Here is a 144,179-nt window from a genome sequence, read left to right on the forward strand (position 1 = left end):
TCCCTATGCTAACAGGAATCATGCGTACAGAAGAATTTACATGATAGATGGACTGATAAGAGTTATTTCATCCATATGTCCACCTCCCCTTTCATGAAATAGAATGTACTCTTTATTTTATAAAACATCTGCGATAAGCCAAGTTTCGTGAATTATCATCCTTTTCAACTGCTTGAATGAGCAGCCTCTTGTCACAAACTATTTCTATCTTTTTCTAATTAGCAGGGTACTTTTCCAAGTGTTTAAATATACATTTTAACGTATTGGGAAAATCAATAATATTCAAAATTATGAAATAAATCCTCTCAGGATTAAGTAAGGATATTTGGACACACTATACCATGGCAGTGCAAGACACATGCTACAGAAAAGTAAAGAATATATTCAAAAAGTTTAAGAAAAAAGAGAGATCAAATTGATGCATGTAGAGTTCACAAGTTTTGAAGACCCAGCACATGAATTGGAATGAATTCATTGGTGGAGACACTGCTGAACAAGATTGTTTAGCAACTATTTTTATTTTTTGAAGTTTTAATTGAAGTTGAAAATAATTTTATTAAAGTTGAAAATAATGTTTAATGTATTGATAAGTGCTGCACGATTTCCAATAGTAAAAGTGACCAACCATGGGATCCAGTGACTGAGCATATATTCAAAGGAGGTGAAATCAGAATAAGAGAAATTTCCATACATTATTGCAACATATTCACACCAGTTGATATATCACTTCAGCCTAAATAACCATCACATACAGGATAAATAAATGTGGCACATAATGGCATACTTTTCATCCATAATATCGAATTAAAGTATTATGAACTAATATATAATAAAAATATAATATAGTATAATCATATACATGAGCTGTGGGAAAATCTGAATATATTGAAGGTGTATAAAGCTCATGGTAGATATAGAACAAGAATAAATTATTTTTACGGGTTTTGAAACTGCTTGCTTTGGGACTGTAATAGCCCAGAATAAATGGGGAAATGCATGAAGGGTGGAGGAGAGCTTCAACCCAGATACCTTAATGAGTACAACAGGCATTGGCTCCCTCCGCCTCCCAACATGGTGCCAAAAAGTTGGATGTCCCACTATAAATCATAGTCAGAATTTACTACCCTAACAGTGTTTAACAATTAAAAATTTCCCACCCACATACCCATGCACCTCCTATGCCCTGATATGAAGATGAAGTATCTTCCAACAATGCTGTCCTGGCAAATTGTTCATGGCCCCACAAAACTTGCTCCATAGATGCTGCCCATCTGCCCAGTGGCATAAATACCCACCACCAATAAACTGAGCCAGTTCTACAAGCTGTTTCACTGTGTGTGGAGAGATCAAGAGCATGCATTATTTGTGCATGGGTAGTGTGCACATGTGAACTATGAAGCCACAATAGTTAGGTAGACCTCTCAGAGCTATAGCTAGTACCATTCACAGTGTTCCTGAGTTCTTACAAAGGTTCTGTGATCCAAACTCCTGACTATTAATATCATACAACCTTACTTGTAGCATTCACTCTAGCTTATTTCAATGAGCTGTTAAAGCTAGCCAGTGGGGAGAAAGATTTCAGGTTGGAATAAAGGTCTTTACTGCTTTATCTGGCAGAAGGCTTGAGTGTACAGCATACAGAGAACTTTAAAATCTGATCATGAAGAATAAAAGGAGTTCAATTTAAAATATGAACATAAAGTATACAGAGAATTCTGAAAGATGAAATACAAATGGCTAAGATATGTGTATTTGCTTCTGTTTGTTTTAGAGCTTTTAGGTGTGCTATCAATCTGCTTATGTATGCTTTCTCCAGTTTCTTTTTGGAGCCACTCAGAGTTATGAGTTTTCCTCTTAGCACTGTTTTAAATTTGTCCCATAAGTTTAGGAATGTTGTACCTTCATTTTCATTAAATTCTAAAACTCTTATTTATTTGTTGCTTGACCAAGTTATAATTGAGTAGAACATTGTTAAACTTCCATGTATATGTTGGATTTTGATAATATTTGTTCTTGTTGACCACCAGCCTTAATCCATTGTGATCAGACAGGATGCATGGGATTATTTCAATCTTCTTGTATCTGTTGAGACCTGTTTTGTAACTGATTATATAGCCAATTTTGGAGAAGGTACCATGAGGTGTTGAGAAGAAGGTATATCTTTTGTTTAGGATGAAATTTTCTATAAATATCTGTTAAATCCATTTGGTTCATAACTTCTGTTTCTCTGTCTCTATTTAGTTCCTGTTTCCATGATGTGTCCATAAATGAGAGTGGGGTATTTTTTTGGGGGGGGTTCTTTTTTTTTTCGGAGCTGGGGACCGAACCCAGGGCCTTGCGCTTCTTAGGCAAGCGCTCTACCACTGAGCTAAATCCCCAGCCCCCGAGAGTGGGGTGTTTTAATCTCCCACTATTATTGTATGTTGTGCAATGTGTACTTTGAGCTTTAGTAAAGTTTCTTTTATAGAAGTAGGTGCCCTTGCATTTGGAGCACAGATCTTTAGGATTGAGAGTTCATCTTGGTACAGTTTTCCTTTGATGAATATGAAGTGCTCTTCATTATCTTTTTTGATGATTTTTGGTTGAAATTCCATTTTATTCAATATTAGAATGGCCACTCCAGCTTGTTTCTTCGGACCACTTACTTCGAAAGGTTTTTCCAGCCTTTTACTCTAAAGTAGAGTCTGTCTTTGTCTCTGATGTGTGTTCCTATATGCAGCAAAAGACTGGGTTCTGTCAAGTATCCAGTCTGCTAATCTATGTTTTTTTATTGGGGAATTGAGTCCATTGATGTTAAGAGATATTAATGAAGAGTGACTGTTGTTTCCTGTTACTTTTGTTGTTAGAGGTGGAATTACATTTGTGTGGCTTTCTTCTCTTGGAGTAGTTGCAAGGAGATTACTTTCTTGCTTTTTCTAGGGTGTACTTTCCCTCCTTGTTTTCGAATTTTCCATTTATTATTCTTTGTAGGGATGGATTTGTGGAAAGATATTGTTTAAATTTGGTTTTGCAATGTAATATCTTGGTTTCTACACCTATGTTAATTGAGATTTTTCTGGATATAGTAGCCTGGGCTGGCATTTGTGTTCTCTTAATATCTGTATGACACTTGCCCAGGACCTTCTGGAAGAAGTCTGGTTTAATTCTGATAGGTGTGCTTTTAGATGTTACTTGACCTTTTTCCCTTACTGCTTTCAATATTCCTTTTTTTTTTTTTTTTTTTTTTTTTTGGAGCTGGGTACCGAACCCAGGGCCTTGTGCTTGCTAGGCAAGCTCTCTACCACTGAGCTAAATCCCCAACCCAATACTTCTTTTTCTTATTCTTTGTGTTTGTGTGTGTGTGTGTGTGTGTGTGTGTGTGTGTGTGTGTGTGTGTGTGTTCGGGGTTTTGATTACATGACAGGAAGAATTTCTTTTCTAGTCCAATCTCTTTGGAGTTCTCAAGGCTTCTTGTATATTTGTGGGTATATTTTTTTTAGGTTAGGGAAGTTTTCTTTCATAATTTTGTTGAAGATATTTCCTGACCATTTAACTTGGGAGTCCTCACTCTTCTGTATGTATTTTCCTTAGGTTCGATCTTCTCATTATGCCCTGGGTTTCCTGGATGTTTTGGTTTAGGAGCTTTTGGCACTTTACATTATATTTGATGGTTGCTTTCTATGGTATCTTCTGCCCCTGAGATTCTCTCTTCCACCTCTTATATTCTGTTGGTGATGCCTGTGTCTATGCCTCCTGATCTCTTTCCTGAGTTTTCTAACTCCAGGGTTGTCTCCCTTTGTGATTTCTTTATTCTTTCTTTTTCCATTTTTAGACCTTGGATGGTTTTTTCAATTCCTTCACCTATTTGCTTGTGTTTTTCCACAATACTTTAAGTGATTTTTATGTTTCCTCTTGAAGGACTTCTACTTGTTTACCTGTGTTGCCTTGTATTTCTTTAACAGAGTTATATATGACTTGCTTAAGGTTCTCTATCATCATCATGAGATGTGATTTGAAATCCAAATCTTGCTTTTCCAGTGTGTTTATACCCAATATTTGCTTTGGTGGAAGAACTTGGCTCTTATGAATCCAATTATTGTTTGTTTCTATTACTTGGTTTCCTATGCTTGCCTCTTGCCATCAGGTTGTCTCTGTGTTAGCTTGACTTGCTGTATCTGACAGTGTCTTGACCCTCCTGTAAGTCTATGTATCAGTACTCCTGTAGATTTGGTTTTCTTACAACTGGAACTGGGAACAGAGAGCTGCCCCTGGTTTTGTGTGTCTTAAAGCCTCCAGGTAGGTTGTTTGGAGCAGAGGAGTTGGTCTCACATCTGCTCTCAGGTGTGTTGGCATTTCTGGTGACTGGCTTTTAGCTCTGGGTACAGGCAGAGTCTGGAAGTTTCCTGCTCCTGACTGGTCCTAGGTTCCTTTGCCCAGAGGGCACAGAGGGCACTAGGCAGGTTAGTTTTGGGCCAGGAATAGTAGCAGAAATGGTTGTCTTTCCTCAGCTCTCAGGATTGTCTGTACTTAGCGTCTAGCTCGCTCCCCACAGGATTTAGGTACAGAGAGTTGCTGTCAGTTTGTATAAAAATTAAACCTATGTCTTAAAATTAATATAAAATTAGCGAAGTCATAGAATATAATGCTTACTTTAGCAAAGCTATATATCCTGGGGAAAATACTGAATGATGCATGGATGAATTAATAGCAGTATATTTGATACTGCCAATTTTTTCTCAATTATAAACTTTTTACATAATCTCCCATAAAATACATGTCCACACTATGGAACATTAATTAACCATAAGAAACTACACCCTCATAGAAGCAGGTAGAAGTGGGGATGGTATAGGTTTTGCAGAATGGAAACTGGGAAAGAAAATGTAGATAAATAAAATAACCAATAAAGTTTAAAAAAATTAAAATAAAAATTCTAACACTTCTGAATAAAAACTAAGTTGTTTAACTTACATTTTATTTTTTTAAATATTTATTTATTATGTATACATCATACAGCTTTCTGCCTGCATGTACACCTGCAAGCCAGAAAAGGGCATCAGACCTCATTACAGATGGTTGGAAGCCACCATGTGGTTGCTGGGATTTGAACTCAGGACCTCTGGAAGAGCAGTCGGTGCTCTTAACCACTGAGTCATCTCTCCAGTCTTACATTTTATTTTTTTATTTGAAATTTTATATATTTACTTTTCAAATCTTATCTCCTTTCCGTTTTCCATTCTGGAAACCCCTCATCCTATCTTCCCTCCCCCTGCTTCTATGAGGGTGCTTTCCACCCACCCACAAACTCTCCCCTCCCTGCCCTAGCATTCCACTACATCGGGGCATCGAATATTCCCAGTACCAAAAGCCTCTCCTCCCAACTAGTGGCTGAAAAGGCCATCCTCTGCTATATATATATATATATATATATATATATATATATATATATATATATGCTCTGGGTTCCCCCATGTGTATTCATTGGTTGGTGCTTTAGTCCCTGGGAGCTCTGGGAGGTCTGTTTGGTTGCTACTGTTGTTCTTCCTATGGGTTGCAAACCCCTTCAGCATCTTCAGCTCTTTTCAACTTCTCTATTGTGGACTCCATGCTCAATTCAATGGTTTTCTGTATACATCTGCATCTATATTTGTTAGACTCTGGGATAGACTCCAAGGAGACAGCTATACTAGGCTCCTGTGTGCATTTATGCTGTCACAGGACTTCTTATCATCCACAATGTTGTCTGGGTTTCGTGTCTATATGAGATGGATTCCCCATACACTTTAAATGAAAATGTGTCAGAAGTTATCGTGATGATTTATTAATAGAATATAATAAGAGGAAATTACAAAATCATTTGTTTGATTTATACTATTTTAAATATATCTTAATTAATTTTTGAGAATTTCATACTTGTGTGCAAAGTGTTTTGCTTATATTTACCCCTATTCCTTCTCTAATGTCAACCAGATCCACTGCCTAGCCCAACACTATCCTAACCCAACTTCAAGTTTTCTCTTTCTTAAACAGCCTTTTAATTCCAATTTGTTCTGCCCATATACTAATTGGAGTGAGGTCATCCACTGTATTGTGGTTGACCTACTAGGTTTGAAAATTTTAAATAAAACTAACTTCCCATTATTGAGAAGCCATCAACTTGTCAGTGACTCATCAGCTAAATGTGAGGGCTCATGAGTCTCTATTCATTCCACACTGAAATGATGACTATATTGATCAGGTCTTTTCTACCAAGCACAGCTGCTGTGAGTTTATAAATGCGGCATAAATGTCATGTTCTGAAGACATAGGTACACTCATAATCTTTAACTCTTAGAAACTTTCTCATCCACTCTTCCAGAATGATTCCTAAGACTAATGGATATGGGGACATACTCTTGGAGATATGGAGGAGGTACTGGAGATATGGAGGAGGTACTGGATGAGGAGTGGTCAGGGATAGACGAGGAGGGGAGTGGCAGCTGAAATGTAAAGGAACATTAAATTAAATAATAATAATAATAATAATAATAATAATAATAATAATAGTAATAAATACAAAATTAACTGGCTAAGCTGTCTAGAAAAGATATTAGATGTCATGGGGCATGAGTTAAAATCATTGATTTGAAAAGCTGTATATGTAACTTTTAAAAGACACTTGCCCAGCTTATAATTATTCCACTCTGGAAATAAACTTTATATGAGTTGAAAAAAAGACTACTTGGCAGAAGAAGATTGTAAGATACAGATGTCCTGTTAATGACTGAGCATTCCACAGTCAGTCACTTATTTAATGTTTTAATGTATTGTTAATTGTCAATTTTGGTAAACCCATATGATTTTTCTTTGCAATAGTTATTTTTTTACTATCAATTTAATTTCTTTTCATAGTATTAAAATGAGTAATGTGAAAACCTGACATTATATTACTATCTGTGTCAGATTTCCCTGGCTATGGGGAAATACATACATCAGATAAGAGGTACTCTAAACATTAAATGTTGTTTCTAATAATAAAAAACTAATAAATAAAATATTTGTTTAAAGAAATGCATAAAATAATCAATTACTGAGCCATTTTGTTATATTTCCTTTTTAATATTCCCAGAAAGGTGTTAATATCTTCACAAAAACAAAAACTACAAATATGCAGAAAAATATTAACAAATTTTCAAGGAATTACTTTTTAATTAAAATAGAACTACATCTTTCCTCCTACCATATTTCCATCCAGCCCCCCCCCCCATTCATTCTCGTATACCCTCCTGTCTACTATCATTCTGTGAAATAGTCTTTTTTCTTTGAATGCTTATATAAACACAAACTTAAAATAACAGTATTAATGGGCTTGATTATGTAGAATAAAAGGATATTTCATGAGTCTCACTTTTAGATTTAGAACTACAGGTTACTACTAACTAGTGGAAGAAGAAGAGAAACCCATTATTGGTGGGCCACTGAAGAATGGCCAGCCTTTAAAGCATATACATATACACAAACAAAATAGAATCAGCAAGTGCTATATCACATACACATACACACACACACACACACACACACACACACACACACAGGAATGCACACACACACACACACACAGACACACACTATTGAACACTATTGAAAAAATATAACAAGTCATTATTTTTGGCAAAAGTTAATTTAATAATCTTTTCACTTCATAAGAAAATCAAATACCTTGTGTATTTTTTCATATATATTGAGGAAATTTCTTAACAAACATTTAGAAAATCATAGAGTGAAGCTTGTTAATGATCAAGTGTTGATGCATAATTACAAATCAGAATTTATTTCACAGTGTTTTAATCTACTCTTCCACATATGTATATCACTTTAAAAGGAGCAGATTGATAAAAAACAAAAGGATTCCTATCCAGTTAAAGTTAATACTTCTTAAATATCATTACAAAGACTGACTTGTAATAATTGTATTTACAACTGTTTCATAGCCTAGGCTTACATAAGAGACCATTATTTTGCTGTTAATTGGTAAATCGCCTAAAACTTATTCTTTTGTAGTTCTACTTTTATGTTTGTATTTATATTTTAAAGGAAATGGATTGATTATACTCTGCATCATCTGAGTGTTGATAAACTTTAGTAGTGTCGCGTTATATCAAACCTATAATTTCAATGAAATCTACTATACTGTGAATGTTTTATTATTTTGTTTATATCATGTTTTCAGTCAATTTCAGAATCTATCAATGATCATTGCTCAGTGTTATTACATCATTAGACTTTATAATAGAAGTATTAATTAATATTTATGGTGTATTTGTGCTCATATATTCATAAGGCTAGAATCTCTCACTTAACCTGAATATTTTGGCTAATCTAATTGGATCTGCCTGTCCTTGGCTACTAACACTGCAGTGACATGCATATGTGGACATGTCTATATTTTATATCTGTGCTGGGTTTTTGAACACAGGTACTATTCCTTCCACAGCAAACATTCTTGTCTATAAATCTATATCACCAGCTTCTCACCATGAGAGTTTTATGTTTCAGTCTTTACTTCTTTTATGTATCAAATATATGGTTTGGTTTTCAGTCATGAAATAAAAATAAAACACTTAATTATTTTAATAAAATTTTTATAATATTTTAATGGATTGTTTAATAGATTCTGAAATTTTCCAATTATTTAGATCATCTGTAAGCCCAAAATCTGAATATATCTCGTGTGAAAAGTTCATTTTTCTATATGACTATATTGGTGAAGAGGTGTTCGCTGAAACTAAAGGAAGCACATGAGTTGGTGCCTTAAAGTATTTGAAATGGCCCTTTTGATATTGCTTATATATTCTAATTGATTATCATTGCTATATATGAATTCTACTCTGGATCAATTCTGTGACTTTTTAAAACAGAAATGGATTTTAGATACCACACTTACATGTGAAGTGGGTACTCATAAAAGAAAAGATATGAATTTGAGATTTTACAGGAGATGATTTTACTGGACTAAGTTTGTATTCCACTCTGAAACCATTAACCTTTTAGAAATGCAAATACTTTCCTAATTCCTGACTGCATCTCCTTGTTTCTAAAGCTGTATACTATTGGATTCAATGTAGGAGTTACTAAAGTATATAGTGCAGCTACTACCTTGTCTTTCTCAAAGGTATAGCTGGATGCAGGTCGAATGTAGGTGTAGATTACAGGAGAATAGTAAAGGGACACCACCATGAGGTGAGATGAGCATGTAGAGAAGGCTTTCTTCTTGCCTTCCGTGGTACGGATGCGAAGAATAGCAGCAATAATAAATCCATAGGAAATGCAAGTTAGAGTGAAGTCTCCCACAGCAAGTGTGATATCAGCAACATACACCATCACCTCATTAACTCTTACAGGACTGCAGGACAAAGCAAGCAGTGGGGGTATTTCACAGAAGAAGTGATCAACGGTATTTGGCCCACAGAAAGTCAGCCTTAGAATAAGACCAGTGTGAACCCAGGAATTGGTTACTGCAATAGCCATGACAATGCTGAGCAAGGCTACACATGTATAGTGGTTCATAATAGTACTATACCGAAGTGGGAAGCAAATGGCCACATAGCGGTCATAGGCCATGGTAGTGAAGAGCACCATCTCAGCCCCTAAGGACCATGTAAAAAAGAAGAGCTGGGACATGCAGCCCCCATATGAAATCGAATTTTCTGAAGTTAACATTGTTCCCAACATTTTTGGGATGATGCTTGTAGTACAGATTATGTCCACCACAGCCAGGGCCAGAAGGAGAATATACATGGGTGTGTGCAAGGTGGTGTTATAGATTATGGCAACAACAATTAGCAAATTACCAAGAAGAGCTACAAGGTAGATACAAAGGAAAACAATGAAAAGTATTCCCTGAAGTTCAGATTTTTGAGTAAGTCCCAAAATCATAAACTCATTAACAATGCTGAAGTTCATTGTGCATGAGTGGTTACACAGAAACTAACTATCAGTGTGATCAGTAGAGAGTCAAAGACTGTTGAACATGATAATTTGGGGTGTATGATGTTTCACTATTGGTGTGCAACTTTGTAGCATAATTTTCTCTATGACAGAATACCGATTTCCAGGCAATACCCTCTATTCTCCAGATTCCATTCTCTGATTTCTTTTCTTCCATGGATAACTTAAATAAACTGCAGGCAATAATGAGCATAAAAATAGAAGAAAGATCATATTATCAATACTTTTAATATTAACATTTTACTTGACATTTGCCTGAATATAATTTTAATTTCCAGTCTGTCAATATAGAAATATGACACAAAAACACATATTCTAAAAATTTAGTTGAGTAAACAATGTTGTTTAGATGACTCTGTTTGACAAATATATAAGAAAGATATTTGAAACCGTAAAAATCAATGAGAATAAATGTAATGAATATGAATAAAAAGAATCCATTTAGCATACTATCTTGAGTTGTATCTTGAAATCCCAGATAGACAGACTTACTGTACTCCAAACACTCATACAAATATTCAAATGGTTTTGGTATAGTTTTTTAGGTCATGAGTAAATTGAATAAAATATGTAAAATAATTGTTGCCATGAAATTCAAGGTAATGCCATTTTTAATATCCTAGTTATATATCATATAACTTCCATGGGTTCATAGTCTTCTACCAATCTTGGAATAAACAGATGCAATATTCTATTTAAAATTAATCAGTGTTTCTTCAGAATAGTCAAAGAAGAGATGAGGGCAAAATATAGAATCAGTGCACTATATTACTTCTTTCCAAAGTATCTTCTTATATAATACAAATATCTTGTATTAAATTTTTGTATATTTACATTGATAGACTAACTTTTTATGCACTGTCAATAAGGCAGGTCAACTCTAGAGTTTTAAGACCACTGTGACAAGGTATTATATTAAGTGTTGCAAGAATTGTAAATCTGTTAATAAAATTTTACGTGTGATTCATATATTTATTTTACCATATTTATATAAAGGCAAAAGTGAGAAAAATTTTCTGCAAATTCTCAAACTTGAGAGGTAAGTCTTAATTCCCCTCTTTGACTAACTGATTTAGGCTTCAAATGAGTTTTTCTGCAACTGTTGAGAACAGAAGGAACAAACATAACTTTTGTTTAATCTACAATCCATTTTAGAAATCCTGAAAAATTATAATTTTCTTAGATTTAATTATAATACATTTAATTTAACCATAATATAATTATAATTTCAAGCATTCTTCAAGGTGAAGGAAGCAACTGCATGTGGGACACTGGTCCAAATAATGAGAGAAAGTCTTTACGTTTTTTCTATCTACTCATTCTTCAAAAAATTGATATCCAGAATATATCCAAAACTTGAAGACCACACACAAAAATAACAATTAGCCCAGGTAATAAAGAGACAAATAGTTTAAACAAATAACTTTGAAAAATCAATATAGATGGACAATGAATACATGAAAAATAGTTGAAATATTTAATCTGTGGAGAAAAAAAACACAAACCTCACTCTTAGTAAGATTAGTTATGTTCAAGAAAACAAACAACAAAAGTAATAATAGTAATGCAGGAAAAAGGATTCTTTATGTGTTACTGGAGTTTGGGGAAGCAATTTCTTACAGTCATTATGGAAATGACTGTTTAAGTTTCTACCATCTGATACTATTATACTACTCCTGAGTAAATAATCATTATTATTTTAGAGTGAAGATATAGTGAAGACAATTTCAATAATAATAATATGTATATACATATACACACCATGTTATTAAAATAATGGTTTTAATATTTATTATATTTGAAAATTATGGAAACTAAAGAAAGACAAAGAGTAGTCCTGGCCTAGTCAAGCAGATAGTCAAGTAAAAATTGTTACTATAATAATAAAAAATATTACTTCAAACTTTTATTTAAAATTATGATTAATTAGTAGAAATGAAATTATTTATCAATATGATTAATCCATGAAATTATTACTTACTAGTTTGCCACTAATCCTGTATGAGTCAAGGGGGGAGAGATAAAAATCTCAGTCAAAAATAAAACATAAAATTTTATAGAATCTTGTAAATTCATAAGGAGATGAGCAATTCTGCTCCTTTGTGCCACATTCAAGTTAAACTAAGGCTGAAACATCCAGATACTTATGGTTCCGGCTTCCCCAAAAAACCACTTCATTTATGCTACGGAAGCCATGGATTTCTTTGATTATACCCTATTGCCAAGCAAAATACATTCCAAGAGGCTAAACTAGGTATTATTCCATGACTTTGAGAATTAAATGAAGGCTACCTCTCAATATAAAAAATATTGTTTACATTTTTATTGTTAGAGTGTCATTATTACTTTAAAGTGAAAATATAATTTCCAACCTATAGAAAATCAAACAGCTGTCAATAGTTTGTTTATAATTCTGCAAGGGACATTAGTTATGTTTGTGTTTTACTTCATGCTTTTCACTCAGTCATGAATCCCTTGAGCTATGATATCTAGAGAAAAGAGGGCTGCCTCTGTCACCAGGACATTATATTTTGGAGAACCTAAGTGTCAAAGCGTATGCTTTGACTTATTTTCCAGAGTAATTAAATTTGCATTAGTGAATTTTGAGCAAAGAAAAATTAATAAAATTCTTTTAGAAATATGCTTTTATAAGTAGACATATGTGTTCCTTAAACCTTATATCTATATATTAGGAATTTGATATTTTTTACATTAATGTTTTAAAAGACAAATAATAATCATATGAATTTTTACACACTATGTAATAACCTATTTGGGGTAGATTTAACTGAATTAACATTACACTTTATGAAGTTACTATTTTTGATGTACAATTATTAAAAATCAAATTGGGTATATTATTATTAATTGTAACCACCAAAAAGTCCATTAAATAATTAAAAATGTTTTCTCTATACAAATCTTTACATTTTTATCCATATTTCTCTTTTCTCATACTTCTGTTTTAGCATATTTTAAAATTTGCCTTTTGTATTAGCTGAGACTGATTTTTCAAACACCAAAGAATATTTGCTAATTCAACAAGCTTACAAACTCCAAAATAAAACCAAGTATTAGACCAATTGCCTTTTCTATGATGTGTCAGGACACACAGTGTTGATGGGTGTGTTCAGTAAATGGCACTGAAAAAAACTGTCAGCCACACAAACAATGATGCCTTTTTAACTCTTATCTCACAGCATAAAAGCAGAGAATATCTGTTTTATGAACATAGGGTAAGCAAGGGTTTCTTGAATAGAGATCCCACAACATAGGCAAATGAAGCATTCGGAAGCCTGCTAAGTAAATTCTAACTCACAGCACAGGAAGTAATTAATAAAGTGGACAGAGGCCTCATTTTATAGAAAAATAAGTTCAAGCCATAACTTTCTGAAAAGGGGCCATTATTCCAAACATACAAGGAAGCAAAACAACTCAAAGGAAAGAAAGGAAATATTTTTTATAAGCTAACATATATTATTAACAGAAACTTCACAGAAGAAGAAATATGAAATTCAAAGACATGTAGAAAAGTGCTTTAAATTTCTGATCATCAAATAAATGGAAATTAAAACTTTAGTGATACAAATAGATGTGTTATAGCATATTATAAAGCTATGACCAAAATGGAATGATAACTAGGTTTAGTAAATATGAGGAAATGAACATTTATGCACTTTTTCTAAAAATATAAATTATTGATAAGGTGCCAAAATAACCTGAAAGTCTCAAAAATACAGTAAAAATAAAATTACTTGGTGGTCTAACATTTCTTCTTTTGGGAATACATTCACTCATATTGAATCAGAATGTCTAATTTTTTTTTTACTTTTATTCTCATTGCAATAATATTCACAGTAGAAGCTCTATGGAGTCAATTAAGTGCCCCTCAATGAATTAATGAACTGATGTAATATGGTACATTACACAATGAAATACTCTGCAGCTTTAAAAGAAATAAATATTGATGGTAAAAATTTAAGATCCCCTAAAAGAGATTCTATCTAAAGTTTTAAAATATGCATCTCATAGAAATACAGAGCAGAAAAGTGGTGAGCATTCATAAATATTGTCTTCAATTCTCAATATGTATTGAATGATGAAATAGAAATGAAAGGCATCACTTTGAATTTCTTTGATTATTAAATAATGACTATGAAATATTAGCTCAATTCTGGGAACACATGAAAATATAATTAAGATTTTTATTTAGTCCCATTGAATATTGTTTTTAAAATTGCCATTTTAGTAAATGAACTTGGAATTTTAATGTAAAAATGATTGATAATTTATTATTAATTATTAGTGACAAATAGTAATTTTGGTTTGTATATTCAATGGACATTTTTTCTCACAATATTGCTAAAAATAGTGAAATGGAAGTATCATAAAGAAAGAAAGTAGGTTTGTGCAATAATTTATATCTCAGTCAATTCTGCTTACAAGGAACATACATTTTTGAGCAAATTTTTAAATGTAACATTTCTTACTATTTACTATAGTTTTGTATTATGTTATATTGTAATGAGTATAATAGATGGTCCCATTTTGGAGTTAACTGAATAATAAAATAGCAAAATAATAATTTTATAAAATGATAGGTATATTGTATAAAAATTGTGCTCAGTAATAGCATATTTAATTTGACTGTAGGATCTGTAACCCCTTGGTCATAACTTTGTCCTGGCTCAGTCTTACCTGAAATGTGTCTATGTTTACCAGTGACACGGCTCTTCATATTTCCTGCATGCCTTCTTCATACAGAGTTCTTTTTCTTCTGGCTTCTACTTTGAGGTCATATAAATGTAGTATTCTCTTCACAAATAAGCATCTTTTGAAAATCATGAAACAGAGTAGAAAAATTACATGATAAAAACATTGAAATTAATAGGTAAGAAGGGTGGAATATAAAACTATATTCCAGAATGTGGCAACTGGTTTCCTAAAGAGAGAGTGATGGCTTACAGATACACAAGTTTATTTCTGTGAAATATAAGAATATTGAATGTGTAGATACTATTATATTCCAAGAGGTTATCTTGTGGATAGTCAATAGGAACAAATCGCACTTCTAAGGGAAGAAGTGATATGTAGAATTCATTTACTCTCAAAAAATATCCCGAATTCCAGCAAGAGAATTAATTTGTAAGAGACACTTATGTTATCAATCTTGACATGATAATAGTTTTAAAATTCTTTGTTTTCAAAATATATTGATTTAGCTAACTATATCAAGATTTACCTTTCACTATTAGTTGATCTGTGAGAAAATATAAAGTCAAGCAATATCTATAACCACAGAGATTACTTAAATAGGCTTGTTTTCAAATGATTACTGCAAAATGCTGAGAAAATAGTGGCAAACTCTGCCCAGTTGGGCAATTTCAAAGCCTACTTGTATTTTAAGGATACTAGGTCACAGAGTATTAAAACAATAGTTGATTTCATAGTGATATATTTTTTCTTTAATTCATAAAGATATCTATTTAATCATAGGATAAAATTACGACCCACAATATTACTGTCCTTAGTTTATATAATAATAATTTTTCATATTAATAGACTTAGCCAACATGCTCATATCATACAGTGACTATAATGACATGGGTATCTGGATCCACAACATCTAATAACAACATGTAATCAATGCACCAAAGTTAAGTAATTAACAATTCCTAGATCTCAATCATCCTGCATCATTTCTGCCATTTCTGCCTTTAGATATTTTCAGCATCACTGCTGTTATAATGGGCATAAGCACACTTGTAGAGGGCTGCCCACCTAAGATGCTACAAGCATAAAACAGCAGTCTTTGAGCTTTCATTGAAATCAGATAGAGGAAATTATTCTGTCTGTTCCTATTCTTGAGTGATTTCTGTCAGACGCCTACATTCTAGACAGTTCTCTAGTAAGCACTGTCAAAAGTTCACATTTAAGCATTTCTTAAAAACATTTTCTTTAGCTTACCTTCTGTCATTGTGAATCACTAACACAAAGGAGGTTCCTGACCTTTATAGGTTTCAAAGTGAACCTGGTAAATTAAGAAGTTAAGATATTGACTCGATAGAAAGAATGTAACTTATAAAAATAAAATAAATGAGCTAATATTCATATGCTGATAAAGACCTATCATCTCAGAACTCAAGAAGATAAAGGCAGGGAGATTATAGCAAATTTGAGGCCAGCCCAGCCGGAATAATATATTTTATTCCAGTCTGATCCACAGAGGATGAACCTCCCCAAAACAAAAAGATAAAATATGCTTAATGTGACAATACTTACATACTTGTCTTGCCTTTACCCTAAATTGTCATCATCTAGGTCACACTAAAATTAGCTTGGATACTGAAGGGGCCTCTGCACTTAAAGACAATTCAGGCTCAAATTTTGGAACAGGTGAACACCACAGGAGATCTCAGGTCGTGTGCTTGTCTGTGAATTTCAACAATACACAACACTTGAAAAACATTTCTTGCTTTATTTTTAAAACAAATTTTAATTTATGAATAACCTGCTCCTGTTTTAGTCCAGAGTTGCTTATTTTTGCATCAAATAAGGGAATGAAATTTTTCCACAAACCTTTTTTATTCTGAGAGGTGTCATACTAGTTAAAAATTACCTTATCAGGTTATTGCAAGGCAGTTTTCCAACCATTCACATGATTCATAGTGTATTCATCAATGGGCATTCTTTTGAACTCCAGTCTCATGCTATTATCTACTTGTTTGTTTTTTATTTTGAGGATTGTATTCTGGAGTACTGAGAAGCATTTCCAGTTTGTTTTGTGCAAATTTTTCATGAAGAGAAAAATTATAATGTCAATAATAAGAGTAAATTTATTTTAAATTTTTGTTTGAATTAAATATAACTAAATTATAACATGCAGATAATTTTATGCCATGGTTGAATCAATAAATAAATGCATTATTTAGCTAATGAATATCCTTATTTGTGCCACAATTTCATGTTTAGAACTTTCACAAATACTCACTTCAGTGCTTGGCTGGGATGTTTAAGAAGAGGCTTGTATTAAATCAACAGAAAAAAAAAAAACTAAACACACAGACAGTAACCACATTCAGTTCCAATCCTAAGTATCTTTTCTATGATTTCTTGAACATCAGTGCCTGCATATTTATTATTCACCAGGAGTTCTAGTCCTCATTCAAATCCAGACTGCCCCAGAGACAGTGCCTTGAGCCACATTGCTTAGTACTATAGTAAAATGGATCTCAAAGGGACAATTAAAACATTCCTGTACTACATTAATAATCACAAAGTGAAATGACTTTGGTTTTTATCTCACAAGAATATAGAGTAGTGGCCTAATTAATGAGAGACATTGGACTTACCAGTGATGAAAGGGGTAAATGGGTGGACATCTTCTGGGAGTATCTGTCCCAAGGAACAGAAGTTAGAATGAGCCAGTACCTCAGTGGTTGAAATCTTGTCTTTCATATGCAAGACCATGGACTTGAAAAAAATTCCACACGGGAAAAATGTAAAAATATAATGTATAGAAAAATAATTCTAAAACATTAAGGCAACATATAAGACTTCTTTACTTATCCTTCTTATAGTCAAGCAGAGATCAATAAATTATTGGATGATATTAGTTTTTCAGTTTAATACAACAGATAACACTAATTGCAAAACCTTTCTAAAATGACTTTATTGAAAATGTCTTCTGCACATCTTTCCAATGTTCTTTATGATTGTACTCCATAAACAGACTACTTCATGGGACATACTTAAGTTAAGGTCATAACAATCCCATTTAGTTTACATGTGTTATTATAACCTACTATGGAGTGAATATAATCTTCACATTTAATATATAGGTTTACTCTATTTTTGATTCAAGAGGAAATTTACCCAAGTGAATGTTAGTCATCCTCACAGATTTTATGCTACTTCACTGACTGGATTTAATGATTAGGATTTATAATGATGTGCTATTTACAAATTTTAATCAAGTATTGTTAAATATGAGCGCAAGAAATGGAAATTTTATATAGTTTTCAATGTTACTGCATATTAAACGATTTGTCTTTAAATCAATGGCTGTTGTTGAGCCAGTAAATATAATTAACTTGTTTCAGAATTATTTTTAACACACAAAAGAACTGAATATTTTATATGATAAAAGCATGCTAACAGTGTCGTCATTTTTATAAGTATAATAAAATAATATGATATTGTAACTAGACAACTCCCTGTATTATCTGGAAAAATATCTATAAGGCAATTGCAGGTAGGTTATTTAATTAATAAAAATCACTACTCTTCTTGAACCAGATTTTAAGTACATAGGTTTCAAGCTTGTGACTCTTCATTCTGGAAGAGTATTGATTGGTTTAGACAACCCACAGTACTGCAACACTGTAGAAAACAGATTCACTCTCCCAGTACCAGAGAGTATGGCAGATCATAAGGTCAGGTAACGGAATAAATTATTTCCCACTTGATTTTACTGATCACTCATACTTCTGTATTTTGGAATCTACATTAATTCAAAGTTTTCACTATGATTTAGACATACATCAAACTTTCTAAAAAAAAACATTTGCTAGATTGAGTTAAATATCATTTGAAGCTATAATACTGTGTGCAAAGGTAACCATTTACATATTTCTTCAAGGAAATTGCATATTAACATCAAGCAATTGCCTTTGCTTATTTGAGCCATTTCATCAATGTCAGAGTTCTAATGGTTGATACTAATTAGGTTAATGGTATCACAAAATTTCACTCCATTTTAATGATTATCATCCTCTTTCTAAACCCTTTCACACTTTGTCCCTATAGAGAAATACACAAGGTGAACTGTCGATTATGTGCATGCATAGAATTATAACTGGGAAAGGCAGAAGGCACTGAAGAACTTTTAAAATCTTTATACCTTTATGTAGTTTTGTTATTCTAAGGAAACCACATATTATTGTTAATTATACATATGACAATGATTAATATATCCAATAAAGTTATTATTCCCATGCAATACAAATGTTTCATCTTTTGAGAAAAAAAGTTCCTTATACCCAAACTATGCTAGCAACAATATAATTTTGCTTATAGGATTTTGAGTTTTAAAAATTTTATATATGATTAAAGTCATAAAATAATCATATTTATAGGCCTGGCTTATTTTATTTAACATAGTCCTTTCTAGGTTGATCCAAGTTGGTGAAAATGAAAACATTTACTTCCTTCATTGTTTGTTTGTGGATCATTTATCTCTGATTTACAGCTGATAGATAGATGATGGATAATTAGAAAGATAGATTGATGGATAGATAAATAGATATTGATGGACAGACAGATAGATAAATTATAGATGCATAGACAGATAATAGATATATAGGAATCAATGGTAGATTTGCTTTACGTATGTTTTATCATCTACTTTGACTGATTTTATACATTATCTATTTAAATGATGATGAAGTCTGCATGGTGGTGTAGAAATTTCTCTGGCATGTTTGCTTTGTTTCCTTTGTATATGTCCAACATGAAAGTACTGGGTTATCATTTTATTTTTGTTACACCTTTGATTTTTTTTTGAAATTATCATACAATTACAACATTGAACTGCATTTTCCAACATGGCTGCACTAGTTTATACTTCCAAAGTCAGAGAGGAAAGAATCTTTTATCAGGTCTATTGAACACTAGGTATTTTCATCTTTCTGAAAATAGATGAGGTAACAAATATGAAGGTTACTTCTCTTCCTGGATTTAGTACATATTTCCTCAATAATTGTTAATTTTGAGCAGTCTTCACACAACTCTTGGGCATGAATATGTTCCCTTTCAATATACACATATTTAATTTGTCCACTTTCATTTAAGAGTTTTAGTTCCTTCATTGTTTTAGTTATTTACATGTTATGAATACAAGTCCTTTATTAGACATTTAACTTTTAGATTCAATCTGATAACCCATGGATTACTTGTTTACCTTGTTGGTTGGCTTCTTTGATATTCAAAAGGCTTAGTCTGATATAATGACACAACATGCTTTCAGAACTGATTCTGAATATTTTCTTGTGGCAGTGTGGCAGTTTTGCTTCTGATATTACAGACTAATTCATTTGAATGAATTTTTTGTCAATGGCATTAGATGAGGTTCTAACTCCATTGTACTGAATGTAAATATCGACGTTATCAACATAATTGGTTAAAAAGACTGTTATATTTTCATTGTTATATTTTGATTTCTTTACCAAAAAAATCTATTGACTGACTGAATTTAATTACTTATTTAATGTGTGCAACTTTACTGTAATTATATTATTTCTCCATTCTCTTTCTTTTCTTCAAACCATGCCATATATTGTCCCTTTTGTTCTCTTTTAAATTCACGTCGACAAGTGGTTGTTGACAGGAACCTGGCATAGTTGTCCCCTGAGAGGCTCAGCCAGAGCCTGGCCAATATAGATGCAGATGCTTGCAGCCAACCATCAGACTAAGTACTGGGACCTCAATGAAGCAGTTAGTGGAAGGATTAAGGGAGCTGAAGTGGTTTGCAATCCCATAGGAAGAACAATACTATCAACCAACCAGAACCACAAGAGCTTGAAGGAACAAAACCACAAATCAAAGAGTACACATGGAGGGACCCTTGGCTCCAGCTGCAAATGTAACAGGGAATTGCCTTATCTGGCATCAATAGGAGGGGAAACTCTTGGTTCTGTAGAGGCTTGATGTTCCAGCATAGGAGAATGCTAGGGCGGTAAGGCAGGAGTAGTTGAGTAGGTGGTGTAGCTACTGTATAGAAGCAGCAAGCAGGGAGGTGATAGCAAGTTTTCAGAGAAGAAATGGAAACAGGGAAGGGGAATAACATTGAAATGTAAATAAATAAAATAACCAATTAAAAAATTCCAATAGGGAGTTAGAGAGCTGAACTCCCAGAAGTGTGGATAATTCTGAGACCTCGGGGGAGACTGCACTTCCATCCACTTCTTCTCACATTCCTGACTCAAGAGGAACCTGAATCATGGCCGCTGGATACAGAAATATAGGATCAGTCATCAGCAGGAACCTGCTGGCTTCTGCCTGTGACCAAAACTGAAATAAAATAGTCCCATAACTCACTACTCCCAAATCCCATGGAGGAGAGAGCTGGACCCTCAGGAGTGCAGACAATTCTGAGAATTCAGAGGAGACAACCACTTTTTACCCACATTCCTGACCCAAAAAGAAATTGCCTAGGGCCATCTGTGTCCTCTGGGCACACGGACCTAGGAGCAATAAGGGGTAGGATCCTTCCCTGAAATGTGGTTCAGGGCTAAACAAAGAATTCACAGCTGAGGAATGCCTTATGGCTGAGAAGCACCTAAAGAAATGTTCAACATCTTTAGTCATAAGGGAAATGCAAATCAAAACAACCCTGAGATTTCACCTCACACTTGTGAGAATGACTAAGATCAAAAACTCTGGTGACAGCAAATGCTGGCGAGGATGTGGAGAAAGAGGAACACTCCTCCACTGCTGGTGGGACTGCAAACTGGTACAACCATTCTGGAAATCAGTCTGGAGGTTCCTAAGAAAATTTCACATTGATCTACCTGAGGAACCAGCTATATCTCTCTTGGGCATATACCCAAAAGATGTCCCAACATATAACAAAGACACATGCTCCACTATGTTCATAGCAGCCTTATTTATAATAGGCAGAAGCTGGAAAGAACCCAGATGTCCAATCGCTTCTCGGCCTTTTGGCTAAGATCAAGTGTAGAACCCAGATGTCCAACAGAGGAATGGATACAGAAAATGTGGTACATCTACACAATGGAATATTATTCAGCTATCAAAAACAATGACTTTATGAAATTCATAGGCAAATGGATGGAACTGGAAAGTATCATCCTGAGTGAGGTAACCCAATCACAGAAAAACACACATGGTATGCATTCATTGATAAGTGGCTATTGGCCCAAATGCTTAAATTACCCTAGATGCACAGAACACATGAAACTCAAGAAGGATGACTGAAATGAAAATGGTTCACTCCTTCTTTAAAACGGGAACAAGAAAACCCTTGGAAGGGAGGCAAATTTAGAGCAAAGGCAGAAGAAACACCCACTCAGAGCCTGCCCCACATGTGGCCCATACATATACAGCCACCCAATTAGATAAGATGGATGAAGCAAAGAAGTGCAGGCTGACAGAAACCGGATGTAGATCTCTCTTATGAGACACACCAAGAATACAACAAATACATAGGCGAATGCTAGCAGCACTCCACTGAACGGGACCCCCGTTGAAGGAATCAGAGAAAGGTCTGGAAGAGCTTGAAGGGGCTCAATACCTCATATGAACAGCAAGGCAAACCAACCATAGCTTCCAGGGACTAAGCCACTACCCAAAGACTATACATGGACTGACCCTGGGCTCCAACCACATAGGTAGCAATGAATAGCCTAGTAAGAGCACCGGTGGAAGGGGAAGCCCTTGGTCCTGACAAGACTGAACCCCCAGTGAACATGATTGTTGGAAGGAGGGTGGTAATGGGGGAGGCTGGGGAGGGGAAGCTCAAATAGAGGGCGGGGAGAGGGATGTTGGCCCAGAAAATGGTAAGGGGAATAATAATCGAAATGTAAATAAGAAATACTCAAGTTAATAAAGATAAAAGAAAAAAATCTTCCCTAAGCAACCTGCCTGAAAGCTTCAGGTCACACAAACTCAGGAGCAGCTCTCTGGTCCCAGATCCAGCTGAAAGAAAACAGGTCTACAGGAGTGCTGACACACAGTCCTACAGGAGGGTCAAGCCACTGTCAGAGACAGCAAGACAAGTTAACACCAGAGACAACCTAATGGCAAGAGGTAAGTACAGGAAACTAAGCAACAGAAACCAAGACTACTTGGCATCATCAGAGCCCAGTTCTCTCACCAAAGCAAATACTGGATATCCAAACACACCAGAAAAGCAAGATTTAGATCCAACATCACATTTTTTTATAATGATGGAGGACTTTAAGAAAGGTGTAAAGAACTCCCTTAAATAAATACAGGCAACACAAGTAAACAAGTAGAGGCCCTTAAAAAGAAAACACAAAAATCCCTTAAATAAATTTTTACAAGAAAACAAAACCAAACAGGTGAAGGAATGGAACAAAACCATCCAGGATTTAAATATGGAAATAGAAAAAGTAAAGAAAGCACAAAGGAAGACAACCATGGATGTAGAAAATCTAGTGAAGAGATCAGGAGTCATAGATGTAAGAATCACCAACGAAATACATGAGATAGAAGAGAGAATTTCAGGGCCAGAAGATACCATAGAAAACACCCTTATAGAAGAAAGGAGATGGGATGGGGGCTTTTGTCTGGGAAACCAAGAAAGGGAATAATATTTGAAATGGTAAAAAAAAAAATCAAAAAAATTAAAATAAAATCCCATTGAAAATAAAGAAATTCATGTCTTATTTTTCATTGTTACCTGCATATGTTTATTCATACATATAGTTATTCATGAATATATGTACACACTTAGTATACATATATATATATGTATATATGTATATATATATAGCTTGTTTGTACATAAATACAACTAGAATGTTACTTGTATGTCTCTCTTTATGTTTGACCATTGGTCCTGAACAACCAAATTGTATGTTCTTCCCTGAAGAAGATTATTTGTCTTCACTGAACATTCCTTATTGGTCTGTAGTACTTTGAGTAAAGTTGATGTCTACTAGTATTTCCCCTGTCCTCTTTAGTTTGTTCGTTGAAGTTGTCCTTATTCAGCTTATGCTTTGGCAATCATGTTAGTTAGACTTTATTAGCATATTTTCAGACAACAAAAATGCTCTAATATTTTTTGATTTTATAATTTACCTGAAAACATCTGATAAGGGGTCTTAGCTCTCTGTTTTTCTAAATAATTCTACATTGTCAGTCTTCTTCCAGTTATATATAGAGATAGATAGGTACATATAGATATAGATATAAATAGATATAGATATAGAAATTTTTATTATAGCTTTGTAGTACCATTTGAAAGCAGACGATGCTGCCAATTCTGTCTTCTCTAAAACATTGTGTTGAATGTGTATGTTTCCTACAGCAATATTATGCTATTTTTTTACTTCTCTCTTTTTTATTTTTAGTTTATTAATAGTTATTTTATTTACTTACATTTCAAATGTTATCCCCCTTCCTGGATTCCCAACAACAAACCCCTATCCTATCCTGCCTTCCCTTGCTTCTATGAGTGTGCTCCCCCACCCACCCATTCCCAACTCACAGCCCTGGCAGTCTCCTACACTGAGGCATCAACGCATTACAGGACAAAACAGCTCTCCTTCCATTGATGACCGATAAAGCCAACCTCTGCTGCATATGCAGGTGGAGCCATGGATCCCTCCATGTGTACTCTTTGGTTGGTGGTTTATTCTCTGGGGAATCTGGTTGGTTGATATTATTGTTATTCTATGGTGTTGCAAACCCTTTCAACTCTTTCGGTCCTTCTTCTAACTCCTCCATTGAGTTCCCCATGCTAAGTCCAGTGGTTGGCTGCAAGCATCCAAATCTGTATATTCATCACGTTCTGGCAGATACTTAAGTTCTATACTGATTGGAACTGAAAGAAATTAGAATTACATAAATTCTTCTGCATAAAAAGTGTTTATTTTTATTAACTATTCATTTGCACTATTTGTTCCCAGATTTATATAATTTTCTGTAATATACTTTATTTTCTGGCTTAAAGCTTTTTGAAGTAGTTTTATCATTTACAATGGTGTCTTTATTTTTATTTCTATTTCAGATAGATGATTGAAACTCTTTAGAAACAATACATATTAAATCTTGGAATTATATAAAAATGTATTGACTTTGGAGATGGAAAACTTTCTTCCACATCTTTATATGAGTTTTTGAAGATTACATTTTTTCTTATACTTGAACTCCTGATTTTTTGTTTTGGTATCATAACTCCTATAAGCCTTCTTCATTCTTTGACACGACTTTCCTTTTTTCTTGACTGTGATCTTTCCAACACTACCTTTACCTTCATAGAGGCATTCTTTGTTTCAAACTTCTTCCACTGATACTTTCCATTGTTTTTATTTTATTGATTGCATTTATATATTCTGTTATTTGTGTTTAAACAAGTTAAATATTTACGTTTAACATCACAGTTTAATTCATTTCCTATTTTGTGAGAGCCAAAGTTTTAAAGTGAAAGGCTAAAAACCAAGGCAGAAAAAAAAAATGTCAATGCACGCCAACATTCAGAATGTAACATAGTTGTGGCTATCTATACTAAATCAGAAATGCAATTAAGCTCATATTAAAATATCAGCACTGAGGTTAAACTCAGTGGGTCATGAAGAAAACAAACAAGACATATGTAGAAAATGAACTTGTAATAAACGGAGGGGTTTGCGGTGGTGGGGGTGGGAGTGGCCTGTTGCCAGGAAAGTGAGATGAAAGAATCAGGTATAAGGATAATCAGAAAGCCTTATGTCCATGGATCGAGTAGCCAAAGAACAAATTTAATTAAAATAAAAAGCTTGATTTCATTAAAAATGCTAATTTTCCAGAAAAATAAAAAGACCATTGGAGTTATTCTGCATGTAACTGTTATTGCTGTTGTTGTAGTGGTGGTGGTGGTAATGGCAGTGTTAATGTTGGTGGTGATGCTGTTGTTGTTGTTGGTATTGACTTCAGTTGCTGCTCTGCTCTTGCTGTTTTTGTTATTTGTGATTATTCAATTTATTCCATGAAAATATTTTCCCAATAAGTGATCAGTTATTTTTTCACTAAAAACTAAGAAAAATTTTCTTTCCTTAAACAGACACCAATATTTGATCTTCCATCATGGAATATTGGGATAATATAAATTTTGACTGCAGTGAGATACAACCTAAAGTAGTTTTTTGTTTTCCTAATGGCTAATTGTGATAGATACCTTAATAGCTATCCTACTAAATGCAATCTAATAAATCAATGCAATCTCCATCAAAATTCCATCACATTATTCACATAAATAATAAAAAAGTAGCTTTCAGCTTCCTATGGAAGCAAAATCCAAGGTATCTAAAACAATCCTGGATAGTAAAAGAACTAAGAGAGGTATCACTATGCATGATTTCCAGTTACACTACAAAGATATATAAATAAAAACATCAGGGCATTGGCACAAAAACTGATACACTGATCCTTTGGAATCTGGTGCAATTAAATTTAAGACAGACATAAATCCACACAACTATGGACAATGGATTATTAATTTAAAAATGAATCCAGAAGTATGCACTGAGAACAAGACAGGATCTTGAAAATGTAGTAGTGTTCAAACTGGGTGGCTGGAGGTAGAAGACTCCAAATAAATTCATACATAGCAGCCAGCACAAAACTCAACTGAAAGTGAATCAAAGAATTAAAAATAGAACAAGATATTTTAAACCTGTAGAAGAGAAAATGAGAAATAACCTTGAACTCATTTGTACAGGTAAAGCCTTTTTGAAAAGACTACCATTAACACAGACAAAAAGTCTCACAATTAATTAATGAAATTCATGAAACTGAGAAGCTTTTGAATAGCAAAAGACATTATTTTTTGGATAAAGAGCCAACCTATAAAATGGGGAAAGATTTTCTACCAACACACATATGATAAAAGGCTAATATTAAAAATATAATAACCCAAATAATTATACATGAAGAAATAAAAACTAACTTAAATTTTTTTATATTTTTCCTATGTCTTTATGGGAAGAAAATTTATTTTTATTATTACAGTTGGGTAAAGGAAAGAAAGAAATTAAAGACTTCCTGGAATTTAATGAAAATGATAACACAACATACCCAAATTTATGGGACACAATAAAAGCTGTGCAAAGAGAAAAACTCATAGTAGCTTGGTAAAGAAATTAGAGAGATCTTACACTAGCAACTTAACAGGACACCTGAGAGATCTAGAACAAAAAGAAGCAAACACACCCAAGGGGAGGAGAAGACAGGAAATAGTTAAACTCAGGGCCAAAATCAACCAGAGAGAATGGAAAAGAATGATACAAAGAATCAACAAAACCAAAATGGGTTCTTTGAAAAGAATAAACAAACTAGATACACCACTAGCCAAATTAACTAAAGAGTTTAGAGTCAGTATTCAAATTAACAAAATCAAGAATGAAAAGGGAGAAATTGAAAGATCCTAGCTAGAGTCTCAGGATGGCGTACCCCAGGAAACACCGATCCCGGGATGAGCCCCCAAATGAAAGATGCCCGAAGAGAGAGACCCTTACTTAAGTCTTGGGAAATCGCAGACCCCAGACACAGACAGACCATTTGGATGTAATAAGCAAAGGTGAGGTTTATTATGGAGATCTATTACGGAGATCTCAGGGCAGACATGTATCCTGCGCAGGAGACAGAGGTGTTGACCCGGACTTTTAGAAGCAAGGGTTTTTTATAGGGTGAGGAACAGGGGGAGGGGGAGAGTTGGAGCAGCTATAAGTGATTGGCTCATTCAAACATAGCAGTGAGATTACAGCACAGCAGAAGAGTACATGCTGACTGGGGCGTTCAGGATTTTAGAAGCCTGGACTGGTTCCTGTATTCCTTTTCTTTATCTTTATGGCCTGTCAGTCCTGGCTGCAGGGAGGGCCCCTCCCTGCCTGGACTTGTCTGGACTTGTTTCTTATAGTTTTTGGCTCTGAGTCTGTGGATTTTATAACTTACTCTTTATATTTTATATTTTAAAGCTTAAATCAGTATAATTTTCTTTTCAACATAACAGAAACTGAGGACATTAAAATAATCATCTGATCCTACTACAAAAGCATGTTCTCAACAAAACTGAAAAATGTAGATGAAACGGATGGTTTTCTAGACAGATGCCACATATAAAAGTTAAATCACCTTATGGGAAGGTGGTAATGGGGGGAGGATGGGGAGGGGAAGCCCATAAAGAAGGGGAGGGGGAGGGGGAGGGGGATGTTGGCCTGGAAACCGGGAAGGGGAATAACAATCTAAATGTAAATAAGAAATACTCAAGTTAATAAACATAAAAAAAAGTTAAATCAAGAGCATGTAAACTATCTAAACAGGTCCATATCTCCTAAGGAATTAGAAGTCATTAAAAAATCTCCCAAACAAAAAAGGCAAGGGTCAGATGGCTTTAGGACAAAATTCAACCAAACCTTCAAAGAAGAGCTAATACCAATATTCTTCAAACTATTACATAAAGGAACAGTACCTAATTCATTTTATGAAGCCACAATTACTCTGAAACCTAAACCACACAGGGATACCACAACAAGAGAGAACTTGAGACCAATTTTGCTTATGAATGTTGATAGAAAAATATTCAATAAAATTCCTGCTAACCCAATCCAAAAACACATCAAAACTATCTCTCAACATGGTCAAGTAGACTTCATCCCAGATATGTAAGGTATGTTCAACATACAGAAATCCATTAACATAATCCACTATGTAAACAAAAGAAAAGAAAAAAAATGCTATGATTGTCATCTCAGGAGCTGAACAAGAATTTGATAAAATATAACACCCCTTCAAGTTAAAAGTATCAGGGAGATCAGGAATTCAAGGCCCTTACCTAAACATGGTAATAGTGATTTACTGAAACCAACAGACAATATCAAATTAAATGGAGAAATATCATTTGAAGTAATCCCACTAAAATGGGACTGGACAAAGATGCCCACTCTCTCTATATCTATTCAATATAGTACTTGAAGTGCTAGCTAGAACAATAAGACAACAAGAAGAGATCAGAGATACAAATTGGCAAAGAAGAAGTTATGGTATCATATTTGCAGATGATAAGATAATATACATAAGCAATACAAAAATTCTACCAGAGAACATTTACTACTGATAAACAACTTCAAATAATAAATATAAAGTTAACTTGAATAAATCAGTAATCTTCCTTTATACAAATGATAAACAGTATGAGAAAGAAATTAGGAAAACAACTTCTTTCACAATAGACACAAAAATAAAATAATAATATCTTGGGGTAACTCTAACCAAACAAGTGAAAGATCTGTATGACAATAATTCAAGTCTCTTAAGAAAGAAATCGAAGAGGATGTCATAAATTACAGAAATCCCCCATGCTCATGTATTGGCAGAATTAACACAAAATATGGCTATTCTACCAAAGGCAATTTACACATTCAAAGCAATTCCTATTAAAATTCCAACACAAGTCTTCAAAGAAATAAAGAGCAATTGTCAAATTTGTTTGGACAGACAATAAACCCAGAATAGTGAACACAGTTCTTAACAATGAAAGAATTGCTGTGGGAATCAGCATCCCTGACTTCAAGGTATACTAGACTGCAATAATGATAAAAACTGTATGGTGATGATACAGAGAAAAAGATGTTGATCAATGTAATGGAATTGAAAACTCCAAAATAAATCATGCATTTACAAACATTTGATCTTTGACAAAGAAGCCAAAAATATACAGTGGAAAATAGAAACCCTCTTCAATAAATGATGAAGGAAAAAAAAGTGAAAATAGATCTATATTTGTCACCTTGCACTATGCTCCAGTCCAAGTAAATCAAGGACCTCAACATAAAACCAGATACACTGAATCTAATAGAAGAGAACGTGGGAAAGAACCTTGAACTCATCAACACAGGGGGGAATTTTCTAACCAGTACTCCAATGGCTCATGCTCTAAAATCAAGAACTGATAAATGGGGCCTCATGACACTAGAAAGCTTCTGTAAGGCAAAGGACATTGCCAATAGGACAAATTTGCAACCGACAGATTGGGAAAAAGTCTTCACTAACACCAAGTCCAATAGAGGGCTAATATCCAAAATATATAAAGGACTCAAAAAGCTAGACATCAAGAAACCAAACAACCCAATAAAAAATGGGGATATAGAACTGAACAGAATTTTACAGCAGAGGAATCTCAAATGGCTGAGAAGTCCTTTAAGAAATGTTCAAAGTCCTTGGTAATCAGGGAAATGGAAATCAAAATGACCTGAGATTTCATCTTACACCAATCAGAGTGGCTAAGATCAAAACCTCAGGTGACAGCACATATTGGCAAGAATGTGGAGAAAGAGGAACACTCTTCCATTGCTGGTGGGATTCCAAACTGGTACTACCACTCTGGAAACCAACCTGGAGATTCTTCAGAAAATTAGAACTAGATCTACATGAAGATGCAGTTATACTATTCTTTTGCATATACCCAAAATATGGCCCAACATGATACAGGGGCACTTGTTCCAATATGCTCATATCACAGCAGCCTTTTCCTTTTTGTGTTGTTGTTGTTTTGTGATAGCCAGAAACTGAAAACAAAACAGATGTTTCACAAGAATCAATACAGAAAATGTGGTTCATTTACACAATGGAATACTACTCAGCTATTAAGAACAGGACATCTTAAGTTTTGCAGGCAAATGTATGGAATAAGAAAATATCATCCTGAGTGAGGTAACTCAGACCCAAAAGGACATGTCTAGTATATTAGTTACTCACAAATAAGTCGATATAATCTGGAAAAAATACAGAATACCCAGAATACATTGCACAGAACTCAAAAATGTTAATAAGCAGAAAGGCTCTTGTGAGAATGTCTCAATCACACTTAGGAGGGAGAAGAAAGCAATCACAGGAGGTGAATGAGAGGGAGAAATGTGGGTGTGAAAGGGAACAGAGAGTGAAAGAGGGGAACATGATGATGTATTGAATAGGGAGAAAAGATAAAAGTCCGGAGGGTCAGCAGAAAGAATGGAAATACGCAACCTTAAGAGTTTTTGAGGTGCGGTGACCCTCAAGAATATACGAGACCTGGGAGGTGAGGTATGCTCAGGACTCAAAGGGAGGGACCTTAGATGCAATGCCTGAAAGTAGAGAGAGAGAACTTACAGAGTCCTCTTGCAGCAGAAAGACAGGGCATCAAGTGATAAAGTTGCCATCCCAAGGTAAAGGACTCTGACACCTAATTGTTACTGTCTGAAAGAACTGCAGGGACAAAAATGGAGAAAAGTCCGAGGGAAAAGAGGTCCAGTGACACGTCAAAAATGGAATCCAGTTCCAGGGTAGGTCCCAAGGCCTGACTCTATTACTAAGGCTATGGAGTGCTGACCAAAAGGGTCCTATCATGACTGCCCCCAAACGACCCAACAAGCAGCTAAAAGAGTCAGATGCAGATATTTACACCCAACCAATGAACAGAAGCTGCTGAACCCTGTTGTTGAGAAAGGGAAAAGATAGAAGTTGAGGAGGAGGGAGACCATACAGGAAGACCAGAAGTCTCAATTAACCTGTAACCCAGAGATCTCTCAGACAATGGGCCACCAACTTAGCAGCATATTCCAGCTGATATGAGGCCCCTAATACATAGACAGTAGAGAATGGCTGGATCTGAGTTTATTCAGAGAAGATTGATATATCCCCCAAGAGACTCAAATCCCCAGGGAATGGAGAAGTCTGATGTGGTACAGGTTGGGGATGGGGTGAGAACAACCTTGTGGAGATGGGAGTCAGTTTGGGAAAGGAGGTATGCGATGTGTAACAGAGGGTACAAACATCTGTAGTTATCAGCCCTGGGACATAATTAGATTTTCATTGCTGAGAGAGCTAAGTCTTTAAAAAGTTTAACTCTCTTAACATCTTTAAATTTTCATCATATAAAGTGGTATCATGTGAAAAAAATTGTTATTAGTAGTAGCCTTTTCAATAATTCAGCCATAATGTTACCAAAGTAGTGAGGAACCAGCTTAGCCTCAACAGCCAAAGCATGTCTCGAAAAAAAAGAGAAAAAGAGAAAAGAAAAGAAAACTAAAACCAGAGTCACTTGTACAGCTCTTCTGAAAGTAAATAAAGCTAAAAGATTATTTTATATTTGTTAAGAATACTTAATGGATGATCTCATGGCATTAAAGTTCTTCCAGTCTCATGATATCCTGAGTGGTTTCTAAAAACAAATGGCACATGGTGTTTCTGTCAGGTAGAGGCATATGGCATTTTATTTTCTCTGTCTTATTACAGATGCTCTGACTGAAGCCTCTGTACTTGCACTAATAGATCACACAGTTCTAAAAACCCCCTGAGACTGAAGAATGGATAAAGAAAAAGATAAATTGTTAGAGAGATGCAAATATATTAAAATCTTCCCAGGGAATTATAACACAAAGCTGAAGAGATCTACCTCCAAAAGGAGCTCATTTTATGGAAAAAAAATTAACTCAGAATTCTGGAAACATATCACAACAGCTCAACTTGTGCATTTTTTTCTTGTTTTTGTTTTCATGTTATCTTTAATACATTTACTGCAATGATAAAGGGGAACTGTGAATTTTCCTGTACCCAATTTTGTATAAAACAATATATAAATCTATTTCTTTTCATTAATTTCTGTCTTTGGTTTCATTGGTAGAAAAAGATCGACTGATCTATATTTGCAGAAACATTAATTATTTTTCAATTTTAAAGTATTGGTTGTTTGATCCCATTGCCTTGGAAATAATTATAACCTCTTGTTTTTCTATTGTAATGTCTATATATTGTTATACAGGGCATTTCTGTTCAATGTATTTTGTAAAGTTGTATGCACCTGTTTAATCTGTATTTTCACAGAAATATTTTGGCTTCTTCTTTTCCAATCCTTGTGAAATTAATGATATACTTTGTGGCTACCCATTTCTAATTCACAAGCATTTTAGTATATTTCATGAAAATTGTGTTTTGGAATAGATTTACATTTTGATTAATGTTCTACTTACATTTAACCATTTCTAACTCTTCAAATCTTTTTTTTTTTTGCTTTTTTTTTCTTTTTTTCCGGAGCTGGGGACCGAACCCAGGGCCTTGCGCTTCCTAGGCAAGCACTCTACCACTGAGCTAAATCCCCAACCCCTCAACTCTTCAAATCTTATAGCTTAGAAACACAACTTTATGAAAGGTTTTATGTATATGATAAAAATATATTACAAAAGTAACTCCCTGTTTAAGTGATGGGAACCATAAGCCATATGTCCATGCTACTCTAGAAGGTTCACATTCTCTTCCATTTCTTCTCCAGAATTTCTCTGACCTCTTTGTTACGAAGGGTATAAATGAAGGGATTTAGAGCTGGAGTCACCACTGTATTGAGGACATGAACAGCTTTAGTCAGTTGCAAATCATCTTTGATAGATGTTCGAACATGGAGGAAAATTGTAGACCCATACCAGATGAGTACCACAGTGAGGTGGGAGGAACAGGTGGAGAAAGCTTTTCTGCGGCCACTGGTTGAGGGGATCCTCAGGATGGTTCTGATGATGTAGGCATAAGAGATCAGAGTAATGAGACAGGAACTCAGGATAACCACAAAAGCAATCACAAAAGCCACTGTCTCCACTCCTTGTGTACTGGTACAGGCCAGGGCAATCCAGGGTGCAATGTCACAGAAGAAATGATTGATGGAATGGGTGCCACAGAAGGACAAGGTGCTGATAAGGGCTGCCGGCACAGAAATGGCCAGGAAACCACAAATCCAGGAGCAAAGAGCCAGCTGTGCTGAGAGCAGGCTGTTCATGATAACCTGGTAATGTAGAGGAAAACAGATGGCAAGGTAGCGGTCATAAGCCATGGCTGCCAAGAGAAAGTATTCTGTGCAACCTAAAGAGAAAACCAAGTACATCTGCAAAAGGCAACCTGAAAATGATATGGTCTGGCTCCTCCCCACCAGAATGGCCAGAGCTTTAGGGACTGCAGCTGTGGTGTACCAGATCTCCAAGAATGACAGATTGCTCAGAAAGAAATACATAGGGGTCTGTAACTGATGGGAAGTACTGACCAATAGCAAGATTGCCACATTACCTCCAATGGTGAGGAGGTACATCACCAGAAAAAAGAGAAAAAGAGAAGTTTGGAGGACCTGAGATCCAGGAAAGCCTAACAGAAGGAAGCCTTGGGATAGAGTCCCATTCTCTGTGATCATGTTGCTGATTTTCAAACTAGAAACATTTTCTTCGCTGAGGCTTAAGGTCCAGAAGTGCAGTCCTAGAAAGATGAAAAGAAATTAATTCATGAAAGCCTGACATTCAGATCATGAAATGTGTTATTGCAGAAAATTAATTCAGAAAATTAAAATATAAAGATTTTCTAAGTATCCATTTACTAAGGTTACTCTGATAGCTATATCGTGGTTTGCTTTTGTGGTTATCCTGAGTTCCAAGATCTAAATCCTGCTTCTGCCTGTCTCATCCCATCGCAAGCCTGTGAATGGCTAACTATTTCAAGGTGACTCATACACTCAATTTTTGACTGCCACCTGTATGGCACTTCAGTGGAAGAAAACAAAACAAAACAAGTGCCTACATGTTCAGAAATTGGCCTAACTACCTAAATTCTAATTTGAACCACACTTAACAGCTACAGAGTCTAAGTTATTTTGTAATTAATAATCTTGGTCTACACAAGTAATATTTATTTTTCCTGAGCTGTGTTGATTTAGAGATGGTGATGATGTCAATCATAAAAATAATACAAATATAATTCATGTAGAACAACTATGAGGCAGCAGACTCCTACATCACTGACATCTGTAAATGAAAACAGGTGAAGAGGAGACGGTTATTTAAAATGGTTTCTCAAAATAATACAACATCAGATTGTTTTATTTTCCTAGCTGTTATGACAAGAACAGCAAGGAACATGGCTAAGCAATAATTGGGACCCGCAGTCTTGGTTTGTAGGGTTGTGGGTCCTGTGTCAACTCAGTCACAATTCACAGCCACTTGGGGAAGAAGAACACACAGAGATGGATTGCCATTGTGCTAAATCAGGGTGCTAGGCTCCAGGGAAGCACCTCCCCACCCCTTCATCCCCCTACCCCATCCCACCCTTGGCCCACACTGCTTGCTGGTAGGAAAGCCTGCGTGAGGCACAGGACACCTGGAGCAGGCTCTGAGTCCCTGGGTCTGCAAAGAGGTTCTCAGGCTCTGGGGCATCTAGGTGCTGCTGGAAGCCTCAGAAGAGCTGATTACCAAGTGAGGGCCCATGGGCTGAATTTCGCCTGAGGAGGGGGAGGGGAGAAAGAGGACTTCTGGCTGGTCTGACAGGGAGAGTCCTTTGCTTGACTACTAGCCTGCGATTGGAGGCAATCATGGCTGGGAGTGCAGAGAGGACTTTTACAGGAGATTAGACAGCAGCAAAGGCCATCTCTGTGGCTCCCTCATCGTGGATCTTGATGAAAAGATGCAGTCCATTGTTTTAACGCATTTATTGTCATGGCAGAAAGTGGATGTGTGAAACAATACCCCACCTCTCAGGGTGGGTCTGAGATTAAATATATTTTGCAAGGAGGAATGTCTGGTAAGGAAAGCTTGTTGACTAAGCCCTCCAGGCCTCTAGGTATCTCCTTAGAATGGATATCTCTCATGATTCCAGGATGTAATCATGGCTCTCCCTCATCTACATGTGGAGGAGCTTGGGGCATTGCCCTTAGATTACTGATGGCTACACATCTATCGGACCCTACTGCTTTGCCTGCTCATACTGTCCCTTCAGGATCTCCAGGGCTTCTAGCTCTAGCTCAACTGGGGACCAAGTTAACTTTCACAGTCCCACATTATTACTTCAGTCAGTCACTTCCTGTGTGAGGTGGTCTTGATAATACAGGCACCTCTGTATTGCTCTTGTACATTCATCCTTTTTCTCTCTAGTTGTATAGTTCTAGCCAGTTTATTTAAAATGAGCAAAATATATTGTTTTAGTTTTCTTATACAACAATAGAAAAATGCATAATTAATTAGATTATTAATCATTCTACTGGAATAAAATGTTATTTGATATTGACATTGACAAAGAAGAGAGAAACTTTTAAAAATAAATCCCTATATTGTTAAGCTATATGTCAACATGTATATCTTGCAGATTGAAGGGGATATGGCTTGTAAAGATAGCAATTGTTTAGTTGTTGAAGCACTAGACTCAAAAGTTAGTATATTATGTACTGTTCATTTGTTATTTTTAAAATAGTAATCAAGAAGCATCAAATCAATTTTATATTGACCACACCAGTGTTGTCAAGTCTGAGAAAGTGATACCCCAATGATGGGTGCTTTAAAATGAAGATAACACAGAATATTGCAGCGTTGGGATGGTCACTCCCTAAATTTCTTTTCTTCTGAAAACTTACACATATTGAGATTTCACAGTGACAAAATTGCTCACCAAGTAAGCATGTGAATTCTCAATAAATACACTGCTAAATTCCTCCCTACTTACCATCATTTTATTTTGTTCTCTTCCTACCATACTTCATTATTAAGTCCATGACTATTCACTTCTCTTGGCACCGATTCATAATTTCTGAATGTTTCCATATCATTACATTCAATATACTTGTTATGCTTTCTCTTTTTAATCCATTACAGTGCTAGCTAAAAGCTGGTTTGTTAGTTACTAGTTAATAACTAGTATCCTTTTCATAAACCTATCAGCCTGTTTTTGCTGCTGTTGTCACCTGAAGATTGGTGAGGATGAGGTTCTGTGTTAAAGTTTCTACAAGGTACCTGTTGTCTCGTTAGGATATCTATGTCTTCCGAGAGCAGAATATTACAGATCCAGAGACAATTATCTTAGGCAAATGATGTCTGCTTTTTATACTTATGCATTTCTCCCTATGTAGTTTTTCCTAACATTCTAGAAACTATCAGGATACATCTTTTAAAAACGTTTGATGAGGTTCCTAGCATCCATCAACTCAGAGGCCCAGAATGTCATCAGGAAACATCTGAAGCCTATAGTTAAGATGTCTCCTTGTTGCTCTAGTCTGCTTATCTGATATTCACTGCAATGTATTTTAAAGATCCCCTGGTTTGTGATTTTATTGCTTTGTTCTTTACTATAAAAAAACTAGAAATTATTACCACAATGGGATAAAATATAGTAAAGTAGAACTGTGTTCCTACAGTCAGGTCTCTCGTATTTTGTTTAAAATAATCTTTTTAAACACCAGTTGGAGTGAGAGCTGTCTTTTTATTGACATCACGATAGTTTATAAACAATAACATTTAGAAACAGAGCTCAAAGGAGTTTTCAGAGTAGAAGTATACAATTACTCCTGGTGTTTCTAAGGACCTATCCATAGGTGTCTCTAATATCAGTTTCTTAGGTTAAAAGAGGTGATACTTTAATATGTCCAAGTACATATTACATAGTACAAGTTATTGGGGAAAACAACTAAGAAAATCCATTGAACTGCATAATATTATCCTAAATTTATGAATGTTATGAATGAAATATATTCAACATCATCCATTTTCAAATTTTATAATGTAATTTAAATGAATAAAAATCAAGGATAATATCTGTCATTTTATTATGAAATTAACTTTTTAAATTTTACCTTGATTTACCTACTGGATTCTTCTGGTATAATGAAGTCTTCTAGTATTCATTAGACTCAGAAATATTTTTCCTTTTCCCATACTTTTAAAAATCTGTATATTTTCCTCTATAGTTGGATGGCTTTAGTACTAATTCTAAGATCAACAAGGTCAGACTTTGCCAAGTATGGGGAACAAGAAGAATAAAGGAAAATAAAGAATTTAAGTAGGAAAAGGATCAAAGAAGATCAAAGTTATGCATAAAATGCCATAATGAAACTTATTACCTTACATGCTGATACATATAAACTTATATGGTACTGATATTTTATATTTGAAATCACATTACTCATAATATGAAAATTTCTCAGTTCAAGTTTAACCTGGGCTACCCAGTGGTACTTGTCTTAGAAAAAGAAGGGGATGGAAAGGAAACAAATATTATGACTAAAATGTAACTAATCTATTTTATGAAACTAGACTATTTTTGAAGAGTTTTGAGTTTTGAATGTATATGATAGTTTATATTTCTTAGAGGTAAAATGTTCAAATTTTGAATATATATGATAATAGCATTTTATAAAAATGCTTTTTCCCCCAAAGGTAACTAACTACATGTTTCTGATTTCCAAATTTGGAGTATTGATCAAATGCTACAGTGGCTCTATCACTCTATCACATTACAAATTTAAGAATGTAAAGCAGATAATTTTAGGAAGAAAACATTCAGTACAATATTATCCTTTTGCTTACCCAGTTTTTCTTTCTGCCATACATAAAGGCCAAGATGCTGCCTTCCAACTTCACCATTCTCAAGTTGTTACTCTATGGTAATCTTTACATCCTATAAAAATAATGGTTATTGTATTGTATGGTATGCTTTATTTCTTTTCACATTTAGTGACTTTCATCTTCCCTGGTCTTCGTAAATTACATTAGATTCTCTGTTTCTTTTTCACTTTTTCTGATTAACTTCCAAGTGGTCCTTTGACTTCTTCCTTACTTCACCATAATGAGCTTACTACTGAAAACAGTTTGCTATTAAATAACTATATATATATATAGTTCATATATATATATGAAACCTTGGAGAGAAAGTTAATTTTCTCTCTTGGGTACTTAGGGCCACTTCCAAAACTGTGACTTATGGCTAAAGCTTTCTAAATAGGAGGCTTCAAACATTTTGACTTTTTGATGTACTGATCATTTGCAAGAATTTCTAAACTTAGGTAGTATTTCTTTTTCTGTAAACATTGAACAATAGAAGGTAATGGAACACCTCTTTTGTGTGTGATTCTTAGGTTTTGGTTGCTTTTGCAATGTGAATGTCTCTCTCTCTCTCTCTCTCTCTCTCTCTGTGTGTGTGTGTGTGTGTGTGTGTGTGTGTGTGTGTGTGTGTGTGTGTTCTGAGATAGAACATAAAGTTGAGTGGGTAGGGAGGGCATATCTGTGAGGAGTTTGAAAGTTGTGGAATGGACTAATATGATAAAACTATATTGTACGATTTTGTAAAGAAAATCAAAGTAATCATATCAGGATGTAGTTCAGTATTGAAACATGATTTTGAATTGTTTTTGGTTCCACTTAAATCCAACCTAACTCAAGTACCAGGTAACAAAGATAACAAAATTTTATTTTAATCAAGCTGCTGCTGATATAACAGGGCCACAGAGCACAATGGGAGCTGCACACTCTGACCCTGAAGAGATGTTGTAGATCTTTTTAAAGGAGGAAACCATAAAGTGAAGGAAAGCCAAATGGGCTGTGGTGTTGTTCAATCATATATTGATATAAGGAGTTGAGCAAGGGAGTTTTCATCCATCAGGGTAGGAGTACATTCCTGGGCCTGAGAACATGAATTTAACTTGACTCTTCAAGAAAGATGGAGAAGTCGTCCTTGAGATGACTGGACTTGGACAACTGCTTACTTATAGGTTGTTCCCAAGATATATAGGCTCAGACAACTGTTTCTTTAATTTTCTTCCTTTATTTTACTTTTTATTAATTAATTTACAACTCAAACACTGTTCCCACTCCCCATCACTACCTGTTTCTCTCTAGCTCATAGTGTCCCCCTCCATTCTCCTCTCCTTCACCTCTGAGTAAGTGGGACATTGAGGGCATCTCCTCACTTTGGACCATCGAGTTTCAGCCGGATTAGGCTCATCCTACCCAATGAGGCCAGGGCAGAAGGCAACCATAAAGACTGAGCTGCCTGACTGTGGTATATGTGCCGTGGGCCTCATTCCTGCCCAAGCATATCCTTTGGATGGTGGGTCAGACTCTATGAGCTTCCAGAGGTTGAGATTTGTTGACTTTTCCTGTGAGGTTCCCATCTACTTCAGGGCCTTTGATTCTTCTCCCTTCTCTTCCAAAGTATCCCTACTGTTAGGAATGTGGGCATGTAGGTAAAGATGCTATAAATCTGTTTCATTCCATTGTTGGATAAAGACTCTGAGAAGTCATGCTAGGCTCCTGTCTGCAATAATTACAAAGTATCATTAACAATCTGCAGAATTGGTGTCCAGTTGGGCTACTTATTGGTTGACCTTTCCTTCAACCTCTGCTCTATCCCTACACTCTTTTAAGCAAGATGAGATTTAGGTCAAAGGTTTGTTGGTGGGTTGGTGTCCTTACCCCTCCATTCAGTGTCCTGCCTGGCTACAGGAGATGCCCTCTTCAGGTTCTATTTCTCCAGTGTTAGGGAACACCAGCATTGCCTCAAAGGAGCCTCCCTGTCCCAGAGATCTGCAACATCCTAAAGATTCTTCCCTCCCTCAGCCCTAGCATCTGAAGATTTCCAGTCATTCTCCTGGCCACTTGGACCTCTCTTCTTTCTCTCTCTGCACCTGATTCTGTCTTCCTATTCCCTTCCAGCTCTGCTCTCCCACATTTTCCTTTCCCTCTCTCTGCCCCTTATGATTATTTTGTTTTGCTATATGTAATTCAAACATATTTTCATTGTTCCTTTTTATTGTTTAACTTCTTTGGGTCTGGGGGTGTGTCATAGGTACTTTATCGTTAATATTCACTTATAAGTAAGTATATACCATGCATGTTTTTGGGAGATCTGGGTTACCTCACTCAGAATGATATTTTCTAGTTCCACTCATTTGCTTGCATAATTAATAGTCTTTATTATCAATAGCTGAATAGTATTTCATTGTGTAATGGCCCACATTTTCTGTATCCATTTTAGGTGAAGAACATCCAGATTGTTTCCAGTTTCTGGCTATTATGAATAAAACTGATAAAAACATAGGGGAGTATATGTCCTGGAAATGTGGCGCATCTTTCGATGTATGCCCATGAGTCGAATAACGTGATATCTTAGTCATGGTTTCTATTCCTGCACAAAACATCATGAAAAAGAAACAAGTTTGGGAGAAGATTTATTCAGCTAACACTTCTACATGCTATTCGTCACCAAAGGAAGTCAGGACTGGAACTCAAGCTGGTCAGGAAGCAGGAATTGATGCAAAGGCGATGGAGGGATGTTACTTTCTGGCTTGTTTTCTGTGGCTTCCTCAGCTTGCTTTCTTATAGAACTCAAGACTATCAGCCCAAGGATAGTACCACCCACAATGGGTTATGCCCTCTCTCCTTGATCACTAATGAGAAAATGCCTTACAGCTGGATCTCATGAAGGTATTTCCTCAAGGGAGGCTCCTTTCTCTGTGATAACTCCAGCTTGTGTCAAGTTGACATATAAAACCAGCTTGTACACCAGGTCATCAGATAGAACTATTTCCAATTGTCTTAGAAAGTGTCATATTGAGATACAGGTTTGAAATCCCACCAGCAATGGAGAAGTATTCCCCTTTCTCCTCATCTTCCTTACCGTGTGCAGTCTGTTGATATTTTGATTTTTGCCATTCTAATTGGTATGAGATTTTGATTTACATTTCCCTGATGACTAAGAATGTTGAATATTTATTTTTAAGTGTTTCTACACCATTTAAAATTCCTCTGGTAAGAATTCTTTGTGTAGTTCTGTATCTCATATTTTTAATTGGGTTATTTGGTTTGTTGGAGGTTAACTTCTTGAGTTCTTTATATATTTTGGATATTAGCCCTTTGTCTGATGTAGGGTTAGTGAAGATCCTTTTAGAATGTGTTAGCTGTAGTTTTGTTTTATTGTCAGAATTGTTTGCCATAAAGAAGCTTTCAATGAGGCCCCATTTATTATTTATTGACTTTAGGGCCTGAGTCATAGGCGTTCTCTTCAAGAAGTTGTCTCCTGTACCAATGTATTCAAGCTCATTTTTCACTTCTCCTCAATTGGATTTAGTGTACCAAGTAGTTTCTTGAGGGTCTTGATCTTTATACACTTGAGTTTTGTGCATGGCAATAAATACATATATATTTGCATTTTCCTAGATGCAGACAACCATTTTTAACAAAATAAATTTTTGAAGATGCTTTCTTTATTCCATTGTATGCTCTTGGCTTATTTGACTAAAAGCAAATGTTCATAGCTATGTGGGTTTATTTCTGTTTTTACAATTCTATTCCATGGATCAGCCTGTCCATTTCTGTACCAACAGCATGCCGTTTTTTTTTATCATTATTGCTATATAGTACAGCTTGATGTCAGGGATGGTGACTCTCTAGAAGCTCTTTTTTTATTCAGAACTATTTGACTATCCTGGATTTTTTTCTATATGAAGTTAAGAATTGCTTTGTCAAGGTCTATTAAAACATGTGTTGGAATTTTGATGGAGATTGAATAAGCTTTTCAGCTATAGGGAAGTCCCCAGATCTGTTAGAGCCTGGGACCTTAAATATAGTTTCTCCATATGATTAAATGGAGTCTGAAAATGAAATGGTAGTACTTAAAATAATTCTGCTTTGCTTTTCACAAGAGGATATTTTAGGACTATGATCAAAATTAACAGCAATACTACATTAGAAAAAATGATCAGATGAAGCAAGTTGAAATTAATAAATAAAATTTACAAGCTACCAAATATAGTCACTGCTCAAATGTATCAGTAATACCTTTTAATCATGATTTCTTTTTATGATATTGTAATACTGAAAAAGAATTCAACACTGAAAAAAATCTTAAAGCTTTTTTGCAAAATGCAATTTTCTGTTAAAAATAAAATTAAGTTACTCTTATGAAACAACATTTTTTTAGACAATGCAGAGGATAATGTGTTTACAAAATTATGCATTTAGCAACAACAGTGTTCAAATCTTGATATAATTTTTCATATTTATTTAGGAAAGTTTTTTTCGGATTTATTCTCATTATATTTATGTACACTAATGGTTTCTATCTGTGCTCTGGAGCTGGCCCTAGTCCACAGCTCTCTATAACCAAATCATGCCAGAAAAGAGTTGGTCTCCCAGAATTGCTGATTCACCTAAGAGCAGAAGTACGTCCACCACTTCTGCACAAATACCTGACCCAAGAGGGACATGCACAGAGCCCTCAGGACAAATGAACTGAGTAGCAACAAGGGTCAAGATCTTTCAGATTTCTGTATGTGCCCTGGAGCTGACCATGTGCCACAGATCTCCATACTCAAATTTTGCCCAGTAAGACTATTCCCCCAGGATGGCTGACAAATAGACTTATAGGAGGGACAGGCCACAGTCAGTGACATCAAAACCAGATAACACCAGAGATAACAAGATGGTGAGAGACAAGTACAAGAACATAAGCAACAGAAACCAAGGCTACTTGGCATTACCAGATCCCAGGTCTCCCTTCACAGCAAGTCCTGGATTCACCCAACACTGGAAAAGCAAGACTGATTTAAAATCCCATCTCATGATGATGATAAAGGACTTAAGAAGGATATAAATAACTCCCTTAAGGAAATACAGCAAAACTCTCAATTAACACAGATGGAGAAACCAAGATATTCCATGACAAAAGTAAATTTATAGAATAGCTTTCCACAAATTTATTCCTAAAAAGGATAATAAATGGAAGTGTCCAACACAAGGAGGGAAACTATACCCTAGAAAAAGCAAGAAAGTAATCTTTCAAAACTAGTTAGCCACACAAACATAATTCTACCTCTAACAAGAAAAATGAGAGGAAGAAACAATTACTTATCCTTAATATCTCTTGCCATCAATGGGCTCAATTCCCAAATAAAAACACATAGATGAAAATACTGCATATATAAACAAGACACAGCATTTTGATGTGTACAGGAAACATAACTTAGTGACAAAAAAAGACACTAACTCAGAGTAAAAGGCTGGAAAAAATTTCTAAGCAAATAGTCCCAAGAAACAAGCTGGAGTACCCACTCTAATATCAAATAAAATCTTTCAATCAACAGTTATCAAAAAAAGGTAAGGATAGATACTTAGTATTCATCAAATGAAAACAAATCTACCAAGGTGAACGCTCAATTCTGACCATCTATGCTCCCAATGCAATGGTACCTATATTCATAAAATAAACCTTACTAAAGCTCAAAGCACATATTGTGTGAGGTACACTATGTGCTTTGAGCTTTAGTAAGGTTTATTTCAATACCAAAATCTTATCAATGGACAGATCATGGAAATAGAAACTAAACTGAGCCATAGAGAAACTAACAGAAGTTCTGAACCAAATTGATTTAACAGATATTTATAGAACATTTCAACCTTAAACAAAAGAATATACCTTCTTTCAGCACTTCATGGTATCAAAAATTTATCATATAATCTGTCACAAAACAGGCTTCAACAGATGCAAGTAAAGTCTCATAATCCCATACATTTTATCAGATTAAGAAAGATTAGGCTGGTCTTCAATAACAACAAAATGACTGAAAGTCCACATACACATGAAAGCTGAACAACACCCTAATCCATAATGACAGGGCCAAGAAAGAAATTGAAGACTTTTTAGAATTTAATGAAAATAAAGGCACAACATACCCAAACTTATCAGACACAAAGAAAGCAGTGCTAAGAGGAAAACTCATAGCTCTGATTGCCACCTAAAGAAACAAGAGAGAGAATACACCAGCAGATTGACAGCTCTGACCTGAAAGATCTAGAACATTAGAAAGCAAATACACACAAAAGGAGTAGGCAGCAGAAAATAATCAAACTGAGGTCTGAAATCAACCAAGTAGAAACAAAAAGAAATATGCAAAGAATCAACAAAACCAGGAACTAGTTCTTTAAGAAAATCAACAAGAAAAAAAAGAAAGAAAATCAACAAGATAGATAAATCCTTAGCCAGTCTAACCAGAGGGCACAGAGACAGATTCCAAATTTTAAAATTAGAAATGAAAAGGAGACATAACAACAGAAACTGAGGAAATAAAAAAAAAATCACATCCTACTTCAAAAGCCTATATTCAGGAAAACAGGAAAAATGGATTAGATGGACAATTTACTAGAAAGATCCAGATATCAAAGTTAAATAAGAATCAGATAAACCATTTAAACAATCACATACACCTAAAAAATAGAAGTAGTAGTTAAAAGTCTCCCAACAAAACAAAGCCTGGGAAGAGATGGGTTTCCATAAAGGATTCTATCAGACCATAACACACTAATACCAAAAGTCTTCAAGTTATTCACAAAATAGAAACAGAAAGAACACTACCAAATTTGTTCTATGAAGCAACAATTATGCTGATACCAAAAATATAGACAAACCCAACAAAGAAAGACAACTTCAGGCCAATCTCCGTTATGAAATCCATGCCAAAATATACAATAAAATGCTCGAAAACCAATTGAAGAATACATCAAACCATCACTCACCATGACCAAGTAGGCTTCGTCCCAGGGATGCAGGGAAGGTTCAATATACAGAAATCCATCAATGGAATGTAACATATAAACAAACTCAAAAAGAAAAAAAAAACAAATGATCATCACATTGAATGCTGAGAAAGCATTTGACAAAATTCAAAACCCCTTAATGGTAAAAGTTTTGAAAACATCAGGAATTCAATTTCCATACCTAAACATAGTTAAAGCAATATACAGCAAACTGGTAGCCATCATCTAACTAAATGGAGAGAAATTTGAAGCCATCCTATTAAAATCAGGGATTAGATAAGGCTGACTACTCTCTCCCTGTCTATTCAAAATAGTACTTGAAGTCCTAGCTGGAGTAATTAGAGAACAAAAGGAGGCCAAATGGAAACAAATCAGAAAGGAAGAAGTCAAAAAATCACTATTTGCAGATGTTATGATAGTATATTAAGTGATCCTAAAAGTTCCATCTAAGGAGGTTCATAGCAGATAAACAATTTCAGCAAAGTGGCTGTGTATAAAATAACTCAAATAATAAACCTTTTCTCCACTCAAAAAATAAACAGGCTGAGAAAGTAATTAGAGAAATGACATACTTCACAGTAGTCACAAATAACATAAAATACCTTGGTAGGACTCTAAACAAAAAAGTGAACTATTTGCATGAAAAGAACTTCAAGTCTCTGGAGAAGGAAACTGAAGAAGACCTCAGAACATGAAAAGATCTTCCATGCTCATAGATTGGCAGGATTAGTATAGTAAAAATGGCCATCTTGCTGAAAGCAATCTACAGAGTTAATGTAGTCCCCATCAAAATTCCAACTCAGTTCTTCACATAGTTAGAAAGGCCAATAGTCAAATTCATTTGGATTAACAAAAAACTAAGATAGCAAAAACTATTAACAATAATAAAAGAACATCTGGGGGAATCACCATCTTTGACCTCAAGCTGTACTATGGAGCAATATTGATTTAAAAAAAACAAAGAAAAAGAAAAACTGTATGGAATTGGTACAGAGATAGGCAGGTAGATCAATGGAATAGATAGAATTGAAAACCCAGGAATGAACACACACACCTATGGTCAATTGATCACTGATAAAGAAGCTAAAACCATCCAGTGGCAAAGAGACAGCATTTTCAACAAATGGTCCTGGGTCAACTGGGTATCAGCATGTAGAAGAATACAAATTGATCCATTTTTTATCTCCCTGTACAACATTCAAGTCCAAGTGGATCAAGGGCTCCATATAAATCCAGATACACTGAATCTAAAGGAAGAGAAAGTAGGGAATTCCTTGAAAATATTGGCAGAAGGGAAAATTGATGAAAAGAACATCAAAGGCGTATACTATAAGATCAAAAATTGACAAATGGGACCTCATAAAAATTGCAAAGTTTCTATAAAGCAAAGGACCTCCTCAATAGGATAGAAATGGCAACCAACATATTGGAAAAAGATCTTTACCAGTCCTCCAATCTAATAGAGAGGCTAATATCCAATATATATAAAGAACTCAAGTAGTTAGACTCCAGAGAACCAAATTACTCTATTAAAAAACAAGAAACATGCTAAACAGAGAATTTTTAACTGAGGAAATTCAAATATCCAAAAAGCACCTAAAGCAATGTTCAACACCTTTAGTCATCAGGGAAATGCAAATTAAAAGAATGCTTAGATTCCACTTTACCCCAGTTAGAAAGGCTCAGATCAAAAATTCAGGTGACAGCAGATGGTAGCAAGGATATGTAGAAAGAGGAACACTTTTCCATTTTTGGTTGGATTGTAAGCTGGTACAAAAACTCTGGAAATCAGTACAGTGGTTCTTTGGAAAATAGGACATAGTACTACCTGAGGACTCAGCTATTCCACTCCAGGGTATATACCTAAAAGATGCTCCAACATGTAATAAGAACACATGCTCTACTATGTTCATAGTAGCCATATTTATAATAGCCAGAAACTGGAAACAACCCAGATGTCCCTCAAAGGGGAATTGATACAGAAAATGTGGCACATTTATACAATGGAATATTTCTCAGTTATTATAAACACTGACTTCATGAAATTTGCAGGCAAGTGGACGGATCTAGAAAATATTCTCAGTGGGGTTATACCCACATTCCCAAAGGACACACATTATATGTACTTGCAGAGAAGTGTTTATTAGATAAAGAGCTTGGAATATCCATGATACAACTCCTGAACCACAGGAAGCTCAAAAGGAAGGAAGACCAGAAAGTGGATGCTTCAGTACTACTTAGAAGAAGGAATAAAATAATCAAGGAAAGTAAAGGGCAGGAGGGTCTTGGGAGGAATAGAGTAGGGTAATGGGGAAAAGAAGGGCAGAATCAGGTATGGAAGGAGATGAGGAGATGTACAGATTGTCAGGAAATTGAACAGAAGTCTGTACTGTTGGCAGATGGGGAACCGGAAATAGCAACCAGAACATCTCATATGCCAGGAAAGCAAGAGCTTTCCAGGTCCCCACGGGGATGACATTAGCTGCAATAACCCACAAAGCTTTGTAAGGTAGATGGTATAGAGGGTTTGCAGTGTGGAAACCGGCGAAGGGGATAACATTTGAAATGTACATAAATAAAATATCCAATTTAAATTAAGAAAAAACGAAAAGATGGTAGGAGAAATAAAAATGAATATCACATTGAAAAACAAGAGGGATTCCTAAAATGTGGCAAAAACCTTATTAGCTACAGAGATTAAATAAGACTGGAAACGATCATTTCTCTAATGCCAGTCAGAAGACTACTGGAAAAGGAAATAAAATCTACTACCCAGAGAAATCAGATGGATATAATTGCTATTTGGATATATTTCTGAAAATGTTACTTATAATAATCTAGTAAACTAAAAACCCAAAGAATCTTAACAACATACAATGCCAAATAAAATATTATTGCAAAAAGCCATTAATGAAATTCATAGATAAAAGTGAGCATTATGAAAAAGAAAAGAACTTTGTACACCAAAAATAAATAGAATATAAACTTCATTTAGTTAGGCAGTAAATTGATATAAAATTTTTAAAAATTTTATTTGTAGAATTATGATACACAGTAATCCATAACAAGACCTACAACAAAATTTGCTATTTTTATACATAAAATATTTTTATATGTAAAAGTGAGAACTTTCTCCATATTTCTAAATATAGAAGTTCATGGTATTTTTGTGTTGAGATTAAACCAAAGGAGTCAAATACTAAGCATCAATTTTATCAATAATCATATTCACAGTCTATCCTCTAATATTTCATGATAATATTCCTTATCTAAGCAGATGTGCCTAGCCACTTATCATGGAAGTCAAAGAGATAAACTAGTAGTAAGGGATGTGAACTCTTCTAGAAAGTACCAGTTGCTTAGCAATATTGAGTATATATACTTTAAAAGTAAGTCTTAGTTTCTTCATACTTCGGAGCATTGATATTTAAGGAGAAGAAAACATAAAGTCCCAACCTTAACCAAGTTGATATTTGAAAGCAATACCTGATGGGAAAGGGAAAATCAATTTTCTCCAATGAAGTATCACTGGGTTTTATAATCATACACTAGGTCAGGCTTTATGCCAGGGAAATAGTTGGCCAACACAAACATATTTTTCAGTTTAGTTTAATCATTTTTTGTTTTATTCTTTATGGGGTGGAAGAAGAGATGATCCTTTGGTATTTTTTCATTTGTTCTTTTCTTTACTTTTTTGTTTTAATTAGCTTTTAGGAGGAACAGAGGGGATGAAGGAGAGAGAATAACAATTTCTGGTCATTTAATTAGATGAAGTTATTATGGGAGAGAAACAATGACAGGTCTCTCTAAACCTGGTCAAAGGTAACAGTGAAATCTTTAACCTCCATTTTCTCAATTCTTTATGTTTTATAAACTACCTTATAAAATTGCTTTTAGTCACATCACAGTAACTTCTTTTAATAACATAGTTGGAAATAACATAGCAAATTCCTTGGATGCTTACTGTATGGTACATAATTACCTAGGAAAGGGGACATTCTTATGCTTGGAGCCTAATTTTCTCTTTCTGGAACCAAAGTAGCTCCAAGAAGAGATTACCAGAGGGATCTTTGGATTCCCCGGAAAGGCTGAGCATTTTCCATTGCCATGGTTTTGTAAAAAGGAAAAAACCTATGATTTATTCTAATTCCATCGAAATTGTGGAACATAAATCTCAACTTAGCTTTTCTATCTTTAAGAAAGAAAATATAGTTGGGGAATGATGTTATGATAATGTGGATCTAGGAAGCTCTTAGACAGGATTGCTCAAAATGTTTGACTTTTTCTTTTGAAAGTTCATTTCTGCTGTTTGTTGAGCAGTCAATGATTGCATTTAACTTTATAAACTTTTAATCTTATTGATAAAAGGTCCATAAGGAGAAGCATTATTCTAGGCTGCTTCAAAATATTTTTCTCCTTCTGTTAGTAATAGATAAAAATGACTTTTGTAGTTAGCCTGTAGTTGGCAATTACTAATATTATAATTTTATGGCTATCATTCTAGACAGGATTCCACAGAAGTATAGAAATAGACTTGATGGTTTACAGAAGCATAGAAAATATTATTCTAGACAACACAGAGTGACCAACTCTTCCTACTTAACTAATACATAAGCTTTTCTGTGTTATCACAAAGGTCAGATCAAGTAATCATGTGCTATCTCTAAACTCCTTACTAAAGGGAAAAGAATCACTGTACTGCTTTCATGTCTTCCTTTCCCAGAACAGACTTGAGAAAATGATAACTCTCCCTTCTCTAGAGAAAGATCAAAGTGGGATTAGGAATTTCATGAAGAAAGTTAGTGACTCAGAAGTGGAAAAATGATCTTGGTTTAAAAATAGACCCTTTAGATGAATTACTAGCTCAGAGATGAGAAAAGTATCTCTGATACCTTTTAGCATTTGCCTGTTGAAGTGACATCCAAATACTAAGTTTCTATTTATCATGTATGGGTGCTTTGCAAGTCTTCAAGACTGACATTTTTCTACATTCCTATGAACACCAAGAATTCCCAAAGAAACCAAGTAAACAAATATTGAAGTGAGGGAGTAAGGTATATGTGGAGAATGTAGAATATATAAGCCTCTGAGGTACAGTGTGCAGCCTGCATGTGGGAAAAGCCTGGACAAGCGAGGAAGAAACCAAAGTGTGAAGAGTTGAGTTCCTATGTATGGAAATGCTACTATAGAGAGATTATTTTTTTGATTAATGATATGTTTGTTTTTTTCCTATTAAAATTATATTTTATTTTTTATTGTATATTTTTTATTTACATATCAAATGTTATTCCCATTCCTGGTTTCTTGTTCATAAGCCCCCTACAAATTCTCCCTCCCCTTCTTCTATAAAGTTCTCCTCACCATCAACCTCCCTTTAACATCCCCCCCAACATTCCCTTACACTGGAGGTCCAACCTTGGCAGGACCCAGGGCTTCTCCTTCCTACGGTGCCCAACAAGGCCATCCTCTGCTACTCATGCAGATGGAGCCATGGGTCAGTTCATGTATAGTCTTTGACAAGTGATTTAGTCCCTGGGAGCTCTGGTTAGTTGAAATTGATGTTCTTATGGGGCTGTAAGCTCTTTCAATCCTTTCACTAATTCCTCCAACCAGAGTCAATGGTTTACTGCTGGCATTTGCCTCTGTATTTCACATGCATGCTCTGGCTGTGACTCTCAGGAGACATCTATATCCAGTTTCTGTATATACATATATGTGTGTATATATATATGTATGTATATACACACACACACACATACACACACACACACACACACACACACACACACACACACACACACACACACACACACACATATATATATATATATATATATATATATATATATATATATATATATATATATATATATGGGTCACATGTAGGGAAGGCTCTGAATGGCCATGCCTTCAGATTCTGTTCAAGACTTTGCTTCCATATACTGCCCTATGATTATTTTTATTCCCCCTTTTAAGAAGGAGTGAAGCATTCACACTTTGGTATTCTTCTTCTTGACCTTCTTGTAGTCTATTTATTGTATCTTGGGTAATTCGAGCTTTTGGGCTAATATCCACTTATCAGTGAGTGTGTACCATGTGTGTTCTTTGTGATTGGGTTACCTCACTCAGGGTGATATTTTCTAGTTCAATCCATTTGCCTATGAATTTCATAAAGTCATTGTTTTTGATAGCAGAGTAGTAGCCCATTGTGTAGGTGTGTCACATTTTCTGTATCCATTCCTCTGTTGAACGGCACCTGAGTGCTTTCTAGCTATTGGCTATTATAAATAAGACTGTTGTGAACATAGCAGAGCATGTGTCTTTGTTGTATATTGGAGCATCTTTTGGGTATATGCCCAGGTATATAACTGGGTCCTCAGTGCAATGCCCAAATTTCTGAGAAACCTCATGACTGATTTCCAGAGTAGTTGTACCAGTTTGCAAAGCCACCAAAAATGGAGGAGTGTTCCTTTTTCTCCACATCCTTACCAGTATCTGTTGTTACCTGAACTTTTGATCTTAGCCATTTTAAATGGTGTAAGGTGGAATGTCAGGGTTCTTTTGATTTGCATTTCCCTGATCACTAAGGATATTGAGCATTTCTTTAAGTACTTCTTGACCATTCAATATTTATCAGTTGAGAATTCTTTGTTTAACTCTGTACCCCATTTTTAAAAGAGTTATCTGGTTCTCTGCAGTCTAACTTCTTGAGTTATTTGTATATTTTGGACATTAGCCCTCGATCAGATGTAGGATTGGTAAAGATATTTTCCTAATCAGTTGATTGCCATTTTGTCCTAATGACAGTGTCCTTTGCTTAACAGAAGCTTTGCAATTTTATGAGGTACCATGTGTCAATTCCTGATCTTAGAGCGTAAACCATTGGTATTTTATTCAGGAAAATCTCCAGGGTACCCATGTGATCATAACTCTTCCCCACTATTTCTTCTATTATTTTGAGGGTGTCTGGTTTTATGTGGAGGTCCATGATCCACTTGGTCTTAAGCTTAGTACAGGTTGATAAGAATGGATAGATTTTCATTCTTCTACATGCTGACCTCCAGTTGAACCAGCACCATTTGTTGAAAATGCCGTCTTTTTTCCATTGGAACGTTCTATGCCCTTTGTCAAAGATTACGTGACCATAGGTGTGTGGCTTCATTTCTGGGTCTTCAATTCTATATCACTGGTCTACTTGTCTGTCTCAGTACCAATACCATACAATTTTTTAACACTACTGCTCTGTAATACTGTTTAATGTCAGGGATGGTGATTCCCACAGAATTTCTTTTGTTGTTGAGGATAGTTTTCAGTATCCTGGGATTTATTTTTTATTCCAAATGAATTTGAAAATTGCACTTTCTAACTCTATGAAGAATTGAGTTGGGATTTTGATGGGACTTGTATTGAATGTATAGATTGCTTTTGGCAAAATGGCCATTTTTACTATATTAATCCTGCCAATCCATGAGCATGAGAGTCCGATCTTCTAAGATCTTCCTCAATTTCTTTCTGCATAGACTTGACATTCCTGCCATACAGATTTTTCACTTGCTTGGTTATGGTCACCTCAAGGTATTTTATATTATTTTGGACTATTGTGAAGGGTGTCATTTCCCTAATTTCTTAATCAGCTTGTTTTTCCTTTGGGTGGAAGAAGGCTACTGATTCGTTTGAATTAATTTTATATCCAGCCACTTTGCTGAAGTTGTTTTTCAGGCCTAGTATTTCTCTGGTAGAACTTTTGGGGTCACTTAACTATGCTAACATATCTACCGATAGTGATATTTTGACATCTTCTTTTCCAATATGCATCCCTTTGACCTCATTATGTTGTCTGATTGTCCTGGCTAGGAATTTGAGTATGATATTTAATAAGTAGGGAGAGATTGGGCAATTTTGTCCAGTACCTGATTTTAGTGGGATTATTTCAAGTCTCTCTCCATTTAATTCAATGTTAGCTACTGGTTTGATGTACATTGTTTACTATGTTTCAATATGGGTCTTGAATTCCTGATGTTTCCAACACTTTTATCATGATAGTATGTTGAATTTTGTCAAATGCTTTCCCAGCATCTAATGAAATGATCATGTGTTTTTTCCTTCAGTTTGTTTATACAGTAGATGACGTTGATAAATTTCCATATATTCAACCATCCCTGCATCCCTGGGATGAAGTCTACTGGATCATGAAAGGATGATCATTTTGATGTGTTCTTGCATTTGCTTTGTGAGAATTTTATTGAGTATTTTTGTGTCAATATTCATAAGGGAAATTTGTCTGAAGTTCTCTTTCTTTGTTGGGTCTTTGTGTGGTTTTGGTATACGAGAAATTGTAGCTTCATAGAAGGAATTTGGTAGTGCCCTGTCTGTTTCTATTTTGTGGAACAGTTTGGCCAGTATTGGTGTAAGGTCTTCTATGAAGGTCTGATAGAATTCTGCACTAAACCCATATGGTTCTGGATTCTTTTTGATCGGGTGACTTTTATTAACAGCTTTTATTTCTTTAGGAGTTATGGAGTAGTTTAGATGGTTTATCTGATCCTGGTTTAACTTTGGTACCTGGTATTTGTATAGAAAATTTTCCATTTCCTCCAGATTTTCCAGTTTTGTTAAATATAGGCTTTTGTAGTAGGATCTGATGATTTCTTGAATTTCCTCAGGTTTTGTTGTTATATCTCCTTTTTCTTTTCTGATGTTGTTAATTTAGATACTATCTCTTTGTCCTTTCATTAGTCTGGCTAAGGGTTTATTTATTTTGTTGATTTTTTCAAAGAAGTTCATGGTACTGTGATTCTTTCTATATGTCTTTTTTTTTCTACTTGGTTGATTTCAGCCTGAGTTTCATTATTTCCTGACTTCTACTCTTTTTGGGTGTCTTTGCTTCTTTTTGTTCCAGAGATTTTAGGTGTGCTGTCAAGTTGCTAATATATGCTCTCTCCTGATTATTTTGGAGGCACTCAGAGCTATGAGTTTTCGATTTAGTACTGCTTTCATCATGTCCCGTAAGTTTGGGTATGTTGTGCCTTCATTTTCAATAAATTCTAAAAAGACTTTAATTTCATTCTTTATTTCTTCCTTGACCAAGTTATCATTTAGTATAGCATTGTTAAGCTTCCATGTATATATGGGCTTTCTGTTGTTTTTGTTGTTATTGAATGCCATTTTAGTCTGTGTTGTTCTGATAGAATGCCAGGAATTATTTCAATCTTCTTGTATATCTTGAAGCCCATTTTGTTATTGATTATATGGTAGTATAGCATTGTTAAACTTCCATCTATATGTGGGCTTTCTGTTGTTTTTGTTGTTATTGAATGCCATGTTATTCTGTGGTGATCTGATAGAATGCCAGGGATTATTTCAATCTTCTTGTATATCTTGAAGTTCATTTTGTTATTGATTATATGGTCAACTTTGGAGAAGGCACTGTGAGGTGCTGAGTAGAAGGTATACTCTTTTGTTTTAGGTTGAAATGTTCTATAAATATCTGTTAAGTCCATTTGGTTCATAACTTCTGTTAGTTTCTCTATGCCTCTGTTTAACTTCTGTTTCCTTGTTCTGTCCATTGATGAGAGTTGGGTGTTGTAATATCCTACTATTATTCTGAGGTACAATGAGTGCTTTAAGATTTAGTAACGCATCTTTTATGAATGTAGGTATCCTTCTATTCAGAGCATAGATATTATGGATTGAGAGTTCATTTTGATGAATATGCTGTGCCCTTTCTCCCTTATCTTTTTTGATAACTTTTGGTTGAAAGTCGAATTTATTCTATATTAGAATGGCTACTCCAGCTTGTTTCTTCTGACCATATGTTTGTAAAGTTGTTTTCCAACTTTTTATTTTCAGCTAGTGTCTGTATTTGTCTCTGAGATGGGTTTCCTCTATACAGAAAAATGCTGGATCCTCTTTACAGATCCTGTATGCTAGTCTAGGTCTTTTTATTGAGGATTTGAGTCCATTGATGTTAAGAGATAAAAGGAATAGTGATTGTTACTTCCTGCTATTTTTGTTGGTAGAGGTGGAATTATGTTTGTGGAATTATCTTCTTTTGCTATCATTGCAAGGAGATTACTTTCTTGCTTTTTCTAGGGTGTAGTTTCCCTGCTTGTAATGGAGTTTCCATCTGTTATCCTTTGTGGGGCTGGATTTGTATAAATATATTGTGTAAATTTGGTTTTGTCATGGAATATCTTAGTTTCTCTATCTTTGTTAATTGAGAATTTTGCTGGACATAGGGCTGGCATTTGTGTTCTCTTGGGGTCTGTAAGACATCTGCCCAGGATCTTCGGTCTTTCATAGTCTCTGGTGAGAAGTCTGGTGTAATTTTGATAGGTCTGCCTTTATATGTTTCTTGAACTTTTCCATTATGGCTTTTAAAATTCTTTCTTGGTTTTGTGCATTTGGTATTTTGATTATTATGAGACAGGAGGAATTTATTTTCTGCTATAATCTATTTGGGTTCTATAGGCATCTTGTATATTTATGGGCTCCTCTTTCTTAGGGAAGTTTTCTTGTATAATTTCATTGAAGATATTTACTTGTCCTTTAATTTGGGAGTCTTCACTCTCTTCTATACCTATTATCTTTAGGTGTGATCTTCTCATTGTGTCCTGGATTTCCTGGATGTTTTGTGCTAGGACCTTTTTAGTATTTTACAATATCTTTGATGGTTATGTCAATGTTTTCTATGGTATCTTCTGCCCAAGAGATTCTCTCTTCTATCTATTGTTTGCTGTTGGTGATGCTCAGGATCTATGACTCTTGATCTCTTTCCTAAGTTTTCTATCTCCAGGGTTGTCTCCCACTGTGCTTTCTTTATTGTTTCTATTTCTATTTTTAAATCCCATCTGATTATGTCCATTGACCTTACTTGTTTGCTTGCTTTTTCCTGTAATACGTTAAGGGACCATTTAAGGGATTTTTGTGTTTTCTCTTTAAGGGCTTCTATTTATTTACATGTGTTGTCCTGTATTTCTTTAAGGAAGTTACTTATCTCCTTCTTAAAGTCCTACATCATCATCATAAAATTTGATTTTAAATCTAAATCTTGCTTTTCCAGTGTGTTTGGATATCCAGTATTTGCTTTGGTGGGAGAACTGGGCTCTGATGGTGTCAAGTAATCTTAGTTTCTATTGCTTAATTTCCTGTGTTTTTCCCTTGCCATTAGGTTATCTCTGGTGTTGGCTTGTCTTGCCTGTTTTGAAAGTGGCTTGTCTCCTTTCAGCCTGTTTGTCAGCATTCCTGTAGGCCTGTTTTCTTTCAGCCAAATCTGGGAGCAGAGAGCTCCGTTCTCAGATGTGTTGGTGCTCCTGGCTACTTGCTTTAATCTCTAGATGCAGGCAGCAACCCGAAGGGTCCTGCCCGTGACTGCTCCTAAGTTCCTATGCCAGGGGGCACAGATGGCACTAGATGATTTCCTTTGGGTCAGGAATGTGGAGAAAGTATTTTTCTCCTCTGGGTTCTTAGACGTATCTGTATCTGTACTTCTGAGGGTTCAGCTCTCCCTTCCCCATGGGATTTGGGTGCAGAGAGCTTTGGTAGTGCTTCCGTTCAGTTCTGGGCAGAGCCAGAAACCAGCACTTCCTGCTACTAACTGCTCCTATATTCCTGTATCCAGAAACACTATGCACTTTCCTCTTGTTCTGGGAATGTGGGCAGAAGTAGGCAGAAGTAGCGGTCTATCCTGAGATTTTGGGATTTTATCCACTTCTGGTAGTTCAGCTCTTTCCCCAATGGATTTGGATACAGGGTGCGGTGGAATTGAATATTTTATTTTTGTAAAAAAATTAATATTACAAAAGACAATGTGCTTAGATCAAATTCATGCCAGACTCCCTCACGCCTTCCAGCTCCCACTCCTCTTCTACAACTTTCTCCTACCTTCTGTCTTCTGGATAATTTTACACCCCACTAAATCAATTTTGTGCATGTACTCAAGGGTATGAATACATTCACTGTGATACTATTGCTCTACCAGGTGTCATGTGATTAAAGAAAACTGACTCTTTCTCTTCCTCGAATCCATATACTCTCTACTCTTCCTCATATCAGGGAAAGAATATCTTCACAAGCACCTATATCTTCCATAAGGGATTATTGACTGACTTAATTTTATACAGATCTTATGTAAACAACAATAGCTACTTTGATTTCTTGAATAAAACAGTCTTGTAATGTTCAGATGATAGTGTTTATTTTAAATATAGCTTGGATCTAGATCCCACAATCCTCTTAGTCCCCTTCTATTATTTTCTCCAATGTTTGGGAGATGTTATACAGATGTCCTAAAGATATTCTTTGCAATTTCACCAGGTGTGAGTTTCTTTGTTAAAAACTACCAGCACACAAAGAAAGTTTTCTAATGAGAACTGAGACTATAGTAGTATATGGGTACAGAGAGATGAATTGAAATTAAAGCTTGAAATTCTGAATGTTTAGTAAAATCATAATAGATATACCCTAGGGCCAATGAACTCCCCATGCATGGGCTCTTGAGGTTGCATGTAGGCACGGCATTAGCAGCAGCTATCTAGATATATGATTTTCTAGCCTCTTTTCACATGAAAAACAGGGTGATGATTTTATGATAAAGAAATGGAGGATTTGTGTTATATATTCTCTTTGGCTGATTTCCTTTGAAGTGGTGCATATTTGGTTTAGGAGGTCTCCCTATTTCATAGTGTCTAAAGGTTTCACTGTCTTTGTGCACCATGATGACATTGTCTACATAAGTTTGTGTGTTATGTTGCATATTGATGTGGATAAAATGAGTATTAGAAAAACTAAAGAGGGGCCTTATAAGAATCAAAATTGTTATTAAGTAGTTAAGTGTGAGTATGAGATAGAATGTCTATGTTGAATTTTCGTATTAGTTTTAATTTGGTTGGTAGAGTATAGGTGTGTTGGAAAAAAGAGATGGAGTTTGCTAGAGTTTACAAAAAGCAGAAATAAAGGTTTAGAAAGAGATGATATGTAAATAAATAAAATATGCAATAAAAATGAGATGAAATGGTAATGGAACCCATGAGTAAAGAAGTAATTTTCAAAAGGTGGGCATTGTAGTAAATGGGCACAGGTAGGAGGCCTTATCAGTAGGGTCAAATTATATATATATATATATATATATATATATATATATATATATATATATATATCAGATTACCAGATACTTTGATTAAATTCATTGTTCAGAAAGAAGTGATTGACAATTACATTAATGTCATATAGTTGGAGATTCCATGGTTGGGTGAGATTGATAAGTACCGTTTTGGAGTCTTTCATGTCATGTGGTTACTGATAAATAGGGGAACTAGTTTTCCTATACTTTCTTCTTTCCTCTTGGACATATGGCCAATGTCACAACTAGTACCCTGAAGGTAGACAACTACCTTTCATCATAACTGTTACAATCAATGAAATCATACTCAAAATGTCCAAATTAAGTTACCGGATTAGTACATAGTTTCTTTAGCAGTTTAGACATGAGTATTTCCCAAACTAGAGAGAATCAGTAGAGGCCCAGGGCCAGATTGTGACTAGAAAAAGCAGGAGCAAATGTAGGGTGATCACTGGATGGTAATTGTCCTCAGAAATGTTTTCATGAGGTCATATCACTGTATATTAGGTTACATTTCCTAGAAAGACAGTAAGACTACGTGCATAAGTAAATTAGAAAAGTTAACATCACTGGAAGTTTATCAGGGATTTTAAAGACTTTATCGCAGTGATTGGAAATAGGCTTCTCAACTGAGAATGAGAGGCTCACAGAGTCAAAAGAGTCATCGGGGGGTTGGGAGGGAAGAGAGGCAGCTTCAGATGGGTGTTAACTGAACAGAATATATCCTAAGATCTAATAATTTCTAATTTTATGTGACTGTCTTCCTTTCATATACAATTCTTGAGCCTTCCTCTTTATTCTAAAACACATGTATTAATGCTCCCAAAAAGCAGTCATACCAAAAATATCTTAGGGAACTTGAAACATCCTGATTGTTGTTCATTTCTCTAACCTCTTTCATGTGAATGTAGGTTATAGTTCCTTTCTAAAAGCTATCAAGAACTTTCTGGCCAAGGTTATTAATTTATGTTAAAGGAGACTCCCTTTAAGGTCCAGACATCTCTGAATAGATATCTCATAAGATACCTTATAGTGACATCATTTTTTGTTGTAATTGCCACTACACTCTAGATGTCAAAAAACAAGTTTCTATGTTTACAAGACAGAATTCAAAGCAAAAGCAAGAATAGAAGTACAAGCAGAACAGTTATCTGTTCCTCATCAATCCTTTGAGAAAACCCAGCTATGATACCTGATAAATGTTAAAATATAGATTTGATTATAACTTTATCAGCTTTTAAAAATTTTTAATTCTTTATTGATCCTTCTAGGAACCATTAAATATGTGTTAAATACATCTCATTAAGCATCAATATAGCTAAAATTCTGGAATTCTTGAAGATTATATGGGTAAATGCATCAAAACATTCTTATGGTGCCACTATGACAACTATAGTGTCCTTTTGATAAAAATATTTTAACAGGAATTACATAAGAACACATGATATAAAGCAATACAAATTGATTAAGTCAATGAAAATAGGAAGAAAAAAACTCAAATTCCTTTTATCGCAAGTTTTTCTGTACTTTTGGCTTGAAAATGTATCACATGAGTGCAGCATTTCAAGTTAGATATTTTGCTATTAGAATACCTCTCCTTCTGCTGTTAGGTCTTCGTAGAGTATATTTAAAATTCCCATATTGATCCCTAGTATGCTATTTACTCCATTCTACGTGGGAGGTACCTAGGTAGGTGGTCCTAGTATAATGATGTGGATTGGAACAAAACTATCAATCAGATAAATTTGATGAGATATAACACACTCTTAAAATTGAAACAAACAGACATTTTATTCATAATATAAAGGAAATAAATATAGAAGCAAGACATAACATTTGAGGTTCATTGATTTTGGCATGAGGTAATTTCATTACTTCAGGAACATGAAATCTCTTACTGTCTCATTCCTATTTATCATCCAATAGTGAATAATCGAGAAGATCCAGAGCAATTCATGTTTTAGAATGTCTGTGGCACCAATCATTGTGGTAATATTTATTTTTGTCTCATAAAGATGTTTTCTACTGGTTCACAGTTGTAAGTGCTGTCCTTGGGCCCTTTAGAGGGATTTTCTGGCTATGCACCACTCATCTTATCACACATGTATGACCGAAGATATTTCTAATAATTTAATATCATAGGGTGAGGGGTTCAAGGCTAACCGGTAAGGTCCCTTTCACCAAGATCCCTGATTATCTGAGGGTCTTTCTTTAGAATTTTCATGAAGGACAAAATTCCCATCACTCATCGGTTTTGTACACCATCCTTGAGAGGGGCATATAAACTTGTCACAATTCTATAGGTTTGTTGGGAGTAAGCTACATTTACTATGTATTGTGTCATCCAAAAATTCTTAATGCCTGTCATGAAATCTTATATTAAAAACAGTCTTCCATGTAATATTTCATATAGGGCTTGAGCTTAGTATTGAATTCTAATTCTCAATGGGATGAGAAATAAATGTAGCCATTTTTCATAGGTATCCTTACAAACTTTGACTAAATCTATATTACTGTTATTTCATCTTTTACTATTGCATAAGGATTGTGAAATGCAAGTGGAAATTGTATCCAATATCTTATTCCTAGAACTGTACATACAGACTTGGTCATCTTTGAAATAAGTACTAGATCATTATCACTCTGTAGTGATTGGAGTGGTCAACACTTTCTTTTGGTGGCTTTTTGCCACTTTGGTGGCTTTCTGTAGTCCTAGTAGGGGAAACTTTTTTGTAATAATCTGATTAATGTGCCTGCAAATATCAACAGATACTTCTGACTATCACTTGAGACATATAAGTAATTGTATTTTTCAGTACTCACTTAACTATGTATCTTTTATTTGCATCCATTCAAGTATTAGCATAGTAAGAGAATAGTTGGAGTTATTATGTATGCATAGAGTACAACTGAGATATACTTGTTTTATTTTCTTGTTACTTATTGATTTAGGAAAGTTCAGTTTAATTCTTTAGGATTACACTTCCTTACAATGGGAAGAAGTCTGATACTACTTTAATGCTTCTTCATTTCATATCTATAGTAATAAAAATGTATTTCCTTTATAGTTTTATGATCTCTTTTGGTTGCTGCATTGGCATAGAGCCCCATTATTTTTTGTTTGTTTGCTTACATTAATTTTAGTTTGCATTGTTCTGCTAGCCTATGTCCTTTCCCCTTACAATGGATGACTGCTTCTTTAGTAGTAAACTGTTTATATTTTTTTTGTACACAGATTATTTTATTATCAGAATTGTTAAAGCTAAAGTCCAATATATTTTCTCAATTCATGATTTCAATGATGACATAATTTATAGAAGGACACAGATTTCAGTGAGGAAAATTTATTTAAGAACTAAGAGCCTGTGAGAATTCAACACATGAAGGAATCAGTAACCTTGGAAAAAAGAACCATGCAAAGACATGCCGTGTGCGTGTGTGTGTGTGTGTGTGTGTGTGTGTGTGTGTGTGTGTGCTGGCAATCATTGATTGAGAAATATTTACAGTCTAATAAGGTAATAAGATTTTTTTTGTCTCCTCTTTTGTTAAAAACAGGTGCCTAGATTGCACCGAAATTGAATTAACCAGTCATTGAAATCATGAGTCAGGACAGTGAATACAAAATTTTCTTATGTGTGCTTAATGGTAAAGTCTCATCAACGGAAAGTGGTTACATTGGTCATTTGGTGGAGGACTTACAGAATTTTACAATGATTATGGTTAAGGGATCATTTGATATAATGACATCAAAACATATGGTGAAAGGTAAGGTCATTATACTTTCTTATAGATGCTTTGTCTCATTATGTACAGGACAAAGATAAGATAGAATAATGAGATCACTTGTCATTGACCTTATCTCTACATAACTCCCTGAGAGTAATAGTTTGTCAAAGTGACTATAGGACCACTTAACGTTCATAGAAGTAAGTATGGAATCATAGAAATTTCATTAAAAATGAATTATTTCATAGATGTAAAGCTCAGTTTAATAAAACAGAGTTCCCAGAATATGATAAATAGTAAGAATAGTATTCCATAGAAGACAGTAATGAATAATCAAGATAATTCAATCAAAGTTATTTCTGCTATAATTAAAATGTGTTCCAAAGACTCTTTATAGTGTCAGAGGAAAAGCATGTGACTTGACACAGAGGTGGAAAGTTCCTAGATATTCAACAAGGAGAAATACATAGATGTGATACAGCTACAAAAAGCAGCCATGTCTATCTGGGAATTCTCTGTACTTCTCTTCTGATGCTATATCATAGATTAGGGTAAATCTCCTGAAAGCACTAGATTTAGAATGCTTTACCAGTGTTCTATCTCACAACTATGTAGAATTTCATGGAATTCAATAGTGAATATGCTTTCAACCTATGGACACATTTAAGCATCTCACAGTATCTTTGTTGTCTTCTATATAAGAAACAAAAGATATGAACCATCAAATAAATAAAGATAATCACTTCCATGTTTCCAAAGACAAAAAATCTTAAAACATCCCTATAACCTATGTAACATACATTTTGCTAATGATTTGGAGCATTAAATGAGTAACCTTCTTAAGGAAAGATTTTGCTGAAACTTCCTCAGAGCACTTTTTACATCAGAGTTCCTCAGGCTGTATATCAAAGGATTAAGTGCTGGAGGCAACACAGTATATAGGACAGAAAACAGTCTGTCTGAAATTGATGGTGCATTTGAGAATGGCTTCAAATAAACAAAGCAAGCAGTAAAAAGGAAAACAGTGAAAACAGTGAGGTGGGGAATGCAAGTAGCAAATACTTTAGACTGACCTTTAGAAGTAGGAATCCTCAGCACAGTGGAGAAAATGTAAAAGTAAGAAATTACAACACAGATAAAACAAGACACACCAAGACAAAAACCAATTCCAAGACTTGTGTAAATGACCACAAGTGTTTCAGAGCAGGAAATCCTTAGCAATGAGGGAACATCACAGAAAAACTGTGGGATCACATTGGAGCCACAGAAAGGCATAGAAAATGTACCAGCTGTGTATAGGGCTCCAAAGAGTATTCCAGTGGCCCAAGAAATACACACCATCAGCACACAGATGTGATTATTCATGATGGCATCATAGTTGAGTGGAAAACAAATGGCAACATATCGGTCATAAGACATGGAAGTCAGGACAAATACTTCTCCTGATGAGAAAGAAGTCATTAGAAAAACCTGGAAGGCACAACCCTGAATGGAAATAGAATTACTGTGAATTAGGCTATTAACAATGAAATTTGGGATTGGTACAGAAACAAAAAAGATATCTAACAGAGACAAATTCTTCAGGAAGAAGTACATGGGTGTTTGGAGATGCAGGTCAAGGGTGATAAGAGTGATAATGATGAGGTTACTCATTACAGCTTCCATATACATCCCAAGGAAGAATACTCCACATAAAGTCTGTAGCTCCTGGGTGTCAGAGAACCCCGTCAGGATAAAACCAGTTAAGGCAGTGATATTAGGCATTCCTGATTCTTTTCATGTGCTGTTACCAGATAAGGTGAAATAAATAAGAAAGTGATACCTTCAAAAATGATTACACTCATATGAAGACATAGTCAGTAGAATTGGAGTCAAGAAACTATATATGGTATAATATTATTGCATAAAATTTGCATTCTTTTCTTCCTCATACTCATACACTTATCCTTTACTACTTCCTTGCACATCTTATCTTTGTATGTCTCTGTCTTTCCCCCTCACTCTTGCAGTTTTCTCTTTCTTCCCACCTCTCCTTTTCTCTTTCTCTCTCTCTCCCTCTATCTGTTTCTCTCTGTCTCTCTGTGTGTGCCTCTCTGTCTCTGTCTCTTGATCTGCCTCTGTCTTTGTCTCTGTCTCTCTGTCTCTCTGTCTCTCTCTCTCTGTCTGTGTGTGTGTGAGTGTGTGTGTATACATTTTTCTTGACTAGACAATTAGACAAAATGATAAGTGTATAGACTATGGGGATATTTTATTCTCCACTGGAAGATGAAACAATATGCTAGTAGAAATGTTAATAAATAACAAAAATTTTCAGATGCTATGTCTTAAAGTAATAGTAGATTATGGTTTAAATATTAGTCTCTTGGCTGTTTGCATTTAAGGGCTTTGCATCAAAAGTCACAGTACAATTTTACATAGAGAAGATCTCTGGAGATGGTATTTTAGAAAGTAATGCTCTCATAAAGCATAAAGGTGGATCTGACCTTGAATATTTACAGATAATCAGTCAGCATGCAAAGAATATATGGTAGAGGGCTAAAATTTAACACATTTGTCAACAAATGCCAAAGTATTATAACTCTATGGCTGATGATATACAGAAAAATAATGATATAGAAGAAATAAAGGTGAATAAATTACTACTAAATTTAATTGCTTTTTAATAACCTTCTCAACTTCCTCTATATTTATCATAATTTAAATTAGTTTAGACAGTGTATTTTAATAGTTTGCCAAAGGAATTTTGAAATTTGTAACTTACAACAGTTAAGATTCTTCACATACCTAGAAAAGAGTAATTTTTCAGATATATGTAGGAAGATTTTATTTCAGGTCCACTTGAGGATGGAAATTGTTTTCATATTTGTTAAAGTTCAACTTAGCAGTTGACCATCTGAAAGGAAAACAGAATATGTAACTCTCTTTGAAGGTTCTGAAAACTGAATGTTTTTGTGTCTTTATCGTATAAGAAGACTCAAAGTTCTGATGCAAACTTTGTCATTTCTTAGGATGTGAATGCAAGTATAAGAAACAAGAAAAATGTTTTAAAATTTTATAAAATGTGATGTAGGTTAATTTGAAATTTGATATAATCGAACTATTTCTAACAGATCTTTTTATATGAACTGGCTACTCCCTTGAATTTCCCAAAGGTGAATATTTTTAGATAGCCTTATTAAAAAAATCTATGTCTTAAGACAATTAGTATTGTAATAATTGGCATCTTTCCAGAATACATTACTCAGTCTCCAAAAATTATATGCCAGTAGATCATGAACATGCTAATATTTCCCCAGAATTCAAATAATTATGTATGTTTTAATTACATAGTACACATTGTTAGAGACAAATCATAGTTGTAAATAAATGTAAACAAAACACACACACATACACACACACTTTATACTCCTCATATATTACCTGTATTAATTATTTATCTCAAGGTTTTGGCAAAATATACTGGAAAAAATACAATGCAAGAAAAGACTGACTTGACCTTGTCATTTAAAGGATCATGAAAAAGATTGGTCATAGTACACTTACAGTCAGCAAAATATGGTAAGCTATATCACTCTTACGCTTTTATCAGTTTCTCTTTGTCTGCATAGAATGTAAATTCAGAAAAAAGAACCACCAATACCCAGGGTATATCCTTTAGTAAAGGTCAAGCCTTTCTGGAAATACCCATAGAGAAAAAAAATGGTTTTCTTACATACTTCTAAATCTCTTTATCTTGACAATAAGCATAAACCATCCCAACTCTATTCCTTGTCAGCATGATGCTCGATTTGAGTTGATACATCATTTTTAAAACACAGTGTTAAACAGTGGTTTGTAAAATCTCATGTTCATTTCATAATGTCAAATGTGTTTATTACACCTCTAATCTCTAAAGCATGAAATATTCTAACATTGTTCAAGTGTCTGTTATTTAGGATCTTGAAGAGATGACTCAGAGTTCAAGAGTTGGTAATGGTGGCTGTATATATATGGACTGCATACAAAAACCTTTGAACTGACAACAGGATCACTGTTGAAGGAATTAGAGAAAGGATTAAAAGAGATGAAGGGGCTTGCAACCGCGTAAGAATAGCAATGGCAACAAACCAGAGCTCCCAATGACTATACATAGACTGAACCATGGCTCCAGCTGCATATATAGCAAAGGATGACCTTGTCTGGCATCAAAGGAAGGAGAAGCCCTTGGTCCTCCCAAGGCTGGAAAGCCCCAGTGTAGGGGAATGTCAGGAGGCGGGACATGAGGTGTGGTTGGAGAGGGCATAACCTTAAAGACGAAGGGGTAATGGTCTTCCTTGGGAAGCCACCTTGGTCCCCAAACCCTATATTATATTACACATATCTCCACTTATAATGATCTCTTCTTGCTTCTGGTGTCATCCTCACTCACATGTACAAGTCAACACACAAAGAAATAACTTAAAACTAATAAATATTTGTACGTATATGGTCCTATCTATTTTGAAACTCAGAACTGTCTCAGGTGTCTTTAAAAAATCAAGGTAAAATTATTTATTTCATATATTCAATGATGCATCATTGAATCATATATTCAATAATAGCAACATTCCTATTATTAATGGTAATAACAGGAAATAAAGCAAGGAAAGATCAACCCAAAAGAAGAATTCATAAATTTTCCTTTGCATCTGGATTCTGGGTGTAGGGCAATATCTGTGCATCAAAACACTTGAGTTATCTCACTCATCCTATTTTTTAGCTTATACAGCTCATGTGGTTCCTCAATAAGCTGGCTTTACAAAATACCTGTAGCTTGCCTTGATAAACAACTCATGACCTTGGTGTTGCAAGAATCCTGGTATTCTATTTCATCTCAGGATTTGGTTTACTTTCTTAGATCCTACTTAACTCTCCTGTCTGAATCTAAATGAAATTGTCAAACATTATCTAAACTCTTCAACTTCCTGAAGCATAGATTTAAGTAACCACAGAACTTTTTTTTTTTTACACTTCAAATGTTAGCCCCTTTTCTGTTTGGTTTCCCATCTGGAAACCCGCCATCCATCCCATCCCCCACCCCATCCCTCCAGGAGGGTGCTCCCACAACCACCCATGCACTCCCTCCTGCCTCCCTGTCCTGGCATTCCCCTACACTGTTGCATAGAGCCTTCACAGGACAAAAGGCCTCTCCTCCCACTGATACCCTAAAAGGCCCATCCTCTGCAACATATGCTGCTGGAGCCATGGGTCACTACATGAGTACTCTTTGGTTAGTGGTTTAGTTCCTGGGAGCTCTGGGTGTCAGTTTGGTACTGTTTGTTTTGCAAAACTCCTAAGTTACCTCAGTCCTTTCTGTAGCTCCTCCATTGGAGACGCCATTCTCAATCCAATAGTTCATTGTGATCATCCACCTCTTTATTTGTCTGGTTCTGGCGGAGCCTCTCAGAAGACAGCAATATCAGATTCCAATCAGCATGTGCCTCGTGGCATTTCCAATAGTGACTGGGTTTGGTGACTGCATGTTAGGTGGATCTCCTTGTGTGGCAGTCTCTGTACGGCCTTTCCTTCGATCTCTGCTACGTACTTTGTTTCCATATTTCTTCCTGTGACTATTTTGTCCCCCCTTCTAAGAAGTATTGAAGCATCCACACTTTTATCTTTCTTCTTGAGCTTCATGGGGTGTGTGAATTATGTGTTGGGTATTCTGAGCTTTTGGACTTATTAGAGAGCGAATGCCATATTTGTTCCTTTGTGACTGGATTATCTCACTCAGGATGTCATTATCTAGTTCCAAAAATCTGTCTAAGAATTTCATGAAATCATTGTTTTTAATACATTTTGTATCTATTCCTCTGTTGAAGGACATCTCAGTTCTTTCCAGCTTCTGGCTATTAGAAAGAAGACTGCTATGAACATAGTGGAGCATGTGTCCTTGATATATGTTAGAGCATCATTTGGGTATATGCCCAGGAGTGTTATAGCTGGGTGCTCAGCAAGTCCAGTATCCAATTTTCTGAGAAACCTCCACACTGATTTCCAGAGTGGTTGGACCAGCTTGCAATCCCACCAACAATGGAGGAGTGTTCCTCTTTCTTCACATCCTCACCAGCATCTGTTGTCACCTGAGTTTTTGATCTGAGCCATTCTGACTGGTAGGAGATGGAATCTGAGTTGTTTTGATTTGCATTTCTCTGATGGCTAAGGATGTTGAACATTTCTTTTGGGGCTTCATGGCCATTCGATATTCCTCAATTAAGAATTCTTTCTTTAACTCTGTACCCCATATTTATTAGGGTTATTTGATTCTCTGGTGTCTAAATTCTTGAGTTCTTTGTTTATATTGGATATTAGCTCCCTATTGGATATAGGATTCATAAAGATCTTTTCCCAATCTTTTAGTTTGCTGTTTTGACCTAATGACAGTGTCTTTTGCCTTACAGAAGCTTTACAATTTTATGAGTGCCATTTGTTGATTCTTTATCTTAGAGCATAAGCCATTGGTGTTCTGTTCAGGAAATTTTCCCCATTGCCCATGTGTTTGAGGCTTTTCCCCACATTTTCTTCTATTAGTGAGTGTATCTGGTATTATGTGCAGGTCCTTGATCCACTTGGACTTAAGCTTTGTACAGGGTGATAAGAATGGATTGATTTGCATTCTCCTACATGCTGATCACCAGTTGAACCAGCACCATTTGTTGAAAATGCTATATTATTTCCACTGGATGGTTTTAGTTCCTTTGAAAAAATCAAGTGACTATATGTGTATGTGTTCATTTCTGTGTCTTCAATTTTATTCCATTGATATACCTGCCTTTCTCTGTACCAACACTATAGAGATTTTTTCAACAATTGCCCTGTAATACTGCATGAGGTCAGGGATGGTGATTCCCACATAAGTTCTTTTATTGTTGAGGATAGTTTTTGCTATGCTTGTTTTTTTTTTTTTTTTGTTATCCCAAATGAATTTGCAAATTGCTTTTTCTAACTCTATGAAAAATTGAGTTGGAATTTTGATGGAGATTGCATTCAATCTGTAGACTGCTTTTGGCAAGATGGCCATTTTACACATTAGTCCTGCCAATTCATGAGCATGGGAGATCTTTCCACATTCTAAGATCTTCAATTCCTTTTTTCAGAGATTTGAAGTTCTTGTCATACATGTCTTCCACTTGCTTGGTTAGAGTCACACAGAAGTATTTTACATTATTTATGACTATTGTGAAGGGTGTTATTTCCATAATTTCTTTCTCAGTCTGTTTATCCTTTGAGTAGTGGAAGGTTACTGATTTGTTTGAGTTAATTTTATATCCAGCCACTTTGCTGAAGTTGTTGATCTGGCTAAACTTTTCTCTGGTGGAACATTTGGGGACACTTAAGTATATTATCATGTTATATGCAAATAGTGATATTTTGCTTCTTCCTTTCCAATTTGTATCCTTTTCACCTCCTTTTGTTGTCTGATTCCTCAGGCTAGATCTTCAACTACCATAATGAATATGGAGGGAGAGATTGATCAGCCTTGTCTAATCATTGATTTTAGTGGGATTGCTTCAATCTTCTGTCCACTTAGTTTGATGTTGGGTACTGGTTTGTTACATATTGGTTTTACTATGTTTAGTAGTGGGCCTCGAATTCCTGATCTTTCCAAGACTTTTGACATGGAGCGGTGTTGAATTTTGTTAACATCCAATGAGATGATCATGTGTTTTTTGTCTTTGAGTTTGTTTATACAGTGGATTACATAGATGGATTTCTGTACATTGAACTATCCCTGCATCCCTGGGATAAAGCCTAACTGTACATGATAAATGATCGTTTTGGTGTGTTCTTGGATTCGGTTTGTGGGAATTTTATTGTATATTTTGCATTGATATTATTAAGGGAAATTGGTCTGAAATCCTCTTTGTTGTGTCTTTTTGTTATTATGTATAAGCATAATTGTGGCTTCATAGAAGGAATTCAGGAGTGTTCCTTCTGTTTCTATTTTGTGGAACAGAAAGCAATCAAGAGGGACAGATTGAGGGAGGGAAATGAGTGACATAGAGAAGTGGGAATGAATAGGGGAAACCTGGTCAAGTATTGGGGAGGGTGACATGAATGAAACCCTGAGGGCCAGGAGAAAGAATGGAAACAGGCAACTTCCAAAGATAGGAGGTTAGAGGACCCTCTAAAATATACCAGAGACCTGGATATTGAGAGACTTTCAGGACTCAAAGAGAGGGACCTTAGATCAAATGCCCAACAACTGGCAGAGGATGTGCAGAGAGGAATTATGGAGAGACACAGCTAATAAGTAAGTAACACGGCATCAAGTGAGTGATGGGCTTGCCATCCTACCATCAAAGGTGAAGACTCTGACCCATAACTCTTCCTGTCTAAAAGAACTGCAGGAATAAAAATGAAGACAAGCCTGAGAAAAAGGATGTCCAGTGACAGGCACAAAGTCAGGGTTTCTATTCCTGCATAAATCATCATGGCAAATAGCAAGTTTTGGAGGAAAGGGTTTATTCAGCTTATACTTCCACATTGTTTTTTATAACCAAGGCAGTCCTGACAGGAACTCACACAGGGAATGAACTTGGAAGCAGGATCTGATGCAGAGGCCATGGAGGGGTGTTGCTTACTGGATTGCTTCAACTGGTTTGCTCAGCTTGTTTTCTTATAGAACCCAGAAATACCAGCCCAGGAAAGGCACCACACACCATGGGCTGCCCCCCAACACCACCTCTTAGATCTCAGGGGGGCATTTCTCAAGTGAGGCTCCTTTTTGTGTGATAGCTCCAGCTGTGTCAAGTTGACAGACAAAACCAGCCAGTTCCACTGACCCCTTTTTGACTTGACACACAAACACATCATTTAAGCTTCGACCCTTATTTTCTTATTGATATCTAAGATCTAAATAACTTTAAATGGCCCATAGTCTTTAAAAATTCTTACTTATTAAAATTTCAGTCCCTCTAAAATAACCATTCCCTTTTGAAATTCAAAGTCTTTTTACAATTCAAAGTCCCTTAACTGTGGCTCCACTAAAAAGAAACTTTCTTACTTCAAGAGGGGAAAAATAGCAGAGCACCGTAAGAATCAAAGCATAACTCTAACTGTACAATGTTTGGCATCCTCTCACAATCTTCTGAGCTCCTCCTAGGGCTTGGATCACTTCTCCAGTTCTGCCCTTTGTATTGCACACCTTGTCTTCTCAGTTACAGCTGCCTGTACTCCACTATTGCTATTGCTCTTTGTGGTCATCTCACGGTATTGGCATCTCCAAAATACTGCTGTTTTCTACTGCAACTGAACTGTACTTTCACAAATTAGCATTCATAAGCTCTTTTCATGGTGTTAAGCCTCAATTCCTCTGTTTGAGTCCTTTAGTCCTGGGCCTGCAACTACCACTGAGGCTGCACCTTCACTAATAGCCTCTCCTGTCCTCTCATACAGCAAAGCATTAGCTGCTATTCTTTCATGTTTCAAAACCAGAACCACCTGGGTAACTGATACATTACCAAGTCTGGCTGCCAACATGAGATACAACCCTGGTTGCCTCTGGAAATCAGCTTCTAGGAAACACTTCCCAGAAGATTTCACATTTGTGGTGCTGGTCTCTTTTTTTTTTTTAACACAATAATAATTTTAATTTATTTCACCGATTTTCATGCATGCTTTTTCAGCCGCCTTTGGTCTGTCCTTTAACTCTTAAGTAAGTGTTCTCTCATTTATCAAAGTCTTCTGAAAACTTAAGTGCTTTGCTCAGGGCAAAAAATTTAAAAAAAGTAAAATAAAAAGCCGCGTGATTTGGTGACTTGCACTTACATGGAATTCTAACTTTTTCTTGGTCCTGACACAATGCTTCTATTAGATTGCAGTTGGAGAGCCTGCAGACAGACAATCATGTAGCAGTATTTATTTATCTCTCAGCCATCTCCATTCTCTAGCAGCTACCATTCTTTCTCACTACCTTTTATTTCTGTTATGGCCATAATATTCCTTTAAAAATATTTTGGTCTTCTCTTCCAGCTGTGAGAATCCTTGACCTTTATTTTATAAGGTAGCTATTTCCACGCATTCAGCTTTTTTTTTTTTTTGTTATTCCCTTTCCCAGTATCCGGGCAAACATCACCCTACCCGTTCCCCTTCATTATGGGTGTTCCCCTCCCAACCCTCCCCCCATTGCCGCCCTCCCCCCACCAGTCTAGTTCACTGGGGGTTCAGTCTTAGCAGGACCCAGGTCTTCCCCTTCCACTGGTGCTCTTACTAGGATATTCATGGCTACCTATGAGGTCAGAGTCCAGGGTCAGTCCATGTATAGTCTTTAGGTAGTGGCTTAGTCCCTGGAAGCTCTGGTTGCTTGGCATTGTTGTACATATGGGGTCTCGAGCCCCTTCAAGCTCTTCCAGTTCTTTCTCTGATTCCTTCAACGGGGGTCCTATTCTCAGTTCAGTGGTTTGCTGCTGGCATTCGCCTCTGTATTTGCTGTATTCTGGCTGTGTCTCTCAGGAGCGATCTACATCCGGCTCCTGTCGGTCTGCACTTCTTTGCTTCATCCATCTTGTCTAATTGGGTGGCTGTATATGTATGGGCCACACGTGGGGCAGGCTCTGAATGGGTGTTCCTTCAGTCTCTGTTTTAATCTTTGCCTCTCCTTTCCCTGCCAAGGGTATTCTTTTTCCTCATTTAAAGAAGGAGTGAAGCATTCACATTTTGATCATCCGTCTTGAGTTTCGTTTGTTCTAGGGATCTAGGATAATTCAAGCATTTGGGCTAATAGCCACTTATCAATGAGTGCATACCATGTATGTCTTTCTGTGATTGGGTTAGCTCACTCAGGAAGATATTTTCCAGTTCCAACCATTTGCCTACGAATTTCATAAAGTCGTTGTTTTTGATAGCTGAGTAATATTCCATTGTGTAGATGTACCACATTTTCTGTATCCATTCCTCTGTTGAAGGGCATCTGGGTTCTTTCCAGCTTCTGGCTATTATAAATAAGGCTGCTATGAACATAGTGGAGCACGTGTCTTTTTTATATGTTGGGCCATCTTTTGGGTATATGCCCAAGAGAGGTATAGCTGGATCCTCAGGCAGTTCAATGTCCAATTTTCTGAGGATCCTCCAGACTGATTTCCAGAATGGTTGTACCAGTATGCAATCCCACCAACAATGGAGGAGTGTTCCTCTTTCTCCACATCCTCGCCAGCATCTGCTGTCCCCTGAGTTTTTGATCTTAGCCATTCTCACTGGTGTGAGGTGAAATCTCAGGGTTGTTTTGATTTGCATTTCCCTTATGATTAAGGATGTTGAACATTTCTTTAGGTGTTTCTCAGCCATTCGGCATTCCTCAGCTGTGAATTCTTTGTTTAGCTCTGAACCCCATTTTTTAATAGGGTTATTTGTTTCCCTGCGGTCTAACTTCTTGAGTTCTTTGTATATTTTGGATATAAGGCCTCTATCTGTTGTAGGATTGGTAACGATCTTTTCCCAATCTGTTGGTTGCCGTTTTGTCCTAACCACAGTGTCCTTTGCCTTACAGAAGCTTTGCAGTTTTATGAGATCCCATTTGTCGTTTCTTGATCTTAGAGCGTAAGTCATTGGTGTTTTGTTTAGGAAATTTTTTCCAGTGCCCATGTGTTCCAGATGCTTCCCTAGTTTTTCTTCTATTAGTTTGAGTGTGTCTGGTTTGATGTGGAGGTCCTTGATCCACTTGGACTTAAGCTTTGTACAGGGTGATAAGTATGGATCAATCTGCATTCTTCTACATGTTGACCTCCAGTTGAACCAGCACCATTTGCTGAAAATGCTATCTTTTTCCATTTAATGGTTTTTGGCTCCTTTCAAAAATCAAGTGACCATAGGTGTGTGGGTTCATTTCTGGGTCTTCAATTATATTCCATTGGTCTATCTGTCTTTCTCTGTACCAATACCATGCAGTTTTTATCACTATTGCTCTGTAATACTGCTTGAGTTCAGGGATAGTGATTTCTCCTGAAGTACTTTTATTGTTGAGGATAGTTTTAGCTATCCTGGGTTTTTTGTTATTCCAGATGAATTTGAAAATTGTTCTGTCTAACTTTTTGAAGAATTGGATTGGTATTTTGATGGGGATTTCATTGAATCTGTGGATTGCTTTTGGTAAAATGGCCAATTTTACTATATTAATCCTGCCAATCCATGAGCATGGGAGATCTTTCCATCTTCTGAGGTCTTCTTCAATTTCCTTCTTCAGTGTCTTGAAGTTCTTATTGTACAGATCTTTTACTTGCTTTGTTAAAGTCACACCGAGGTACTTTATATTATTTGGGTCTATTATGAAGGGTGTCGTTTCCCTAATTTCTTTCTTGGCTTGTTTCTCTTTTGTATAGAGGAAGGCAACTGATTTATTTGGGATAATTTTATACCCAGCCACTTTGCTGAAGTTGTTTATCAGCTTTAGTAGTTCTCTGGTGGAACTTTTGGGATCACTTAAATATACTATCATATCATCTGCAAATAGTGATATTTTGACTTCTTCTTTTCGGATCTGTATCCCCTTGACCTCCTTTTGTTGTCTGATTGCTCTGGCTAGAACTTCAAGAACTATATTGAATAAGTAGGGAGAGAGAGTGAGCAGCCTTGTCTAGTCCCTGATTTTAGTGGGATTGCTTCAAGTTTCTCTCCATTTAGTTTAATGTTAGCAACTGGTTTGCTGTATATGGCTTTTACTATGTTCAGGTATGGGCCTTGAATTCCTATTCTTTCCAGGACTTTTATCATGAAGGGGTGTTCAATTTTGTCAAATGCTTTCTCAGCATCTAATGAAATGATCATGTGGTTTTGTTCTTTCAGTTTGTTTATATAATGGATCACGTTGATGGTTTTCCATATATTAAACCATCCCTGCATGCCTGGGATGAAGCCTACTTGATCATGGTGGATGATTGTTTTGATGTGCTCTTGGATTCGGTTTGCCAGAATTTTGTTGAGTATTTTTGCGTCGATATTCATAAGGGAAATTGGTCTGAAGTTCTATTTCTTTGTTGTGTCTTTGTGTGGTTTAGGTATAAGAGTAATTGTTGCTTCATAGAAGGTATTCGGTAGTGATCCATCTGTTTCAATTTTGTGGAATAGTTTGGATAATATTGGTATGAGGTCTTCTATGAAGGTTTGATAGAATTCTGCACTAAACCAGTCTGGACCTGAGCTCTTTTTGGTTGGGAGACCTTTAATGACTGCTTCTATTTCCTTAGGAGTTATGGGGTTGTTTAACTGGTGTATCTGTTCCTGATTTAACTTCGGTACCTGGTATCTGTCTAGGAAATTGTCCATTTCCTGAAGATTTTCAAGTTTTGTTGAATATAGGTTTTTGTAGTAAGATCTGATGATTTTTTGAATTTCCTCAGAATCTGTTGTTATGTCTCCCTTTTCATTTCTGATTTTGTTAATTTGGACGCACTCTCTGTGTCCTCTCGTTAGTCTGGCTAAGGGTTTATCTATCTTGTTGATTTTCTCAAAGAACCAACTTTTGGTTCTGTTGATTCTTTCTATGGTCCTTTTTGTTTCTACTTGGTTGATTTCAGCTCTGAGTTTGATTATTTCCTGCCTTCTACTCCTCCTGGGTGCATTTGCTTCTTTTTGTTCTAGAGCTTTTAGGTGTGCTGTCAAGCTGCTGACATATGCTCTTTCCTGTTTCTTTCTGCAGGCACACAGTGCTATGAGTTTTCCTCTTAGCCCAGCTTTCATTGTGTTCCATAAGTTTGGGTATGTTGTACCTTCATTTTCATTAAATTCTAAAAAGTTTTTAATTTCTTTCTTTATTTCTTCCTTGACCAGGTTATCATTGAGTAGAGCATTGTTCAATTTCCAAGTATATGTGTGCATTATTCCTTGATTGTTATTGAAGACCAGTTTTAGGCCGTGGTGGTCCGATAGCACGCATGGGATTATTTCTATCTTTCTGTACCTGTTGAGGCCCATTTTTTGACCAATTATATCGTCAATTTTGGAGAAAGTACCATGAGGAGCTGAGAAGAAGGTATATCCTTTTGCTTTATGATAGAATGTTCTATAAATATCCGTTAAGTCCATTTGGCTCATGACTTCTCTTAGTCTGTCTACATCTCTGTTTAATTTCTGTTTCCATGATCTGTACATTGATGAGAGTGGGGTGTTGAAATCACCCACTATTATTGTGTGAGTTGCAATGTGTGTTTTGAGCTTTAGTAAGGTTTCTTTTACATATGTAGCTGCCCTTGTATTTGTGGCATAGATATTTAGGATTGAGAGTTCATCTTGGTGGATTTTTCCTTTGATGAATATGAAGTGTCCTTCCTTATCTTTTTTGATGCCTTTTAGTTGAAAATTGATTTTATTTGATATTAGAATGTCTACTCCAGCTTGCTTCTTCTGACCATTTGCTTGGAAAATTGTTTTCCAGCCTTTCACTCTGAGGTAATGTCTGTCTTTGTCTCTGAGGTGTGTTTCCTGTAGGCAGCAGAATGCAGGGTCCTCGTTGCGTATCCAGTTTGTTAATCTATGTCTTTTTATTGGGGAGTTGAGGCCATTGATATTGAGAGATATTAAGGAATAGTTATTATTGCTTCCCGTTATATTCATATTTGGATGTGAGGTTATGTTTGTGTGCTTTCATTCTCTTTATTTTGTTGCCAAATCGAGTAGTTTCTTGCTTCTTCTACGGTATAGCTTGCCTCCTTATGTTGGGCTTTACCATTTATTATCCTTTGTAGTGCTGGATTTGTAGAAAGATATTGTGTAAATTTGGTTTTGTCATGGAATATCTTGGTTTCTCCATCTATGTTAATTGAGAGTTTTGCAGGATACAGTAACCTGGGCTGGCATTTGTGTTCTCTTAGGGTCTGTATGACATCAGTCCAGGATCTTCTGGCCTTCATAGTTTCTGGTGAGAAGTCTGGTGTGATTCTGATAGGTCTGCCTTTATATGTTACTTGACCTTTTTCCCTTACTGCTTTTAATATTCTTTCTTTATTTTGTGCATTTGGTGTTTTGACTATTATGTGACGGGAGGTGTTTCTTTTCTGGTCCAATCTATTTGGAGTTCTGTAGGCTTCTTGTATGCCTATGGGTATCTCTTTTTTTAGGTTAGGGAAGTTTTCTTCTATGATTTTGTTGAAGATATTTACTGGTCCTTTGAGCTGGGAGTCTTCACTCTCTTCTATAACTATTATCCTTAGGTTTGATCTTCTCATTGAGTCCTGGATTTCCTGTATGTTTTGGATCAGTAGCTTTTTCCCGCTTTACATTATCTTTGACAGTTGAGTCAATGATTTCTATGGAATCTTCTGCTCCTGAGATTCTCTCTTCCATCTCTTGTATTCTGTTGGTGAAGCTTGTATCTACAGCCTCTTGTCTCTTCTTTTGTTTTTCTATATCCAGGGTTGTTTCCATGTGTTCTTTCTTGATTGCTTCTATTTCCATTTTTAATTCCTTCAACTGTTTGATTGTGTTTTCCTGGAATTCTATCATGGATTTTTGTGACTCCTCTCTATGTGCTTCTACTTGTTTATTTATGATTTCCTGATATTCTTTCAGGGATATTTGTGTCTCCTCTCTATGGGCTTCTACTTTTTTATTTATGTTTTCCTGGAATTCTTTCAGGCATTTTTGCGATTCCTCTCTGTAGGCTTCTACTTGTTTATTAATGTTTTCCTGTGTTTCTCTAAGGGAGTTCTTCACGTCTTTCTTGAAGTCCTCCAGCATCATGATCAAATATGATTTTGAAACTAGATCTTGCTTTTCTGGTGTGTTTGGACATTCCATGTTTGTTTTGGTGGGAGAATTGGGCTCCGATGATGCCATGTAGTCTTGGTTTCTGTTGCTTGGGTTCCTGCGTTTGCCTCTCGCCATCAGATTATCTCTAGTGTTACTTTGTTCTGCTATTTCTGACAGTGGCTAGACTGTCCTATAAGCCTGTGTGTCAGGAGTGCTGTAGAGCTGTTTTCCTGTTTTCTTTCAGCCAGTCATGGGGACAGAGTGTTCTGCTTTCGTGCGTGTAGTCTTTCCTCTGTACAGGTCTTCAGCTGTTCCTGTGGGCCTGTGTCTTGAGTTCACCAGGCAGGTCACTTGCAGCATACAAGTTGGTCTTACCTGTGGTCCCGAGGTTCAAGTTCGCTCGCGGGGTGCTGCCCACGGGCTCTCTGCAGCGGCAGCAACCAGGAAGACCTGTGCCGCCCCTTCTGGGAGCTTCAGTGCACCAGGGTTCCAGATGGCCTTTGGTGTTTTCCTCTGGCGTCTGAGATGTGTGTGCAGAGAGCAGTCTCTTCTGGTTTCCCAGGCTTGTCTGCCTCTCTGAAGGTTTAGCTCTCCCTCCCACCGGATTTGGCTGCAGAGAACTGTTTATCCGGTCTGTTTCCTTCAGGTTCCGGCGGTGTCTCAAGCAGGGGTCTTGCCGCTCCTGGGCCCTCCCCCACTGGTCTCTTTTTTATCACTGCAAATTACTTAGCTCCCACTAACCAGATTCCATCGTCCGAGTAATGCTAAGGTTTCATTTTAGTAGTTCTGGTATCTCAGTAGTCATACCTAAACCCTCAGTCCCAGCTAACCAAAACCACAGAATTGTCACAATGAAAATAGCAATGGCCTTCCCTCTGAAATTTCACAAGCCAGACATCCTTCCTTTGCACTGTTCACAACATTATTTTTCAAGGTCTTACAGAGTATCCCACAGAACTCTTAACATCCCCGTGGCTCTACTAGCTCAAAGTTCCAAAGTCCTTCCACAGTCCCTCCAAAGCTCTACTTCCAGTACCAGACTGTCTTAATCAAGGTTTATATCCCTGAACGAAACATCATGATCCAGAAACAAGTTGAGGAAGAAAGGGTTTAATCAACTTACACATCTATATTGATTTTCATCACCAAAGAAACTCAGGAATTCACACAGAGCAGAAACGTGGAGTTAGGAGATGATTTAGAGGATATGTACGGGTGCTGCTTACTGGATTGCTTCCACTGGCTTGCTCAGCTTGCTTTCTTATAGAACCCAGGACTACTATTCCAGGGATGGCATCATCTACCATGTGCTGGGCCCTTCCCCCACATTTATCACTAGTTGATTAAATGCTTTACAGCTGGATCTCATGAAGGCATTTCCTCAAGAGAGGCTCTGTTTTCTGTGATAACTCCAGCTGTGTCAAATTGACACAAAATTCCAGCTAGTACAGTGCAGCTCCAAGTTCTGGCATTATTACTGATGCTATAGTGTGCCTTCAGACAGGAACCTAGCAAGACTGCTCTCCTTGAAGCCCAACAACAGCTGAAAGAACAGAAAGTATTGAACTTACTGATTGCGTCTACTACTAATTCATTATTGAATCAGAGCCATTCCCATTCACACCTTTCTCAGGGTCTTCACGCAGATTCAAGAGCTCAGCACAAAATATATAAAGAACTCAAGAAAATAGATCAAAAATAACCTAGTTAAAAGTGAAGAATTATAAACAGCAAAAACTTAAATGGGTGAGAAATACTTAAATTTTCAGCATAATGACTTATCAGGGAAATACAAGTGGAATCTATTTCAGGTATGGGAGTTCCTCAGGAAGAACTTCAAGGTCCAGTTATATCATTATGGAACATATACCTAAATGTTGCTTCATCCTACCACACAGAAACTTACTGAAGCATGTTCATTGTTGTTTTATTTATATTAATCAGAAATTTGAAACAAAAGGTATCCCTCAGGTGACAAATGGATGAAAAAAGAAAATGATACATTTACAATGTAAGATATAATTCAGCTATTAAAAATGACTTATCAGGGTGATTAGCGGTGTCCCCGACACTTGCCTGCTTGTAGTAGTTTTTCCTCATACTGGGTTTCCTCAACCATCCGTGATATGGGATTATTTGCCTACACTTATTGCAGAGTGTATGGCACGTTCAATTAATATCACTGAGAGACATATTTTTTTCCTGAAGAGAAAGAGGGTATCAGTTGATCTTGGGGAGAAGGGATAAATTCTATAAATGTATTCCTATACATCAACAGTAATGAAGCAACAACCCATAGAACCACAGAAGATAGGTATAGAGTAAAGGAAGAGGTGGGGACAGATGGATATCATTAGAAAAGTGAAATAGAATAAATTGTTGTGGGTGACAGGTCAGTTACAGGAGTATTAGTTGGGGTGAGGGAAAGAAGAGGGTGTGCAGGGAGGAATTATGGAGAGACACAGCTAAAAGTAAGTGCCTTTGGAAGGGTATGTCAGAAGTCAAGAATAGTAGAAGCTTCATACACAAACACACACACACACACACACACACACACACAAATACACATTTATGAAATCACAGAATAACGGTGAAAAGGGAGTTCCAATTGGCCACCTATTGTTGATCAAATGAAGCTCTTAGTACCAGGACTGGGTTATATCAAATTCAATTGTTAATCAAAGGGGCCCCATACGATCCCCAAAACCACCCAAATAATTTTCAAAACAATAGGCTGCTGTCTCCAAAAGCTCATAGCATTTTCCCATTGCTGATGGCAAAGGTAAACATCTCATTAAACAGAGATATCAAGCTGCTGCCTACAAGTATGCCTTAAATACTATATTGAAGTGTATTTGTTACAGGGAACTTCTTTCTATGCTGCTAAAGCAGAAATCTAAATACCAATCTGACCACAAACACTTTGATATATAATTTGATATACAATTTCCTGCCTGCAATATTTGCTAGTGTAATGGTGTCACAAAATTTTTGTGAGTAACAAAGCAATATACAATTTGACATAAGGTCCTTTCTATAAGATAGAACCATACTCACTGTTACCTTGGTGTTCAAGAACTTGGGTTTAGATAGCCTAAGCAGTTAGGGTAAAATCAGATAATTCTTTATAAAAAAATGAAATTACATTAAATTAAAAGCTTAACAAGAAAATGACTCCTAACAATCACCTGCTATACTTACAGATTTTTGCCTTGCTCAGCCAACATCAGAGAAACTTCCTTCAGAAGCATATGGGAATAAATGCAGGGGTGCATAGCTGGATATTATACAGAGTGTAAGAACATGAAATCATCAGCCTAAGTGGCATGGCTACATGAAAGTTCAGGGAGACCTGTACAAGAGAAAGCAGAAAGAATATAAGATCCAGAGATCCAATAAAATCATATCCTCTAAATAAACATTATCTATGGACAAATGAATTAATTAGTATGAATAAGCCTACATGAGTCTCATCAGAAAAGATAGGGTACAAGAGCTGATTAAAGAAATGGACACATGTACCAATCTCTAACACAGAAACAACTGCTAATTGATAATCATTCTCAAGTAAAAGATTACTTTTCCCCCAAGTGGTATGATTTGGTAAACAAACTACTAATTTAGAATGCACACCCAGCAGTAAATGGCTAACAGAAAACAAACTTAAGATTGTCATTAGAGGCTTCTTGCTTCATAATGTCTTGTCAGTAGGTTTTAATTTTTAATCTCATATATATATATATTTCATTTTAGAGTTTTTATGAGATTCTGTAGTGACTGAATAAGTGGGACTGAATTTATATCTGTTAATGTGTATGTGTGTGTGTGTATGTGTGTGTGTGTGTGTGTGTGTGTGTGTGTGTGTGTGTGTGTGTCCCTTTCCATGGGCCCTTTTGCACCTCTTCGTTTTGTTCTATGAGATGCGGATATACTAGTTTTCCTAAAAATCCTATTATACTATTTAAGTTAAGTGAAATTGAATTAAATTTGTTTTATTTTATTATTAACTCCCAGAAGTCTATTTTTCCATGGAATCCAGAAAGTGGGCAGATCTAAATGAGAGGACAAGTGGAAAGAAACAAGGAGTAGGGGAAGGAAAAACTGTAATCAGGATTATATGTGAGGAAAATATTTCTTCAAAAAGGTGATAAAATGCTTTGCGCTCTCTCTCTCTCTCTCTCTCTCTCTCTCTCTCTCTCTCTCTCCCTCTCTCTCTCTCTCTCTGCGTGTGTGTGCATGCATGCTCATTTGCATATGCGATTGTGTGTTTGTACATATTTTCTTTTTTATTTTGTCAGTTTTTTCCTTTAGAAAACCCTGACCAATGCTCATTCCTTTTACATACAACTATGAAAAAGAAATCTTGATATAATTTTTCTCACAGCCTTCTTTATCTGTTTGTTTCGAAGACTATAAATGATAGGATTCAAGAATGGAGGAATAATGGTATAAAATACAGAAAGAATCATCTCCTCAACTATCTTTGAGATTACTGGTGGTCTTAGGTACACATATGCAGCAGAACTAAAAAACATAAACACAACAATAATGTGAGGGACACAGGTGGAAAAGGCTTTCCCTCGCTGTTCTTTGACAGGAACCTTCAACACAGTTGATAATATGCGAGCATATGATACAGCAATGAATATAAAACAGCTACTACCAATGCCAATGACAGAAAGAAGAATTAAGAGTTTGTTGTTGAAGGTGTCAGAGCAAGAAAGCCTTAGCAAAGCAGGCATATCACAGAAAACCGATGGACCACATTAGAGTAACAGAAGGAAAGCTGGAAAGTTTTGAGAGTGTGCACACTTGCAAAAACAAGAGAGCCAAGTAGGGAAGCCAGTGTCATCTGAACACAGAACTGGTGGTTCATAATCACAGGGTAGAGAAGAGGCTTGCAGATGGCCACATAGCGGTCCTGGGACATGATGGTGAGAAACAGCATCTCTACACATGCACAAAATAAGAAGGAAAAGATCTGTGCTACACACCCACCTACAGAAATATTTCTGTGATCAGTGAGAGAGTTGATACAGGCATTGGGTACAGTGAAAGAAACGTAACACATGTCTAAAATAGACAGATTCCTGAGGAAGAAGCACATAGGTGTGTTCAGAGTCTGGTCAACTGTAGTAGCAATGATGATGGTTAGGTTCCCTAACAGGCTGCCCAGATAAACCAGCAGAAAAAACACACTAAGTAGGAATCGCAGCTCCCAAGTCTCAGCAAAAACTTCCAGGAAGAACTCAGTCATCCGTGTGAAATTGGCCATAGTTTTAAAGTACAGGTTTACCTGAAAAAGAAAAGTGGTGCACAGAATGACTTTAATTCATAGATCACTACTGTTTTCCTTAAAATTCCTTATGTTGGTGTGCAAAAATTTCAAGCATTTATTTCTTTGGCTTGCATACATTTTTAATATGTTTAATTGTTAATACACATAGATGTTGCTGCTGTGAAATTGCACACTGTGACGATAAACATTTATAATTGTAATATGTAATATATTGTATTATTCTTTCTACAATAATGCCTCATAATACTATTATTTTAATACATATTAAGGATTAAAATATCATAATTTTTTCTTCCAGATAAACTACCTGCATGTGGCATGTGAGTTATATTTTTAAAACTGTTTATACTTTTATTGTCATATACTTCTTTACCTTTAAAATGCATTTAAGTTCTATGATTATATGCATACACACATATGAATATGAATTGGAATGGGGGAAGTAGAAGTGAAGGAAAGAGACATGGACATAAGAGAACAACTTAGGAAGGACAAAGAAGGACGAACATGGAAAACGGGACTTTAGGAAACTATCTCAATTTGCTTTTGGCCATTTGCTTGAAAATATGGGCAGAGTTAACCTTCCACGAATGAGGCAGAATTTTTTCATTGTGGAGAAACCTCAAGTTTTCCTGAAAAAATCACTCATATTACACATCATAATTTCAATATCTTGAAACTAAATGCTTGGAATTGTGAACAGTATCTAAATGCATGTCCCTCAGTTACTCCTGAAATATTTTTTATCTGATGAGCCATGGTGGAGAAAAGATTATATATAAAACTAAACATGGTGCAATTCATATAACTTTTATGTTTTAGGAGTTAAACTACAACTTGGTTGACATTTATGTACATTATGATATAGCACATGTTTTTTCAATAGTGGTCAAAATACACTTAATATCCCTGAATTTAAAAATCATGAGTTCTAAAATTTACAATCAGGTAAGTGTATTGAAATTCAGGGTCTTAATAAATGAAATTAAATGTAAGCTGCAGTTGGCTTAATAATATATGGAAATAAGTTTCATAAATTCTCATAATTACTACCAAAGCTAATGCCTCAATATTAAACATTAATTAAGTAGAAACAAAAAGAAAATAGAAGAGTTGAACAAAGTAGCTATGAAACAACACAGAAAACATGTGACAAATGAAAGGAATATTGGCAGGACAGCATAGTTATTTTAAAATTGAAAGTGTCCGATGTATAGAAAGTTTTATTTGGAAATCGCAATATTTTAACAGCATCACATCTAAAATCAGGTTTTTAAGTCTTTCTAAAAAGTGACTATTTAATGTCTATGAATAATAATATTTAATTATTATAATTACTTCATAAATTTACTTTAAATTGTATTATTGTGATTTAAAATATTTAATAAATTTATTCTTGGGTTTCTGCTGAAATCCATGTGCAGTTGAAATGAAATTTAAAGAGGAAGTTTAACAAGAATGAATACTTCCTCTTTAAATGTGTATTCATCTTTTTTTCATTGCCTTATATGACTGCAATATACTAAAATATATTTTAGTGAAATAAAATATCTAAACACACTAAGGAAAGTCTTTATGATTCACTCTGAGAACAATCTTTACAAATATTTGGAGGGAGATTAGAGAGCAGGTTCTGTAGTTAGAGATTTTAGTTAGCCATAAAGAACTGTGTTTAGATTCTAGCAACCGCATGACAGCTGAGGGGCTTGCAACCACATAAGAACAGCAATGCCCACCAACCAAAGCTTCAAGGGACTAAATCACTAGCCAAAGACTATACATGGACTGACCCATGGCTCCAACTGCATATGTAGCAGAGAATACCCTTGTTGAGCACCAATGGAAGGAGAAGTTCTTGGCCCTGCTAAGGTTGGACCCCCAGTGTAGGGGAATGTTGGGGGGATAAGGAGGGGTCGATGGGGAGAGGAACACTCTTATAGAAGAAGGGGAAGAAAGGGGAAGGGGTAGGTTAGGGTGTTTATATCTGTGAAATCCGGAAAGGTAATAACATTTGAAGTGTAAATAAAAAGATGCGCAATAAAAAAAAATTAAGACTGGCAATAAAAAAATATTTAAGGGGTTGGGGATTTAGCTCAGCTGTAGAGCACTTGCCTAGCAAGCGCAAGGCCCTGGGTTCGGTCCCCAGCTCCGAAAAAAAGGAAAAAAAATTTAAACTCGAAGTAATTCACATTCTAAGTGCATTTCATGCGGGTGGTGTGCAACATGCCTCCATGTAGACAAAACAACAATATAAATGTGTTTACGAATAACTATCATGTTTACACACACACACACACACACACACACACACACACACACATATATATATACATATATATAAGAATGTGTAACATCAAATAAAATAAAAAGAGGTCATGAAATTGAAAGAAAGTAGGAAGTTCATAAGGAAGGATTTAGAAGAAAGGGAATCGAAAATGTATATAATGATATTATAATATTAAAACAATTAAATAAATAAAATGTTTTCAAAAAAGCATTTCCAGGAAATTTTTACACTAGTCACACATGCATCTACTATATACATAATAAGTACATAAATATATTAATATTGTTAAAAATATTGTAAAACTTAAAATATGAAACAATTGGCATATATTTTAATTCTTATATGTTTTCTATAATTTTATATACATTTGTGCACATTTCAAAAATATTGAATAAATAAAAGAATGTTTTATGTAAAATGTGAAACCTAGGTTGTACAGAAGTACAGTGATTTCTTTTCTGCTTTATATATGACATTTTAGTCTATCACAGTCCATGGCATTGCCATCTCATTTGAAATAAAACTATTAAAAATCATTATTATACTTTGATTATCTTACTTTTAGAGTAATAGATGCTGTCTTCATACATTCTCTTAATGAAGTTACTGATTGTTTCTCGGGTGTAAAATGTAAGACGGATTTTTCTTAAATCATCAGTACTTCAATTTGGAATTCCTTTTCTACCTTAATATCTTTCAAACTGAAGTAAAAAATTTCTGGGAAATCCATCTGTAGTGAAGAGAAAAGTGTTTGGATATTAGTCATGCTCACAGGACACTCACTCAGTATTTTTCATTACTCAAAAATGAGAGGGAAGCTCTCACTAACTTTGCAAAATCAAAGTCTTACAGATAGTCCAGTCAAATATTCCTATGTAGTGATAAAAGGATGTCTATACATATGTAAAAGTCCAGTCCTGCATTTGTAAATTGGCTAGTTTTGTCCTTTATCTATCCTGTGGGCATCCTCCTGAGTGCAAAGGCTCTGAAAACACAGTGTTAATTAGACAAAATGCCCAGAGGCAATTTACATAGGTAATTCTTTTCAGAGAACTGTTAAAAATGGACCCAATTAAATTTCAGGATTAAGGTAGGCTGAAGGGTCATATAAGGTTATACTTTAGACAACTGAAAGTGTATAGATGATGATGGATGTAATGAAATAGTTCTGAAGCACAAGGATATTCTCATTCATCTGAAATATGTGTCTGGAATTTGCACAGAGCTCAGTACATTATTGTGTGTCTTTCGTATCTCAAACCAATCAGATTCTTCCTTTGTTTCTATGTTTCTATGTCTCATGGACTCATCTGTCTGTCTGTTTGCTTCACTGTCTCTGCTACCCTTCCTCTCACGCTACCCCAACTCCACCCCTTATTTTCATACTGACATGTTAATCTGTGAGAGATAATGAAAGAAAAGGATGGCAATCAACCCATATATATATATATATATATAATTTCATATGTATACATAAATATTTCCTATTTATTCATTTTATCTTTAAAGATCTTTATACATATATGCATATATGTTTCATATATATACAAATGTATGTAAGTATACATATGCACTATTTACATTTCAAATGTTATTCCCTTTTCCGTTTCCTGGACGTAAACCTCTAATCCCATCCACCTCCCCTTCTTCTATAAGAGTGCTCCCTTCCCCATCCACCCCCTCTTCCCACCCCGAACATTCCCCTACACTGGGAGTCCAACCTCAGCAGGACCAAGGGGTTCTCTTTCCATTGGTGCCTAACAAGGCCGTCCTCTGCTACATATGCAGCTGGAGCCATGGAGCCATGGTTCAGTCCACGCATATTCTTTGGCTAGTGGTTTAGCCCCTGGGAACTCTAGTTGGTTGGCCTTGTTGTTCCTATGTGGTTGCAAGCCCCTTCAGCTCTTTCAATCCTGTCTCTAATTCATCCAACGGGGATCCTGTTCTCAGTTCACTGGTTTCCTGCTAGCATGCACTTCTGTATTTGACATGCTATTGCTGTGCCTCTCAGGAGACAGCTATATCCAACTCCTGTCAGCATGAATTTCTTAGCTTCATCAATCTATCTAGTTTTGGTATATATATATATATATATATATATATATATATATATATATATATATATATATATATATATGCTGTATACACATCATGTGGGGCAGGCTCTGAATGGTCATTCCTTCAGTCTCTGCTCCAAACCCTGCCTTCTTATCCCCTCCTATGAATATTTTTTTCTCCCTTTTAAGAAGGAGTGAAGCATCCACACTTTGGTCATTCTTCTTCTTGAGCTTTATGTGGTCTGTGTATTGTATCTTGGGTAATTCGAGCTTTTGGGGTAATATCCATTTATAAGTGAGTGCAAACCATGTGTGCTTTTCTGTGATTTGGTTAAGTCACTCAGAATGATATTTTCTTTTTTTTCCCCATTATTTATTGGATTATTTTTAAATTTACATTTCAAATGTTACTCCCTTTCCTGGTTTCCCGGACATAAGTCCCTATCCCATCTCCCTTCCACTCTTTTATATGGGTGTTCCCCTCCCATCCACCCTTCTTCCTGCCTCCTCACCCCTAACATTTCCCTACACTATGGGTTCATTTTCTAGTTCAATCCATTTGCCTATGTATTTTATGAAGTCATTGTTTTTGATAGCTGAGTAGTATTCCATTGTGTAGATGCACCACATTTTGTGTATCCATTCATCAGTTTAAGGGCATCTGGGTTCTTTCCAGCTTCTGGCTATTGTAAATAAGGCTGTTAGGAACATAGTGGTGGACATGTCTTTGTTGGTGCATCTTTTGGGTATATGCCCAAGAGAGGTATATCTGGGTCCTCAGGTAGTGCAATGTCCAATTTTCTGAAGAACCTCCAGACTGATTTCCAGAGTAGTTGTACGAGTCTGCCATCCTACTGACAATGAAAGAGTGTTCCTCTTTCTCTACATCCTCCCCAGGATCTGTTTTCACCTGAGTTTTTAATCTTAGCCATTTTGATTGCTGTGAGGTGGAATCTCGGGGTTGTTTTGATTTGCATTTCCCTGATGACTAAGGATGCTGAGCATTTCTTTTGTTACTTCTCAGACATTCGATATTCCTCAGCTGAGAATTCCTCTGTATACCATTTTTTCACATGGTTATTTCACTTTCTGTGGTCTAAATTCTTGAGTTCTTTGTATATTTTTGATATTAACCCTGGAGATCTAGAATTGGTAAAGATCTTTTCCCAATCTCTTGGTTGCCATTTTGTCTAGATTTTATCCCCCTCCCAGTTCACTCTCTGACTGTTCTGCCTCCCATACCTCCTGCTCCACACCATGTTTCCTCAAGGATGTTCCCACCCACCTACACCCCACCCCATCAGACCTGCCCACACCCTGGAACCTCCAGTCTCTTGAGGGTTAGGTGTATCTTCTTTGACTGAGCCCAGACCCAACAGTTCTCTACTGTATATGTGTTGGGGGCTTCATATCAGCTAGTGTATGCAGCTTGGTTGGTGATCCAGTGTCTGAGAGATCTTTCTAAGGTCTACATATATTGAGACTGCTATTCTCCTCCTCAGCTTCTTCCAGCTTATCCCTAATTCAACTACAGGGGTTACCGGCTTCTGTCCATAGTTGGGTATAAACATCTGTATCTGACTCTTTCAGCTGCATGTTGGGCAGTCATGATAGGCAGCTTTTTGTGAGCACTTCATAGCATCGATAATGGTGTCAGGCCTTGGCACCTCACTATGAGCTTTGTCAGATGAGGAGTTAGTGAAGATTTTTTCCCCATGTGCAGAAGGTTGATTTGTCTTTTTGAATATGTCCTTTGCCTCACAGAAGCTTTTCAGTTTCATGAGACCCCATTTATCAATTCTTGATCTTAGAGTATCAATTCCTGATCTTAAAGCATGAACCATTGGAATTCTGTTTAAGAAATTTTCCCCTGGGTTGGGGATTTAGCTCAGTGGTAGAGCGCTTGCCTAGCAAGCACAAGGCCCTGGGTTTGGTCCCCAGCTCCTGAAAAAAAAAAGAAATTTTCCCCTGTGGCAATGAGTTCAAGGCTCTTTCCCACATTCTCTTCTATTAGATGCAACGTATCTGGTTCAATGGTGAATTCCTTTATCCACTTGGACTTGAACTTTGTGCAAGGTGACAAATTTGGATCTATTTTTATTTTTCTACATGCAAACTGCCAGTTAGACCAGAACCATTTATTGAAAACACTTTCTTTTTACATTGTATTTTTTGGCTTCCCTGTCAAAGATCAGGAGTCAGTAAATGTGTGGTTTTATTTCTAGGTCCTCAATTCTATACCTTCAACCAACTGTCTGTCTCTGTACCAATATCATGCAGTTTTTAATCAATATTGGTCTGTAGTAGAGCTTGAGGCCATGGATGGTGATTCTTCCAGCAGTTCTTTAATTTTTAATAATTGTTTTTGATATTCTGGGTTTTTTCCCTTTCCAGATGAATTTGAGAATTGCTCTTTCCATGTCTCTGAAGAATTGTGTTGGGATTTTGATGGGGATTGCTTTGAATTTGTAGATTGCCTTTGATAGGATTGCAATTTTTACTATGTTTATTTTGCCAATCCATGAGCATGGGAGAGCTTTCCACCTTCTGAGATCTTCTTCAATTTTTTTCTTAAGAGACTTGAAGTTATTGACACACAGCTCTTTCACTTGTTTGGTTAGAGTGTCTTCCAGATATGTTGTATTATTTGTGACTATTGTGAAGGGAGTTGTATTTCTAATTTTTTTCTCACCCTGTGTTGTTGTAAAATTATAAAAAAAAATGGCATTCCAGATATCACCTGGTATCTGCACCAAAATCCCGTGGGAGGGAGGGCTAAACCTTCAGAGGGGCAGACATGCCTGGGAAGGCAGAAGAGACTACACTTTGCCCACATTTCTGACTCCAGAGGAAAACACCTAATGCCATCTGGGACACCAGTAAACGAGGGCACCAGGAAAAGGAAGTACAGGCCCTCCTGGTTGCCACCCTCACATAGAGCTCAAAAGCAGCCCCCAACAAGCAACTCGAGCCACGAGACCACAGGTAAGAACAACTTTTCTGTTCCAAGCGAACTGCCTGGTGGACTCAGGACACAGGCCCACAGGAATAGCTAAAGACCAGAAGACAGGAAAGACTACACGCCCAAAAGCAGAATTCTCTGTTCCCACAACAAGCTGAAAGAAAACAGGAAAACAGGTCTACAGCATTCCTGACACACAGGCCTATAGGACAGTCTAGCCACTGTCAGAAATAGCAGAACAAGGTAACACCAGAGCCAACCTGATGGCAAGAGGCAAGTGTAGGTATCCAAACAACAGAAACCAAGACTACATGGCATCATCGGAGCCCAATTCTCCTACCAAAGCAAATACTGAATATCCAAACACACTAGAAAAGCAAGATCTAGATTTAAAATCACATTTGATCATGATGATGGAGGGCTTCAACAAAGACATGAAGAACTCCCTAAGAGAAACGCAGGAAAACATAAATAAACAAGTAGAAGCCTACAGAGAGGAATCACAAAAATCCCTGAAAGAATTTTAGCAAAACAAAATCAAACAGGTGAAGGAATTAAAAAATGGAAATAGAAGCAATAAGAAAGCACAAAGGGAAACAACCCTGGATATAGAAAACCAAAGGAATAGACAAGGAGCCGTAGATAAAAGGATCACCAACGGAATACAAGAGATAGAAGAGATTCTCAGGAACAGAAGATTCCATTGACATCATCGACACAATGGTCAAAGAAAATGTAAAACGGAAAAAGCTACTGGTTCAAAACATACAGGAAATCCAGGACTCAATAAGAACATCAAACCTAAGGATAATAGATATAGAAGAGACTGAAGACTCCCAGTTCAAAGGAGCAGTAAATATCTTCAACAAAATCATAGAAGAAAACTTCCCTAACCTAAAGAAAGAGATGCCCATAAATATACAAGAAGCCTACAGAACTCCAAATAGATTGGATCAGGAAAAAACTCCTCCCGTCACATAGCAGACAAAACACCAAATGCACAAAATAAAGAAAGAATATTAAAAGCAGTAAAGGAAAAAGGTCAAGTAACATATAAAGGCAGACCTACCAGAATCACACCAGAATTCTCGCCAGAATCTATGAAAGCCAGAAGATCCCGGACAGATGTCATACTGACCCTAAGAGAACACAAATGCCGGCCCAAGTTACTGTATCCTCCAAAACTCTCAATTTACATAGATGGAGAAACCAAGATATTCCATAACAAAACCAAATTACACAATATCTTTCTACAAATCCAGTGCTACGAAAGATAATAAATGGTAAAGCCCAACATAAGGAGGCAAGCTACACCCTAGAAAAAGCAAGAAACTAATTGTCTTTCCAACAAAACAGAGAAGAAAAGCACACAAACATAAACTCACATCCAAATATGAATATAAGAGGAAGCAATAATCACTATTCCTTAATATCTTTCAACATCAATGGTCTCAACTCTCCAATAAAAAGACATAGATTAACAAACTGGATATGCAATGAGGACCCTGTTTTCTGCTACCTACAGGAAACACACGTCAGAGACAAAGAGAGACACTACCTCAGAGTGAAAGGATGGAAACAACTTTCCAAGCAAATGGTCTGAAGAAACAATTTGGAGTGCCATTCTAATATCAAATAAAATCGATTTTCAACTAAAAGTCATCAAAAAAGATACGGAAGGACACTTCATATTCATCAAAGGAAAAATCCACCATGATGAACTCTCAATCCTAAATATCTGTGCTCCAAATACAAGGGCACCTACATACATAAAAGAAACTTTACTAAAGCTCAAACACACATTGTACCTTACACAATAATAGAAGGAGATTTCAACACCCCACTCTCATCAATGGAAAGATCATGGAAACAGAAATTAAACAGAGATATAGACATACTAAGAGAAACCATGAACCAAATGGAATTAACAGATATTTATAGAACGTTCTATCCTAAAGCAAAAGGATATACCTTCTCACCACCTCATGGTACTTTCTCCAAAATTGACCATGCAATTTGTCATAAAGCCGGCCTCAACAGGTACAGAAAGATAGAAATAATCCCATGTGTCCTATCAGACCACCACGGGCTAAAGCTGGTCTTCAATAACAATAAGGGAAAAACGCCCACATATACATGGCAGTTGAACAATGCACTACTCAATGATAATCTGGTCAAGGAAGAAATAAAGAAAGAAATTAAAGACTTCTTAGAATTTAATGAAAATGAAGGTACAACATACCCAACCTTATGGGATACAATGAGAGCTGTACTAAAAAGAAAACTCATAGCTCTGAGTGCCTACAGAAACAGCAGAGAGCACATATAAGCAGGTTGACAGCACATTAAAAGCTCTAGAACAAATAGAAGCAAATACACCCAGGCAGAGTAGAAGGCAGGAAATAATCAAACTCAGAGCTGAAATCAACCAAGTAGAAACAAAAAGGACCATAGATAGAATGGACAGAACCGAAAGTTGGTTCTTTGAGAAAGTCAACAAGATAGATAAAGACTTAGCCAGACTAACGAGAGGACACAGAGAGTCTGTCCAAATTAACAAAATAAAAATGAAAAGGGACACATAACTACAAAATCAGAGGAAATTAAAAAAATCATCAGATCCTACTACAGAAGCCTATATTCAACAAAACTTGAAAATCTGCATGAAATGGACAATTTCCTAGACAGATGCCAGGTACTGAAGTTAAATCAGGAACAGATAAACCATTTAAACAACCCCATAACTCCTAAGGAAATAGAAGCAGTCATTAAAGTTCTCCCAACCAAAAAGAGCCCAGGTCCAGATGGGTTCAGTGCAGAATTCTATCAGACCTTCATAGAAGACCTTATAACAATACTATCCGAATCTATTCCACAAAATTGAAACAGATGGAGCACTACCGAATTCCTTCTATGAAGCCACACTTACTCTTATACATAAACCACACAAAGACCCAACAAAGAAAGAGCACTTCAGACCAATTTATTTTATGAATATCCACGCAAAAATACTTAATAAAATTCTGGCAAACAGAAACCAAAAGCACATCAAAACAATCATCCACCATGATCAAGTAGGCTTCATCCCAGGCATGCAGAGATGGTTTAATATATGGAAAACCATCAATGTAATCCATTATATAAACAAACTGAAAGAACAAAATCACATGATTATTTCATTAGATGTTGAGAAAGCATTTGACAAAATTCAACACCCCTTCATGATAAAGGTCCTGGAAAGAATAGGAATTCAAGGCCCATACCTAAACATAGTAAAAGCCATATACAGCAAACCAGTTGCTAACATTAAACTAAATGGAGAGAAACTTGAAGCATCCCACTAAAATCAGGGACTAGACAAGACTGCCCACTCTCTTCCTACTTATTCAATATAGTTCTTGAAGTTCTAGGCAGAGCAATCAGACAACAAAAGTAAATAGAGATTGGAAAATAAAGTCAAAATATCACTATTTTCAGATGATATGATAGTATATTTAAGTGATCCCAAAGTTCCATCAGAGAACTACTAAACCTGATAAACACCTTCAGCAAAGTGGATGGGTATAAAATTAACTCAAATAAATCAGTAGCCTTCCTCTACACAAAAGAGAAACAAGCTGAGAAAGAAATTTGGGAGTCGACACCCTTCATAATAGACCCAAATAATATAAAATACCTCGATGTGACTTTAACCAAGCAAGTAAATGATCTGTATGATAAGAACTTCAAGACTCTGAAGAAAGAAATTGAAGAAGACATCAGAAAATGGAAAGATCTCCCATGTTCATGGATTGGCAGGATTAACATAGTAAAAATGACCATTTTACCAAAAGTGATCTACAGGTTCAATGCAATCCCCATCAAAATCCCAATCCATTTCTTCAGAGAGTTAGACAGAAAAATTTGCAAATTCATCTGGAATAAAAACCCCAGGATAGCTAAAACTATCCTCAACAATAAAAGGACTTCTGGGGGAATCACTATCCCTGAACTCAAGCAGTATTACAGAGCAATAGTGTTAAAATCTGCGTGGTATTTGTACAGAGGCAGAGAGATAGACCAGTGGAATAGATTTGAAGACCCAGAAATGAACCCACATACCTATGGTCACTTGATTTTTGAGAAAGGAGCCAAAACCATCCAATGGAAAAAAGATAGCATTTTTAGCAAATGTTGCTGCTTCAACTGGAGGTCAACATGTAGAAGAATGCAGATAGATCCCTGCTTATCACTCCGTACAAAGCTTAAGTCCAAGTGGATCAAGGACCTCCACATCAAACCAGATACACTCAAACTATAGAAGAAAAAGTGGGGAAGCATCTCGAACACATGGGCACTGGAGAAAATCTCCTGACCAAAACACCAATGGCTCATGCTCTAAGATCAAGAATCGACAAATGGGTTCTCATAAAACTGCAAAGTTTCTGTAAGGCAAAGGACACTGTTAGGACAAATTGGCAACCAACAGATTGGGAAAAGATCTTTACCAATCCTACAACAGATAGAAGTCTTATATCCAAAATATACAAAGAAGTTAGACCGCAGGGAGACAAATAACCCTATTAAAAATGGGGATCAGAACGGGAGGTTTTAGAAGGGGATGAGGAGGGATTACGAGGATGTTGGCCCTGAATCTGGGAAGGGGAATAGCAATCGAATTATAAGAAATACTCAAGTTAATAAAGATATAAAAAGGAAAGAAAAACAGGAAAAAATATAAAAAACAATGGCTTTCTTTTACCTCGCTAGGTCTGGAACCATAGTGCCCCAAGATATCTGGTAGATATCTTGCCAGAATCACAAATCCCAATTCCGTGGCAGCCCAATGCCTCTGCTGCCACAGACTCTCCCAAATTCTCCACAAGAAAGATCACACAACAACCTCTGAACCAATTTATAAGATATAATTGCCCGCCTAAACATACAAGCCCTGCACTAATTCATCCCTTAAGGATATTCATAACAACCTGTAAATACACAGAGTAGAATCTTAATGTCAGTTTCCATGTTCTCTCCTCAGCTACCCTGCAATCTCCTCCAGTCTCCTATCCTTTCCGATCCAGGCTCCTCCACTTCCCTCAAACTTTTCTCCTGCCCATCCTTCCTTCTCATCCAATGACAGGCTTCATTCGATCTTGTACCTGCCTCACCTGTATGATGAGATCCTCCCACACCATGTTTACCATTTGTATAAAGGAACGTTACCTATTTATTTGAGTTAATTTCATATCTAGGCACTCAGTTGAAGTTATGTATCAGCTGTAGAAGGTCCCTGGTAGAATTTTTGGGGTCACATATGTATACAATCATATCGTATGCAAGTAATGATACATTTACTTCTTTTCCAATTTGTAACGCATGATCTCTTTTTGTTGCCTTATTATTTTAGCTAGAACTTTGAGTACTATATTGAATAGATATGGGGAGAATGTGTATACTTGTCTTTTTCCCCATTTTAGTGAGGTTGCTTCAAGTATCTTTCCATTTAATTTGGTATTGGCTGTTGGTTTGCAGCAAATTTCTTTTATTATTTTTAGGAATGGGTCTTGAATTTCTGATCTTTCCAATGCTTTTGACACTTCTAATGCTGTATTTTGTCAAATGTTTTCTCAGCATCTAACAATCATGTAATTGTTTTCTTTGAGATTGTGTATATAGTGGATGAAGTTAATGGATTTCTGTACATTGAACCAATCTTATATCCCTAGGATGAAGCCTACTTCACCATGGTGATTGATGGTTTTGATTTATTCTTGGATTTGATTTGTAGGAGTTTTATTATATTTTTGCATCAATATTCTTGAGCGAGACTAGTTTGAAGTTCTCTTTTATTGCTGCATTCTTGTTCGGTTTAGGTATCAGAGTAACTGCGGCTTCATAAAATGAATTAGGAAGTGTTCTTTCTGTTTCTACCTCATGGAACACTTTGAGGAGTATTGTTATTAGATTTTCTTTGAAGTTCTAATAGAATTCTGAACTAAAGTCCTCTGGATCTGGGCTTTTTCGATTGGGATGTTTTTAAAGAATTCTTCTAATTTCCTTAGGGGATACAGGCCTTTTCAGAAAGTTTACCTATGCTTGATTTAACATTGATATGTGGCAGCTGTCTAGAAAACCACTCGTTCCATCTAGATTATCCAGTTTTGCTGAGTATAGGCTTTTGTAGTAGGATCTAATCCCTTTTTTAATTTCCTCATTTTCTGTTTTTTTGTCTGCCTCTTCATATCTGATTTTGTTAATTTAGATAGTGCCTCTGGGCCCTTTAGTTAGTTTTGCTGGGGTTTATCTATCTTCTTGATTCTCTCAAAGAACCAACTTTTGGTTTTGTTGATTCTATGAATCCTTGTCTTTGTTGCTATTTCGTTGATTTCCACCCTGAGTTTGACTGTTTCCTGCCTTCTGCTCTTCTTGGGTGTGTTTCCTTCTTTTTGTTCTATAGCTCTCAGGTGTGCTTTTAAGTGCTTGTATAGGGTCTCACCAATTTCTTTCCCAGGGCACTTTATGCTATGAATTTTCCTCTTAGCAATATTTTCATTCTGTCCCATAAGTTTGGCTATGTTGTGTCAACATTTTCACCGAATTCGAGGAAGTCTTTAATTTCTGTATTTCTTCCCTGGTCCTGTTATTACTGAGTAGAGAGTTGCTTAGTTTCCACCTGTATGTGGGTTTTTTGTTGTTTTCATTCTTATTGAAGACCAGCCTTAGGGCATGGTGATTAATTAAATCTTCTTGCATCAGTTGAGGCTTATTTTGTGCCTAATGATAAGGTCAGTAACCAGGAGTTACTTCTTTTGTTTTAGGATGAAATGCTCTGTAGATATCTGTTAAATCCATTTGGTTTATAACCTGTATTAGTTTCACTGTGTCTCCATTTAATTTCTGTTTCAATGGCCTGTCTATTAGTAGGAGTGGGGTGTTGAAGTATCCTACTATTATTGTGTGTGTTTCAATATGTGTTTTGAGCTTCAGAAAAGCTTCTTTAATGAATGTGGCTGTTCTTGCATTTGGGGAATAGATATTCAGAACTAAGACTATCTCAGGATGATTTTTTTTCTTTGATGAATATGAAGAGTGTCCTTCCTCATTTAGCTTGATAATTTCTGTTTGAAAGTCTATTTTGTTGGATATTAGGATGGCTACTGCAGCTTGTTTCATGGGACCATTTGCTTGAAAGACCTTTTCCAGTCTTTTCTCTGAGGCAGTGTCTGTCTTTTTTATTGAGGCATGGTTCTTGTATGCAGCAAGATATTGGAATCTGTGTTCATATCTAGTCTCTTAGATTATGTCTTTTTATAGGTGTTGAGTCCATTAATATTGACAGATATTAAAGACAGATAATTGTCAGTTCCTGTTATTTTTGTTTTTGCAGGTTGCATGTGGTTCTCTGCTATAGGTTTGTTATGAGATAATCAATATTCTGTCTTTTCTTTGATGTAGATACACTCCTTGTGATGCTGTTTTCCTTCCAGAGTTGTCTGTAGGGCTTGATTAGTAGATAGATACTGTATTAGTTTGGTTTTGTCCTGGCATATTTTGGTTTCTCCATCTATTTTGATTGAGAGTTTTGCTGGGTATAGTAGCCTGGGCTGACATTTGTGTTCTCTTAGATTCAGCATGACATCTGACCAGCATCTTCTGGCTTTAGTGTCTCTGTTGAAAAGTCTGATGTAATTCTAATAGGTCTGCCTTTATACATTACTTGGCCCTTTTCCCTTGCAGCTTTTTTAATATTCCTTCTTTGTTCTGTGCATTTAGTGTTTTGATTAATATTTGATGATCTTTTTTGGTCCCATTTATTTGGTGTTCATTAGGCTTTTGGTCTTGCACTTCCCGCATTATCTGGTTATCCCTGGTGTTTGCTAGTCTGGGTGTTTCTATTTGTAGCCTGATTGTTTTGTTGCTGGGTTGCTTCAGGCATGCTAGTAGACCTTTGGCCATGGCTGTAGCAGACCTCCTGTGGGGCCTTCCAACTGTGGGGTCTTCAGAAGGGCAGAGAAACTACTGATCTGTTATTCTGTGTCAGCAGCATCTTCGGAGGCCTTCAGACTCTTGAGTCTTCAGAGGGGCAATCCTGTGTGTTGCAAGCTGTTGTTCTGTGTGAAACTGTTCTTTGGTTGTGGGAGGGTGGGGCTGGGCTACAGTCTGTGGTTTCTGTTTACCAGCTTGTAGCAGAACTCCAGGAAGGCTTTCAGTCTTCATTCAGGGTCAATTTCCGTGAATGCCTCAGAGCTCCTGGGTGGTCTTCAGACTGGGGTGATAGTTTCCTGGTTGCCTTGTGTGCCGAGGAATATCTTGAATGATTTCAAGTTGTGGTGTCTGTTGCCCAATTTCTACTGTCTACAAAACCCAGATGACTAAGGCCAGTTTAAAAACAAAATCAATAACACCTAGAGCAATATGGCACCATGAGACCAGTAATCCTACAAAAGAAAACTCTGGATATCATAATACAGAAAAGTACAAGGAAGTAACCTCAAATTATAAGGCCTTACCTTATCATAGTGAATACCTGTGGTTTAATTTAGTGAGCTAAATGATTTTTCTTGAATATAAATTTGTACCAAGTCTATTTCTCTTTTTATCTAATTATGAAAGCTCAGATTATTTCTTATTATGAAGACTTTACTTGCTATGTGTAGAGTGGGCACATTATATTCTTGATTATAACTTATTTTTACTTCTTTCTAGCAAAACAACTAAGACCATCTATTAAAAATTTCTTCATAAAATTATGTGAATTAAATCAGGGATTCTCCAGAATTATTAATTTGCCTCAGCAGCATTAATTCATGAAAGTTCACCTTTATGTTAATCTCCAGGAAATCTGATCAATAGGGTGGACTAAAGCCCAGGGATTATTATAATAATTTAACAATGACAAGAAAGGCATATTGACTGCAATAGTCTCTTTGGAACTTTGCCATTGAGCTCACATATCATAGACCATGCAAACAGTGGACTATATCCAGGAAGGTCATCTGCTAGTCTTAGCCTGTCCCCAATAGCTACTGACATTCCAAAAATCCACTACTATAATCAAACTATAATCCACTACATAAACAAAATGAAAGAAAATATGATCATATCAATAGATGCTTTAAAAGCTTTTGAAAAAATCCAACTGCCTTTATGATAAAAGTATGGAGAGATAGAATTACAGCGTACATATGTGCATGTGATAAATAGGTGTAATAGGTAGCATGCCAATAGCCAGATTCAAATTAAATACAGAGAAACGTAAAGCAATTCTACTAAAACCACGGAAAAGCCAAGGCTACACACTCTCTCATTACCTATCCAATATAGTAATTGAAGTTCTAGGTGGAGGAAAAAGAGAGAAAGAGGAGATCAAGTGGATAACAATTGGAAAAAAAAATCAAAGTCTCACTCTTTGCAATTGGTTTTTATATACAAATGACCGAAAAATATTCTACCTGGAAATTATTATATTTCAGCCAAAGGCCTGGATACAAAAATAACAAAAAAAATCAGTGTACATTTATGACATGAATACAAAAAGTTATAGAGACATTATTAATTACTACCTATTTTATACAGATTTTATATCTTGAAATATTTCACAATTTTAGGCTTCAGAAATATCAAAATTAAATATTTATCAAATATTTATATCTAGTTTCTTTTCATATTCTCATCCATGTTCATGTACACTACTAACTGTTTTTTACCACATCACTCACTTCTTGAATTGAGTGATGTCTGAGGGGCATCAGGTCTGGTGGATAGGAGACATGTTCTATTCATTTTTTGTAACTTCAAATAGTTCATCAGTCAGGTTGTTCAATTTGAGGCTTTTGTATTTTTGAAGAACATAAGATAGCTGATTATTTAAAGACATATTTCTTGACTTGTCATTCTCTACTTGTTTTTCACAATTCTGTGCATGTTAACATTCCTGGTCCACATGCTATAGAAGAATGATCTCCAGAAGCACCGCGCACAAGCCTGTCTTTATTTTTTTAGAGGGTTATGAACCATTATCATTTAATTTAATGTAATGTAATTTAATTTAATTAAATGCCATTTGTGACCTTTGGATGCAGACACTTGGATGAGAATGTACCTGTAAAATATCCTTAATACCTGAAGGTGTAAGAAAGAGAAAAGGGGATGATTAAATGAACTAATGCAAGAGAATTGGGGGAAGAACATAAAAATGTGATATAACTTTAAATAAAATATAAACATGTTAAATATTATAAAATAACATTTTTAATGATAAGGCCAACATGAAGTACTTGCTAAAGTAAACATTTATGTGAAGATTGTCACTTGAGCCATAACTTACTCAGCCATCAATCTCGTATAAGTTTTATGTAATTAAATCATGGGTTCATATTGATTTTGTGATATAAATTATCTTTTAGGGTTTGCTTGTAAAGTATCACTCACAGGCTTATATGTTTTTATACTTTACCCAAGATGAATGAGGTGTTTTGTGAGATTTTATAATAATAAGGAAGGGAAGCCTAGGTGGTACACAGACAAAAGTAGGGAAAGACCTGGAAGCTTAAAGCCTGGCCCTTCTTCTAGGGCTTTCTGCCACCTGGTCAACTAATATATGAAGAGGAGCAGTGAACACTCCTCCCCAAATGGTCAAATCCCTAAATGCAAGGCCTTTCTCTGACAAGATGCACTAGGTTGTCCAGAAAGCAGGATCCAAACTAAATCCTCCTCGACCTTCAATCTTTTCTGTCAGCCATTCTGCCACAATAGAGAGAAGAGAACTAATGTAAATTTTAGCAGGACTATATGAATCTTTGTTTTAGTTTTTCCATCCTTCTGTCCCGAAATTATTAGACCACAGAAATATCAAACATTTTCTCATTTTCAAAATCCTACAATATGCATAGCAAAATTTATAATCTTTTTATCACACCAACCATGCCATACTCCTCTATATAAAAACTGCAGGTTTTGGTTTCCTTCCCTGTTTTATCCAATGTACACACTAAATTATCTTGTTAATACTTTTACACACTGCTCTGGTTTTATCTTTCATGTGGTTATATGTTTCATTTAATGCAGTTTTTTTTAACTAATCCACATCAATTTTAAAGCACTCTTTGTTTTTTTACACATTTAAAAACACATTACTGATAATCTTAGAAAATAAATATTGCTTTCACAGTAAAAGATATACAAACTATTATGAACAATTAAATATATATGATTCTTTTTTCTCTTTCTGTCTCAGGCACTGCAGGAGCTGTGGCTTACCAAGCAGACATGGCTGAGTCCAAGAACAACACAACACACAACCAGGCTTGCAAATGGCATCAAGAAACCCCAATCACAAAGATATGAATCTCTTAAGGGGGTTGACTCCAAGTTCCTGAAGAACCTGCACTTTGCCAAGAAGCACATCAAAAAAGGCCTGAAGAAGATGCAGGCCAACAATGCAAAGGCAGTGAGTATAGGAGTAGAGGCCATCAAGGCTCTTGTCAAGCCTCAGGCCATCAAGCCCATGATGCCAAAGGACCACAGCCCCAAACTCAGGTGTCTGGCTTTCATCGCTCACCCCAAGCTTGGGAAGAAGTTTCGAAGCTACATGGCTAAGGGTCATAGGCACTACCACCAAAGCCCATGTTTCAAACCAAGGCAGAGGCCAAAGCTCCACCTAAGGCCCAGGCTTCAGTTCCAGCTCAGGCCCCCAAAGGTGCTCAGGGCCCTATGAAGGCCACATTGAAAAGGCTCCTGCCAGTGTGAAGACAGGTAGACTGCTGTGACACACCTCCCTACACACTGTTTGAAGATGACCAGTGTGCTATACTGTTTTTACAAATGAACTTGAGACAAGAAAAATAAAAAGAAATGTATGTGTATATATATACGTATATATATATCATGCTCAGGCTACAAAGCAGCACATTTTTAGTTTTAGTATTTAATTTCTGAATAGGAAAATTTGCATGTGATTTTTTTGTACAAAATACTACTATCTCATCTATTTAACTCCTTGATCTTCAACTTAATACATACAAGAAACCATTAGATATCAACAAGGTTAGAAATTCTCTCTTCAATTTGCCTTTATACTGCAGTAGTAAAATAGTCTTTGGTGATTTCAATTGTGGTGATATATGTGCTTTTTACATAGGTGTGTGTGTGTGTGTGTGTGTGTGTGTGTGTGTGTGTAAAACAATAATAATTTTTAAACATGCCAAATATTTGAAAGGAATAGGGGGAAAGACATGGGACAAACAGAAATGATATGAATATGGCAGTCACATATAAAATTATAAAACAAATAAAATAAATGTGAGAAATACATCTTTACTTTTTTCTCTACCTTGAATTGTTTTCTGGGACAGTTTCAAACTTTATGATTTTATATTAAATTCCTTGAGCATTTTGAAAGCAACTCTGTCATCATCACCAATATTCTGTTGTTTGCTTGGTTGCAATGTCTGGCTTACTGTCCTCTCTGTTATTATTAGAGACAGTGAGTTTTAAAATTTTAATATTTCTCCTATATTTATTTGTCTAAATATCTCAACTCACTTTAGGAATCTTTATTTTTATTGGAATGATGTTAAAGGCACAATATTCATGAGCTTAAAATCCACATAACTCTTAATGATGTATTGAACATATCTCTACAGGTATGGTCGTTTGTTATATGTAGACTATGGTTGAGAGGAATTACAGTGCTTCTCAATCTCATCTGCTTTGTGTTCTATTGGTGATGTTTTTGCAACCTCCTATCCATCATATTGCCTTTCATCAGTAGGAAGAGAATAAGGCAAGTGGCTTCTAATTCTTTTTACTTGTGCTTCCAGTAAAAGTTATTTGAGATTAAACCCTGAGAAAAAGATCATAGTACATGACAAGAAATGGGAGGACAAAAAGATAAAAATTAGAAGAAGTCATTTGAACTAGATCAAGGATCTATAACCTTCATGTAAGTTAGTTCAAGGTGCTCTCAGTAAATCAAAAAAAGTTGTGTTTTAGTTAATATCACAAATATTTTGAGGATGTTTGACAAGGAAAGTTAAATGACTTTCATTCTATATCCTTGGTATCATCAATGAACTAAGTGATAACCAGACCCACAAGACCAGAAGGCAAAACTTTATTTGTAAATTGAGCCCTGAACATCAAATAGCAGAAAGAGAGAGAGAAAGTTGGGGGGGGCAGAGAGACAAAGACAGAGACAGAGAGGGATACTTTAACCATGTTAAAGGGTTTTATTTTTGGATCAGCTTATACTAGGAGTCTCTGGATTCTTGTAATTTTTCTCCTTTGTTTCAATTTAGATATTGAGATTACACTGATGTTCAATCAACCAAAATTATGTGCATCTAGACTTTGAAGTCGTGTCAAGCAGAGTCAGTTCATTTTCCTATAAGTTGTGCTTATTATCATTAAGTTTCACTAGTGGAAATGATTATACAGATGATTGGATGAAGGTTTTAGGGAACTATATATGTCTAGGATTTTATTGTTGGCAGTAGTTTTAGAGACAATAGCGTGTATCCCAGACTGGTGAGTACATTTGTTTTATGACTTGAGGATAGAAAAAATGATTTGTCTCAATGTGTATATGACTATGATGAGATAGGATATACAGTAGATGCACATTGCTTCAACCCATGACTCTCATCTAGTAACTGTTAGTCAAAGTAACATAAAATAATGTTAATATAATTGACAGTGGCTATATCATATGAAATCCTAATGAAAAATATTTTATTTTTTGAGAAATGGAAACTAATTAAATATAAAGACAAAAATTATCAAGTAAACATATAGAATCTTCAGAGAGTTCATAGATCTGAAAGAATATCTTACTTGTTTGAAAATAATGGTAAATTCACCTCAAAAAAACTTTATATGAAGAATGATTTGTGTTCAATTGTAGTAGGTTCCTTAGAAGCTTTGTATACACTGAGGAGTACATACACTTGCACATATTTAAAGATGATACTTTTCTGCATTCCAGGCAGGCTGAAGAAAAAGCATAGTTGACCAGTATCTTAATTTTTCCTGTGGAGAAACAAAACCTACCCACATCACATAAAGGACCAAAGAAAAGTTAAGGTAATTCTACCTATGTCCAACTTGATGAACCAATATGTTTAAAAGATTATTTCCCTACAGGAGGATAGAGGACACAAAGACATCCACAGCAACCAAAATCTTCCAGGCCCAGTATTAGTGAAAGCTTACAGTAGCTGTTAGCTTGCTGTTCAATGAACAAAGTTTAGATAGCTTCACCAAACAGAAGACCCCTTTACAGGGTGGTAGAACAGTCAGTCTCCTCTCCCTAGCAGTAAACTTTTATAATATGGAAAGGGGTTTTGCTTTTTTCAAACTCGCAATTTTTTAAAATTATTTCTACTCTTACCTTAGACTTGTGAGCCTGCATTCATTCACATGTCAGGAATAGATTCAGGAGGAAATATAGAAATATCACACTGACTTCCAGTTCTCCTGTGTGTTTCTAATAATATACTCAACATGAGTGACTACCATTTATTGTTTATAACTTGTATCATATGAACTTCCTCCAGGTTTGTTTTGCCTTAAGCACTTGACATTGCTTTAAGGATTGGGCCAAGTAGACCTTCTGTTAGCTTCTTGCCCTTTCTTTCTAATTACTAGAAAGACTAGGACAGAAAACAAACATGAATTTACCTTAATTTTTCTCTTCTCATATTTAATTATGTGGTTGTTATTTTTGATTTGTCTTTATTTCTAAATAAAAAGAAAATGTGTTTTCAAGAACCAGATATTGAACCTCGGCATAAAAAGAAAATGATCAACACTTTAGAAATTTATATTCCCCAAAGAGAACAGCTTTGTCATAGAAGTGCAGATACTATTGCCTTTAAAAGTCAAAAATTACGAAAACTTGCTTGTAACTTGTGAGACACTTTAACACTGACAGAAATGCTAAACTGTTAAATAATATGAATCCCTTGGACAGAGATTTTGCTGTAACCTCCTCAGAGAACACTTGACCTTACTGTTCCTCAGGCTATAAACTACAGGATTAAGTGCTGGAGGCAGCAAAGTATATATCACAGAAAACAGTCTGTCTGTAATTGAAGGTACATCTGAAGGTCGCTTCAGATAGACAAAGCAAGCAGTGGCAACAAAAACAGTGAAAACAGTGAGGTGGGGAATACAGGTGGCAAATGCTTTGGACTGACCTTTAGTGGTAGGAATCTTCAGAACAGTGGAGATAATATAAAAATAGGACATCACAACACAGAGAAAGCAGGACATGCATAGACACATGCCAATTCCAAGACTTATATAAATGATCATGAGTGATCCAGAGCAGGAAATTCTTAGTAATGAGGGGATATCACAGAAAAACTGAGGGATCACAATGGAGCTACAGAAATGCATGGAAAATGTGCTACATGTATACATGGCTCCAAAGAGTACTCCAGTAGCCCAGGAAACACCCACCATCAGCACACAGTTCCCACTACTCATGATGACCTCATAATGCAGAGGACAGCAGATGGCAACATAGCGGTCATAAGACATTGCTGTCAGTACAAATATCTCTCCTGCTGAAAAAGAAGTCATTAAAAGTATCTGAAAGGCACAGCCCACAATGGAAATGTAATTGTTGTGAGTTAGGCTATTGATGATGAACTTTGGGATTGGGGTGGACACAAGTAAGATATCAAACAGGGACAGATTCTTCAGGAAAAAGTACATGGGTGATTTGAGTTTCAGATCCAGAGTGATGAGAGTGATGATGAGGAAGTTACTCATTATGACTGCTAGGTACATTACCAGGAATAACAGCCCACATACAGTCTGTAGCTCAAGAACATCCGAGAATCCCATAAGGATGACTTCTGTTATTCTAGTGTTATTGGTCATTCTCGATTTTTCCCATGGTCTGTCAAGTGGGGGAAATGAACAAAAACTGACATAGTTCCAAATAGTTACACTGATGTGTATAAATGCTCTGTGGGAATGAGGCCAGAAAACTACATAGGTACTTTTGCATTGTTAAAGCCACTACTTTTTCTTTCTGCAAGGTGCTACTTTCTCTTGACATGTAAGTTGTACTATCTTATCATTTATGACAATTTATTGTACTATGTTTGTTACAAATAATTAGAAAATCATAACAAACCTATATGCTGCTTTTTCCAGTTCAATTACTGTCTATGTGAAACAGCAATTGTCCAGTAGGCAATAAACTGCAGAACAAAACCCTAGTCTCATTCCCTTCACTGTTTTATTTCCTTTGTCCTAATCTTGGGTCAGAGCACTGATCAATTTTGCACAGCCATATTTACCATTCAAAGGGCTTTCCCCTGATGTTAATAATTGTCTTACTTCAGGGCCAAAGACAAGATTGCCAATTGCTACCTTCTGTCATGTATTTGGTACCTTTTGATTGGCACCTGGATGTTTTCATTTATTAATATGAATAAATTGTCTCCCTTCCTATTGTCTTTCTTTAACAGGATCTTTCATGCAAATCCTTTTGCTGTGATGCCTCTTAAACAAGATTTATTATCTCCTAAGCAACAGTTTGTCAACTGTACAGATCATAAATCTGATAGATAAACACCTATTTATTAGCCGTGCAAATGAATATAACCCTTCATATTACAACCTGTTTTCTCTAGATCAAATGGCTATTGATAAGGTGCTGTATGTCCAGAACTGAGATCATGACCAATCAGACTACACTTTACCAGGAGAGCTTGAGAACCCATAGCTCTTATCCTTCTTTTCCTAATAGCTCTTGAGTTCTTCTTACTACTTTCAAATACATAGTTATTGTATATGTTCACATTTATCAAACTCCTTCCCTGACTGTTAAATTTCTTTCATTTGCTTTCTCTGATAATTAAGCATTTCTAATTTGCATTAAGTCTCTAAAGCCAAACTTCCCAAGGCATAATGTTTTCTTTAAAAAGATCTTAAAATTTCTTTGTTTATCACTTTACATTTATGTGTTAAAAAGCGATGTGCTATAATTGTAAACTCTCAATTACTTAGTAAGAAAAAGAAACAAAAATACATAAGAGAATGTGAATTACAAGGAGAGAAAAAAGAATATGGGAGGATTTACAGTGAGATAAGGGAAATGAGAAAATGTTGCAACTAAATTATAGTTTCAAAAATACAAATGAAAATAAAAGAGAAAAAAAATGAAGAAAAAAAAAAGGTGAGTGGCCAGAGACTTTGCTCAGCTGTTAAAAGCACATGCTGCTTGTGGAGACCATGTCAGTTTCTAAAATTAATTTTGTGGTTCACAATTTGCTGTAACTCCATTTCTAAGGAACCTAATGCTTAATTCTAGCATCTATAAGACATAGTCAGACACAATGTATGTAAGCATAAATGTAGAAAAATACAGATACACATGAAATAAAACTAATAAATATGTGTTTAAAAAGATATACAGTTAGAAAATTTTTGAATTATTCAACTACAAACATTTGTAGTAAAACATGTCAGAATTTCCTGATGTTTTGTTCATAAAGGAATCTTACGACACTACCAAACCAAAATACTTCCTCCACTTGTTCCTCTGTATTTCTCACATGTTTTGTGATATTCCTTTTTACTAAGATCCACATATTCTGATATCCTGTGGATACTCAAGCTCTGTCTGTAGTTACATTGCTGGTTACTAGGTTTAGTTATTGGCATACTGTTGATTGAAAAGTAATACAAAATGACAAATACATTAGGCATAGAACAATTGATATTGACAAAAATAAGGAGTTCTGTGGGGCAGTGGAAAGCTTGTGCTCCTGAGGATGTGCAAAATATAAGCACTTGAAAGTATTATAAAAGAAATAAATCCTAGGAGAGTAAGATAATTGAGCCTTAGTTTAGAGGTTAGTTATATGTCTGCTAAATAAAACAAGACTTTCAGTTCACACCAAATTCAGAGAACTGAATAAGCTGCTATAAACAGGGAGAAAGTATGTCAGGAAGATGAGAATAGTAATGACTTTTATTAAGCCATTGTAACCATCCAGATGAAAAAACACGAAAACCATACAAAAATAGTTGAAGAAATCACTCTTAAATTACATTGTTTTGGTATCCACTCTAACTCCTTAATTTTCAAAATATCTTTGAAATTTAAATCTGCATTTTGGAGCAAAGGGTTTTAGTATTTTTCAACAGATAATTGAATCTGTACTTTAAAAAAACTAGGATTCCTCAAAATCCTGGAAAACTCATTAGTCATCAGACATTTGTAAGAAGAGCTTCCAACACGTCCAACTGAGTAAAAAAACTACATATTAACATTCAGTTATTGGTGGATCATCTAAAAATTTTGTCATGTCACGACATGAAGTTACAATTTAGACCTCTGATCGCATTCAAAATTCTGTGCTAAACTTCAATCATTCCTTAATATAGATCAAAGTAAATGGGAGCCAGAATATCATTTACCTCTTTATAAATCTTGATAAATCCTTTGAAACAGTGTGTTATCCGAAGGTCTCTAATAGATCTTTTTATCACACTTGGCTAGTGTCTTAAAATTCCCCAAAGGAACTAACCTGGACCTCTGGGATCTCTCAAAAACTGAGCCACCAGGCAAAGACCACACATGGGCTGGAACGAGGTCCCTGACGCCTATGTAGTAGATGTGCAGTTCCATCTCCAAGTGGGTTCTGAACAATTGGAGCATAAGTTCTCCCTAAAGTTGTAACCAGACTATGGCATCCATTGATCAAGAGATGTTCCTTGTCTGGTCTCAGCGGGAGAGAATGGATCAAATCTGGGAGAGACTTGATGTTTCAGTGTTGCGGGATACCAGAAGATGCCCCATCATCTCAGAAAGAAGGAGAGGCAGAGGGTCTCAGTGAAATTGGCTGGAGTTAATGTTTAGGATGTTAATTAGTTAATCAATTAATTAATTAATGTAAAATTTTCAAAAAAAGTCTTTCCGAGTAACTTTTCTTGTATTTCCTTTTCACTTAAGACAATTGTGATATTCTTGGTACTTTTAAATGAGGGACTGACCAATCTCCAGATAATACAGTGGAATAGGTAAAGAAAAACATGGCTCACAGTTTTCCCCAGAGCATATTAAACTAAATAACATATATTCTAAATTATGCTGAACATAAAACTAAGGACCAGATTATGATAGTTTTTAGTAAATACTAGAATATATTGAAAAGCTTTGCCTAGGGATTCTTGTGGTATTTGTTAATTTGATCAATATTGTAACAAAGTACAACAACAAAACACAATCAAAACCTTAAGAAAACCAAGGCTTACTTGGTTTCATATTTTGAGTATGCGGATTCATGATGGCAGGAAAGACATGGGGTCACATTTTACCTGTAATTATGAAGCAGAAAAGACACAAATTAAGACTCTGTTGTTGCTCGGCTCACCTTAGAATATTCCTATCCCTGTCTACCCTCTACTCTCCAGTCTGGAATGACATGTCCATGTCCAGATTTCTACATGAGTTCTTGGCATCTAGACACAAATCTTCATGACTATAAGAAAATATTGTAAGAAAATATTCTTTCTAAATGAGCTACCCTTTTGGCCTCTTATTGGAATTCTAATGTATTTCTTTTAGACAAGCAATATATTTTTGAAAATCATTCTCTCTCTCTCTCTCTCTCTCTCTCTCTCTCTCTCTCTCTCCCCCTCCCTCCCTCTGCCCATGTATATTATGTATCACACACACACACACACACACACACACACACACACACACACACACACATGGAAGTTATGAATTCTCAGGAGTTATGTTTAAACACAAAAAGTAATATAGTTTTATTTTTCTTTAGGTTGATGGAAATAATTGGTATAAGATTTTTATCTTTTATAGTTCACAATTCACACTTCACAAATATAATGGCAATATTGGAATATGTTTAAATGGAAAATCAATACATGAATGCTTCACAAAAATATAAACACAAAAACATTTGTATTATTGATTTTTTTGCAAAGGAACACAATAGGATAATATTTTGTTAATCAAATGAAATATTTAAAATGATTTTTAATTATGGAGTTAAATATGTACAAGTTGCAATTGACCACATTTCACCTGTTTTGCTTGTATAAGTGTGTCAACACAGAATGCAGTCTTAGATCAAAGGGCTTCCTAAGAAATTTTAACATTTCCATTAAGTTACATAATTACAGAAGAAAATGCAACATGCAAACCCAGGTGTATTGCCAAATATATTGATGGAAACACTGGTTGAGTAAGTTACAAAAAATTGGAGAAATTTCAAAACCTACAGTCCAAGACATAGTTAAAAATCCTCTACCAAATCCAATTATAGAAACAAATTACTATCATCAATGAAATGAGAAAATGACTATAAATGGGACATCATACAGGAATACCTTATTATTATTGAGATTATTTCTATATAACTTTGATATATTTTGTGGAATATTTGATTTTTGAATACACTATGGTACTTTTTGACCTAAATATCATACTTATGTAAATATTATTTTGAGAAAACCACAGAAATACATATATCAAGCTTTAAACATACAAACTAGGAAAATGCTGTTTATGGTATTTATTAGATATAGACTTTGCATACTGAAAAAAATTTTTCAAGTCAAGATGTGTGTTATCACTGGGTACAATAATGGCATTGCCCATATGAAGTTAACAATTTTCTGTTCGCATCTGAGACCAACTCCATAGAGGCAAGTTCATTCCTTGTACTTTTTTTTTATTGGTAACTTTATTTACTTACATTTCAGATGTTCTATACCTTCCCAGTTTTCCTTCCACAAACCCACTACCACCCTCTTCCACCCTTACCCCCACTCCCATCTCACTGTCCTAGCATTACCCTGTCCTATAGTATAAAGGCTCCACAGGTGCAAGGGATTCCCCGCCCACTGATAACTGATAAAAGACACATGACTGGAGAGATAATAGGTACTATGTGTAAATATAGTATTTTTATTTTGCTAAGTAGACTTGTCACAGTAGTTCCTAAGTATTTACATTCATACCCTAATCCACGAAGCCCTGATTCTTGGTCAGAGAAGCTTCATTATGATGTGAAGTGTTAAGGAGATGTGGGGCTGAAAAAGAGTTATTGTAGAGTCTTCTGCCTTAATGGGGCTATAGAAAACATGTATACAAGGTTCAAGAAACATTATGAAAGAAGTGGTACAAAGAATATAAAACATGAAAAGAAAATGGCATTTGTGAACTCACACCATCTACTATTTCTTCTTCACTGCATACTCTAAGCATATTCATAGTTTGGGGTGGCCTCATGAGGACTGAAACTTCCCAGATAAGTTATAGACAGGTGAAGGTTGTAAGGAAAGTGAAAGCCATTGTCTTCTATTTTCTAGATGCTGATCCATGATCCAATGGATAGCTCTACATCCATATCCAAAAATGTCCCTTGTAAATATGGTCATAAAGCAGGAAGACATAAAATTGGGGTGGGGAATTTTTAAGCACAGGGCACTTCGTTGGTGATGGGGAAACAATAAAGTATGCAGGAAGGGGTTAGTGAGAACAGATTATTACACACCTGTATGAAAATTTTAATGAATAAACTAATTTTAATAAGCAAAAAATTTTCTTTTTTTCTTGTATATTTTTATTTACATTTCAAATATTATTCTCTTTCCCAGTTTCCTGTCCATAAGCAACCTATTCTCTCCCCCCCTCCCCTTCTTTTATAAGGGTATTCCCCTCCCCATTTACTTCTTCTTCCCAAAATAATTATCTTATAATTTTTATGTATTCCAGAAATATTTCATATTGGAACTCAAGAAAAAATTCAAGCATGAGCATGTGAATCAATCTCTTATTTTATTATAGTCTCTTAATTACCCCATATATTAGCTCTCAAGATTGACTCTGGGTAGCAGTCATCTGGTGATTCGTTGCACTACAGATTCTCACTCTGTGTCTATGGTGGGACTGTGGATTTTCTAAGTTCTTCCTAATGGCAGTCACTCTCACACATAGAAGCACTATAGAGACAGCCTCATAAACACTCACCAGTAAGGTATTAGTGATTTATTCTTCCTTGCCATCTCTTTTTTTCCTAAAATTCACTAAAATAAATAAAATAAAAAAAGATTCTTAGTTTCCATTATAAAGCAATGGAAAACTTGCAGTGCCTTATATTTTTCTTTATTCTTGAGAGAAGAACTTGCTATGTTGCATGGAATAATTATGTTTCTGGGTCAGTATCCTTAGAAGCTAAAACTGTAGTTTTTATCCATTTAATTTAAAGTCATAGCTATTTAAGCATGTTAGAAACCCAATTCTTATATTATCTCATTACAAGCTTTTTGAAATGTTTTAATCATGGTGCCCTTGCTAATGTCTAATTCCTATTCATTTCTTTACAATTTTACATAATCCAGAAAAAACGTGTTTGTTTAGAAAAGTTATGTAGTTATATCTATGTTAACAAATAATTGTAAAACTTTAAAAGTTTCATAGGAATATTTATTGCACAAGATTATTTTTGAGGTCTTTTGATTAGGTTTCCATTAGACTCTTACATAGACAAACACTGCTTCATTTATTACTAACTTTATGGACTAGACTTTCTTTAAAACTAGTCATTTGGAATAAAACAATTATGGGAGATCTTATTGGCAAAGAGTTTTCATTGTATACTCTATCACTATTTGTTATAGTAAATAATATTAATAGAAGAACTATAAAATAACCTCTCAGTAGCCTTCTAAGAAAACTATGAAGTAGGCAGAAGTGGTCATGTCAGAATCATTTTAAAAACCAAATTCAAATTTTTACCATGATTAAATGTGCCTGAGACCACCCTCCAGAGTGTAATTGTTGCTTTCTCAAACTCCATGTATGGTTTTGCCCGATAAAAACCTCTTTTGAGATAGAAATTTCTGGAAAGCTTTCACCACATCTTTGTTTCTCAAGGTATATATGAGAGGGTTGACTAAAGGAGTGATCACACAGTAGAACACTGAGACCACTTTGCCGATTGTAAAGTTGTACTTGGCTGGAGGTCGGACATAGGCAAAGATTATGGTGCCATAGTAGATGGTCACTACTGTGAGATGGGAGGCACAGGTTGAGAATGTTTTCTTCCTGGCTTCCCGAGAGGACAGCCTGATTATTGTGACCACAATGTTGCCATAGGAGCTCATTGTGAGAAGGAATGAACTGAGAATCACCACAGAGCTGCACGTATAACCCAAGGCCTCCACCAAGAATGTGTCTGAGCAGGAGAGTTTAAAGATGGGGTCAGAGTCACAAAAGAAATGGTTGATTTTCTGTGGGCCACAAAAATTTAGCTGAGAGATGAGTATGGTAGGTAGCAGAGGGGCAATGAAGCCTCCAATCCATGATGCAGCTGCAAACCTCAGGCAAATGTGAACACTCATGAGAAGTGAGTAATGTAGAGGACGGCATACAGCCACATGCCGGTCATAAGCCATAACTGCCAGCAAGATGCACTCAGTTGCTCCCAGGGAGAAGAAAAAATAGTACTGAGTGATGCAGCCTGTAACAGGAATGGTGACAACCTCTGTGACACATGTAGCCAGCAACTTAGGAACAGTGGCTGTAGTGTACCAGATCTCCAGGAATGACAGGTTTCCTAAGAAGATGTACATGGGTGTCTGTAGTGTGGAATCCATAAGAATAAGGAAAATAATGAGGGTGTTCCCCATGAGAGACAGCAAGTACACAGTGAGAAAAGTAATAAACAATGGGAGCTGTAGTGAGGAGGAGCCTGGAAATCCTAGAAAAATAAACTCGGTCACTGTTTGGTTTTTTACATCCATATTTCTTCTTCTCTGCCCTGAAGGGGATGAATAGCACCCGGGTGATCTTGGATGAGTGGTAATCAGAACTGGAACAAACATTCATTTCTACTGTGATAATAACTGATGCATAGCAACCAGAGACAATGATTACTGTCAGAAACATAACAGACATATTACATACAATATACATGAGTCATATCACTTCATATTGGAAATAAATATCTAATATAAATAATTTAATCATATAATTCTTCAAAATAAAAGGAAGCAAAGTAAATAGGTAACATACTTATCACACAGATTGTAGGGCAGTAATGAAATCCTATTAACTTTACTGAAAATTAAGGAAGAACAAAGTATTACCTTACCTCCAAGAGGTCATCCCGTAATGTGAAAATACAGAAGTCAATATGTGATGCAGTTACTAGTAAAGGCCTTCACAACTGTACAAGTACTACCCACACTTTTAAATTTATAGTCTTCATTTACATATGAGTTGGAAGTATATAGGATCTGAATTAAAACAGGAATTTTTTCATTTCTGATTAATGTTCCTGATTGCTGGAATATTTATCTTTAGCATCTTTGAATCTTCCTATGTCCTGACATTTGTCAGAACAAAATTGTTGAAAGTGAGAATTCTTACCATTACAGTGAATAGAATTCCCCATGGACATATTCATGTATGCTGTATGGTATACTTCTAGATATATCTAATTACAGTACAAAGGTGAAATAACTGCACAACCATAATAAACTTTTTCTTATGTTATATTTTAAATTTATAAACTGACTATATACCTCTTTTAACAATCAAAGAAAAGTAAAACTGAAACAAGGTCCTTTGGGTATCTATCTGCAGGGTCTTATTTTAAATCTTTCTGGAAGTTTAAGTTATAAAACTCAATTAAAACATTATGTGCATGCTTCATGCTATAAGTATACTACTCCAATTTTGTTGCTTATGTAAAGGAGATTTTTATGGGAAGATATTTTTTCAGATCTAAATGCTAAGTAATATTCTTATGTTGGTAATATTTTATTTATTCCTAATTTAATCTATAAATACAGATTCCTAAATTAATGGCTCAATTCTATAAGAAAAAATCATTTTAAGGCTATAAATTCAATGATGATGATGTGAGAAATTAAGGAAAAATTTAATTCAAGGAAACGCTTTATAAAAAAAAGTCTTGAATTAATTTTAAGTGTTTATATGTATTTTCCAATCTTGTTCCTTAAAAATAATATAACTATGCATTGTTTTTATTAAGGGCCAGATTCCAAAGTGATTTTTATTGTTTTTTTGGAGAATGGTATTGCATGTCCTTAGTTTTCTATAAAGTCAAAATATACATAATTTAAAAAAATATATTTAATTGAAGCATGCAAATGAAATTAGACAGATGTCATTCCCTTACAAAGATAATGTTATTTTATTAAAAGATCTTAGCACTGCACTTAACAGGATAGCACATTCTTTGGCTGAAGTAAACACAAAATGGAACTTGAACACAGAAAATGAATTCAATATTAATGAATTATTTCTTTAAAGTAATACTCAAATATAAAAAGTGAATCACACAGTTTTTATTAATGTATAGAATAGAATCATTCACCCTACATTCAAAATGCATGTGAGAAAGAATATAACCTTGCTTTAATAACATTGGTGATCCATCAAATTCTACCGACAGTTATTTGGATGAACCCTCCATTACTGCAGAAAACTGAGGAATGAAATGTACAATTTCTCCCTTACTGTACTTACTGTATGTGTTCTGTTCTATTATTTTCCACAAACATAATATTGTCAGTTAAATACATTCTGATATTCCTCTTGACCAAAGCCACACAGGAAGAACAGTCCTTAGTAAACGTAAAGGGAATGAGGCATCTACTCCTTGTAGTACTGGCCATGATGCAGCCTCTGTGCACTTGGTAGCAACACAATCTTCTTCCTCAGCTATTTTTTCCTGAAGTGACCAGGTTACAGAAAAATCTGAGTTCAGAGATTGGCTCTGAGAAAAATAATGATTTCATCAGCACAGAGCCTTGAGGCATCCAAATAGATTCCTGTAGGAATTCCTTTATTGTGGGTCAAATATTTTGCCAAGAGGACTAAAAAAGAGAAGAGATTCATCTGAGAATAAGGAATGGTGTCCCAAATGATTTCATTAGCTGCCACCACCTATGGTCTGGTCTCTAAATTATGGTTACAGAAATGTATTTCAGCCTCATTGCTTTTTCCCTAAAACCATAAATTTTAACATATAAAAAATAAATTAGATCAGTATGAAAATTCTTATTCTGTAATCTAAGCACTACAAAACAAAAAATAGTACTAGTGTGTTTGTATAATTTATGAAAAATTGAAGGATTTGCTAGTATAAAAGAAAAGAAATAAGCTGCAATAAAAGGAAAGTCTGGGAAGTTTCATGAAAAGAATACGTACAGGAATATACAGAGATCATGCTCACCTAGTAAGATTGGTGTCAGAGTAATATTACAATCTTACTGGGTGAATAATGAGTTGATAATTACATTTCATGGGAAAGAAACTGAGAAAATAAATTTGACATTCCAATTATTCAAATTCTTCAACAAAATCTGTTTACCCTTTAAAAATTACTTTTTCTGAATAGCAACAAACAAATGCTTTATATATTTAAGTAGTAGAAAATGAAAATATGAGATTTCATTTTGTAAAAATGTTATTGCTGAATATCAACCATACACAGTAATGAGATTAAGACATTTTCACACAGGGTCATATTTACCCACTTCTTTTTCCCACACAACTAATCTGGTATTCCCTCCTTCTCCATCTAATTATTTCTTTGCTAGGTCCCATGCATTCAAATGAACACATTATATTTTAATTTCTGCATCTGGCTTACTTTTTCAAACATCTCTTCATCAGCTAATGAACAGATGCAAGCAAGGATTCAACTCAAATGCAACATGGCAGAACAATGATCTTATTGATACAATTCTATAACAACTGGTAAGGGGTTACTTACCAAAGTGTGAATGAAATAATTCAGTTTTTCCACCAAAGAGCCCCAAACTATAATGAGTAAAAATCTTATTAAAGCTGTGTTATGGAGTTTCACATTTGGTTAACTTTCCATCTCCTATAGAGAAATCAATTTTACCCAAGACTATGAAAAGCAAGGTGTCAGAGGGTTTTGTGGATGAAATCTCAAGCCAGGAACTTTGATTGTTGCTCCTTACTTCTACTAGAAAGTCTTACATACCCGATTACCATTACCCTTATCTACAGGTCACTATAGTATCTCAGCTGATTTGATTTCCAAGACAATTTGCCAAGCACCTGATGATCTGAAAACCAAGAACATGTCTTTAACCCATAATCCTTCATCCTGGTCACTCAAAACTTATGCTACTTTGTAATATCTACCAGAGAATACTCTTTGAACACAATTTTAAGCCAATAGAAAGCCTTTTTTGGTCAGCCAAGGACTACACAGTTTTTCCAGGGTCCTCCTGTTCCCTGAAACTTTCTCAAGGTGAGCTTTTCAACACAAAAATCATATCCTGGATAAACACACTCTTTTAGTTCAAAGAACAAAATAGTCAGAAACAGAACTACAGAAGCAAAAAAGCAAGGTTATTCAATTTAGAGGCTTTCCCAGAACTATGGCCTTTGATGACTTAAGTGTTTGCTTTCTTTTAGCCATGGGGTACTGCTAACATGTCAAGTTTTGTGGCTGAATGGGACTTCCTTCACGGAGTTGTTCGGGAGTCTAAGCTCTATCGGATTGTTAGACACCCCATTCATCTTAGTGATTACGTCAAATCATGGATTCACAATCCTCTGACAACCATTAATTTTACTGAATTAATTAACAATTGGCCATTTAGTATGAGATGCAAGCTCCTGATATTAATCATAGCAGGATGAGAACTAAAACCTCAGGCAGTGATGATACCAGAGTAGTTAGCCAGGAAGACCAAGAAAACAGAAAAAGATATCAATTATCTGATTTATGTCTTTGTCTCTTTCTTTTGTTTTTAGTTTTCTGACAAGCACTGCAAGACTTTTTAAATTTTTTTCATGACTGATTATCATACAAACGATAAGTTTCTTTCAAAGCCATATATCATCCACATTGTCTTAGTAAGAGTTTTAATGCTACGAACAGAAACCATGAGTGAGGAAACTCTTATAAGGACAAATCTAATTGGGGATGACTTACAAATTCAAAGGTTCAGTCCTTTATCATGAAGGCAGAAACATGGCAACCTCCAGTCAGATGTGACTCCAGAAGAGCTGATAATTCAACAGCTTCATCTGACGGCAGATAGGATGAGGGTCTTAAAGCCTTCATCCACACTTCTTCCATCAAGGCCACACTTCCAAACAGTAACACTACCTGGTCCAAACATAGTCAAACTACCATACATTGCATCTCATGCGAACGAAATCTAAATGTCTCCATATTTGTAAGACTATTTCTCTAAAGGAATAAAACTGTTGAACTGTTGTTTTAATTCAAAAATAAAAATGTTCAAATCATCTAAATCCTAATTAAACTATATACTGATGTTTGTAAAATGTTTCTCCATGATGTGTCTGTGTATCTTGAGGTGTCTAGGCCTGCTCCAACTAAGAGTGAAATGAGGATAGATATTATAGATACTCTTCCTCCTCTTCCTTCTTCTCCTCCTCCTCATCTTCCTCCTTCCTCTAACTCTTTCTCTTTCTCTCTGACTCCCTCTCTTTCTCTCTCTCTCCCTCTCCCCTACCCCCTTCTCTGTAGTATAATACCGATATTAAACTACATTTTCATTTCTATTTATTGTATGTCTGTATCTGGGCAGAATGTGTTCCAAGATGCACAAATGGTTTGGAAAATACCTGAAGATACACATTTAGTCAAACCGTTAGTCCAATAGTCTCAGGGCTCAGTCATAATTTCTTTTGTCCAGAACAGTTAAACTTCAAGGCAAAAGAGCAGTAGGCATCAGAACAAGAGGAAATGACTAGATGAAAGCATTTAGCCTCTTGTAATTCCACATGGAACATGCTTCTACGCATCTGAAAATAATATATAAAAAACCTAGCAGATATTAAATCCTTTCCTAATAAGCCAAATCTCCATGAACTCATTTTACAGAGTTCTCTGAGGTGTTGTCCTTTCATTCATACTCTTACCTGGGCCTCTGTTTTGAATTTACTTAAGCACAAAACTGGCATCTGGGATAAAACCTTCCATGACAGATTTTCCAGTCTATGTATAGTATACCTAGTTCTAAGAAACCTGGAATGTTTGTAGACCACACCTAGGTCTAAAAAACCCAGAATATTTTGTAGATAGACCTCAAATGAATTACCTAGTGAAGTCAGTTACAAGAATCCTACCTATTGTCTTTTAGGTAATGATCTTTCCCTCTGTTGCCTCCCATCAACCTGTGGGCTTGAGCTGTCTGTTTTCTCCAATATCAGATCAAGTTATGCCACCAGAGTATCAGTAGGCATCACGGATCTGAGGGCCAATTGTCCAAGGGCCATATCAGTGACTCAGCTACTACTTGCTTCTAGGAAGTCATATTTATAATGTCCTGAGCAGTGGAAAATAGCAATTTGTAGTAGAAGCAAAATAGCCTCTAGGAAGACCAAGATTTTTGGTTCTGTTTTATTGTCCTTCCTTGTAGTGGAGAAGCTGTTTCTCTGTAGAACCTATCTTGGAAAGAAATGGTAATAAAAGGTTATCCATTGCCCATGTCTACATTATGGACATTTTCCCAATCTAGGAATCTGGGTAAGATCAACCAAATATTTTCTCTTGGCTGAGGTACCTGGATTTTCCCCACATACCTAATTTCATCTTTCATCACATGACTAAAATGGATGAATAATTCTGAGTCATCATCAGGCAAGAGGTTAGCAGAACTGATGATAGAATATAGCATGGTCCACGCATAAGGTCTAGAACTGGGTCAGGCAGGCATTAGAAAGTTATCATAGCCATTCAGTTCACCAGGATCCAGTTGTTTGGAGAGGTGTGTTTTAGTTCATTACGACTCTAAATTTTGAGTTATAACCTCTTTTGTAATGCCTTTTGCTTCATGGTGAATAGATGAAAAGATTTTTAGAGATCTGAATGTGCTAGAACTGTAGCCCAAGTCAGAACTGTTTTAAAGGTTGAAATGTCTTTTCTTTATCTCTGTCCATATTAGGAGATTTGTGTCCAATTTTAAATTGGTGTAAAGAGAAAGGCCCAGATATTCCTGAAAAAGAAGGTATCCAGAGATAGAAATAGTTGACTTTCAAGTATATATCTTAGTCATTGGTAGATGGAGGATGACAGAAATCATACTCCCTTTTCTTCCTTTCAAATAGTAGACAGTATTTGTAAACTCTGATGCATACATTCAGGCGTTCTTAGGCTGACATGTTGTTGCTAATGATCTGTAACTCTTGCAGCACTTGTTTAGTGGCCTCTTTTATAAAATTTCTTTTAGTTTCAGAAACTAGGAAGAGATCATTTGTTTAATAAGAGTATGGTCCTGGGAAAGCTATAATATAAGGTCAAGATGTCAGAATTTAGTATCTCATCAAAAACGGTTGGACCAAATTTAAATCCTTTGGCCAATATAGTCTAGGTAAGTTGCCTACTGTAACTTCCCTCTGTTTCTGTCTATTTAAAAGCAAAGATGTTTTACATACTTCAGCCAATGATGGCTGTGGAAGCATATTTCAGTGTGCATTTTCCATTCAGAAAAATCATACTCATGAGAATCATAAGCTCTAAGTTCTTCACAAGGAGAAGAGGTATATGCTAGTGTGACTTGTAGGGCACAAAGTTATCTATAAATATAAACTAGGTAATATGGCATGGATATCCTTTTTTGTTTCCAAAGTCTATGGATATTTTGCAATCTGGCTTTGTATAACTGAATTAGTTAGTTGAACAATTATAGAAATCCTTGTCATGTCACTCCTAAGTGTTTGATTTCTGCTCATACACCTGAGAATCTCTTTGGCCAATCTGAGTGATAGTGCAAATGTATCAATTGATTTGGAGCACAGTTTTCACCTTAGAGCTTTGTGGATAGTTGTGGTAAAGTTTGGTATCTTGTTATAATTCTCATCTCCATACTAAATACATTTAGTACATGTATAAGAATTCTTCAAATCTCAACAATTTATATATTTAAAAGCATTCTAAGTCTCTTCTAAAGCTGATAACATTAAATATGAAAACCTGAATATTGTATATTTCCTATACACAATATTTCAGAATAACTATTCACATTCCAAAAGAAGAAAGGGGAAGAAAACATTGAAAGACTAGACCAATGAAAACTCAAGACCTAAAGAGGTGAATCCCAAACGTTTTGGCTCTGTCTATATCGGAAGCATTTTAGTGGCAACCTTTCAACTCTGTGAGGCTTGTATATTTTCACCGTTCTGTGTGTGCTGCTTGGAACAAATGTGATCTCCCTTGCATGACCATTGTAGATAGAGGTTTCCTAAGTATATATCTCATTGCCTTAGCATCTCCTATTTTTTAGAGTCTCCACTCTAAATTGGTCTTTATCTTCACATTCTAGAACCAAGGACTCCAAGGCCACCATGAATGAATGCAATTCTGAATTCCATTGCCTAAATTTGTTGACTTTATTGAACCTTGATGTAATCTTTCACTGCTCCAAACTGATATTTTTCATAGCCATAATGTTAACCTCATGTGGTTGATAGATTGGGATTATTCTATGAATCTGAGATATAACCTGGCCTCATCTTATAGACAAAGTGACTTCTACGGATATTAGTTATGGAACTCAAGGGAATACTTGCAATATGGTAATTTGGAGCAGGGAAACTTTTAGTGGCATTCTCACTGATTTTACCCTCATTTTGAATAAATCTGAATGTCTATAATCTGCAACATCTGAGAAGTAGGATTTTGCTTTCTGTCAACTTCCCTATTGAATCTGTGCACAGTTTGAGATTTCTTCTTCGTTATGCTAATGCTAAAAACAGTTACCTTTACATACATATGTTTTTCTAGCTGTGCTACCTTGTCTGTCCTCAGTGGGAGAGGAAGCACTTAGCCTAGCAGAAACTTGAAGTGCCAAGGTGTGTGCCAATTGCTCAAAGAAGAAAAGGGGAAATGGGAGAAGGACTGTGGCAGCAAGTGACTGGGACATGGTAGTAAGTAGAATGTAAAGTGAATATGTGATAAATGAAAAGAAATTTTATAGAAAACACAATCATATATCACGAAAGCCAAATACATTAACCTCATTATTTAAAACTTAACAAACAAGAAACAAAAAGAAAATTTAGTTTTTTTCCTCTCTACCATTCTCCACAATTTTAACATTTCTCATGTTTTTTACTTTCCAAGTTACACATTGTTAATTTAAAATCTCATTATAAACCCCAGTAGGTACAATAGAAAAATAACCATGTCCAGCCTGAATGATATATGGTATTAGTACTTTCCCAATTAAGCAATTTAATCAGTTTCTTTTGATTCCTCTCTCACTGTAGTGTTTAGTAAGCATGGACACAACCAGGTAATCAAAAAAATCCGTATAAATACCAGTTAAATGTGTCACATATATATTGTCTTTTCTTCTAAAATCTTTTGAAATGGACATCTAATGCCCATATTTCCTTTGGTACTCTGATCTTTTTTTTTTAATCTTTATTAACTTGAGTATTTGAGTATTTCTTATGTACATTTCGACTGTTATTCCCCTTCCCAGTTTCTGGGCCAACATCCCCCTAGCCCCTCCCCCTCTCCTTCTATATGGGCTTCCCCTCCCAATCCTTCCCCCATTATCACCCTCCCCCCAACAATCACGTTCACTGGGGGCTCAGTCTTGGCAGGACCAAGGGCTTCCCCTACCACTGGTGCTCTTACTAGGCTATCCATTGCTACCTATGAAGTTGGAGCCCAGGACCAGTTCATGTATAGTCTTTGGGTAGTGGCTTAGTCCCTGGAAGCTCTGGTTGGTTGACATTGTTGTTCATATGGGGTCTCAAGCCTCTTCAAGCTCTTCCAGTCCTTTCTCTGATTCCTTCAACGGGGGTCCCGTTCTCCATTCCGTGGTTTGCTGCTGGCATTCACCTATGTATTTGCTGTATTCTGGCTGTGTGTCTCAGGAGAGATCTACACCTGGTTCCTGTTGGCCTGCACTTCTTTGCTTCATCCATGTTATCTAGTTTGGTGGCTTTATATGTATCGGTCACATGTGGGTCAGGCTTTGAATGGGTGTTCCATCTGCCCCCGTGCTAAACTTTGCCTCCCTATTCCCTGCCAAGGGTATTCTAGTTCCCCTTTTAAAGAAGGAGTGAAGCATTCACATTTTGGTCATCCTTCTTGAGTTTCATGTGTTCTTTGCATCTAGGGTAATTCAAACATGTGGGCTAATAGTCACTTATCAGTGGGTACTCTGATCTTCTTAACTTTCACTGGAGTTTCCCATCAAGCTCTGATTACAGAATCCTATAGCTTTTTATGGCTCAAAATTCCAAACTCCCAAATTTCTCCCACAATCCACTTCTAAGTATCATAATGAACTAAATGTGCAGGGAAGAAAAGAAAATCAAGAGATAAGCTAAATAAAATGTAAAGTCAAAGTAAATTAATATAATGTTTTAACAATCTTACAAATGAAACAAAAATTTAAAAATTCTAGATTCTTCTCTGAATAAAGAACTGGTAATCTAACATGAATTCTTATTTCCTGCTTGTATGCAACTTCTATACTAAAGACTCAAATAATAGTATTGGGTTTGCTGAAACTTCTATTATTCATATATAACTGAGAACATCAGATCTGAGGATGTTTTACATGCCAGTGTCCAACATTGTAAGAACTGACATAAAAACTGATATTCCTATCCCATAAGATTTTATGGATAGCAGGCTAAAACATTGTGTAATATTTAGCATTTTTAAAATTTATTTGAGTATGATCCATAATTTACCTTTTGACATAATTCTTTTAAATGTGAAAAACTAGAGGAGAAGACATAGAAAAAGAAATTGACTATCTGCTTGATGTGAGATGTTAAAACCATACAAGGTATTGTCCTCAGCTCCCTGCACATGCCAGACACATACTTTAGATGATGGGATTACTGTGTGTTTCCTGCAGTGATTCATTATATCCATCATCATTCCAACACTTTCATGTGACTCCGGTGACACTTTTCTGTTCCCCCACTCTGTGTTTACTCCTGAATTTTAATTAGGCCCATTTTTACCAGTTGTCTGGAAATAATCATCGACCTAAATTACCTCTGGGCATTTTGTCCAATTAATGGCTGAGTTCTCAGAGCCTTTGTACTCAGGAGGATGTCCACATTTAAGATAAAAGCGAACAAGACCAGTAAATTTTGAAAAGCAAGACTGGTGTTTTTAACTCATCTGGAGGCTTCCTGTAATTCATTATAGATAAGGTGAACATCTGTAAGTCTTTGATTTGGAAAAGCTTCATTTTCATATTTTTAAATTCATGTTTATTTTTGAATGATGAACTGTATCTTGGTAAGTGGCTTATGATCATACACCTTCCAGACTTATTTATAGTGGAATGTCCCAGTAATTACTTGCTTAATTCAGTTTGAAAGATTTAGGAAGGAAAAGGAATTCCAAATAAAAGTACTAAATATGTGAGAAAAAATGCATGCTTTTCACCTGAGAAACAATCAGTAATTTCATTAAGGAAACATATAAGGAGAGCATCCATTACCTGAAAAGAAAAACAATCACTGAAAAATCTTGCTATTTTTACAAAAAGATTTATTTCCAATACGACAGCAATATACTTAAGTATGGTATACTAAACTGTCATACATAAAACAAAAATGCTGATCATGGTGTTTTCATGCCATTCAGTTAATATGTTGTACTTACAACATCCCTTTATTCAATATTTACAAAACGTGCACACCTGTATCTAAACAAATTTCAGAAAATACATATGATTATGTTATATAACATATATTTAAAATTTATAGTATATTTATATAACAATAGTAATATGTTGATATATATATATATATTAGAAATATAGGAAGTGTATATGTACATAGTGAAAAATCTTGCAAACTCTTGAAAACATTTTAATGGAGTTCTTTGATCTGTTTTTATTACTTGAAATTATAATTATATTATTTCTTTCTTTTTTTCCTTCATCGAGCCCCTCACAAATCCCTCTTAAATTTTTAGTCTATTTTTTATTAATTGATTATGTGTGTGTGTATGTATATATATATATATATACATAAATACATATATATGTGTGTGTGTTTGTGTGTGTGTCTGTGTGTGTGTCTGTGTGTCTGTGTGTGCATTGTATATATGCATGCTTATTCATAAATGCATGTATATAGATACATTGCCTAAATGGATGTGTGAGTACTACCTGTATACAGTGTTCATAGAGGAGGCTCAAAGAGTGTTGGATATGCTAGAGCTGGAGTTCTGGACAGTTGTGAGCTATCATATGGGTACTGGAATGTGAATTCAGTTGTGCTTAACTTGCATATGCTCTTACTCATAAGCTAGCTTTCTAGTCTCTCTACCAATGTTTGTAAATATTAGACACAGTTTAATCTTGAAGACTTTCCTTAGTATATTTTCACATTTTTATTTCACTGGTAATATATTTTTAATATATAGACACCATAAACAATTATTTCTTAAAGGGATGAATGATGCTTAATGTGTCGATTATATGGAATAACTCTAAAAATATTTTCCTGGTGAAGAGAATATTCATTCTTGTTAACCTTCACTCTTCAAATTCCATTTCAACTGTACATATTTCCAGCATTAAAGCAAGAATAAAAGTCTTTAATATTTTAAAATCAAAGTAATAATATTTAAGGTATATCCATAAAAGCATTTATAAATTTAAATATATTTATCATTTGTAATCATTAGTTTTTCATCTTAAGAATGAGCTAAATCCTATGTTCAGATTTCACAGTAGTTTAAAATTACATTTAAAGGTAGAAATTTTCTGGTTACAAAGGAGTGTCTATTTCATTATAGGAAATATCAGTATGTTATATTCCTCTGAGAGGATTCATTCTTTCTCTGGGCTTATACCGAACAAATCATGTTTAATCAAAAAATGGTATGTCCTTTGCTACTAATGTTTCTTTAATTCAATACTCTTGAATATTTTTCAATGTTTTTCTTAATTTGAATAAAGAAATGTTATTAAATGAATGTGTATTTGTATACCAATCCTAAAAATGTGCAAATATAAATATTCAGTTTTGAAAGACACATTCAATACCTTAGAAAGTAATAAATTTATTTCCATATTTTGACTGAAATGAAAATTGTACCAGCTTTTCTTTAAACATGGATATTTAACTTTGAAGCTCATAAACTATAATTTTAAATTTTACTAATGCTCATCAGTTTTTCAATATATATTAAAAGTTTTGAATAGGTTATCTAGTGCCAAATATTTCTCCCTAAAAACCAACATACAAATAACATACAGAATGAGCAAGGTTTTTTAGGAATATTTTGTAATATACATTTAACTAGAAAAAAGAGATCATAGATTTGAATAAGAGGAGGAGGGATTTATGAGAGAATTTGGAAAGATAAAAAGTAAGGAAGAAATGTAATTATAAACTTAAAACAAAAATAAATATGAATAAATGATCAATAAGAAGAAATCAAACAGAAGCCCAATTAAGTAGTGCAGGTGCCTTAATTTCACATATTTTTTTTTCCTGTTCTCATACATTGGAAAGAATTCCCAGTAACATGTACAGTAGAAGTGATAAGATAGGAGTGTCTGTTTTGCCTTGTATAAAACCTTATGCAAAGTGTTTTTTCACAATGCACATATTCCATTTTATAAATGATTTGAAATATGATACACAAATTGTATTGAATATTATGAAAAATTTCCCATGTATATGGAGAGTGATCTCTGACTTTTATCCTTGCATCTATAATTCTTTAAAAAGTATTACCCACTTATGTTAAAATTTTCCTCTAATGTGAAGATAAACTATGCTTGACCAAATGTTGACATATTTCGTGAACTAACATATAAGATCTACAAATACTTGGTCAGTACTTTAAATTTCATCAAGTTTTTACATCAGCATTCATTTTACTCTGGTTCCTTTTTCTTGCTTTTTTATGTAGGTCTTGATAACTTTATTAAAATTACTTTATGGGTTGGGGATTTAGCTCAGTGGTAGAGCGCTTGCCTAGCAAGCACAAGGCCCTGGGTTCGGTCCCCAGCTCCGGAAAAAAAAAAGAGTTTTAAAATTACTTTATAAGTGTTTATCACTTTAGAAATAAATTTTCCTTCAAATGTATAGCAAATTATCCATGGAACTGTCTCTTCCTGAAATATTTTATTCTGGGTGGCCTTAAAATACTAACTCCAGTCCTTATTTGTCACTCATGTGCTCTGATTTCCTGCTGTTTGTAAAAGCTAATTATATATAAGTTGTATGTTTCTAGAAATTAATTCATATCTCATTATTTAAATTTTAGGTATATAGATATTAATCCAAGTTCCTTCATTTTTGTGGCATCAACTTTGTTTATTCTTTTAATAAATTTTAATTAAAATATTATTACACTATCATTCCATTCCCCTTTATCCCTCTAAGCACATATATGTCCCCTCCCTCCAAACCATAACATTCTACCCTACTGTAAATCTGATATCTTTTTCTTAATTATTATTATTCCTTACATGTGTATGCACAAATGTATAAAGAGTGTGAAGAGTCCATGTATTTTGTTGTTTATTTATTTCTATGTATATGGTCCTACACTTTGTATTGTGTAAATAGTGAGATGGCTTGTCTTTGAGACCAGCTAATATCCTGTTCTCAGAGGCTATCGATTACTGTAACAACAGTTTAATATACATTTTATATCTTACTTATATAACTTATAGGTGTTTAGTTATTTCCTATTAGGATATTAGTTTTAAATTAAAAAAATTTTCAAACTTCTGTGTTTTGTTTCTTCTCTAAACATATTTCATATTTTCTTAATTTGGGGTTTAATTTGTGGTTTTGTTTTCTCTTTCTGTTTTTTAGATAATTTTATTGGATATTTCATTTATTTACATTTCAAATGTTATCTCCTTTTCTGGTTTCCCCTCTGAAACCTCCCTATCCTATCTCCCTACGTCTCCTTCCATGAGGGTGCTCCCCACACACCCACCCACTTCTGGGACATCGAACCTTCACAAGACCAAGGGCCTTCCCTCTCATTGATGTCAGATAAGGCCATCCTCTACTACATATGCAGCTGGGGCCATGGGTACCTCCATGTGTACTCTTGGGTTGGTGGTTTAGTCACTGGGAGCTATAGGGTGTGTCTGTTTTGTTGATATATTCTTCCTATGGGGTTGCAATTCCCTTCAGCTCATCCAGAGCTTCCCCTAACTCATGCATTGGGGTCCCTGTGCTCAGACAGATGGTTGGCTGTTAGCACCCACATCTGAATTGGTAAGTCTCTGGCAGAGTCTTTAAGGAGACAGCTATATCAGGCTCTTGAAATTAAGCACTTCTTGGCATCAGCAACAGCGTCTGGATTTATTGTCTCTGTATGGGATGGATCCTCAGGTGGGGCAGTCTCTAGATGGCCTTTCAATCAGTCTTTGCTTCACACTTAATCCCTTATTTCCTTTAGACAGGAACCGCTCAGGGTTAAAAATTTGGAGATGAATTCGTGGCCCTATCCCTCAATCATGGGGCCCTGCCTAACCTCTGGATATGGTCTCTAAAGGTTCTATCTCCCCTTTGTTGGGTCCTAGGAGTCTCTTGCTCTTCTGGCTTCTGGGACTTTCTGGTGGCTACACTCAGTTCCCCATCTGCCATTGTTACACACTTTTGTTCAATTTCCTGAACCTCTGTACTTCTCCCCATTCCCTCCTATATCTGATTCCCTTCCACCTCCTCTCTTTTTTCTTGGTAAAAACTTTATTCAAAATATTTACTATTCTTATTTGAATACTATTAAATTTTGAATATTTATTTTTATTGAATCACCTTTAATGATGAACTTGCTGAGTATAGTAATTGTCACAGTCTCTTTGACTTGTTATATTTTTAAATTTTCTTTGATTTCTTCTTTAATACATATTAAAGATGGAATTGATAGAAATTTGTATTTTTCTCTTTTTGTCACTGAATTCTAGTTCTTTTTGAAGTTGATAAAAGTACCTTAGGTTATTTAATTGTTCCTTTAACTTCCTAAGACTTAATTTGGCCGAACATGGGGTATACCACACTTCCTTCACTCTATTTAATATTCTTCAGGACTATCCATGTTTCTGCCCATGGATGCCAGACAGAATGCAGGTCTCTTCACAGCTGTTAAAGAATTGATGAATTTTATTGCTGCAGAATACTTTTTTCACACTTTTCCTGATACTTTGGAGGTAAATTTTACATATGTTTCTGTGAGATTCTTTTGGTACTACATGTTCACACCTGTGATTTTAAAATCGATTTTCAATATGAGCTATTGATTATATTGAAGGTTGTATATTAAAATGGTTTTAATGTTTTCATTGTAATATTTATTTAAAGTCTGTGAGTTTGCTTTTAGATTGAGATATTCTATTACTGCAGCATAGATATCTATAATTTTAATTTGTTTCTGTCAGGGCCTTTTTATTTGTTAATGATCTTTGACCTCAATGGTAATTTTTTTATCCTAAGTTCTGCACTGTCATGAACCTACTCAAGCTCCTAGTGGCCACTTCCCTCAGCTGCAGTTGCATTGTTGTTTTGTTAATGTAATATTATTCAATCTTGCCAAAGACCCCCAGCATTAACTTGTTATACATCCGTTCTGCTTAATATATTGTTATTTATCTTCTAACACTGTTTTCATCCTTAAAATATATAAATAGTGTTTTTAAAAATATCTCCATAGACATTAACAATTTACAATATGCATGTAGGAGAAACCTCATAAATTAACTGCTCAATTACCTGTGGAATTTAAACACAATACTAATTTTTTCTCCCCCCACCCCAAACCCTAAACAAAATGGTTTTTAAATTTCTGATTATCATTGATCTTTTTAGGTGTCCAACCTTCCCTTTTTGCAGCATACTGCAGCCGTAATCAAGAAATGCAATGGATGCTGTTTCCTTATTTGATTCCCAGTTATTTTTTCCAAACTGAAAATTCATCCAGAAATTTGTTGGGCATTGTATGCTTTAATTTACTAGACACTTTACTAGGGTTCTGTGATCTTGATGAATATCTGTCAAATATAATATAGACACATTGATATATTTAATAGATGCCATACGAATACATTTCTAAGAATAGTTTTCTCTCTTTGCATCTTGACAAAACAGTTTACTCACACTTTAAATAGAATAAATTATGCAAATAAGTATTAAAAGTAGTTAAGTTCACTAGCCAATTTCACTACTTATTTTTTCTTTAATTTTTCTGCATTTCGTGTTCTTAGAATTTTGAGGTTTTCAAAGTAAAGCATTCAATACATCTAATTCTTCAAGGAAAAGAGTAACTAGCTATCACACTACTTGCCATTCCTTTCTTATTGGTTTTCTTTCTGTTTCTTTTTTTTTTTTCACATTTGTGAACTTATTTTATTCATGTTATTTTTTTATTTATTTAATACTTAATAATAATTCTTTGGTTTCCGGGCAAACATCCCCCCTCCCCTTCCTTATGGGTGTTCCCCTCCCAACCCTCCCCCCATTGCCGCCCTCCCCCCAACAGTCTAGTTCACTGTTAGCAGGACCCAGGGCTTCCCCTTCCACTGGTGCTCTTACTAGGCTATTCATTGCTACCTATGAGGTCAGAGTCCAGGGTCAGTCCATGTATAGTCTTTAGGTAGTGGCTTAGTCCCTGGAAGCTCTGGTTGCTTGGCATTGTTGTACATATGGGGTCTCGAGACCCTTCAAGCTCTTCCAGTTCTTTCTCTGATTCCTTCAACGGGGGTCCTTTTCTCAGTTCAGTGCTTTGCTGCTGGCATTCGCCTCTGTATTTGCTGTATTCTGGCTGTGTCTCTCAGGAGCGATCTACATCCGGCTCCTGTAGGTCTGCACTCTTTGCTTCATCCATATTGTCTAATTGGGTGGCTGTATATGTATGGGCCACATGTGGGGCAGGCTCTGAATGGGAGTTCCTTCAGTCTCTGTTTTAATCTTTGCCTCTCTCTTCCCTGCCAAGGGTATTCTTGTTCCCCTTTTAGAGAAGGAGTGAAGCATTCACATTTTGATCATCCGTCTTGAGTTTCATTTGTTCTAGGCATCTAGGGTAATTCAAGCATTTGGGCTAATAGCCAGTTATCAGTGAGTGCATACCATGTATGTCTTTCTGTGATTGGGTTAGCTCACTCAGGATGATATTTTCCAGTTCCAACCATTTGCCTGCGAATTTCATAAAGCCGTTGTTTTTGATAGCTGAGTAATATTCCATTGTGTAGATGTACCACATTGTGTAGATGTACCATTCCTCTGTTGAAGGGCATCTGGGTTCTTTCCAGCTTCTGGCTATTATAAAGAAGGCTGCGATGAACATAGTGGAGCACGTGTCTCTTTTATATGTTGGGGCATCTTTTGGGTATATGCCCAAGAGAGGTATAGCTGGATCCTCAGGCAGTTCAATGTCCAATTATCTGAGGAACCTCCGGACTGATTTCCAGAATGGTTGTACCAGTCTGCAAGCCCACCAACAGTGGAGGAGTGTTCCTCTTTCTTTGCATCCTCGCCAGCATCTGCTGTCACCTGAGTTTTTGATCTTAGCCATTCTCACTGGTGTGAGGTGAAATCTCAGGGTTGTTTTGATTTGCATTTCCCTTATGACTAAAGATGTTGAACATTTCTTTAGGTGTTTCTCAGCCATTCGGCATTCCTCAGCTCTGAATTCTTTGTTTAGCGCTGAACCCCATTTTTTAATAGGGTTATTTGTTTCCCTGCGGTCTAACTTCTTGAGTTCTTTGTATATTTTGGATATAAGGCCTCTATCTGTTGTAGGATTGGTAAAGATCTTTTCCCAATCTGTTGGTTGCCGTTTTGTCCTAACCACATTGTCCTTTGCCTTACAGAAGCTTTGCAGTTTTATGAGATCCCATTTGTCGATTCTTGATCTTAGAGCATAAGCCATTGGTGTTTTGTTCAGGAAATTTTTTCCAGTGCCCATGTGTTCCAGATGCTTCCCTAGTTTTTCTTCTATTAGTTTGAGTGTATCAGGTTTGATGTGGAGGTCCTTGATCCACTTGGACTTAAGCTTTGTACAGGGTGATAAGCATGGATCAATCTGCATTCTTCTACATGTTGACCTCCAGTTGAACCAGCACCATTTGCTGAAAATGCTATCTTTTTCCATTGGATGGTTTTGGCTCCTTTGTCAAAAATCAAGTGACCATAGGTGTGTGGGTTCATTTCTGGGTCTTCAATTCTATTCCATTGGTCTATCTGTCTGTCTCTGTAAGAATACCATGCAGTTTTTATCACTATTGCTCTGTAATACTGCTTGAGTTCAGGGATAGTGATTCCCCCTGAAGTCCTTTTATTGTTGAGGATAGTTTTAGCTATCCTGGATTTTTTGTTATTCCAGATGAATTTGCAAATTGTTCTGTCTAACTCTTTGAAGAATTGGATTGGTATTTTGATGGGGATTGCATTGAATCTGTAGATCGCTTTTGGTAAAATGGCCATTTTTACTATATTAATCCTGCCAATCCATGAGCATGGGAGATCTTTCCATCTTCTGAGGTCTTCTTCAATTTCTTTCTTCAGTGTCTTGAAGTTCTTATTGTACAGATCATTTACTTGCTTGGTTAAAGTCACACCGAGGTACTTTATATTATTTGGGTCTATTATGAAGGGTGTCGTTTCCCTAATTTCTTTCTCGGCTTGTTTCTCTTTTGTGTAGAGGAAGGCTACTGATTTATTTGAGTTAATTTTATACCCAGCCACTTTGCTGAAGTTGTTTATCAGCTTTAGTAGTTCTCTGGTGGAACTTTTGGGATCACTTAAATATACTATCATGTCATCTGCAAATAGTGATATTTTGACTTCCTCTTTTCCGATCTGTATCCCCTTGACCTCCTTTTGTTGTCTGATTGCTCTGGCTAGAACTTCAAGAACTATATTGAATAAGTAGGGAGAGAGTGGGCAGCCTTGTCTAGTCCCTGATTGTAGTGCGATTGCTTCAAGTTTCTCTCCATTTAGTTGAATGTTAGCAACTGGTTTGCTGTATATGGCTTTTACTATGTTTAGGTATGGGCCTCGAATTCCTATACTTTCCAGGACTTTTATCATGAAGGGGTGTTGAATTTTGTCAAATGCTTTCTCAGCATCTAATGAAATGATCATGTGGTTTTGTTCTTTCAGTTTGTTTATATAATGGATCACGTTGATGATTTTCCGTATATTAAACCATCTCTGCATGCCTGGGATGAAGCCTACTTGATCATGGTGGATGATTGTTTTGATGTGCTCTTGGATTCAGTTTGCCAGAATTTTATTGAGTATTTTTGCGCAATATTTATAAGGGAAATTGGTCTGAAGTTCTCTTTCTTTGTTGGGTCTTTGTGTGGTTTAGATATAAGAGTAATTGTGGCTTCATAGAAGGAATTCAGGAGTGATCCATCTGTTTCAATTTTGTGAAATAGTTTGGATAATATTGGTATGAGGACTTCTATGAAGGTTTGATAGAATTCTGCACTAAACCCATCTGGACCTGGACTCTTTTTGGTTGGGAGACCTTTAATGACTGCTTCTATTTCCTTAGGAGTTATAGGGTTGTTTAACTGGTTTATCTGTTCCTGATTTAACTTCGGTACCTGATATTTGTCTAGGAAATTGTCCATTTCCTTTAGATTTTCAAGTTTTGTTGAATATAGGCTTTTAGAGTAAGATCTGATGATTTTTTGAATTTCCTCTGAATCTGTAGTTATGTCTCCCTTTTCATTTCTGATTTTGTTAATTTGGACACACTCTCTGGGTCCTCTCATTAGTCTGGCTAAGGGTTTATCTATCTTGTTGATTTTCTCAAAGAACCAACTTTTGGTTCTGTTGTTTTTTTCTATGGTCCTTTTTGTTTCTACTTGGTTGATTTCAGCTCTGAGTTTGATTATTTCCTGCCTTCTACTCCTCCTGGGTGTATTTGCTTCTTTTTGCTCTAGAGCTTTTAGGTGTGCTGTCAAGCTGCTGACATATGCTCTTTCCTGTTTCTTTCTGCAGGCACACAGTGCTATGAGTTTTCCTCTTAGCACAGCTTTCATTGTGTCCCATAAGTTTGGGTATGTTGTACCTTCATTTTCATTAAATTCTAAAAAGTTTTTAATTTCTTTCTTTATTTCTTCCTTGACTAGGTTATCACTGAGTAGAGCATTGTTCAATTTCCACGTATATGTGGGCATTCTTCCCTTATTTTTATTGAAGACCAGTTTTAGGCCGTGGTGGTCTGATAGCACGCATGGGATTATTTCTATCTTTCTGTACCTGTTGAGGCCCGTTTTTTGACCAACTATATGGTCAATTTTGGAGAAAGTACCATGAGGAGCTGAGAAGAAGGTATATCCTTTTGCTTTAGGATAGAATGCTCTATAAATATCTGTTAAGTCCATTTGGCTCATGACTTCTCTTAGTCTGTCTACGTCTCTGTGTAATTTCTGTTTCCATGATCTGTCCATTGATGAGAGAGGGGTGTTGAAATCTCCCACTATTATTGTGTGAGGTGCAATGTGTGTTTTGAGCTTCAGTAAGGTTTCTTTTACGTATGTAGGTGCCCTTGTATTTGGGGCATAGATATTTAGGATTGAGAGTTCATCTTGGTGGATTTTTCCTTTGATGAATATGAAGTGTCCTTCCTTATCTTTTTTGATGACTTTTAATTGAAAATTGTTTTTATTTGATATTAGAATGGCTACTCCAGCTTGCTTCTTCTGACCATTTGCTTGGAAAGTTGTTTTCCAGACTTTCACTCTGAGGTAGTGTCTGTCTTTGTCTCTGAGGTGTGTTTCCTGTAGGCAGCAGAATGCAGTGTCCTCGTTGCGTATCCAGTTTGTTAATCTATGTCTTTTTATTGGGGAGTTGAGGCCATTGATGTTGAGAGATATTAAGGAATAGTGATTATTGCTTCCTGTTATATTCATATTTGGATGTGAGGTTATGTTTGTGTGCTTGTCTTCTCTTTGTTTTGTTGCCAAGACGATTAGTTTCTTGCTTCTTCTAGGGTATAGCTTGCCTCCTTATGTTGGGCTTTACCCTTTATTATCCTTTGTAGTGCTGGATTTGTAGAAAGATATTGTGTAAATTTGGTTTTGTCATGGAATATCTTGGTTTCTCCATTTATGTTAATTGAGAGTTTTGCAGGATACATTAACCTGGGCTGGCACTTGTGTTCTCTTAGGGTCTGTATGACATCTGTCCAGGATCTTCTGGCCTTCATAGGTTCTGGCGAAAAGTCTGGTGTGATTCTGATAGGTCTGCCTTTGTATGTTACTTGACCTTTTTCCCTTACTGCTTTTAATATTCTTTCTTTATTTTGTGCGTTTGGTGTTTTGACTATTATGTGACGGGAGGTGTTTCTTTTCTGGTCCAATCTATTTGGAGTTCTGTAGGCTTCTTGTATGCCTATGGGTATCTCTTTTTTTAGGTTAGGGAAGTTTTCTTCTATGATTTTGTTGAAGATATTTACTGGTCCTTTGAGCTGGGAGTCTTCACTCTCTTCTATACCTATTATCCTTAGGTTTGATCTTCTCATTGAGTCCTGGATTTCCTGTATGTTTTGGACCAGTAGCCTTTTCTGCTTTACATTATCTTTGACAGTTGAGTCAGTGATTTCTATGGAATCTTCTGCTCCTGAGATTCTCTCTTCCATCTCTTGTATTCTGTTGGTGAAGCTTGTATCTACAGCTCCTTGTCTCTTCTTTTGGTTTTCTATATCCAGGGTTGTTTCCATGTGTTCTTTCTTGATTGCTTCTATTTCCATTTTTAATTCGTTCAACTGTTTGATTGTGTTTTCCTGGAATTCTTTCAGGGATTTTTGTGTCTCCTCTCTATGGGTTTCTACTTGTTTATTTATGTTTTCCTGGAATTCTTTCAGGCATTTTTGTGATTCCTCTCCGTAGGCTTCTACTTGTTCTCTAAGGGAGTTCTTCACGTCTTTCTTGAAGTCCTCCAGCATCATGATCAAATATGATTTTGAAACTAGATCTTGCTTTTCTGGTGTGTTTGGATATTTCATGTTTATTTTGGTGGGAGAATTGGGCTCCGATGATGCCATGTAGTCTTGGTTTCTGTTGCTTGGGTTCCTGCGCTTGCCTCTCGCCATCAGATTATCTCTTGTGTTACTTTGTTCTGCTATTTCTGACAGTGGCTAGACTGTCCTATAAGCCTGTGTGTCAGGAGTGCTGTAAGACCTGTTTTACTGTTTTCTTTCAGCCAGTTATGATGACAGAGTGTTCTGCTTTCGGGCGTGTAGTTTTTCCTCTCTACAGGTCTTCAGCTGTTCCTGTGGGCCTGTGTCTTGAGTTCACCAGGCAGGTCACTTGCAGGGGAAAAGTTGGTCCTATCTGAGGTTCCGAGGCTCAAGTGTGCTCGTGGGGTACTGCCTAAGTCCTCTCCGCGGTGGCAGCAACCGAGAAGATCTGCACTGCTCTTTCCAGGAGCCTCCGTGCACCAGGGTTCCAGATGGCGTTTGGTGTTTTCCTCTGGCTTCTGGATGTGCGCAGAGTGCAGTCTCTTCTGGTTTCCCAGGCGTGTCTGCCTCTCTGTAGATTTAGCTCTCCCTCCCACGGGATTTGGGTGCAGAGAACTGTTTATCCGGTCTGTTTCCTTCAGGTTCCGGCGGTGTCTCAGGCACAGGGGTCCTGCTGCTCCTGGGCCCTCCCCTACGGGAACCCAGAGGCCTTATACAGTTTCCTCTTGGGCCAGGGATGTGGGCAGGGGTGGGCAGTGTTGGTGGTCTCCTCCGCTCTGCAGCCTCAGGAGTGCCCACCTGACCAGGCGGTGAGGTCTCTCTCCCACGGGGTTTGGGAGCAGAGAGCTCTTTCTTTCTGTTTCATATCTGCTGTGTTCTACTATTCTTAGGCTAATTTGCCTTTAAGTAATAAAGGTTTTCTCTTTCACTCCTTTTTTTTTCACCCTAAAAGGAAAATAACAAACAAAACAACCAGTTTATTTTAGGCCTAGGAGCACAGATTTGGATTAGTGCAAATTTCATGTGGCAATATAGAAAGAAGCACTTAGATGGTTTTACAAAACAAAGAAATTTAAACATCAAGACAAGTCTAGCATATACTGCTGGGACATCTGAGAAGTGACTACAGGAAGATAATGAAAGTTTTCCCTAGTCCTCAGATGCGCTTTAATGACACTTTGGTTTTTTTGTTGGTAAAATTGAAAGTCTGTTAATTTAGTAAATTCTAAAAGTTTTTATCTACCAGTCATGAGATGTTTGTTTCAGCACAAAGCTAAACAAGCAAAAGTGTTTGATATATTTAATCAAATATATCAAATATTTAAAGCTAGCCCAGGTAAGTCAAATAACATCAGGATCTGTCACCCTCTAGCCTATCTGCATCCCTTCAGTTCTAGTAAAGCAATCAGTCTTTGTAGACAAAGCTTCGTCATAGGAATTCTCACTAGTTAGAATCTGTTTCTCCCTTCAGGCTCTTGGTACACTTTCAGTTTAAATCTCTCCTAAGGGGCCATTCATACCAGCATCCTGTGAACTTGACATTTTCAATTCTGTTAATAATTCATTATTATCATTATCATTATTATTATCATTATCATTATGGCTGTCCAACCAGTACCTCCATCTCTGCAACCCCATGGTTCTTCAAACCATTCCTCTCCATCCTGTACTTAAGAGGATGCCCACATACAAGACCTCCCCTCTCCCAGGGGCCTACAGTCTCTCAAGAATTAGGTATGTTTTCTCCCATTGGGGCCAGATCAGATAGTCCACAGTAGGAGACCTCAAACCAAACATGTATGCTGCCTAGTTGGTGGCTTATTGTCTGGGAGCTCCAGGGGTGCAGGTTAGTTGTGGCTGCTAATCTTCCAATGGTGTCAACCTCCTCTTGAGCTTCTTCTATCCCTTCCCTAAGTCGACCTTAGAGGTCCATGACTTCAGTCCAATATTTGGGTGTAGGTATCTGCATCTGTCTCACACACCTGGTGATTGGGCCTCTCAGAAGACAGCCATTGTAAGCTCTTTTCTGTAAGCACACCGTAGTATCAGTAGTTGTGTCAGGACTCAGTAACAAACACCCATAACATGGATCCCAAGTTGGACTGGTCACTGAACATCCTTTCCCTCTCCATTTTTGTCCCTACAATTCTTTGAGATTGGAAACATTATGGGTCAGAAATTTTAACTGTGGGTTTCCAACCCTGTTCCTCCACTTAAGGTCCTATCTATCAACTGAAGGTGAACCTTTCCAGTTCCCTCCAGCCACTGTTGGGTATTTGATCTAAGGTCACCCCCATTGAGTCCTGAGAGTCACCTCGCAGATCTCTGGTACTTTCTAGAGAGTCCCCCACTCTCTCAGGCTGCATATTTCCATCCATTCTAATAGCCCTCTGGAATTCTCTCCCTCCTCCTCACTACTGATGCTGTTCTGCTTTTCCTCTTTTTCTCCACTCTGCCACTGAGGGCCTTTCCTCCCTCTGCCTCCCTTGATTATTTTCTCCTCCCTTCTGTGTTGGCTTGAAGCATCCTCATTTAGGCCTTTCTACTTGTTACACTTCTAAAGTTCTATGGGTTGTATCCTAGCCACTTAGTGAATACATATCATGCAAATGCTTTTGGATCTGGGTTACTTCATTTAGCATAATATTTTTTAGTTCCAACCATTTGCATGCCAAACTCATGATGTTGTCCTTCTTAATAGCTGAATATTACTCTGATATGTAAATGAACCACATTTTCTGTATCTATTCTTTGCAGGGAATCTGAGTTTTCTCTAGCTTCTGGCTATTAAAATTAGGTCACTATAAACATAGTAATGCCTTGTGGTATGGTAGGTCTGGGTTTTCATGTAGATATATTTACAATTTTCTAAGAACAACCAGGTGGATTTTCAGAGTGATTGTCCCAGTTTGCAATTCCACCAGGTAAGAGGGAGTGTTACTCTTTTATCGACATCACTTCTATCATGTGCTATACCCTGAAATTTTGATCCTAGCCATTCAGCTTGGTGTAAGGTAGAATCTAAGAATCATTTTGATTTGCATTTCCCTCATTACTGAGGACTTTGAACGTTTCTTTAAGTACTTCTTGGCCATTCAAGATTCCTCTATTGTAAAATTAATTCTGTATCTCCGTTTTAATTGTGATACTGGGTACTTTGAAGGTTAGCTTCTTGAGTTCTTTAAATATTTGGATATTAGCCTCAGATGTGGGGCTCAGTAGAGAGTTTTCTCAATCAGTATATTGTTGACTTGTCCTACCATCTGTGTCTCTTGTCTTACAGAAGCTTTTAAGTTTCAGGGGTTCCATTTATCAAATATTGATCTTAGACCCTGAGCCACTTAAGCTCTGTTTAGGAAATTTCCCCTTTGCCAATGAGTTTGAGGCTTCTTCCCACTTTCTCTTCAACTCAATTCAGCGTACATGGTTTCAAATTGAGATTCTTGATATACTTTGACTCGAGGTTTGTGCAAGAAAGTAATTTTGGATATATTTTCATTTTTCTACATACAGACTTCCAGTAAGATGTGCACCATTTATTCAAGATGCTTTCTCATTTACATTGTACATTTTTGGCTTCTTTGCTAAAGATCAATTTTCCATAAGTATGTAGGCTTATTTCTGTGTCTTCTATTCTATTCCATTGATCAACCTGCCTCTCTGAACCAATATCATGTGATTTTTATCACTATTGCTCTGTAGAACAGCTTGATATCTGAAATGATGATTTCCCCAGAAGTTCTTTTATTGTTAAGAGTTGTTATCACAATTCTAGGATTTTGTTTTTTCATGTGAAATTGAAACCTGTTCTTTCTGTGTCTGTAACAAATTGTGTTGGAATTTTGATGGAGACTGCTTTGAATCTGTAGATTGCTTTTGTTAGGATGTCCATTTTCACTATGTTAATTCTAATCCATGAGCATGGGAGAGCTTTCCATCTTCTGAGTTCTTCTTTAATTATTTTCTGGAGATGGTGGAGTTCTTATATAGATCTTTCACTTTGGATTGAATTACACCACAGAACTTTATAGTATTCATGACTATTGTGAAGGGTATTTTTTCCTCTTTTCATTATCAACCCATTTATCATTTGTTGAAGGAAGGTTATTATTGATTTGTTTGAGTTCATTTCATGTCCATCCACTTTGCTGAAGTTATTTATCATCTGAAGAAGTTCTCTGGTAGAGATTTCATTTACACACACACATGCACACACACACACACACACACACACGCACGCATGCACGTGCACACACACACACACACACACACACACGCATGCACGTGCACACACACACACACACACATATTAACATATTGTCCACAAATAGTGCTGCCCTAACTTTTTCTTTTCCAATTTTTATCCCTTGATCTCCATTGGTTGTCCTACTGCTCTTGCTACAACTTCGAGTACTATATTGAATAGATATAGAAAGAGTGAGCAACATTGTCTTGTCCTTGATTTTAGTGGGATTGCTTCAAGTATCTCTCCATTACATTTGACATTGGCTGTGGCTGTGCTGTATATTGCTTTTATTATTTTTAGGTATGGGCCTTGAATTTCTGATATATACAATACTTTTAAATGAAGAGGTGTTGTATTGTGTGAAATGCTTTTTCAGTATCTAATGATTTCATGTAATTTTTTTTTCTTTGAGCTTGTTTACATAGTGGACTATGTTAGTGGATTTTCCTATATTGAACCATTCCTACAGCCTTGGGATGAAGCCTGTTTGATTATGGTAAATGACATTTTGATGTGCTCTTAAATATGGTTTGGTAGGATTTTATTGAGTAGTTCATAGGTATGTCAGCTTTCTATAGTTTTTGTTGTTATTTCAGTTTAGCCTTAGTCCTTAGTGATCTGATAGGATACATGGCGTATTTTTATAGCTGTTGAGCCTTGTTTTGTGACTGATTGTATGTTCAGTTGCTGAGAAGAAGGTACATTATTTTTGTTTTAAGGTAAAATGTTCTGTACATATTTGGTTCATAATTTCTATTAGTTTTATTGTGTCTCTCTTTAGTTTCTGTTTCTATGCTCTCCCACTGTGGAGACTGGGTTGTTGAAATCTTTCACTAGTATTGCATGAGGTTAAATATGTGTTTTGAGCTTTAGTAAAGCTTATTTTATGAATATGTGTGCCATTACATTTGTGACATAGATGTTCACAATTGAGACTTCTTCTTCTTTGTGCTTTTTTTTCTTTTGATAAGTGTCCTTTCCCATCTCCTTTGATAATTTTTGGTTACTAGTCTATTTTATTGGATATTAGAATGGTTATTCCAGCTTGATTCTTGTGACCATTTGCTTGAAAAAAATTTTTTTCCAGGCTTTTATTCTCAAATAGCTCTGTATTTGTCATTGAGGTATGTTTCTGGTATACAGCAAATGCTGGATCCTGCTTGCTTATCCAGTCTGTTAACTAACATTCTTTTACTGGGGAATTGAGTCCATGGATGTTGAGAGATATTAAAGACAGAAGATTATCAGTGATATTATGTATGTGATTCTCTCCTTTTGTATTTGTTGTGAAATGATTGGTGTAGATAACCTCCTTCTGGTGCATTTTCCCTTCTAGAGTTCTCAGTAGAAATGGATTGGTAGATATTTATTATTTAAATGTGGTTTTGTCATAGAATATTTTGGTTTCTCCATATATGATGATTGAGAGTTATATAGAGAGTATAATATCCTGGGCTAGAATTTACATTCTCTTAGTGTCTGGAAGACATCACTTCCGGATCTTCTTGGTTTCAGTGTCTCTGTTGAGAAGACTGGTATAACTGTGATAGCTTGGCCTCTATATGCTACTTAGCCTTTTTCCCTTGAACCTTTTCCTATTCTTTCTTTGTTCTGTGTATTTAGTGTTTTGATTTTTATGAGATAAGAGTATTTTCTTTTCTGTCCCTGTGTATTTGGTGTTCTGTAGGCTTCTTGCACTTTTATGGCTATCTTTTCCCTTTGGGTTGGAGAAGTTACGTTCTATGATTTTATTTAAAATTTTTCTGGTTCTTTGAGCTGGGAATCTTTGCTTTCTTCTATTCCTAATTTAATTTTCTTAGGTTAGTCTTTTCATTGTTTCTCAATTTTCTAACTGTTTTTGGTTAGAAACTTTTCTTATTCTTTGTATTTTCTTAACCTATGTATGGATATCTTTTGTTATATTCTATGCCTGAGATGTCCTTTTCTATCTCTTCAATTCTTTTCATGATGCTTGCATCTGCAGCTACTGTTCTCTTTCCTATGCTTCTATTTCTATTTGTGATTTCTTTATTTTTTTACTTCCATTTTTAAGACTTAGACTGCTTTATTCAATTCCTTAAACTGTTTGATTGTGTTTTCTTATATTTCTTCAAGGTATTTGTTTCTTCTTTAAGGGCTTTTACCGATTTCTTGTATTTCTTTTGAAAGCTTTGTAAAGCTTTCTATTACCTTGATGTGATGGGATTTTAGATCAGCATTGGATTTTTAAAGTGTTTTGAGGTATCCATGATGGGATAAATGGGTTCTGATGGTGCCAAAGCATATTGGCTTCGGTTGCTTATGTTATTAACATTGCCTCTTGCCATCTGGCTATCTCTGGTATTAGCTGGCTTTACCTGGAGTGTCTTTGTCTTTCTCTGGAGCTTGCCTCCTATGTCCCTCATTGCAACTCATCTCCTGGATGACCTGTGGCCCTGGCTGTAGCAGATTGCCTGGAAGACCTGCTGACTATGGGATGTTGAGTGTGAGAGTCATGTTGACCTGCCGAAGCTGATTTCCAGACAAGAATAGACATGGAGTTTGTATGGAAAGGAGGTGTTGCATGTCTACTAGGCTCCTTGGGAGGGGGCCTCAAGCTGCTGCAGTTATTTAGTTGGGTGTCTTATTTTTGTTCTGGCTACAGCAAATCTCTCAGGAGACCAATAGATTATGGGTGTTGACAGGGGAAGACACACTGATCTGCTTGTAATTAATATTTTCAATGTAGGTATTATTTTTGGTAATGTCCACGACGATGTGACAAGGCAAATTACATAATCTTATTAAGCCGATAGCTGCTTACATTTAATATCACGCACTTAAGTTCTTCACATTAACACACCTAGGTTGATTATAAATTTTAGACCTTGATTTTTTTCCTTTCATTGAATATTTTCTTAATTTAGAGTTCAAATGTTATCTATCCCATTTCCCACTTTCCCCTCTGGCAACCCCTAGCCCATTCCCTCTTCCTCTGTTCTGCGAGGGTGCTAACCCACCCAACCACCTACCTACTCTCTCCAACCTTCCTACCCTTGTATTGATCTACACTGGGGCCTTGAGCCTTCACAGGACCAAGGGCCTTTCTTCCCATTGATGCCCAATAAAGCCACCTTCTTCTATATCTGCTGCTGGAACCGGCTGGGTCATTCCATGTGTACTTATTTGTTGGTGGTTTAATCACTGGGAGCTCTGGGGTGTCTGGTTCGTTCCTATTGTTATTCTTCCTATAGGGTTGAAAACCCCTTCAGCTCCTGCCATCCTTTCTATAACCTCTCCATTTGGGATACTAGTCTCAGTCTAATGGTTGGCTGCAAGTACCCACCTCTGTATTTATCTGTATTTATCAGAGATTCTCAGATGACAGCTATATCAGGCTCCTGTCAGCATTCGCTTCTTGGCATCCACAATAGTGTATGTGTTTGGTGACAATATATGGGATGGGACCCCAGGTGGGGTAGACTTTGGATGGACTTTCCTTAAGTTTCTGTTCCACATTTTGTCTCCATATTTTCTCCGATGAATATTTTGTTCCTCCTTCTAAGAAGGACTAAAGCATCTGTATTTTAGTCTTCCTTCTTCTTGAGCTTCATGTGGTCTGTAAATTGAATCTTGATTATTCCAAGCATTTGGGCTAATATCCACATGTCAGTGAATGCATACCATGTGTGTTCTTTTTATGATTGGGTTACCTACTCAGGATGATATTTTCTAGTTTCGTCTATTTGCCTAAGAACTTCATGTAGACATTGTTTTTAA

At 35.9% G+C, this 144,179-nt stretch overlaps 5 protein-coding genes, 1 long non-coding RNA gene and 1 pseudogene across 7 annotated transcripts; all 7 read right to left on the bottom strand.

The window, feature by feature from the left end:
- Nucleotides 1-8,997: 8,997 nt before the first annotated feature.
- Nucleotides 8,998-9,921, bottom strand: Or13g1 (olfactory receptor family 13 subfamily G member 1). Its single transcript, NM_001000540.1, has one exon. The coding sequence runs from the start codon at nt 9,919-9,921 to the stop codon at nt 8,998-9,000; it is 924 nt and encodes a 307-aa protein (NP_001000540.1).
- Nucleotides 9,922-14,314: 4,393 nt separating this feature from the next.
- On the bottom strand, nt 14,315-64,804 carry LOC120099875 (uncharacterized). Of its 2 annotated transcripts, none has more exons than XR_005499286.2 (5): nt 64,693-64,804; nt 17,319-17,439; nt 16,249-16,398; nt 15,934-15,997; nt 14,315-14,797 (listed from the first exon to the last, which is right to left on the bottom strand). It is a non-coding gene; the product is annotated as an uncharacterized LOC120099875 (long non-coding RNA). The 2 variants fall into 2 exon arrangements; XR_005499287.2 differs by lacking the exon at nt 64,693-64,804 and adding an exon at nt 38,061-38,221.
- Nucleotides 32,987-33,913, bottom strand: Or6f1 (olfactory receptor family 6 subfamily F member 1). Its single transcript, NM_001000116.1, has one exon. It carries the CDS (start codon nt 33,911-33,913, stop codon nt 32,987-32,989), a length of 927 nt encoding a protein of 308 aa, NP_001000116.1.
- On the bottom strand, nt 62,731-63,672 carry Or14a260 (olfactory receptor family 14 subfamily A member 260). Its single transcript, NM_001000695.1, has one exon. It carries the CDS (start codon nt 63,670-63,672, stop codon nt 62,731-62,733), a length of 942 nt encoding a protein of 313 aa, NP_001000695.1.
- Nucleotides 81,945-82,882, bottom strand: Or14c44b-ps1 (olfactory receptor family 14 subfamily C member 44B, pseudogene 1; annotated as a pseudogene).
- Nucleotides 105,132-106,082, bottom strand: Or14a258 (olfactory receptor family 14 subfamily A member 258). The gene has a single exon (NM_001000694.1). It carries the CDS (start codon nt 106,080-106,082, stop codon nt 105,132-105,134), a length of 951 nt encoding a protein of 316 aa, NP_001000694.1.
- A 6,954-nt stretch (nt 106,083-113,036) lies between these two features.
- Or6aa1 (olfactory receptor family 6 subfamily A member A1) lies at nt 113,037-113,993 on the bottom strand. Its single transcript, NM_001000937.1, has one exon. It carries the CDS (start codon nt 113,991-113,993, stop codon nt 113,037-113,039), a length of 957 nt encoding a protein of 318 aa, NP_001000937.1.
- Between the last annotated feature and the right edge of the window lie 30,186 nt (nt 113,994-144,179).

This window comes from Rattus norvegicus, chromosome 1 (assembly GCF_036323735.1).
Source record: "Rattus norvegicus strain BN/NHsdMcwi chromosome 1, GRCr8, whole genome shotgun sequence".
Taxonomy (NCBI): Eukaryota; Metazoa; Chordata; class Mammalia; order Rodentia; family Muridae; genus Rattus; species Rattus norvegicus.

Coding starts and splice junctions, on each gene's coding strand:
- Or13g1 (NM_001000540.1), bottom strand. CDS start 9,921: ATGAACTTCAGCATTGTTAATGAGTTTATGATTTTGGGACTTACTCAA.
- Or6f1 (NM_001000116.1), bottom strand. CDS start 33,913: ATGATCACAGAGAATGGGACTCTATCCCAAGGCTTCCTTCTGTTAGGC.
- Or14a260 (NM_001000695.1), bottom strand. CDS start 63,672: ATGCCTAATATCACTGCCTTAACTGGTTTTATCCTGACGGGGTTCTCT.
- Or14a258 (NM_001000694.1), bottom strand. CDS start 106,082: ATGACCAATAACACTAGAATAACAGAAGTCATCCTTATGGGATTCTCG.
- Or6aa1 (NM_001000937.1), bottom strand. CDS start 113,993: ATGGATGTAAAAAACCAAACAGTGACCGAGTTTATTTTTCTAGGATTT.